Source organism: Phaethon aethereus (genome assembly GCF_964289735.1).
Source record: "Phaethon aethereus genome assembly, chromosome: 4".
NCBI lineage: Eukaryota > Metazoa > Chordata > Aves > Phaethontiformes > Phaethontidae > Phaethon > Phaethon aethereus.
The window spans coordinates 1,426,474-1,569,658 of NC_138578.1; the positions used below are offsets into that span (position 1 = coordinate 1,426,474).

At 43.5% G+C, this 143,185-nt stretch overlaps 2 protein-coding genes across 3 annotated transcripts; both read left to right on the forward strand.

Moving 5' to 3' along the window:
- Nucleotides 1-13,018: 13,018 nt before the first annotated feature.
- Nucleotides 13,019-108,432, forward strand: ANKRD17 (ankyrin repeat domain 17; the record flags this gene model as incomplete). Of its 2 annotated transcripts, none has more annotated exons than XM_081999340.1 (34): nucleotides 13,019-13,381; nucleotides 56,430-56,583; nucleotides 57,213-57,369; nucleotides 59,669-59,816; nucleotides 60,117-60,264; nucleotides 61,852-62,085; nucleotides 64,100-64,194; nucleotides 69,400-69,637; nucleotides 70,230-70,421; nucleotides 70,812-70,921; nucleotides 71,757-71,844; nucleotides 72,772-72,899; nucleotides 73,374-73,517; nucleotides 74,106-74,208; nucleotides 75,750-76,508; nucleotides 84,659-84,807; nucleotides 86,559-86,670; nucleotides 86,849-86,994; nucleotides 88,960-89,102; nucleotides 89,884-90,097; nucleotides 91,168-91,343; nucleotides 92,182-92,344; nucleotides 93,099-93,194; nucleotides 94,441-94,557; nucleotides 95,385-95,556; nucleotides 96,324-96,771; nucleotides 97,175-97,330; nucleotides 97,572-97,721; nucleotides 98,199-99,847; nucleotides 101,697-101,894; nucleotides 102,980-103,228; nucleotides 105,130-105,305; nucleotides 105,652-105,816; nucleotides 107,540-108,432. In XM_081999340.1, 34 exons carry the CDS (start codon nucleotides 13,019-13,021, stop codon nucleotides 107,597-107,599), a joined length of 7,800 nt encoding a protein of 2,599 aa, XP_081855466.1. In that variant the 3' UTR covers nucleotides 107,600-108,432. The 2 variants fall into 2 exon arrangements, with proteins under 2 accessions (XP_081855466.1, XP_081855467.1); XM_081999341.1 differs by lacking the exon at nucleotides 13,019-13,381 and adding an exon at nucleotides 32,593-33,398.
- A 1,631-nt stretch (nucleotides 108,433-110,063) lies between these two features.
- On the forward strand, nucleotides 110,064-115,814 carry COX18 (cytochrome c oxidase assembly factor COX18; the record flags this gene model as incomplete). The annotated part of the gene is made up of 6 exons (XM_081999593.1): nucleotides 110,064-110,423; nucleotides 111,686-111,786; nucleotides 112,513-112,676; nucleotides 113,765-113,877; nucleotides 114,742-114,849; nucleotides 115,641-115,814. 6 exons carry the CDS (start codon nucleotides 110,064-110,066, stop codon nucleotides 115,812-115,814), a joined length of 1,020 nt encoding a protein of 339 aa, XP_081855719.1.
- Nucleotides 115,815-143,185: the final 27,371 nt, after the last annotated feature.

Below are 143,185 nucleotides of genomic sequence, written 5' to 3' on the forward strand. Positions count from 1 at the left end.
ATTCTGGTGATGCCGAAGTCAGTGCTAAAACCCACCTGACTTCACTGGGAACCGAGTTAGATAAAACTCCATGCTTTTGAAAAGTGCACTGCTTATTTACCTCAGTTGTGACCAAAGTACTGGGTAGCTAAGGAAAGAAGATGAGAAAACGGTGAATAATCAAGCAATAATCAAACTTTTTCTGAGTAAAGTTGCGCCTAAAATCACAGATTCATTCACGTCAGGTCAAAATTAAAATCTTTATCCTGCCATGAGCTCTGTGTGAGCAAGCCGTTATACCAGTGGATCTTCAAAGACCGGAATTACAAGTACGCTTAGTTTCGTGCACAACGTATAGCCCCATTGAGGTCAACAATGTATGCATGGTTAAGCTCCAGCAGAGACACTGGTTAGCATGAATGGCGCAGAAACGGTTTATTTTACGGAAGTGGGTATAATTGCAAGTGCTGTTCTTCACGCAAAAGGCTTCTTATTATGCCTTGGTTTTGGAAGGTAGGGGTTTAATTTACAAAAGTGCCAAGAGATAGCGTAGCTTGGCTCTTTCCATACGCACTTTAGACCCTCTCTACAATATTCTAAGGAAGTTATTTCACACCAAATTACACAAATATTTTTAGTCTGGTTAGCGGAACAGTAGGAAACATCCATGTCACGCAGCAAAGAATTAATAGGGGTTTAATTACCACCTGCACGTGAGGCCGAGCAACCCACTCAAAACTGCAGGTGAAGGCGAGGGACAGCAGTAAGAGATGAAAAGGCTGTTGCAATGACCTGGGAGGAGCTCTGGCATAAATGCAGAAGGCGCAAGTATGGACACTAAAAAGCAGGTCTATCTCAGGTTATGCTAAGATTATTGTATAACCTATGTTCGAGACTAATCCCCTCCTAAAAGAGATTTTCTTCGGCAGAGAAAGCTACTCTGTGTCCTGAAGAAAACAGGTATCAGCATTCGGTAAGAACTAATCCCGATTAACATGCAGCAAGCCTTTTTTGAAGTCCTCAGGCGGGAGAAGTATGCCACCTGCTGCTGAGAAAAGCCTTTTGCCCACAGAAGCCATGGGCCTCAACGTTGAGAAAAACCTCACGTTCCTGTGGGCTAAGAAAGGGCTGTTATTTCAGTTAATCAGAGACATCATTGCTACAAAGTACGTCCATTTAGTGACTAACTCTTCCAGGATAAAAAGCTTGTGAGATGTTTCTCTGTACTTTGTTGCACTGGTGAAAGATGCTAAAACATCAAAATGCCTCAGCAAGATCTAAAAACATGAAGAAACCAATTATTTGTGCTCGTTTGACATGTACCGCAGCAGTCAGGCCATACTATGATGCCAGAATAAGCGTTTGCTTTCCGTTAAGAGTACTTTCTTCCCTCTTTTATTCAGTAAACCCCATTGAATCCATAATCGCACATTACAGGTGGCTAGAAATGATCAGACCGATACTGCTGAGATAACCCTGCAAGCTACCTGCTGTAGCAAATGGTCAAAGGTAGAAGCACAGGAACAAAACCGGAGAGAAAATGCATTTGCAATGGATAGGTCCCATTCTTGGCTTTGCCGTTAATGCTGTGTGCGACCATTTCTTCTTCATTACATCTCTCTCTCTGCGTCTGCTTCCTCTCTTAACTTTTGTAAGATTTATCCGTCTATAGCACAAATACTTGTGGTCAGGACTGCCTGTCGGAAAGGATCTGTATGGTACCGGTAGAGAAATGCTGAGGTGCCCGAGAATGGCGTGTTCTCCGGAGGCTGAGCCTTTTTACGTTTTCTTCACTTAAGAACTTGGCAGAAATGTTTGCTACTTTAAATAGTTCTTTTCACCAAGCACCAGATGATGATACTAGGGGCATGAGGTGTCAATGAAACATATAAAGATGGTGCATCTGTGCAATTTCCCTTCTCCTACTGGGCGGGCAGGGCCTTCGGCATTCTGCTCTCGGGCCGTGCAGGGAGCACTACCAATACCTAGCAGTGGTCTGATGGAAGAACGCTCCTTGAAGACATGTTGTCCATTCTTCAGTGAAAAATACCACTTCAGTATGTCATGATTTTATCCACTTCTTTTTCTTAGGGAAAAGATTTAAAGAAATGTAAATGTTGTTACTCTATCTGAGCTACAGCGTAGCTAGGAACCGCTGACTTTGACTGTATTGTTCTATATAGGTCTGCAGAGCCAGCGACTTGGTGAGGGGTCTGGAGCACAAGCCTTATGACAAGCGGCTCAGGGAACTGGGGTTGTTCAGTGTGGAGAAGAGGAGGCTGAGGAGAGACCTTATCGCTCTCTACAACTACCTGAAAGGGGGTTGTGGCGAGGTGGGTGTTGGTCTCTTCTCCCAAGTAACTAGCGACAGGACAAGAGGAAATGGCCTCAAGTTGCCCCAGGGGAGGTTTAGACTGGATATTAGGAAAAATTTCTTTACCGACAGAGCAGTCAAACATTGGAACAGGCTGCCCAGGGAGATGGTGGAGTTACCATCACTGGGGGTGTTCAAAAAATGTGTAGACATGGCACTTTGGGACATGGTTTAGTGGGCACGGTGGTGTCGGGTTGGTGGTTGGACTTGATGATCTTAAAGGTCTCTTCCAACCTTAATGATTCTGTGTGATTCTGTGATTTTGTGAAACTAGCATTCATATCCGTACATCTCCTGCATTCGCTCTGGTAGCAAAAACATTTAGCTTCCTCTTGTTTGGCACTGGGGAATACACACAGCACAAGATGTCTGTCAAACACTGAGCAGAAACCACAGTATAGGGAAGCACCTGATTTTTTCCTTAGCTGTAAATCGTCACAGTTTCTTTTATAGCTAAGCGGTCTGAGATGGAACTTTATTAAAACACTCAAAGGAATGATCATGTGTTGGTTAGAAAAGGAAAATTTGATCTAAAAAAATAGCTTATACAGTTACAAGAGGGGGAAGAAGTGAAGGATTCAGCTGTAAAGTTGTTGTGTGTTGATTTGTTAAATTGTCTTTCTTGCAGGCAGAAGGTGACGTTTTCTTTTTCCTTTTTTAAAAATTTTTAAAGAGCTCAGAGTTTTGGCTCAGACTGCTTTCTTAAGCTCAGAGTACTCGAATGCATAGATGTCACAACAATTTCCTTGGCAAAGTTGTCACTTAATGACTACAATTATTAGTAGGTAAGTGTATTGAAAGCCCCTAAACTTAAATGTTTTTTAGGAAGCATCGTATTAAAAAAGTTGCCACTACCACACTATCCGATTTCTTTATAAGGGACTCATTCCAAATTTCAGCTCCCTAACACCATGGTTGAGTCAGGTACCATCACAGGTAGCTTTTTCACATTATGGATGAAACCTGTATCCTAAAAAGACACATTTCCCCAAACCAGTTCCCTGCAAGGATCTGTTCTGTTGCAGTCAAACTTATTCTGGTCCAGCTAAGCCCCTGGGTGCAAGCTACTGACCACACTTTGAGATGGCTTTTACTGAATGCAGTGGAGGAAGAACGAGACCCCTAGGAGGCTGAAATGGACCTTCGCCTCGGTCGGTGCTGGAGGCTGAACGGCAGCACGCATAGTTTGGAATAGAGTCTTCCCTACACACAAAATGTAAAACCATTGCCTTGACTGGCATGAGTACCTCATGGTAAAGAAGTATTATTTTTGCCATAGCTGCCTGCTAAAAGCAGATGCGTATTTGTTGGAACTCAAAAATAAAACAGAAGCCAAAAGCTAACAGTACACGGATCTGTGCGCAATGCGCTCAAGTTGCAAGTTCTTTCACTTACACATACAGATGCTGACAAGAAATGAGCAGAACACAGGAAATAGTTCCATGACAGATTAAAAGTCAGAGTAGAATAGCCATTAAGTAAGCAATCTGTCTAACAAAACTCAGGTCTATCTGCTTGGGACTGACGGTGCACATAGGCGGGTACGTAACGTACCATATTTAGAATATTCTAGCACAGAAAACAAAAACTACGTCTAACATTCCAGTGCCAGTCTTACAAAATTGCCATAATGAAGTGTATAACAAAGAGATCAGCTCTCACCGGGGTTTCGATTAATAACGAAGATAAAACTTGACTTGTCGATTAATAAGGATGTCCAATTTATTTACTGCTCGTATCGCAATGTACGTGTGTAAGACTTTTGGAAGTACTGTTAGGGAAAAATATTTTCACTGTCCTTACATGGGTCTTTTTAAATGAAAGAACAATATTTGAAATAAAGGACATGAAAAGTTATTTAAGATAGTGGGTAACACTGATAAAGCACAGCATTCCTAAAACTATGAACAGCTTTTCTGGCTGGTAATAGTCACTAGCCAACAAAGAGACCTGCAAGATTTGGAATTAGGGTACATGAAGGTTACATGTGAAGTGCTTTGCTGAATGCAAGTAGGCTGAAGCAGATGTTTTACATCTCACTGAAGTTAGGTGGTATTTAACAGCTTTACTGAACATGGAGAGATCGCAGCGATGTCTAAAGGTAAGCTTCTGAATTTGTGTTCAGACTGACTTCCAGAATACAATGTTAAGTATTGAAAAGTACTCTCTTGTGTATAATTGAAAATCACAAGCTTCAGAAAACAAATCAGACGTCTTAGGCTGAGCCTGTGCATCAAAATTCATGCATGAGAATAAATGATCCAGAGGTACCTTTCAAGACACTCGTAAGCTCACTCACCAGACATCTACAGGTAAATGCATACCTTGGCTTACTGCAGCCCTCTTTTCAAGTACTGTCTAGTGGTACCTCCTCATTTAGAAATAGAACTGAATTCATGTTCATGAGTGAGAAAATAAGTGGATGACAGGTGACAAAATGAAAATTCACCCCATCAGCCTTGTTCCTCCCATGTTCATGAAATGCTTATTGAAAAGGACACTAATTCAGGAACACAAAGCTATTTGAGGCGGCACCCAACTTTATCATTAGCTTGCATTAAAGTCAATGGCATTGTAAATGTCACAAAAGAGAAAAAATCCCTGTTTAGCTTGCTGGAAATAAATGACCAAAAAAATCACTGTATATTTACTGTTGAATGGAAAAAATATATACTTAGGACACATATATGTTTAAGAATCAAATGCTTTAGTAAAATTTCGTTTTCAGAATCTTGGGAAGAGTAAGAATTTGTCATTCACGGCCCTCAGCTCTGACTAGTTCTAGATGAAGATGGATTGCTAGCTTCTAGCTCCATCTACTGTGTCAAACGGAAATAACCGAAAGATTGATGTTTCCTCTTTTTTAAAAAAACTGTATCCCAACCTCACCTCAAATAGGATATCATGAATCAGCAATATAGAGCTGTTGAAAGGAAATGCATTGAAGCGAAGACAAAATGTCAAATAACATGAGCCAGTAAGTAGAATAGCACACAATAAACAAGGTAGGGAAGGTTTTGAAACACAGAGGCTCCAAAGGATCCTGGGCAGGTTAGATAATTTCTATGCAACTGAGGGCTTTTAGACAATTTTTCTAGTTATCATTCCAACTCTGTGAAAAATGTTTTTCTTCCACTTGACGTAGCTTTTTGAGATACCAAAGAAATTTCTTACGTTGCCTTCGCTGAAACCAAGATCTTACAAAGTTTTACACGGAGATTCTCACCCCCTTTCTTGTCCAGAGATAAAGTAGCATGGTAGTATAAATATTTTCTAGGCATATTTTCTTTACATGAAGATAGAAAAGACACAGCTTGAACCTTGTTGTTCTGCGTGCCAGCAGAAGGCTGGTTGCATTACGATCTCCTGAACTGCACAAAGAGAAGCACTTTCAAGGACTAATTTCAGAACTAATCGATTGTTTACTTAAAAAGTGGTTACTATAGAAATTATCATTATGGACTGGCAGGAATCAAGCAAAACATAAACTGTAAGAAATGTTTAACCTCCTAGCTAATTCTTATGTAGTCCACAGCTGATGCTGCTTAAACATCAGTAATAAAAAAGAAACAAACAACAAAACATTACTTTGACAAGTAAACTTCGATATTCAAATACAGATGGTTTTGGCATGAGAGGTCTCATTCACAGTTTTGCATTACAGATCCATTATACATAAAATAGACAAAATCTTCTCTATCCTACCATTTGTCTTGTTTTTATTTTATCTTCTACAGCACTCGAAGAGAATCGGAAAGAAATCCCAAATCTCATCCAGATGCTATTTGCCTCAATTTGCCATGGTATTTTTCAATTTTATACTCACAAAGGGTAAACATTTTGAAAGCGTGTGAAGCAAATTGGGAACCTGAAACCTACTTTCACAAATCATTTATGCATGTAAAAATCTAAATCTCACAGCGCACTAATAAGTTTTAGGATTCCAAGTGCTTAAGCCATTTCTTAAATAAGATAGACTCCCAAAGTGCTAAGTATATTACAGAGCAAACGTCCTTCTAGCTTAAGACTTTAGGTCAATTGTTAGCTAATCACTCCTTTAGGATTTCAAGTTCAAAACACTGTTATATGTCGGGTACTACTGGGACTGTAGAGAAGGGCGTGAAATAGTGACTAGTTTGTGAAGCTCATCGTAAAAAATACAAAGTACAGAACTTGCATGAGAACCTTAATTTTAATAGAAAAGGTATTGCTTCATCAGGCTTAGGATGCCTGCCTAATGTTTGTTGGGGACCATCAGTGTTTCAGCCTGTTTTCGGTCAGAGTCAATCGTCTTGTATCACCTATGCTGTACACCGATTTCTCAAGTGCTATCTTAAATTGCAGTCTTTTGCTTCCGGTACTCTTACAGGAAGACTGTTTCTAAGACTCATATCTATTAGCAGAACTCTGAATTTCCAGGCTCAAAACAGTAGTGCTGTATTATATATCGCTATTTACACTTGTGCCATTATTGTATTTTTAACAGTTGCCAGAGACTTGGAAAAAAACCCAGGTCATCATGGCCACAGCTAGCTAGCTCACTGTTATGTTAACGTGCATGCCTCTGCCCAAACGCTTGAGCTAGAACAGCAAGCTGAGAAAACTGCACCCCAAACTTGGGAGTGCTTTCCCTCAAAAACACCCCATAAGCAGCAGTGGGTAAGTCCCACTAAGCTATCTGAACCAGCTCCAAGTGTATTGGTAGAAATCACCGCATTCAGACCCAAACCAGAACTATTCCACGCTGCTGAAACATCGCCAGCACACGTACTGGCCTCCCGGCAAATGCCCTGGTATCAAACACCACTCTGGACTTTGACGTCTTGTGGTGGATGAATGCGCCTGGCAACACTCTTTGAGATCTTGCTGATCGCTTCTAGTGATGACATCATGAAAGAACAAGGAGAAGGTTAGTCTTTGTTAGCAAAGACTTAACTGGATGGAATGACATCATTTCCTGTAGAGCAGTTGCACTTTTTAGCAGAGCACTGGGATAATGCTTTGTTTAAAAGGTTTTGCTTTCTGGACTGGTTTTTACTTTCCCAATCCTCCCTGTAAGGAAGTGCCCAAAGGTGGCATGACGTTGTATTAAGGTTTAAGGGCAACTATCAGAACCCGTAATACCAGTATCTGACATGGAATACAAATAATTTTCAAGACACTCGAGCAGGATATATACGTATTTCAAACTGACACCGATGATGGATAAGCGTAGCAAATGGCAAAATCACCTGGCTTACCATGCCAAAAGGAGGCAGAAGTCAATCCCAAATGGGCCTTCAGACTGGCTGTATTTGAGCATTAGCATTAATGTAAATGCTTTACCTTCTCACATATAGAGGTGCTGTCCCTTGATGAACAGGGTTGCTGTAACTCTAAGCTGTTCTTCCAGGCTAGCACCGCTCTTGTTAAATTCCGAATCCATCTGGATTTTCTTTACTTTCTTTACTCACAAGGCCACACCAGTTGAGATGCTCACAGGAAACTTGCTGCAATGGAGAAATACAGATATTTAAAAAAAAAAAAGTAATTTAAAGTAAATTAAATAAATGCCACGGCTGCATACTTTTCCATGTGTAATTCACAGTTATTAAAAATGAGTGTTTTAGACAAACCTTAAAATATGTATCACAGAAAACAGTACTTCTCTGAACGCAGAGACATTTTTGTTCTTTCCTTTATTTCTCCATTTGACTTGGTCAGCAGTAACTGCATAATTGCCGAACAACTTCCATTTTATTATTTCTGCTTAAAATAATGAATGATGGTCTAATTTTAGTTCATCTTGTCTCCCATTTCAGATGGGTCTTCCTTTTTTTTTTTTTTTGAGACAGTGCTATGTATGAAGGAGGTTCAGGGAGCCAGTCCTTTTGGTACCTGTGTTGAAGGAATACAATCATTTGGGGTTCACAGTTCCCAGAACGGTGTGAATAAAAACACTGCAGCACATACAGAAGCTGCAACAACGGTAAAACTGTGTGCATCAAAGATAACCAATGAATTTGCTCATCCTATAACCAGTGAGAATGGCATGATTTGGTTTTTGGATTAATTTCATAGCTCCCTTGGATAATCATCTCATTTGGAGAAGTGTAGCTTCTGTGTTCCTCCCACGTTCCTCCTACTGTGACAAATGTTAAAACTGGACATACTCAGTCTTGACATGAAGAAACAAAAATGTGGACGGGTGTGGGTTTAGGCTGACAGCATTCACCCTTTCTAAGAGGCAGTCACTCTTTAGCACTTACAGGAACTCAACTGAAGCAGTTGTATTCACAGAAAGAGAAAAATCGATACTGAAACTGCTAGAGTGAGACAATGGGAAAAGGCAGCCTTGTGGCAGTTGTAGCAGTCCTGAGTCTGGGTTAAAAAATCAAGAAGTTTTCACAAAAACAAATGCAGAGAGAAAATACCTTCACCCCTTCCCAAAAAGAAAACGATTTCAGCGATTTAGAGGTGCCGTGCATTTACAGTAAAAGTTACTGCAGTTAAAAGCCTTATTTCTTTGCAACCCTCAACTGATAATTTCAGAAGTTCTGATCGTCGTTTGGGAGCTCCTAGGGTAAAAAAAAACCCCAGAAAAGAAGAGCCGAGTGTGAACAGAGTGTGTTTAGGACTGCTGGATGGCATGGTGGGCTGAACAGAGCACAGGTGGGCCGAACTAGCCAACACACGTACGAACTGGGAGGGAGAGGGCACACATGTAAAATCAGGGCAGAAGGGCAGGTGCAGGCAAAAGTCAGACTTATGGGGTGTGAAAATATGCATGTTACATGCGTGTCTGTGTGTGTGTATGTTGGAGGGCTTACTAAAACTGAAACCAGGAATAACTTTTTTCAGTTCCTGTATTGGTTATAATTGCAAACAAAACTCAGTATCCCTGCTTCCTGACTTTGATGATGATACCGTTTCCAACAGTTATAAATGAAACTGAAAGCAGATCCGTACAGATAATTACACCATAGCATAGGTTTAAATATGTAAGTTGTCCCATAGAACGTTTTAAAGAATCTGGCACACACGAGACAGTTCCTGAAAGCATTCAATGAATTCAAACCTCAGGTTTGCCCTCTATTCATACCAAGTGTTCAGTGGAGCGATCAATAACCGGAAGGGAATTGAATAAATGCTGAAGTAGAAGTCACAGATCAAAGCAATGATGAAGGATTATTATTTTTCTCAAGATTTCCTGCAGCTTTCTGCTAGCAACAAACACAAACGTCCAAAGGTAATCAACCTCACAGACTCACAAAAGGAAATGTATTTGTTAGGTATTACTTCCCTGATTAGGGCCTACACTGACTTTCCATTGCTATGTAATCCATTACTTAAGAGCCCTATGAACAGGAAACACAGCTTTGGGTCATGCACCCACACAGAAACCGGGATACAAAAAAAAAAATCTTGATTATTTACTCTTTCATTGTAAGCCCATCTTGATGATTATCACGGGAACTACAAGAATGTTTTGTTTTAGACTAGATATAAGGAAGAAATTGTTCACAATGAGGGTGGTGAAACCTTGGCCCAGGTTGCCCAGAGAGGCGGCAGACGCCCCGTCCCTGGAAACATCCCAGGTCAGGCTGGACGGGGCTCTGAGCACCCTGATCTAGTTGAAGATGTCTCTGCTCATGGTGGCGAGTTGGACTAGATGGCCTTTAAGGGCCCCTGCCAACCCAAACCATTCTATGATTCTATGATTTTGGGTTTCTAAAATATAAAGCACCGTTATGCAACCTGGAGAAGTTTCATGCCTTCCCACGGTGTTCTCTCATTCACACTGTCACAAGATTGACAGCTGCCTTTTGTTAGCAGCTTTTGCCCATGACAAAAACAAAGCGTAGAAGCCCCATGAGTCTAACACTAAGCTTCTCTAAAGGCTACATGTGCTTTTATTGCCATTGCACTCACAAAAAGCTCAAACTAGTAAGGGTGGTAGGGAGAGTGTGTAGAAACCGTATGTTATAAGAAATGGAGGTAAACGACTTGTTCTATACTGCAAGACTAAAAGGAGCAACTGATCAGAACAGAGGTCACCATCATAAAAGAAACCGAACAAATAGTCTCAGATAGGTCATGCTGCCTGTGCCAACAAAAGTGGTGTTTTGTAACTAAACCATCTGATTCGGGGCCTGAAAATACAATGTAGAGTGATAAAACAGTACGCTTGCTTTCATTAGCAGGAAACTGGACTGGATGGCTCAAAAGACCCTTTCCAAGCCTAACAACTTAAATGGATACTTGGAAGTAATGTGCAAATGTTGTAGCCCAGTATGAAAGTGCAGATTTGTAACACAATCAAATGGAGCTCTGCCTGCACCAGCTCGGTGGCGGACCCATCCTTAGGAGCCATTTTGCAACCTTACGCTGCACCGGAAAGGGATAGAGATGGCAAGGCCTTGCTAACAGCTCAAAGGGTAAAATCCAGTCCTGCAGCTGCCCTTCCTAAATCCAAGCGGGTCAATTTGGTGAATCTGGTCCTCTAACAGGCTGCTTGTGCAGCCAAAGAAACCTTAGACATGTTTTGTTTAAAGAAGTCGGTCACCTCTTGGATCAAATGATAAAGACTAAGTCCCTTTTCCAGGCTTATCACTTGAAAAAAAGTGATATACTTTTCACGTGCACACCGTGCATCTCAGCTGGTAAGGCTGAGGTTACCTGTACTCACAATGCTGTTTTCTGCTTGTTGTGACCACAACAAATAACAAATGCTTAACTTGTGCTTGCATCTCAATATAAAACAGTAAGAATCAATGCATTTCCGACAAGAGGACAAAAGCATTATTCTCAGTGATTTGCCGTCACGCATCCTGCACCGTTTTGTTCTGAGATTTTTGCACAGTCGTACCAGGAAGTAGCATGTATGTGCCTGGAACATTCAGTTTATTTCTCCTGGATCATATCAAACTGTCATCTACAGAGGTATTTATAAATGTATTGTTCAGTTTAGACCTCGCACCCAAAGATTAGAGGTTAAGAACTACAGCTATAGCCGGATGACTTGGAAATAATTTTCTAATTTAGCAGTGGTGCTGCTACCCACTAACACGCTCCTTTTATTAAGAACATATAGAGGCATGTAACAAAAGGTAGGTTTTGGTGGGATGTAAGGAACAGGAAGATTTGGGGGGAAACTGTCCAGAATCGCTTTCATGATGTGTAGCAGTTGTTTGAGAATTTTTTTCAAAAGCAGTGTTTCATTTCAGAGATGCTGCAGACACGACTGGTGCTTTCCAACATTATCCAAATAAGACAAAAGACAACACTTAAGAGTAAAGTAATAGAGCAACGACAAGCTCTTTGCATTTCTGTAAAATATAACCGGCATAGACACTATTGGCTTGAAACACCCATTCCAAAGCATCCGTAGCGTACCAGCGCGTTAGAGCCATTACCAATCTTTACAATCATGTGTTTGTGTGGGAAGAAACATTTACAGGTCTGGTAAAAACAAACAAACAAAGAAACCATCCAAAACCCATTCTTTCAATGTGCATGCATGGACTGCCTAGATTTAACGGCCACAAGACTTTTGTTACTGCCCGGACCCAACCTGCATCGACGGAGGCGACAGGGTTTTTCCAGACAAAAAACCCAGCTGAGTATTAACGTCCCAAGGACATGTCAGGGATGAAAGTCTCGGTCAGAGGGCCAGAAGGAGGGAACAGGACTGAGCGACACAGCCGAAGGATGCAATAAAAGCTTAGGGTCATTGACACCAAGATCTACATGTTTCCTACTTTTTTAGGGATACTCCACCAACTTTCTGTTAAAACGGGGCTTAGGAGGTTGCCTTGGAATGCACAGTGCCCAGGGAGCACGGCGCTGTGTGAAAGGACATCGAACTGTAAACGTGCGTGTTGTGGTTTCACGACGGGGTTGAGCCAAGGCCTTAGTCGTGCGTTCGCCATTTTCTGCGGAGGTTTACCGCGTACTGCGCCCACTCCCACACACAGGTCAAGGCCGGCACGGCCGAACGGGCAGAACTGCTCCACAGAAAGTGCTGCTTGACCAGGCCCAGTCTTACCGCTCTCCTGGCATTTAGTTTGACGACGCAACTCAACGTCGGGCATCAGCCAGCCACAGGAGCGGCCTGGCCGCCGCCTCGCTGCCAAACCACCTTCTCTCTTCGCCGGGGGGCGCCGGCGGGGCCGGCCGGGGGAGCGGGGCGCGTATTCCCGGCCGTTGCCGTCGGCGGCAGCCCCGCGGCGAGGGGACGAGGCGACGGCGGCCGCCCGCGCTGAGGGCCGAGGCCGCCGCGGGGCGGGGCCCAGGCGGCAGCGGCGGAGAGGCACGGCCGCGCGGCGCCGCCGCGGCGGGTGATGACGTCGGCGGCGCTTCCGGCGCCGGGGCGGTGACTGAGGCACGCACGGAAGGGGTCGCCGCCAGGAGGGTGCCGCGACGGAGCGGGCGCGGGGAGGGGCGGGGGAGCGCGGCGCGGGGCCGAGCCGAGGCCGCACGAACCGGGTGGCGGCGGCGGGGGGCGGGGCGGCGGCGGTTGTCGCGGCGGGAGCGGCGCCCGCCGCCGCTGAGGCGGCGGCGACGACAAGTATCGCGAGAGGTGGCGCGGCGCCGGCGCTAGAGGTGACCGAGGCAGCGGCGGCGGCCCCGGGTGCCTTCTCCTTCCTCACCGGCGCCGGCGCTGAAGCAGGCGGATCGGCGGCCATGGAGAAGGTGGCCGGCGCGACGGCGGCGGCGGCGGCGGAGGGAGGCGGTGACGGCGGCGACGCCGGGAGCGCCACGGCGGGGCCCGGTCCCCCTGAGGGGCTGAACGGCGGCGCCGGCACTTCGCCGCCGTCGTGCCCGCCCGGGGCGGCGGCGGCGCCGCGGGGGCTGGTGCGGGTGTGCGACCTGCTGCTGAAGAAGAAGGCGCCGACGAAGGCGAAGCGGAGCGCGCGGGCCGGCCGGCCGGCCAGCAGCAGCGAGAGCGGCGGCGGCGGCAGCGAGAGCAGCAACAACGGCAGCGAGGAGGAGGAGGAGGAGGAGGAAGACGACGAGGAGGAGGAGGAAGAAGAGGAGGTGTCTGAGGTACCGCGGGGATGGGCGCCCCCGGGGACGGGGAGACGGGTCCCCGGCGGCGGCCGCGGGGGTTGCCCTAGTGATCCGCTTTCATAATTCCTCCCCGCTCCCGCCTCCCCCGCCGCCCGCGGGGACCCGCTGTGGAGGCAGGAAGGGGGCAGCACCGCGCCGCCCGGCGGCGGCCTCGTGGCGGGGCGGGATCGGGGACGGCCGGCACCCGGGGCTGGCGGGAGGCCCCCGCGCACCCCCGCCTCGGTGAAGACGGCGGGAGCGGGCGGGTGTCCGTTGGGGAGGGTGTGGAGCCAGCCCGGGGTTGCCCCGGGGGCCCCCTGGCAGCCTCAGCCGGCAGCGGCCTTGGTCTCTGGTTTTGGGCACCTGTGGTTTTCCTTGGGCGCTGCTCAAGGGAGAGCCCCGAGAAACGTTGCAGGTGCCCGTGGACGCCGTGTTTTGTGTCTGCGTGTGCCACGGCGCCGTTGGGAGCGGAGCCGGGAGCGGGAGAGTGTGACGGTGGGAAAGCTGCTGGAAGCCCCGGGCTCAGGCGTGGGAGACAGGCCCGAGCTCTGGGCGCGCTGCCGCAAAGCTGTTTGCGCTCCCGGTCACGGGCATAGATCATCTTGAAGAAAAGCAGGTGAATGTGCAGCTGAAGCGGAGGCGGCAGTAGAGGCCTGGGCGTTTTGCTCTCATCCGACGCGTTCTCTGAACCTGACAGCAGCCACCGTTTCAATGTAATGCTGAAACCAGCACCAGGAAGGGTTCTTAACTTGCTCTCGTTTAACGTTAGGTTTTTCAGGTAGGTATCGCTGGAAAAGGCCAGAGCAAGACTTGTAGCCTCTTTCTTATTTGCATATGTAGTCACAGAGCGTTGCTTTGCCGGGTAGCTGTAATTCTGTAACGTCCTAAGCGGAGTGTTCACTTCCGCTTTCTTTCAACAGTGTCCTCAAAAAAGTCCACTGCAAGTTTGTAAGCTTTTGCTTGAACTTCATTTCTGAGCGGCTTGGCTTTTAAGTGGTATATGTGCTTTTGTCTTAGAAATAAAAACGCGCAGGAAGGAAGAGTCTGATACGTTTTAAGGAAGGGCTGGGCTAAGATGGTGATCGGTTTTTCCATGGTTAAGAAGCACTCTGCGTTTTATTTCTGCGCAAGTTGATACAAGAAGCATTTTATCCAAGTTCTGTGAGACCAACTGCACACAATGAGTGTGCCTCAACTAACAAGTAATTAGGCTTGGCATTTTGTTTCTGTGGTGTTGACTTTTAGGAAAGCGAATATCATTGTCTAGGTAGAGGTTTTTGAAGTGTAAAACTTGTGAGATGGGCATGGTTACGTGCTAAACTGTGCTGTATAGCTCTCCTACAGATACTCGAGGAACTCCCGTATTCTTTTGAACGGAACCCGTTGAGTTTTGCTGTGGTGGTGCGTGGTGACGGGATGAAGGCCCTTCAGTGACTTAGCAGAGAGTTATGCGTTGAGTTTAGTTGTATGTGATGGCAACCTTCAACAGAATTTGTGTACAGTGAGGCTTACTGGCAAAATCGTAGGCAGATTTATGTTGTGGTATGTAGCCATTCTTCCAAGTGGCTTCTTAGATGGATAGCTTTCACATGGTGTAGTGTGTATGGTGTGAGGAGAAAAGCAGAGACAATCGAGGAATGTTTGTCGTCTTAGGTGAGGTGAGCCTTGGCTTGCACGCTGTGCCTTAGGTAGCTGCCGGTACCTATTTAGTATGCTTTGAGACCTGCAGAGGGATTAAAAAAAGCAAATGGTCTGTAAACTATCATGAGGCAGCAGAATACTACTTCACTTTTTGTTTTGACAGAATGACATGTGCTGTAGATACCGATAGCTGGCAAGGCAGTTTTGGCATCTGGAAGCTTCTCTGATTTTCTACTACTTGTTCATAGTAACTGAGGGCTTTCCCAGTCGGGGTGGTCTGGGATTACATATTAAGCAGGCGTAAGTAAGTGAGTGATATATTAAGTTCGGGATAGACTACATTTTGTCATCTAACAGTTTCATTTATAGTAATTCTTTTTCTTGGTCGTTCAGGTTGCTTGCAAAAAACTGTTCTAATCTTTCTTCCACTGAGTTCCAGACAAAGCAATATAGATTGTCATTTCAGATGAGTATATTCTACAGTCTTCAGGCATGTGAATGTGAGCATGGCCTGATTAACGGAGCAGAGGATCTAACTTCCACGTAGTTCCCAGCAGCTCCTGGGGAGGCAATGTTTTGAGCGTTCTCAGCGAAAGGGAGTTTTCCTTGCCTGGAAGCAACCTGATGTTTAATTTTGGCGTTTAGAAGCCTTTTTTTCTTAAAAAAAAAAAAAAAAAGCTCATTTCTACTGTGGGATTTTATTGGGGTTTTATTTGTTTGGGGTTAAAATTTTTTTTTAATCAGTCTTAGATGAGATGGGCATAGCTCGTGTGGCTTTCAGCAGTTCTTCTGACCACTGGCAGTATGGAAGGCAGATGAAGTGAAAAACACAAAGAAATCTTAGGTTTATGGTTTTGCTGTAAATGGAAAGTGTTGTGGAAACACTGCATAAGATGGTGTTCCCTCCCAATCATTTAGTTCATTATCTCTGTAAACTTAGGACAGTTTGTCTTAGGCTATTTTTTGCCCTTCCCGTGCCTAATACATGAAGACTTCTCTAATCTCTGAAGCCAAGGGCTAGATTTGACTGCTAATGACACAGCTTCTAAAAATCAGGAGTACGGTAGCAACAAGTCAAAGGAGTTATAAATGGAAACCTGGCAGGTACTAAATCACAAAAACCCCATGCGTGGAAGGACATTGTTTGGCTCTGTTGTTGCTGAGCTGATGGAACGGAATAAAAAGTTGTAATTGGATGTTTTAATCTCAGTCTGTTTCAGAACTCTGTTAGATCTCAGTGTGGAAGCATAGGCGCTGGATGGAGCTTTGGGAGAAGTTAAATTGAAATTTGATACCAGCAACTTAAGGAGCTCCTACTACAATGTTTACGGCCACCTCCAAGGTTGCTTTTTGAAATGGCAGCAAATTGCTGCTCGCCAAAAAACCCCGAGATTCTAGGTAGCAAGGCCCAGTATTGTCTGTAAATGGCAATTAAATTAAATTTAAATTTCTCTAAATGTAAATGGCAATTAAATTAAAATTAAATTTCTCTAACCACCAGTTAATGAAAACACGGCAACTGTTTTCAGTACGCAACGAGAGGAATCTCAAGGTAAGAGAAAAATAACCGTAGAAGTCACATACCGAGGGAAGTCCGCTTGCATGCTCTTCCTGGCAGAATTTTGGCCTTAGTTTGTGAACGATCATGTACAACAAGCGAAATGGTTCCGTTGTCATAGAGGTAGTCTCATAAGCTGTTGAAGGAGCTGTATTGTTGTTAAATAGGACCGCAGTGCTACTTTGATCAGGTGGTAACTCACGGAGAGCGTGCGTTAGGGCAAAAATTGGACAGGTGCAGTGACGCAGTTGGAAAATTTAATCGGTTGACATGTTAGATGTTGAAGGGTGAGATGAAGGTGCATGTCTGTTCCCGACCGGAATTGTGTGGGGAGTGTCACTGAAGACGACTATATTCTTGTGCCAGTCTCTTCATTGCATCCCTAATGGGAAGCTGCTTTTACTTTCTAGTGGGGCTTTGTACAGTTTTACCCTCCGCCCCCCATTTAGCGTGGCTCGATATGTAAATATGTGAAACAAATAAGAAGAAAACTGCCCGTCAAATTTGTGCCTTAGGTCAAGTCAAAGGTCAGTTTTCTGAGGTTCTTAAAAGGGTGATTTTCAGGACATGAGTCAAAACAAGTAAGGGACACAGGTGATATGACTGAAGGCTGACCTGTAATGTGAAGCTTGGGAACCTTATTCTTTGGGAGCTTTATTATTTGCTCTGTTCTTTTCTTTGTGAAAACATGGTTTAGGAGTTCCTTTGAGCATGCTCAGATAAAAAACATCGATATGCAGGTGTCTTGGAAGCGTCCTTGTACGTACTGGTTTTGTTAAGCATTTGTCCTCAATAAGTAGTGGAAAAAATGAGCAAGTCCTAGTAGAAAGTTGCTACTTTAAACTCTTATGTCCAGAGTGCATTAGGACTTCTTATTAAACACAGAAAGGCTTAATTGTGTAATAAAAACTGTTTACAAGCTTATGTCAAGTCTTTGAACTTTGAGGATGTTTGCTGCTGGCAGTGGGGTTTATAATTGCTTTTCCTAATATCGTATCCATTTTAAGAGTTTGTAAGTTCAGTTTCCTCCTTGAGCAAAAAGTCTCGTGATGATTAGATGTAGATCGGTCATGGATTTGTGTGTGTTTCTTTCATTTTTTCCTGACTGTTACAGTTTGTTACTGGATTCTCATATGATGTGCAAATTAGCTGTCCTAAACATAATCCTTAATAATGTTAGCTGTACCTGAAAGCACCGCCCTATGCAAAGGATGTTTTTGAGATGTTTTAGCTGTTTCTTAAGCATTCTTGTTTTTACTTGGGCATCACAGCTGCTGTAAATAAAAGTTCATTTTTGTTTATTTCATCTGCAATTGAATTAGTAATGGGACTGAATTAGTAAGACGAAGTAAATGAAACAACAAAACACCACCAGTGCTCTAAAACTTCTTCCTGCAGAAGAAGCTAGTCTTAACTCCTGTGCCTTCAGATATCGTGTTAATTTGAAAATGTGGGTTTACTGGTGTAATTTCAAGGGCGTCACAGGCACACAGTTGGAATACTTAAATTGTAGAAGTCTTTAACAGCTTAAGTGTTCGAGTAAGCTGTTGATGTGAGGCACAGAATTTATTTTGTATTTTTTTTTTTAATCCTAGCTGTCTTAATTAGAATCCTGCAATAAGCCCTTTGGTTTCTGCAGGGCTGCTAAAGAGCCAGTACGTCTCACTTGACTGCTATACGATATGTTCTCGGTAGTACTGTTACTTTCATCTCCTTGTGCCTTCCAATACGTGACTGAAAATGCCACTAATTGGGCTCTGTCCCTGTTAGCGGGGGACAGTTCAATTCAGTCTCGTATTCTGCTGTGCTGTTTATGCTGTAATTCTTTTTTTTCCTTTAGAAAAAAGATTTTAGATTTTTTTAGATTTTTAATATTTTTAGGAAAAAATTTTAGACTTAACGCTACTTGGGCAGTTTTTTGCCTGTACAGTTTTGTTTCTTCACTTCAAAAGAAGAATAGTCAAATCCCGTAGGAAAAAAACCCCAATGTTGCATAAGACCTAAGCTGATTTTGGCCTTTTCCTCATCTTTGTAGTTTGTACAATGTACAGCACGATATAGCAGCAGTTACCTTAAGTCCGTTGAACTCATGTGACTGAAAAAAACAGGTGAGCCACAGCAGGGTCTTTGGGAGACTGCTGTTCCTTCTCTAGAAAGAACCCGTACCATGACGCTTCAGAAATGCAGGTTGTCAATCGCGTGTTATGTACTCCCAACGCAAAGCCCGCTCTTAGGGATAGCATCGTTACTGGACTGGTGCTACAAGTGAGATTTTTGTTTTATTTTGTGTGAGGGATATGGTAAATATGATGTAATACAACTGTCAAGAGTTAGCATCCGTTGATCGTCTTTGAAGATGAGTAGAACTAGAGATGGCCTGGAAGTGTGAAAGGATGTTTCTCAAAAAATCCTCAAATAACAGGGCTGATAGGGCTGTTTCTACGTGAATCCCGCAACCTGCTTTCACAGTAGTGAAATCTTCTGTACCTGACCCCAGGAAGCATTAGTCAAAAATGTTTGACGTCCCTTCCTTAGTGTTCCGTAGACAAGGTTCCAGCAAAATCAGTCTGGAAAATCGGCATAATGATTTGGCTGCCTTCGCTGTTCCCTGCTGACCACCTTTCAATCGTTACTGGCATTGCCTTATTGATGATGACTGGTATATGCTCCCTTATCTAAGGGAGTTACCTTGCTAGAATTCATATGCTAGTTAAGAGATTGAGTGTACTGTTAACTGGCTGAGGTGGCGAGCAAAGATTAAGTAGTCCCTTTATGCGCGTGGCAAAGAGTCTAGGTATGCAGAGCTGATAAATGGTGTCTGGTTGGACCTAGCGCATATTTTTAAAAAAAGATCTTAAATATTTTTTTTTGTCTACTCTATGCGCTGGAAGTTACTAGCGAGTATCTGGACTTAACAAGAAGCCCCCTGCGTAAAATGAGCGCTGCGGAAGGTGGAGTGGGGTACTGGTGGCGCCACGTGAATTTGTTTACTTCCTCAGATATTTCTCCAGGAAATGTCCTTGTAAAGATAATTTCTGTGTGCGGGCTGGAGCCAAACACCCCATATTTTAAGCTTGTAATTTAGTTCTGTGAAGAGAATGATTTCTTTGGAAGAGACTTAGCTGAGGGAATTTCCTAATCTGTCAACTTTGAAGGCAAACGGGATTATGTATGTTTGGTTTTTTTCTCTATCTGTGTTTTAAAAATGACACTAACTGTTTGTGCTTGTTTAGGATACAGCTGACTTGGAAGTTTAGGAATTGAAAAATCAATGCTGCATATCCGAGATAAGTAAGAAGGCTTTGTTTCAGAGGTTAAAGAAACAAGCCCTTTTAAATTGATGGTTAGAAAAGAAATTACACAAATTTGATACGAGTTTTTTAGGCAATTCGAGGCAGAATCTGTGGCCGCCTCGGTAGACTCCCTGCTTGTTTTCCTGAAATGATGATGTGCTTTTACTTTCTTGACGGTATGGCATTTTGGGTGACCAAGTGGAAATAACATCTTGAAAATGTGCTGTATCTGTAGAGCTTCTGTACCTGTGTAGGACTTTTTTTTGACCTTGGTAACTTTTGATGTTTCAAGAAAGAATACTAACGGTGTGGGTGGGGAAGGACTTCAATGCTAGCACATGTATTGGATAAGGACGTTTAAGTTACATATGTACATGGGAAAAAAGAAAGTCTTCCTTAATGTGTGCTTAGTATTACCAGTGAGTGTCTTGGTGTTAGTATGTGAATTGTGGTGACCTCTATGCAGTCACTGTGCAGTGGCGACAGGAATGTTTGGAGAAAAGATGTGCTGGACCAATCAAGGGCAGCATTTCCCCTCTGTTTTCACTAAGCAGTTAGTGCTTTGTATTAATCGGTACTCAGAGAGGTTATCTCAGTATTCCAGGTGTTTTTCAGCCACTTTTTTTCTCCCTGTATGCAATCCTAAGCTTGTAACTATCTGAAGAGCTAAAGCCATGTGGAGATACCTAACGTGAAAGTAAGGTGACACAACAGTTAGGTAGTAATAGCTGTATACCAGGCTAAAAATCAGCCATGAAACCAAGCGTGTCTATAATATATCTTTGTTTGTGCTTGCAGTATTTTCTTTTAGGCTGAGTGTTGTAATTATGATGATTTTTTGTTTGCGTTACCCTAAGCTGTTTTTGTCAAATAGAAATTATTGGTGTTTGATGTGCAGGTGTTCTCCCTCTGCTGTATTTTCGATGAATCCTCAAGGCTTAGGAGTATAATGGTGGATTCTAGTAAATGAGCTGAAATAAGCCTTGATTTTATTTTTTTTTCCCTTCGCTAACCAGATATCTTAGGCTTGTGGCATTAATCATCAGGAATGGATAATGTGTCCAAATAAGCAACTGCTCAGATGCTAGAAAGCAGAGCTAGAAACAAGTCTGGCATATTAAGAAGTATGATGAAATGTCACTCTTTAGAATATCAGTTTGGGCTTTTGGCCTCCATTCTACTCAAGTTCGACTTGAAACGGTCAACAAGTCAAGTGTCTGGATTCTTTTTTTTAGGTTAAAATGAACTTTGACATAGTAATGTGACTTCTTTCTACTGCTGAGGAGGCTACCTCGTATTTGAGCTCAGGCTTGTTCCCCTGTGCCCTAATGAAGAAGGAATGATTGTTTCTAAGCCTGCACATCTGTCCTCCTTTGCAGGAAACGTTTTGTGGATTGCAGCCTCAGCAGAAGGGCAACATCTGAAACCCCTCTCTAGGGCGGGGAATGATTCAGAGAGCAGAGGAGCAAGGTCGTTCTTATCTTCCCTTTTCTTCCCCACGCACAAGAACAGAACTAAACGCTCGTTCTAATGAGAAAGTTGGGGGTCCCTAGCACATCTGTGTCTGGCAGGTATCTCGTGACTCACACGTTTTCCTGTCCCTGAGCTTTACCATTTCAAAACTTCAGGTATTTATTTCCTTTTGTTCAGTCTTGTCCTGAAATGCTTTGCCAGCGAAATTTTCTTTTTTATGCTGTTCTGCAGGTGTGAATTGCTCTCCCCCACAGAATGGTGAACAATGCTTTAATGAAGTTTAAAATTTCAAGTCATGATGTGTCTTATTTTTTTTTTTCCCCAAGTGCTCGGTGTTGTTCAGCCTCTGTGTCGGCGTGGGTACTAATCCCACTCAAGTCAGGGGTATTGGGCTCGTACGAAGGTTGCAGTGAGCACACTGCTGCCAAAAAAAAAAAAAAAAAAGGCATTCATTGCTCCTCCCAGCCACTTGGGAAATGATGTCGTTGAAAAAACCTCAGCAACAGAAAAAGCATGTTTACAGTTGATCAGTTCCTTGATCCAGTTTGTCAGGCAGTCACACAAGAGCTTGTGCTGACACAGCGAAGAGCCAGGAACTTGGGCAGGGAGGAGGCATCAGGACTGCCTTTTTTGGTGGAACCATTCATTTAAATGCCTGTCAAAGAAACACATGCATTGTCTCTGAGGACTCGAATTGTTAAGAATGCTGCAGATCTGTGACAATTTTTGTATTAAAGGGCAAAGTAATCCTCTTGACAGTTCCTTTGGATCTTCTATTTGAAAGCGGCTGGTACAGTCCTGGAAAGATAAATTGCACAGAAATTTTCCTTTTGCGTGCAGCTTAAAAACTTGAAAGCTTCTTGAGATAAAATCAGCACTGGCTCTTTTTGTCTCTGGTGTTCGTTAAGGTTCTCCCTAGCAGCGCGTTAAGGATAGGGAGAAATAGAGGAACGAAACAGTATTTTCTTAAAACGTTGCTGCAGTTCTGGGTATCGCCGTCATCGCTTTTGCGTCGAAGGAGACACTTTGCACGCTGACTACTGTCAAGCGCAGTTGTGATCAGTGTGGTAAACGTAACACAAATAACCAAGCTAGTTTAAAGGAGAAGAGCACTTGCAACGTGGCAGCCTGCTACACGGATGAACATATGCCTTCTGTCCATCTCAGTCACTAACAGAAGTGCAAGTTGGCATAACAGCACGGTGGTATTTTTGTGATGCATCAACTTGATAAAGGATCTCCTCAGAGATAAATACAGTGGGAAACTTTATGTGCTAAAATTGGAAAAAGGGCTTTTCTGAAGCGTACGTGTGGGGGAAACGTTTAAGCTTCTATGCAACCTATCTGAAAAATGACTCTAAATGTATTTGTGTCTTTTAATTTGCGAAAACGTACTTGTTTTTTTGGGTTGAGGTGGGTTTTTAGAACCATGCTGGTAGGTGTACCACATTTGGGTTCTGCAAAAATATTTAGGATATGGGATGGCATAATGTCATGAGTTGATCTAATAGCTTACCTTTGCCAAGTGGGGGGGAATTGTTCCCTTGAGCTCTTCCCAGCTGTGTGTTTACACGGCTTCTGTTTGGCCAGCTATCTCTGTAGCAAGTACCTGGCCCGTGATCTGTCTGAGAGGTGGTGAAGTGGGTACTGCAGAGTATGCAGTCTTTCCAAACTATTGGAATACTTATTAATAGAAATAACTTGAGCAATTGGTTTCAAAACGAAATTACCGTCCACAGTCTGGGACATATTGAGATTACTTTTGTTAACTTTTTTGTGATTTTGCAATGCATTTATTAAATTTTGTCATAGTAAAATAAATCCTTTAGGCTCTCTGTGTATCATTTAAAGAAAATGGTAGTGGAGGGGGAGAGATTCTGTTGTGGGAGGGGGGTGCACATATGTTGGGTTGACAGAGGAGCTCAGCCTCAGTTGTCAGGGTGGTGAGTTGTCTAGCTATGCTGTGGAAGACTGCTGAAGATTTTTTTTGTTTTGCACTCTTCATAGCCTTTAGGATTAGTCTTGGGCTAAAATCAGGCTCTTAGTGTGAGTGTGTCTTGAATTGAGAAGGGCAAATATTTGCAAGGTAATTGTTGTATCTTTCTGCTGGTAATGTGAGGTAAACTGAATCTGTGATTTTATTTCTGAAGAACTAAGGAGGAACAGAAGGGGAGCGGGACGTCTGGAGCTCCAGTGAACACGCAGTGTTCAGCTAGAAGTATTTCGATCTGGTAGCTGGTTCAGCTGTACTGATAGTAAAGGCTGTGAGTTCTGCTGTGCGGTCCCCAGTCTGACTTGTTTCATCTGAAGTTACTTGGAAGATCAAGAAGTGGACAACCATATTAAAATAATATAAAGAAGGCGAAAGTCTCTAATTGTTTTTATTCAGTTTATGTATTTTTCCTTCTTCAGCCTTTTCTAACAGCTTGTGCTCTGTTAAATTCTGGGCTTGGTATTGCTGTCAAGGAACGGAGTAAGTTTTCTAGCCAGTTTTAGTCCGTGAACTTGAACAAGCCAGCTAAGTACCTCTGATTGTCGAGAGCTTTGTACAAGAAAGAACCATCAAGTACATTGTCACGGGTCCTGCTTGTTTACCTAACAGTTAGGGCAGGTCTGGAAATCTGATACTAACCAAGTCCAAATTCATCACAAACATCCTACCTGAATGTGGAGTTGTTCAAAAGACTATCTGGTTCACAGCTGGGAAAAGGGAGGCGGGGACATCCCGATCCAGCAGATCCTGGAATAGAGTTTGACATGGAAATATTTTACATCGATGTGCCCTTAATTGGATTATTATGCATAGGAGAAAATGATGGACTAGGCCACTCACTTTGTTTTAGAAAGTGGCTTTTTCTGGTTGAAGGTTTCCCAACTCTTTGCGGGGAATGTATTTGCACTTAAACTCTTAAAGGACTTGCAGTGGGTTTACAGCTGTTAGCTGCAGAAAGTGCTTAGGTGTAAAACATTAGACAAGTTTAAATGTGTACTCATATAAGCTTAATGACTGAAGAACTGGAAATAAGGAACTAGCCTCTGCATGTTGCCTTCAGTCCTTTTTACGGTTACTGAGCCTGGCATTTTTATTCGTTCATTGTGTTCTGCGAGTCCACAGCCAAAATGGCCAGATACTGTGTTGCAGCAAGGTATAAGAGAAAGCGTCTATTTTTGGGAGCTGGCATACCAATATTAACCAGGTGAAAATAAAGAGCAACTTCTCCTGAAGGAGAACATGCCTACTACTTAAATAGCAAATAGAGTGCACAGATAGAGCATATGTTCAGTGAGGATGGTTTTGACCTTGTACTCAATGTTTACATACGAATGTGAGGGTGTCTTGGATTAGTACCTACCTTAGAATTCGGGAGGCGTTAGTATGAATGATGTCAGGGTGTACGCGGCTCCTGCACGTGTGAAATCATTACTCTGTTTAGAGGCTATCCAAATGCTGCTTGCATGATACATAGCTTTCCTATCACCAATACTTCACATGCAGCATCAAAAAGGACTGTATTATTTCTTTGAAGAAGGATTCTCCCTGTCCCAAGTTGTTGTCTTTTCTGAACTTGTTCCTCATCTTGCTTGCGTTTAGCCCAAACCCAGATTTCTTTATTGCTTTAAAAGTTATTGGACTGAAGCCTGGGAACATAGTATTACCCGGTGAGAACAAGGACTACTTAACGTGAAGAACTTGAAGGAAGTTTTCTTACAGAAAGCTTCCAGTAGGCAAAAATTTGTGCATGTAATCTTACGCTTCTGATCATAAGCACTGGAAAAGTGTTTTTCCAGTGCTATGTAATTTTGTCTTGCTTTCGCACCTTCATGTCAGTTCTGTTTGAATTTGCACTGGGCAGTTCCTCTGTAGCAAAATCGTAGGGGCTTCTATAGTAAGAGAGAAAACGGACTGGGCAAATGCGAAGGCAAAAATGCAGGAGTATGTCTTGACACAGTTGCTTTTTAATGACTGTCTAGTTTAGTTCATCTTCAGGGTAGCGCTATGGATGAGTAAAGATGTTTTCTTTCCTCCTTTTGCTCTGCTTACGTTTGCCTTACAGAATTGAAATCCAAAATAATAGGGCCAATGTAAGCACTTAGTAGGGAAGAAGGCTTTTTGCTGATTGAAGGGTTTCTCTCGCTGTGAGCCAGAATGCTGCTTACTTGCTACGCTATAAAAATCCATTTAGGTGTCCATTTCATTTAGGCATCGATGAAGACTTATATCAGAAATATTTTTACGTTGCACATCTCCCTTCTGTTTAGAGATGGATGGTGTAAGAATAGGATGCTGCTAATGGAATTTAAGACCATTAACTTACAACTCTTGACTTGAGCGTTGCAGTTTCACTTTAGTCAGAGCTAGCTTCTGACATCCCTTGTCTTAAGCGTTCCTGGAGGATGTACTCTAAGGTGAGTGCTTTTCCTTTGAGTTTGCATGTGCTGTTAGTGAACGCTTATAGATTCCTCAGCTTCCTGGCATTATGTTGCTACCTTTTTTCAGTTGTGGCAGTGATTGCCTAGGCATTTTTCACTGACCCTTGAATGAGAAATCTTCTCTGAAATGGTAACGCAGCGTGAATGCTGAAATCCCCCAGCTACGACTGGGAGGAGATAGTATGTATTGGAAAAGCGTTCTCTGGATACGGAGTCGTCATCTTCCCTGATCCTGCCAGAACCTGATAGCAAAGCGTACTTGGCCGCTTGCATGAACTAGCATAGTGCCTCTGTTAAAGGAGAACAGATCTCGGGAGGGTTGTTGGAAGGGAATCGGGCAGCTTTATTCCTCTTGTCAACAGTCAGTCTTTACACCTTTTTAGTTTTTTGCAGTCTTTTAAATTGACACAAAAAGCTCGAGGTGTGTTTATCTTGGCACTTTAAAAGGTACTTCTAAGTACTTAAAGGTACTTAAAAGTAGAGACACCTTTAAAGATAGTAGTTTCCTTGGACCGGTGGAAAACCTAGTCTCAAGAACACTATGTTAAGGCCCCTTAAGGAATAGAATTTATCCCTCTCCAGCTTTACATGCTTACCAAAATGAGTAAAAGTAAATGAACAGAAAATACTGGATGTGGCAGAAGGGTCTTGAATGCCTTGCTGCTGCCCTAGGCCGAGTGAAGAATATGCTGGACAGAAGTGAAAGAACTGTCTTGGGTGAAAGCTTAGCTTCTGAGTGGGAAATAACCTTGGACAGTCGAAAAAGTCATTATGTAGTTGTTAAAGAAGAAAAATATGTGGATTTGTTAGGGAAGTGTCCTCATCTGTGGGAGGTAACAGCGGAAACAACGGTGGTGTGATAGTAAGGATGGGCACCAAGGATCATTTTGTGATTGTAGAACTCAGTGAACGCTCCACTGCCGTTTTTGGCAGTGAAGTCTGAAATGCTCAGAGGGAGGCACTGAATTATTAGGGTAAAGGAATAAAAAGAAATTGGAATAAAAGTATGTATTTGAAGTGGTAGATATTATCCGGATCAAGCCCATCATCTCCGCGTGACCTCACCCCCAACAATAAAAAGTAAAGGAAGAAGGTAGATGTCTCTGATTTCAAATTCACTAAAGCACCTCCCTGAAGGATGTTGGAAATATCGTCAGGCTGACAACTGCAGAGATGTCACAGCTCTAAGAAGTGAGGCAAAGGAAAACAATATACTATGTGAAAATAGGAAAAGCAGATGTGGGTAAAGGCTTGAGATGGTTTCTGAGGTTTGATTTTGGACTGATTTGGTTTTATATAATCGCTAACCACTGAGGGTGGAGAGTAAGCAGTCTGATGAATCTGTCCGGAGAGAGAAGCTGAAACAGTAGGTTTAAAGCTCTTTTTTTGGTATTGACCTATTGACAAAATGCACCAAGTGATAACTGATGCAAACTGCTACGAATTAGAGGTCGTGCTTTTGTGGTATAACAAGAAAAGAGAGTGTTTAGTGTCTTAGTGGCTCTCTGAACTAGCTGCTGATACGATGCGGCAATGAAAGGTGTATGCAGCGGTGGGCTTGTAGCTGGTAATGAAGGCTGATAAATACTACTGCAGGTCTACAAGGCAGAGAGCTTATCTGGAGTAGTGTGTGCCCTTAGGGATGTCTGTTTGGGGAAACATTCAGTTCTGGCTTAGCTGTAGAGGGTTCTGAAAAACTCTATTTTTACTCGTAAGAGCAGATAGGACGAACTTGGCTCAGTCCAGCAAAAGGAACATGGGTAGGAGTATCATCAGTCTCTAAAAAAGGGAGAAATGGACCCAACACAAAGCTGAAAGCTAGTATTAGCGGGAGGAGGAGGAGATGTATGTTAGGTGGTGGATAATTTTAGTATGTTGTTTTGAGTTGTTTACCTGCTGGTGCGTCTCCCAATTAAGTTAGGTTTTGGTTTTTTTTTTAACTTTTCGCTGTGCTATCTTTAAGATAATTTTGGTGACTCTGTATTCTTCAATACAGAATAGCTTCAGTAACAGCATCTGTTGTAGACGGACACTGGCTCTGTAGATTTTTATGAAGTTGTTACATTTGAAGTGCTGTTTTGGTGATCTGCTTCTGCAGCCTTTTAGAGAGAATAAAGAAAATCCAGCCTACAAAAAGTCATTCCTTTAGTGCGTGAGGGCTTGTGAAGACATTTGATTGATTTTGTTGTTGTTGTTGCTGTCGATTATTTTGTAGGTGATTTCTTTTCTTAGACCTGTGTTTTGCTCTCTGCTTCAGCAGTAATAGGAGCGCTCCTCCAGTACCAGCGATAAAGCTCAGGACAGAATCTATAATGGGTTGACTTCCTAGGTACTATACCATCATATTCAGTGCTCTACTGCTGCTAACTTGGCTGTGCTTTTCACCACATAGTATTACTTGCACATAGAATGTTTTTCTGGTATATAAAGACGTGTTCATTTATCTTATGATGGTTTTTTGTTCCATTCTAGAAGAGCAAACGTGGCCATTTTTAAATTTCAATCATGGAATTTTGCCGTTTCTGGATTAATTGACTTTACTGATTTCATGGGTATTTCTCATCCATATGAAACAACAGTCTTCTCTTTTCGAGTGTATCCTGTCACATTCAACATGTTCAAACACATTTCATTTGTGAGGTATGCCTCAGTTTGTAAGGCATTTTATGTGACGATGGTAGGACTTCTGCCTCTCGGGGCTCTACTCTTAAAGGAAAATTGGAATGTCACAAACTTTCAGCTGGAAACCCACCCTGCTTTTTGGTTTTAACTGTCTCAGGGAACTTTTTGAGTCTGTCTGAGGTCATCTTGTTAGGAATGCCTAGCTACTGCTGGGAAGACAGATACTTGGGAAAGCTGTGCTGAAGGGGGTAACTGAGAGATACTTTGTACTGTATTGAAGGGCTATTTTCAACTCTTTTTTTGTTTGTTTTTTTCATCTCAAAATGATTTGTTTTTGTAGTAATGAATGCGCCTCATGGTTCTGCTGAATAAGGTGTTAGCATCCGTGTGGGGGACAGCTTCAACAACCCAACCTTGACATGGAGCTCTGTGACTCTGAAAACACACAAAAAAGTGTGTTTATGTGCTTTGGGACGGTTGGTGACCAGTACTGCTTGATCAGCTGTAAATAGATAACAATGTGCTTTTGTGATATAAGAGTGGGAATTGTCTGATCAATTGTCCAAATGCTTACATTTCTGGGTGCTAGAATCTGTCTCGGATCAATTGTTAAATGCTTGTGTTACAGGGTGACGTAATCCAAGCGATGGCAGTTTAAAATTCGTGGTGGCCTGTGCAGTACTGGAAGATCGAGCTAAGAATCTTTCTGAAAAACTGTCCACGGTCCAGCTCTTGAGCATTTATAGCTCTGCGATGTACTTCATCCTGCGTGAGCGTCTGTGTTCTTGTGGATGCTGTTGTTCTCCCTTCGGTCAAATCACATGCTTTTCACTTGGTTTTAGTGACCGGTGCTGTATGGGGAACATAGCATAGAGTAAACGTTGATTTGTACTTATCCCTGGCTTTGGCTTTCACAGAGTACTATCTCAGGATTGCCTTTGGTCTAACACGCTTCAGCGTAGCTTGAAATAGGGCTCTTTCCCCTCTCCCCCCACCCCCTGTTTTTAAGCAGTGGCATGCTAAGTTTGTCTCCTCAGGCTGCACACGAAATCTTTACTCTCCCACCTTCTGTGTGAGGAACATACGGGCTGTTCAGTGTGTTCGGCTTAGACAATGTGAGGGACTGTAATAAGCAAGCAGCATGGATGCGCGTGACTTGGACAGCTGCTCTGTTTTAAGGTACCACTTGTTCAGAAGGCTGCTCCTTGGTAGTGGATACTAATAGATGAGAGTACCGAGAAGATCGTGCCCTTCCGAGTAAGGCGAAATAAAGCTTATAAGCTTTTAAATAGAAGCTGAGACATTTCAAAAAGATAACATTTTCTTTTTCTAAAAACAGTTAGTTCATAGAGCTGGAATTGAAAGCAAGGAAGGAATGGATGTGGGTTCACCTTTGCAAAACTTAAAGATTTATTTCTTGACCTGTGTTTAAAACCGAAAATGGCACAGTAGAAATCTGAAAGAAACTAATCGTGGACATCTAAAGAGGGTTTTTTTTTTTGTTGTTCTTTTCCCCCCTAGATATCCCCCTCTTGCAGGAACGGAATGGAAGCCTGCATTAAAGCCTTTACATTCTACTGAAGATGTCATAGTGGTGTAAAGTGTTGGGAATGGGACTTTTGGAAATTGGTATTTCAGGCTATAAATGTTTTAGAAGTACTAACTCGAAACAGTGGATGTCATTTGGCAAACAAATGCTTCTTTTCAAGCCTGGAGGGTGCAGATGAAGGTGGGCCGGGAGAAGGGAGGAGGTGAGAGAACAACAGGGACACGAAGAGGGTTGGAGTATCAGCATTTTGAGTGTGAAAGCAAACAAATGTTCAGTGTGACTCGCTGTCAGTGGAGTATCTACCTGGTTAGGTGGTTTGCTGCCCTCATTGCTCCCACGTAGAATCTGACTCCTTGTGGTCTTTCTGACGGTGTAACGCAACTTGAAGGTCCGAATTCTTTTGGTTACGGTTTTGTAAACGAAGTTATGTTGTTATGGACAGAACTCTCTGTCGTCTTCCAGGCGGGATGGGAGATGGTTCAGCTCTTGAGATGAGCTTGTTTGCCCTTCTCCTGATAATCTTGCACTTGTTATGTAAAAATGGAGAAAATGATGCCATTCGGTTTGCTTTGTGTGGAACAGACAACTTCTTTTGTTCTTGTGTTCTGCTATCTTTCCACTGGAAAACGTTTTTGGTGTTGTCATATGTATAGTATCTGAATCTCAGCGCTAAGTTTTGTGCTTTATGCTTTTTTGTGTGTGTGATACCAGGTATTCGTGAATTCTTTCCAATGCTTGCAAGAGTGAGTAAGTAGTCTTTTGAGACATGAGTGTTACGTTGGGAGGTGGTGGCTGTGGTTTTTTTTCCCCTTTCTCTTTTTTTTTTTTTGTTTTGTTTTGTTATGTAGAGGAATCCTTCCAGTTGGCAGCAATAGTTTTATACTTGAGCTAACATTTGTGTGTAATTGCTAGGTTGCACGTACACAGGATCGGTTGCAAGGGGCTGCTGAGGATGTTAGAAATGCTGACCTAAAAGCACTGCTCTGGGGAAGCCATGGAATTTTGTCCTGTGATTCTTTGCATAGACAACACTTTCCTACGGAAAGTAGGCTGTGATACGTAGATGTCTGTATGATTCATTTTCCTCGAGGCAGCTAAGACTGCTATGAATTTTCTTGGCTATATAAATTTAGATTGCAGAGCTCTCGCTTCCATAGGTACACGTGTGCAACAAAGTCCGATAGGAAGTCAGGAAGGCGTTACTAGAAGTGATCCTGCAGCGAGTACTATTAAGCCAAACCTACGTGGGTTGAAGTCCATGGTAAATGTTGGCAAACGTCCTTGGAGCTAACCTCCTATAAGGACAGATTATTTTTTGTTTTAAGTTTTAAACAATATAGAAAACCCAAAACTGGCTGAATAGCAGACAAAATAGTCATGGCTGGATTTATCTGTTAACTCTTTCAGTACAGTACCTGTGAAAGGAAACCTGACCAGCTGAAGAGGCAGAGTTCAGTGAGGTACTTGATGAATAGCGTCAAAGTTCTTCTGTGACATGAATTATGTAGGACATACGAAGTTGTGACAACAGGCTCAAGACAAGGTACGCAGTCTCAAAGATAAAGACCCCGTAGAGGACATTGTTCCTTGAATGAATTCTAGTAAAACAGAGTAAAATCTGCAGTGTTGGCTAAAGTGGAAAAACTCTATGGACTGCCTGAACAGGTGTAGAGTTTGTGTAAAATGGGGGACTTGGTGATAGGGGAGTAGGGTGTATGTCACATTTTTAGGGGTTAAAGAAGAGAATTTTTATGAGAAGAACATAGCTGTGCCTAAAATGTAAATTGATCAACTAGAAATTCTCTTTGTGATGTGAGCACTTGGCTTGGTCAGCTGTCTAAGACCAGGGAAGAATATTCTTGCTGTTACAAGAGTATTTGTTAGAATTCAAGCTTTTTTCAGCATTTCCAAAAGGCAAAATGTGAATTTAATTCCTTTGGCCATTAGACCCTTTTGTGCTCTGCTAAAATGAGTTCATGAGAGGGGAGATTTTTGTGGGGTTGGCGAGATTTATTACGCTGTGTTTTTTTTTTTAACTGGAAAATTAACTCGTTTGAGAGCTGCATGTATGATTGCTCAGTGATGTTGACCTGCTATGGGCAGAACAGACATCCCTGTCTCCTAGCCTTTGAAGGACAGTATAAAATGTCATTTTTCTTGCTCCAAGTTATCACTGGATGTTTTGGTTGAATCGGAGGAGAAGCGTGGAGATGATGGCCGTTCTCAAAACTCCATTGCGGAGACCTTGCTTCACATGGTCGGTACCTTGGTTACTGGAGTCGCAGGCTATTTTGGGAATTCTTGCCACCCTGCCTGGCCCTTGGGCAGCCAAGGAGAAAAGTGGGGGGGGTGGTTGGAAATGCAGCACTTAAGGCTGGTTGGTTGGTTCTAGGAGGGTTTGCTGTAGTGGGAAGCCAGATCATGGGACGGAGAAAAAATGTGGGCTGTGCTATAGATCTGCTTAATCTAAGGCATGGGGGAGTTTTTACACATTTGAGGAGCGTGTTTTGTTATCAAGAGTGGTTAGGACAGGATGCCAATGAACAGACTCGAGGAAAAGCACCTCAAGTGGATTTGTGAACCTCGGGTGGTCAAAACGAGTATGTCCCCTAAAGAGTCCGCAGCGTCGCTGAGCGTGCACCCAAATGGTTTGTCAGACCCTCTCGGCACCGAGAGACTGGCAGCAGGCCCACCCGCTACCAGGAGGAGACGTCCTGGAGCTCCTGCTGGGAGGAGACCTGGTGGAGGCAGCTGGGTGAGCCAGTGCTCCCAGTTTTGGGGGCACCGGCTGAGTTGGTCGAGGCCTTGGCAGCTCCTGGGGATGTATGCGTGTGTGTGTGTGTCTGTGTGTGTGTGAGCGAGCTGGGGACTGTGCAGGGCCCGCGGGCTGTGCTGGAGCGGCGGGTGGCTGGAGCGGGTAGGCGAGGGGAAGTGCCAACCGCTGAATTAGCGGCTGGGGCAGGGCGCTGAAGCGCGTCGTGAAGCGCCTCGCAAGGACCTGGTCTCGTTAGGGTTTTGTTTTTACTTTATTCTTGCTTCTTCGATTTTTTTTTTTTTTAAAGTACTCGGGTGCTCCTTGAGACACTCGAACAGAACCCCGAGGGCTGAGGCGCGGGCCTGGGGCTGCCGGCGGGGCGGACCTCGGGCCTCTGGCCCGGGGGGGAGCGGAGCGGAGCGTGGCGGCGCTGCTCCGGAGCCGCCCCCCACCCCCCCCGCGCTCGGGTGGTAGGTGCCCGCCCTGCGCGGGGTGGAACAGTCCATTTCCTGTTCCCGTGCTGACAGCGGGGGGGAGCGAGCGTGCTGGTGCCCGCCGGCCGGCAGCCCGTCCGTCCGTCCGTCCCGGCGGCGGCGGGGGGCGGGAGGGAGGGGGGCATGGCCGGCCGGTGAGGCGGGGCGGAGGCGGCGGCCGCCGCGATGGAGGCGTACGTGTTGGAGGACATCCTTGAGGTAGGGGCGGGAGAGGGCCGCAGAACAAAGGGGTGCGCGGGGTCGGCGGCCGAGCCCCGGGGAAGCGCCCGGCCGCGGGGCCACGACGGGGCCGAGCCGGGGCCGCGGGGCCGGGGACGCGCCGGTGCCGTGGGGAGCCCGGCTGCCCTCCCTCCCGCCGCGCCCCCCGCCGCAGGGCCGGCGGGCCGGCCGGGAGCGGGTCTCGGAGGCAGGCGCACGCTCGGGGCCTAGGTGGGAGCGCCCGGCCGCGGCGGCCGCCGCGCTCTGGGGCCTGCTCCCGCGCGGGGCGGCTGACGGAGCCGGACACCGGCCCGCCACAGGCTGAGTGTGTGCGGGGGGAGGCACGGGTGCCCGAGTCCTGCTGGGGGCGCGGAGAGGCCTCCTGAGCGGCGTCGAGCGAGGCGTGATCGGCGAGTGTGTCCTGGAGCCCCTGTGTGTGCGGGGCAGCAAGCTTGCTGTCGCTGTCAGCCCTTCTGCAGGGCCACCAGCTGTCAGAACTCCTGTTTTGGTTTGGTTTTGTTTGGCCAGCGTTCCTGTTTTTTGCACTGAGTATGGGTTAGGCCTACGTAACTTCTATTAGTGTGTTTCCAGTCGTCTAAAATATAGCTTGCTTTTACTTCCCCTGCAGAAGGAGGTCCAGCATTATGAAATAAATGACTTTTTCCCTTCTTGTGAGTGAAACTTGAAAATGCTGTTTCAGCTGAACGAAGAGAGGCCTGCCTAGGAATCGTAAAGTGAAACTTCTGTTGGAAGTGTCACAGATGTCTATTCCAGATTATATTCGCTGTAATAGTTCAAGGAAATATCTTTTAGTTGTTGTTGTTCCTGTGGTTTTTCTGGTTTTGCAAGCAAAAACATGATTTCATTGCCAGATGACTTTTCATAATATTTGCATGTACTCTTTATTGTAAGAAGAAGCTGCTACTTTGTTAGCCGCTGTCAAAATCTAACCGAAACGCCGCTTTCAGTGATGCTTGTCCTGTAGGTTTTTGCTTAATGGCCATAGTGACGTTGCTCTAAAATTCTAAATCGGTCGAAATACTTAGCGTTGGTGTTAGCTTCCTTGTAAACCTTGGAACTATTTAACCTAATGACATCCAGAATGTTAACACAACTGCTCAGTTTGTGCTTAAGAAACTGGTACGGATGTTCGAACAAGACGTTTTTATCGGTATCTGTGTGCGTGGCTGGTTTCTGTGGTGAGGTAGGAAGACCAAAAGTGAACTGGGCTTTCTGCCATCAGACCCATTTCAGTGCTTTGCTTGTCTTATTGAATACTGAAAGCTTTTTCTTTTTTCTTTTTTTTCTTTTTTCCTTTATTTCAACTACAGCTCTTGTGTGCAGCTCCATAGTATGTCAAATGAATAAAATACTTGGTATTTATTGATAACCTTGCTTGGAAAGGCAGTTAGCAAATCAATTTTGTCAGTTTAGCAGTACTGGGGGTTCATATGTGTTAACTAAGCAACTTGCTTCTCAGAGTAAGATGCGGTGACTTTTGATGATTTCATCAGACATTCTCTTCCTGGTCATAAGACTTAACTGTATTCAGGTGAAACATCCTTAGAAATCAAGTATGGCTTGTCTCGCTTTAGATGTGTGTGACTGAATCAGTTGTTTGTGAATCTCTCAAATACTCTGGTAGCAGTGAAGGCTGTTCATAATTTCTTAGTGTATCAGTAGAAGTAGCGTCACTGTCTTGCGTTTCCAGTACGGGTCCAGAAGTAAAACTTGGTTCTCTGAAAACTGATTTCTGTTGTGACTTTGAACAGTGTGTTTAAGGTGTTCTATTTTCCCATTTTAGGGCTTTTTTTTTTCCTCCTGTGGAGCAGTTCCTAATGTTCATTCAAACACAGCAGCGTGAAGATTGAGAGAACTGCTCTTGCTTGGGCAGCAGAATATATGTCTGGTCTCTGCTTTATTGGGCAGACTTGGTACTGCTTAGTATTTAGTTAGATTTGGAGGCTTCAGTCCTTGCCTCTTCATAAATTCTTTGAGAATGTTTTCGCCTCTAAGTTGGTTATAATTTAAAATGGAAGGAAAAAAAAAAAGCATTTCCCGTCGTGTGCTAGTTAAGTGGAGTTAGCATAGAGACGGAGGTTCAGATTCTGTTAGAGATCCTTACTGCAAGAAGAGAGTGGGTACTTCTGGGGCAAAAATCACTCCTGAGCTAAAAAGGTAGATAGCAAGCAAGTGATTTGTAGTTCACGTGTTCTAGCTTGCCCTAATGTAAAGGCCATTTCCTTCAGGAGAGGAAGAAACAAGATGTGGTGAAAGCATAGTGTCTGCTTGTTTTATTACTGAAGTTGTAGGACTTTGTTATAATTTTTCCCATTATTCCTTTCCAGTCAGAGGATAAAACTAAAATAACTCTTCAGCTGGTTTCATGCAACTGTGGGTGGAAAAGGTCCTTGGCCTAGAGGATGTCATGTGGCGTACTGGCTGCCGTGCGCTTATACCACCTTCAAAGAAGGTGTACTTAATGCAGAATTTGAGCTGGGTTTGCTACCGTCAGCTGAAGATGAACATTGAATCTGGTATTGAAAGCACTGTGTGGGAATACAGTTGAATATAATATAAGTACTGTGGGGTTAATCTGCAGTTAGCTGCTTCTTGTTTGGTTCTTCTGATATGTCTATCTTGGTCGTCCTTCTTAGTTGATGTGTGATCTCATGGACAACAAGGCTTTTTTGTTGTTGGAATAACCTTTCAGGTTTTATCTCATACGTGCTAGTGAAGGAATAATTATGCTTCACGAGACCTTAGTACGGTTTTCAATGAGAGGCATGAACCCATAGTTGCGTTTTTGACACTTCAGCTAGTCAACAGAAACATTTTCTTGGCTGGGAGAAGAGGAGGTATGTTTTTTCCCAGCAGATGAAGATGTGATCTGTGTTGTCGTGTGCTGAACTTGGACTGATAGCACAAAAGTGCTTGTAGGAAGCCTATGACAGTAGAGGGGTAAATTTACATTGCCTGTGTTGATTTGAGACTTCTCAACAGAAGCAACGATGTGTTCTGACCTTCAGGTTCTTTGAAAGTTTGTTTGTGCTTGACTTAAGAGGAGCAGACTGGAGTATAATGCAAACCCACATGTGGCAGTTTCTTTACGTCCGTAGTAAGTACATTTAAAAAAAAAAACAAAAACTTTATAGCTTAAGGTGAATATCCTTGACCTACCTTGAACTGAAACTCAAAATCATTGCGAACAAACCTTTATTTCTTGTACTGATATTGGGAGTATTTCCTAACTGCAGAAGTTTTTTCTAAATTGTGTACAAAAGTCATGGGTATATTTTAATAACCTTTAAGTTCCTACTTTGGTGTCGGTAAGAGGCGAGGTAATATGAAACGATCATGTGTTATACCTGCACTTGTCTAGTCGAGCCACAGTGAGGACGATGGAGCATAGCTTATGTGGTGACTGCAAACTTTATACAGAGTGGAGACTATCCTGATTGAATACACGGGTGCTTGATGAAACAATAATGGAAGGAAGAGCAAACATTTAATGCAAGAGTAATGTCTGCAATGCACGTTCGGAGATCAGGGAGGTTTCTGCAATGCAATTTCTTTTTAACAGACCAAGGCTTTTAATATTTATAGACTTTGGAGTCTCTTGGTCAGAGCATGAAAATCGGGGCTATATTAGAGTATTTTGGGCATTAGTAGCTTTCCCATGTTCCGGCTCTTGAATAGGTTAATTCTTTCCCTATTTTCTTTCTCGTAGTTTCTCTTGGTAATATTGTCTGTTTTACTTCTTACCTGTTTTCCTGTCTTAAAGAGTTGGCTTGTATGAAGTCAGCATTGGCTGCTAATGTGCTGCAGCATTTCCTAGTGATTCGTTGCAGTTGGTCATACGGTATCTCTCAGAACAACAACATCTTTGTGTTTGGTTTTTTTTTCAAGTGAGTTGGAGCCCTGCTGTAGTATACCTTTTATTAAGGCACGGTTGCAAAGTCTGGGCCCCATCTAGTCCCAACTCCGAGTGATGAATATTGGAAGCTTATGTTCCCGACTGGGTCCAAGCCAGTAGGATTTTTAAGGTTTGCTCTGAAGAAATACTGAGCTAATGTTACCAAGAGGACCCCCACTTAAATGCTGTGAGGTCGTCCACCACAAGGATGTTTAAAAGGTTTAGTTGAAGCTGGTGGCAAGGCAGCAAGAATGCAGTATGGAGCGGTGCAAGTACTCAAGACCTGGAGTCTTGCTTGCTCCGGTGCTGTGAAGTTGTGCTGTTGTTAGATACTCTGAAGTAGCTATGAAGTTCTTAGCAGGATGCACATCCTGCTGGAGAGTAGGTACGACCTTATGTTTCGTTAATTTTTTTTTTTTATCTGGTCAGTGCATGTGTCGGTCAATAGCTAGCTGATGGTACCATAGTTTGCCCAAAGTTTAAGAAAAGCCGATGGTTTCGGTTGCTGTTTCAGGGTGTGGGACTCAATTGTTTTGAGGTGAACTCGTGTTTCAGGAGTTCTCTGGATGAGTGAGAACTGAACACAGCAGAACATGCCTTGTCTGAAGTATTGCTCGGGGAGGAAAACCATCCTGAAGGAAAGCAAGCTGAACGTGCTAGCGGCAGAGGGTAAAATTCGTCAGCCTTCTTACATTCAGGACGTGGCACTAATAGCTCTGCTGATGTGCAGTGAAGACGAGTAGGAAGATCAGAATGCTGGAACTTGTACCATAGCCTTGTTTGGCTGGTAGTATTACACGAACTTCAGGAAATTTTAGGCAGAAAATACTCTTTTTTGCCGCGCCTTTGAATCAGCTGGATAAAAGAAAGGCTCTCTGAGCTTGCTGGCTGAGATACTGAGGCGGCTTACTGATCTACTAGGCAACCGTTTACATGGCAAAAAGCTCTTTGCGCTGCCGCCTTCTTACCCTGGCTCGGTGGAACTGACGGAATGGTGTCAGTCCAACTGAGCAGCAGCGACAGCAGTTCCTTACGCCCTGCTAGCTGGTGGGTTTGCAGCTTCACGAAGGTGAGTGGAAACTGGAGTGAGGCTGCCTGGCTGGTTCCCAAGGGCTCCTGCTGTATCCTTGTCTAGTGCTTTCAAAGAAAACATAGGAAGGTGATTCCCCATCCCTTGAAATGGTTCTCCCCCTAATACTGCCTCGTCTGCCCTTTCTTCCTGTCGTGTGAGGCGAAGTGCTTAGAAGAAGAGTTTATGGTGAGTCTTCTAGAAAAGCAAATCCTGTGTTTGATTTCTCTTACGTTCCTCTTCCGGTTGACTTGGTAAGACTGCTGTGCAGGGCAGGGGGCTAATATTCAGCTGCTGGATCTGGGTTCTCTTGTGTCATAAGCAAGAAGTATAAGCTGGTGATGTGACTTCTTTGGGTCATAAGCTGTTTCTCCTTGACTTGCAGGAAAGGATTACAGTCTTGATGGTACAGTTGGAAACCGTTCTTGTTATTTATGCTTTATCGCTTTATCTTTTTCAGTAACAGTTTGTTCTTGGTACGGTAATATGAAAATGCAATATTTGTGTGAGAAACCTTTAACGCAGTAAGTGACTTTGTACTTGGATAGCTGCTGTTTAGAATGTCTGTGTTGTTCGGTGGTTGTGCCTGCCTGTGAGTGTCTTGCTAATTAGGATCACTTAAGCAAGGCCTTGACTAGCAGGTGCGATCAGATCATCTGCAAAGGTGTCCTCCAACCCAGGTTCTTCTGTGTTCTAAAGCTGTCAGGTACTTCATTAAAAACAGTAAAGAGAATTGAGAGTGATGTTTTGGACAGGTGAATTTATTTAGAGTCTCTCCCCTGCTCCCCCCTACATCCTGTCTTTATATTTCTGTGGAAATGTGTGAAAAGGTTCTCTTCACAACTAAGTTATTTGTCCCATTCGTCATGTATGTGGATAAAATCTCTTCGGATCTTTGCCTTGCTGGAATTTGCTGGCAGTGTTGACCGATAGGAAGTCACATGCTCTAAAGCTGTAACCCACACTCGAAACAACCTGTTACTCTGCCTCAGCAGCAAAATCCTGTGAGAAGGAAACGCGGCTAAGTGGCGAGTGTAAAGAGTGCTTCTCTGTCGCTTCTTGGCCGCCACCTCCCGCACTGCACAGTTCTCCACAGTTTCTTCCATTTGGTTGCACTTCAGGCGGCAACATTCCTGCTAGTAGGTGATAGACTTGAACATCTTAGTTGTTGTTTTAGGAAGAAGCGTGTTGCTCCTGTCTTGCTGCGGACAAGCATGTTGTAATAGGAAAAGGAGCTTCGTACTACCAGTTCTATCTGTGATCTGAATATAGTTGAACGTAGTTTGTGCTCAGGGGAGGGAAGGAGAAGAAACAATTCAAGATGCAGGTTCTTCTACTAAGAAGTTGATACTGGAGCTACGTTCGTGTAAATGTTGAATAGATATGTTAAAATATCTTCGGGTAACAGATGTCATTAGAAGCGTTAAGGGGAGAGTAGAAATCCAAATTGTGCTAGTGATTTGAAGGAACTTGGCAAATGGTGGCATGCAAAGCGAATTGTGAGAAGGAAGGACTCTGCTTAAAATTGCTGTCATTGCTCTATCCTTAAACCTTGATTTGTTTGGGTTTTTTTTTACAGGACCTCTCTTTGGTAAGAGGGGAAAAAAGATATATTTGGATTTAGTGCAATACTTGTGCCTTGCTTTAGCTGCCTTCACAAGTCTGTTAATTGACCACATGTGAAAATTGTTCAAATGTGTTCAATATGCAGAAGCTTTCAGTTCGGTATACCACATAGGGACACCCCCCCCCCCCCCGGTAATTAATTTATTAGTTATGCCTAACAGTAATTTGTATTGAAGGAAGAATTCAGTGACTATCAAGCTTGCCAGAATTTTAACCAAATGAGTTCAGATTGCTAGAAATAGTTCCTTCTGTGCTTAGTTCCCCTGGTGGCGACTAATAGGAATTCTAATCAGATACTGAACTCGACTGTCTTGTACTGTAACTTTATCCTCTCACTTCTCACCAGAAGAGAAGATTGGTAAACCAGGCCATACCAATTCCTTTATTGAAAAGAAGACTTACATTGTAAGTGCCAAAGAAAAAAAAAAAAAAGGAAAGGACATGCGCATCAGGTTTCAGTTGATTCCATTTCACTTTTTTGTTGGGCTTGGTTTTTATGTCTGTAAGTGTGGTCAGTTGTTTTGGGACAGTTGTGTAGCGATTTCTCCTTTTAATTGTATAGGGCAAGAATAGCTACCAATAAAAAAAACCTGGAATGACTCCAAATAACTTCCAAGCTCTTGACCTAAGTAGTCACATCTTCCCAAGCTGTTTTTGGTTAACTTCATAAATGTCTCTACATAACACTTTGAACTGGTTATGCTGCATGATGGGAGATAGGGAAGTGAGATTTCAGCAGGATAATTACATGGAGAAAAGTAGCTGTCCTCTACGGACCTCTAGTCTCTACTTTGCCCTCTCTGATCCTGACGGGTTAAATCAGATGCTGGCCGCAGAACCTCTGTAGGCAGTATGCGAGCAAGTTCTTAATTGTCGTGTGCTGAGGACAAAAAAAGGCATTTCTGTAGTTGGATATGGAATTGAATGGCATGTAGCGTTGGATTTGCTTGGGCTGAGCTCTCTTCTCTGATCTTGACTGAAAGCACTTTCTTTACGGAGCCGTTCTGCAGTCTCCTGGCTCTGCTGTGATGGTGAATTGAGTGCAGTAGGAGTGTGGCTGGACTTTTTGCTATTTCCTAGCTTTGGAAGTTAGGGTACGAGGGAATGGCAGCTAAACCTGCATATGCTAAACAGAATGGCGATTTTATTTGCACACTGGGGAGGCTGGAAACAAAATGCAAGTATCTACTATGTCTAAATCTTTTTATTAGCAGAGAAACATTTGAAAACTCTGTCCTTCTAGTAACTATAATTTTCCTGCAACTGCATTGTATCCTTTCTCTAGTTTCTAATGTGCGTTAGTGTCCACATCTCTTGTCTGTCGGTAACTTAGTGTAGCATGGTCTGACTAAAGGACATAGCATCTAGCATCAAGGTGGGACATGGATAATGTTTCTTTTGGTTTTTCGATCCCTGGAATAGCTTATTGCGTTGAAACCTTGAAGAGGACAGGCTTGTGGTGGACCGCTGCTCTAATCACTTTGATGATAGCTTAGTCACGGTTTTTCCTTCCTAAGCTACACATTGTATTGCTTGAAGAAAAAAATTGTTTTAGCGTTCCTGCGTTTTGTTTCACATCTCTGAGCACAAGTTGATAGTGGATTGCTGTGAATAACCTTATGCACACATCAGTGTTTCATTCATGCCAAAGGGGATTCTGAGTTGGACTCAGAGTAGTTGTTTGTGCATTCATCCTGTCCCTCCTCCACATGTCCTCGTTCCCTTCTGCTGCTTCATCCTTCATCGCGGAGCACTTGCTTGCTATTGTGAAGAACAGCTGACCAGAACAACTTACAGAAGGCAACGACTTCCTGCCAAATTGGTGTAAGAAAACATGTGGGCAGCTTAAAACGATTTCTGTTGCAAAACCGACCGGTGTTATGTCGTTCAGGCCACTGCTCACTGTCTTTCATGCTCGGTAGCCCCAGTGAATGATAGAATAAATGTGCGTATGCTTTTGGTGACTGTGGACCTGATGCCTGAAATGCACTCGTTGGGAGTATGTGCAAGAGCGATCAGAACGGAGAATCCGAGAGGATTTTTTTTAACGGGAACAATGATGAAGAAATATGCAGCTTAGGTGAAAAGGAGTGGTAGTGTTGCTGAGCATCATTTGTTTATTGAGTGCAGTGAGAATATTGTTTATCTAGAATTGGTTTTTTCAATGTATTTTTTATTTCTCCCAAGGCTTTTATCCCGTTACTGTCTTAAAGGAGAAGAACGGTTCTGGAGGGAGTATAGGTGATACATAGTGGGCAAAACAGGCAGACTGGAGTGGGAGGCAAACAGCTTTTCTTTCTTGCTCTGCTGGGAGAGATGGATCTGTGCCATTGACATGTCTTTTCCTCTAAAGCAGATCTTCGCTTTTCTGAGCGCAAGCAAAGAGGCAGCCTGCCGCCCTGGAGGGGACAGACAGGGAGGAGTTGGGAGTGTGTTGTGTGACTGTATTTTTTGTAGTGCGTGACAGCGTTTCTTCAACCCCTGATGGTATTGGGAATTTTTGTTTTGATTTGTACCCTTGCCAGCATTGTGGCAGAGAAGGCAGGGGGAGAGCTGGTCGGTGCAGGGGGTGTATGCCTCATCTGAGGCTGAGAAGGCCTCTGCCACGCTTCCTTTCCTACGCTTCATCAACCCATTGTGCTACTACCACAAAAAGCAGTTTTGCTGCCCCAAGGTTGGTATATCACCCTTTAATTGGAAAATTTCAAGTTGGTTGTTGTTACTGAAGCTTTATGCTAACTTCCACATGGGCTTCTATTCGAAAGAGAAAACAGGATGCTTTGGGGGGAAACTTCAGTCTTTTAGTGCTCCGTATGTTCCGCTCAAATGTAGGGTGTTTTTAAAAAAAACCCAAAACCTACTGTGCAAGTCATTTGGTAAAAAGTCTCTCGTGGTTCTGTACCGTGACGTTGGTATAATGGCCATCTCTTAGGCCTTTTAACAGCTGATGTAAATGAAGTGTGCAGCTCGTGGTCTCTGTTCAGATAAGCCCCAAGCGCTTGAACCAACATGTTAAAGTAAATAACGGGAGTTCTTGCAACACGGTACTGCGGGTGCAGGTTTGTGAGGAAAGGCTGACTGCTTCTGTAAACTCCTAGTGCGTAGAGCCATTTTGTGTCTCTTCTGCACAGGTAGTCTTGCAGTACCGCTGCTGGTTCTCCTTCTTGAAGAGAAGTTGGTTTCAGGCAAGCCACTTAACAAAAGAGTGCACTTTTGCTGTATTTTCTCCAGTGTTCGTGTAGACACCTGGTGTATATTCTTGATCCTGACCACCAGATAAAAAAAGAGGGGGGAGGGGAAGCTGTGAGCATCTTGGCTTCTTACTTGATGCTAGTCTGATATTGTACAAGGGTTTTAAAAGCTTTAAGACACAGCAGTTGGGTGACTCCCCCCAGCTGTTCTGACTCAGGAAAAGTCTCCTGGTGGTTTTAGACGTGAGAGGGAGTTCAAAGGGCCAGTACAGAAGTAAGACTGGAGTTGTTCATGCGGCAGGGAAGTTGGTTTTCTTGAGTTCTGCTGCTAACTGGACATTTCTGTGGTTGTGAAAGGGAAATCTTTTAAGCATCAGGTTTGCGTGCACCCCAGATCCAAACTGAGTAGTAGAGGTTTTAAGTAGATCTCTGTGCCGCATGGAGCTTTGTAAGCGCCTGTTGGATTCTGAAGGTTGACCATGCTTTCACCATGCGTTGTGGGTTCCTTTTCTGACGACAAGAACGCATAGTGTTCATTGTCGCTGTGGAGCCGAGGACAGCTGGTCCTGATGGACATGCGGCAGCGGGTGCTGGCGGTGGGTTTCCACAAGCGCTGTCACGAGAGCCGCCTTCCAACAGAACACAGAGCTATTAGCTTTGAAGTTTCGGGGAGCGGGAAGGAGCTTCCTAGAGATGGGAGACACGGAGTTTGACTTAACAAAACAATGCATTGGGCAACGGGAGATCTGAGGTTTAGTCCTGAGAGTAACAGCAACTCATCGTGACTTAATAACGCAAGCTATTTAATGCTTTATTTCTGTTCCCGTGGCTTTTCTTGTCCCTTGATCTGATCAATCTGTGTATCTCAGTGTCTGCGTTTGGGGTTGCAAATACGTGGACAAGCATGGATCGCTGGCCTTCTGATATTGTTGAAGCAAAATGCTGTCAACTTAAGAGCTTGTCTGTGTGTCAAGAGTTTCAGGGAACGGAGGGCTTGTTCCTGTGCGCATATATTGCAGGTGGTGCAATAAGAGTAGTCTGTCTTCTGTTTGGATGTTTTGTGGTACAAATGAGCGTGTGAGCTGCCCTCTGTTTTGGGCTTAAGTTTGGCTTTAAGATCGGAGTTGGGAAATGCGCAGAAGAAAGTCGTTTGCCAATAGGGAATAGGAGTAAACTGCTGGTGGGAATTGTAGCTGATTTACCACCACTGTAGTCACTTGCAGATGCAGGGAGGAATGAAGCCAAGCTGACTAGGCTAATTGTTGAAAGTCGTGCTGACTGAGAAGTGCTTCCTGGCAGATTTAGCATAGCAAATCTGAAGCATCTCTTCATGAAGACTGGCAAAGTCGGTGGTTTCCCCTTTCGTAGCTTTGCAAATGGAGCGTGCTCTGTCAGTGAAAAGTCACCGTGTAGTGGTGTTAAGGGAGGCTTCCTCTTTGGGAATTTGTTTTGAATGGACATAAGATTCTGGTGTTTTAGATCACAGGTACTGAGAGATAGGAGGGTGGTCTTGCCTATGATTGACATGAATAGTTGTAAGTGCGTGTCCTCTTTTTCCTCGGAATCTGCACAGTTTGCCCAATTCAGCAGCTTCCTTGGCATGGACTACAGAGAAGTTGCTTTGGGTCATCCGAGGCCTGGCCTCACTGCAAGAAACAAGTGTGCGTTCAAATCTGAGAGAACCACTCTTGTATTAACAGACTTCAACTGTAGTGTTAGAAAATCTGGGTGAAGGCAAGGCCCCACAGCACTGTTTCTGCATAGAGCTTTATTGCTGCTTGCTTTGTCTACATAGAAGTTATGACGTTGTGTTTCCATTGTTCAGCTGTGCTGATCTACAGTCCTTGGAATAACAACTTGTTTCAGCTGGAAATGGATGGGTGTGCACAGTTCTGAAACGAAACTTCAACGGAGTGCATGGAGCCAGTGAAAGGGAAGAGGTGAAAAATATTCCAGAAAAAACACTTGTGAGAAGTTGGGCAGCCTTTAGTTGCGTTAAGCTGCTCTAAACTCCCATCTCAAAGGATTAGTTAAGGGTCTTGATCTGTTACAGCAAAGCCGGAGAGTGACAGAGAAATGGCTGCTTACTGAGCTGTGAAAAGAAAGCTCAAGATAATTCTCCTTGAAGACTCTGCAGGCAACAAACATGCAGACAAGCTTTCTGAAACTAAACAGTGATTGAGATAATAAATTATCATGGGCACTTCAAGCTTGGCTCTCACAGAGTCAGCAGAGTTGAAACTATGCATTTGTGCTTTTAACAGCTCAGGGTTTTTTTTTTATTTTTTTTTGAGTTCACTTTTTCCTTAGGTGTCATTTAGAAGGAGGATGTTTCAAGCTTTTGCATCGGTTGACACGGATCTGTCAGCGTAGCGAGGCGCCTCATTGCGGGCTTGGAAATGCTTGTATTGAGAACGCATCCATTAAATCTATCCGTGGGGTATATAGTCAAGGCAAAAGGTGAGTCCAGTGGAAAAGGAACGTGACCAACTGTTAGAGAAGGATTTTCTCTTTCTTGTGAGCTCACCTTCCTAAACAAGGCTTAAGAGAATAATTAGTCCCTTGAAAGTAGGGCAGTGAGGAATAGCATGTAACAGTGCACAGCAGGACTGCGTAGTCCTTTTTCAGTAGTGTACGCATTGTTCAGAGATGCTAACGTTACTGTGAATCGAGGTGCTCTTCAGGTCGACATCCCAAATGTTTTGTTAAGAGCGGAGTCACGCTTGATGTTCTTCCCAATTTCTACACGTTGAATGAGCAAACGGAATGAACTCGATATGGCTGTGTTGTTCTGTACTCCTTATGTTCTGAGTATTCCTTATTTCTTACTACTCAATCCATTGAAGCTGGCCACGTTGTGGTTAGGGGTCGGTCTGAGTCTGTGGTGATGGTCCTCAGGATGTGCTTGAAGTGCAAGCTTATCCAGGGAGATTTACAGTCCTTGAGCTGTCCTTCAGCAGCAGGAGAGGTGGGAAAACTCTAAAATGGCATTTACGTAGCGTAGAAGGCTCGTCTTGGAGCGCCTGTGATACAGTCCGGGTGCAGAATTGGCTAGCTGGTCAGAGGCAGCGTAACCCCTCTAAGGTTTTTACAACTGTCATGAATAGGCTCTGGTTTGTGTGGCCTTTTAAGTAACTTGTTAAGTAGCTTAAGTGATGCTTACCTCAGATCCTTGAGAGAGTGTCTTAGGGGGCTGCAGTTTTTGTTCCGGCGTGACATTGGGGGATTTTGGTGATGAGTGGAGAGGGTGATTTCGGGAAGCTCAGTCGCATCATGTCTTCTCTACGTGGCTGTTACGTGTCCCCCTTTATTGTGTCTATCCGATAGACTTGTATTGTTTGGGAAGATGTGACAGGTTACTTGCTAAGGGCAGCAAAAATTGCCTGTGTAGCATCATGCTGTCTGTTTAGTATCCTTCAGTTGTCAGGGTTATTTTGCAGAAAGCCGCTTCCATTTGGGTTTTGCGGCAGTACGGGAACAACCTCTGTTGTAGGTGCTAACTGTTTGTGAGTGGCTCTGATGCAGAAGACCACATCTCAGGGTTGGTCCAGACGCAGCAGCAGTTCGAGTGAGTTACTCATGCACTGCAAGACTTTGGCTTCGGTGGTCAATTCCTTGCAAGCCCACTCCAAAAGAGACGGTTTCTTTCAAAGGTTCATGTTGAGCTTTTTTGCACGCCTCGGGGGGGAGAGTGAAGGTGCATACCTGTGTTCAAGTGGTTGGATTGGAAGTGTGTCAGCTTTTTGATTGTTAATGTACAGGTATTGTCTGAAGCTAAGCTTTCAGAAGCATGATGGCGGGCAGTTTTGGAGGAAATGTTTTGATTTTTTTATTTTTTATTTTCTTTATATACTGTTATTTATGACAGAGACCAAAACTTGTATTTTTTTTCCCCCACTTAAATGTGAAACTGGGCCAGGGAACTTAATAACATTGGCTGAGGTGGTGTTACTTTTACACGGGCACGAAATTTTTCTTGCACGAACAACTGTAGCTGAATAGCAGTTAATGCATAAATTTGCTTAATGTGGAAGTATGCCAAGTGTTGGGAATGAACATCGGAAATGGGAGAAAATGCTAAACTGAAGGTGTCTTTCCTTGTAGTTCCGCAACGTTCTTGTAGCTATAGGTCTCGAACCTACCTGTTTTGCTCTTGTTGTTTGTGGTGCTGGGCGATACGGACTACAGAGGAGAGGAGGGAATTTTCATGTGAATACATCAGCACCTGTCTCGTCATCAGAAACACACTGCAGTAATAATGCAGGTGTCCCTGCAGCAGAAACTCTGTTGGTGCCAGTCATGAGGACGGTGTTACGCCGTTTCAGCAGCATGGGCTGTTACCCTCTCCCGCCCTCTTTTCCCCCTCTCCCTTCCTCCCCCCCGCCTTGTACTTTTTTAAGCAGCAGCAAGAGAAATGGAGTGTACAGTTGATGGAATAAAATGAAAGAAGAGACTGTTGAGACGTTCCAGCTGCCGGACTTCAGGTTTCTGCTGAAGGAGGCTTTTAGGTTTGGGGAGGGTCATCGCATGTTTGAAAGACAGCAGCTCTGGTTATGTATCCCAGGTAACTGGAGGCAGTCCTCGCCGTACAGGGCAGAAATGCTGCTGTAAGACTTTGTGACTGCAGTGACGGCGCTGCTGTAGTAGCTGGGTAGGGCAAAGGAGAATCACACAGCTTCTTCCTGTTTCAGAACAGATCTGAAGAAAAAAACACAAAACCTGCAAGGCTGAAATGGACTAGGCAGAATACTCTGCTTTACTTGGCTTCAGCATACGCTTTCCCTTTCGGTAACAAGGAAGTTGATCTTTATCTAAAGAAAATGGTGTCTTGTGTAAATATCCAGCAAACCATAGCTTTCACTTCAGAGCTCTATCATATAAATTAGGTGGTTTTGATGTTCTGTTCTGTCCCCACAAACATGGCAAGCAATGGCAAAGGCTTGTCTTCAGTCAAGTTTTGAGTGGAATTTTTAATATAGTTCGTGATTAATGCCATCAAGATCTACAGCTTAGAAAGGCTTGAATCGTCTGTCACCGAGGTGGTCATTTCACCTGAAAGCATGTAGCCTTAGGTGAAAAGGCAGAAACATACACTTGGCCTTAATATTTAGTTTGATAAAGTCTCAGTCTATTCCCAGTGTTTTATTTGAAGATGTGTGCAAGTTGCTTGCTTTGTCTTGATGGTTCCGATCAGAGTATTTTTTCCAGAAAGCTGACTTTCAACTGAGATTGGTTAATGTGTTTTGAAAGTGTAAGAGGTGATACTTGGAGGGCTAAAAGATCGCAGGGTAAGGGGGAGCAAGCATGAAGTTCTTGCCTTAATATGGGACTTGTTGAGGGGCTGAAAAAAATCTCCTACCCTTTCTTACGCTGAGCTGACCTGTGACAAAGATGAACAGAGAATGCAGCGCCTGTATGTTGTATGGGCGTTATCAAGTGCCTTTGGAATAATGAGTGTTTTGTCTTTCTAAGACTCCAGATGATTTCTTGACACTTAAAATTGAAAGCCGCATGTAAAGACTTTGACAGCCTGTTACGGTTAAAAACACGATGGAATTATGCATCGTAATTTGCAGAGTGTTTGGGTTGCCTCTTTGTATGTTAGGTTTTTGATGCCTACGTGAAAAATTGGTGCTTGAAATACTTGGCCTGGTTTGCCACGTTCCAAATATATCATTGCTTTGTTTTGATGCACTCTTACCTCACGAATCCCTCTGTGCGTTGAATGTTTAGATAGAAGACATTAAAAATACCTAGTGGTGTTGTGCCAAGAGAATTTAACGAGTTATCAGTCAGAGCTGGACTTCGTTCTTGCGCTGGGTATGTTGTTTTATTTCCTCTCGTGTGTTCCATTGGCGAGGTAATGGTATAAAAGACGCTTTTTCTGTGTAAAACAGACTTGTAGACTATATTCATGAAGTGAAGAGTGGAAAATACTTTATTTTAAATAAATGCTCATGAAAGTGGTATGTAATATGGATATTTGTCTCCCTCCCCCTTTTTTTTTTTTTGATGCAGAGTCTTGGAATAACTTGGAACAATTTCACAGTAATCCCCAAGGCTGTAGGAGGTGATCAGCAGATGATCAGTGCAACTGATCAGCAGCTAAAAAGTACTTGAGGACCATGTTTCATAGAAGAACGGGGAGAAGAAAATCCTGGCGGGGGGGTCCTGATCCCAGGCTCCAGGGGAGTTCGTAGGCTGGTCTGTAACCTTAAAGACAAGGTCTGTCTGTGTGCTAGCCTGCTGCCTCCTTCCTGCCTCTTGGGTCCTGCACATCCAGTTGGTGAGGTGGGAGTTCTGTAGTTCCACCTTTTAAATAAGTAAGTGGCATTGGCTGTAAAAACAATCTGTTGTCCTAGTGAGATGAAGGGCAGGGACAGAAATGATTAGTGCTCTGCCATTGGAGGTGTGAGAGCTAAAACTGTCCTGGAGCGAAAGCTGAGACTATCTTTGATACGCGTTGCTGGAGCGCAGCGGGGGGGTAGTGTAATTGTGGGTCTGGTTCTGCTGTTTACATGAGGAGTCCGTCATGTAAATCGGGATTCAAAGAGCTCACTGTCTGGGAGTCATTTTAGCTGAGGAAGTGAAGACTATCAAGCTTCTTGGCTCTTAAAGCTAGTAACTTGTCAACGTAGGGGGACTAAAGTTTAGGAACTGACCTGGTAGTGGTTGTCATTTTGGTCTGAAGGTGGCTTTCCAATACCCGGCGGACCTAAAAATCCTTGCTAAATTTCATATTGTCTTTACAAACATATTGCTGTTCTCCAAAATTTTTGGACCTTTGAAAAATCAACTTGCAATTTGCCAGTAAGTCCTTCTGTACCTCAGTAAGAAAGAATACAAAAGGACTGTCGGTTAAGGTCTATTTGAGGTGCTGAAGTTCGCCACGTTGGCAATAGCCACTAGCCGTTCCTTGTACGCTAAGTTCTTCAGAGCATCAAGCACTGAAGCCCCAAGTGCCAAGGTAAAAATAGAGCAAATGTGAAAGTTGTGGTGGGTGCCTAATATGAGGTAAAAGTCATGGGGGTCATCTGACAGATGTGGAGAAACAAATCTGCTGTTGAATTGTAAGTCTGGGAAATAGGGGCCAGCCCAAAGAGGGATAAAAAAACCCCAAACCAACATGCAGACAAAATACTTTTTCATGAAAGCTGTGTTCTGAGCCTTTTAAAACACTTTACTGGGCTAGTGTGGCTCATCCAAATGAGGTTTCAGATGCTGTTTTTTATGGAGCTAAAAAACACTGAAGCTTAAAAAGGTTTCATCCTATTATGTTGATGAGTACGACTTGCTGTTTCACAGCCTTTGAGATTTGTTGTTTGCGACCTAACTGCTAGACTCTTCAACTGCATGTCACGATTTACTAGTTTAAGAACCATTTACTGCTCTCTTTTTTGAGCACATGTTCACGTAAGACTTTGAGACAGAGACACGTGATGTTGTCTGTTTCTTTATTGTGAGCAATGGCTAAAAGCGAAGCTAGGAACTGCCGGTTGCTTCCAGGAAGATGTTGCTGCATGTTTGGCCTGGGGAGCTCTTCGGATTCTTAGGAGCAAGTGTTTGGGCTGGGTTAGGGATGCTGTGTGCCTAAAGGTACCATACAATTAAGGAAGTGTTGGTTGTCTTCCATCTGCGTGCACCTGCTTTTGGGTGGCACATGTTACAGTAATATGATCTTAGTATGGTCTTAAGTGTTTGTGTTAATTTGTGACTACATGCTGGAAAGCACTAGAGCATAAATACTGTATACATGCAGAGAAGGACTAGGGAATGGAATCAGTAAAATGGGCTTTTGAGGTCATGTGGGGAACCTGAAATAAGGAGGAGAAAAGCACTTTTTACAGCCTTTTCTTGGTGCCTCTGGGTTGTCCTTCCAGTACAACTGTGATGGAGGAAAAAACTGTCAAACACTGATAAACAAATGCTAGAGATGCTCTGTAAATTCATGACAGCTATTCGTGGCAGCTATGTAGTGATTAGATGGATAACTAACGGGCTTTTGTCATTCTGTGGTAAAGGCTTTAGTAGGTGGTGGATGTTGGAAATGGTTTTCTGCCATTGTTCGTAAATGAAATTTTAAATAGTTGCTTTTCTTTTTCTCTACTATTGATAAATTTTAGCTATTCCTAAAGTTTTCTGGTTATGCTTTGTGGGTGACTGTGTTCATCTAAAGTGTAAATGTTACAAATTGTTAGATACACATGAAAAGAGGGAGTTAAGATGCTAAACCAGGTGGTGTTTCAAAGGTACAAAGTTTCAGAGCTTCGCTTTGGGTTCTTTCCTAGCGCAGCATCAAACAAGATGAGAACCTCTTATCGGTGCAGTTGTACGGTATCATCAGAGTTGAATTGTGTTGTGGTCAGATGTATAGTCTTGGTTTTCATGTTTCAACGCGTGTGAAGAGTTTTCACAGTAAATCACTAATATGTGGCAGGTACTTCTGCCATTTTAGGCTCGTAATGTTAATTTAGGCATTGTATACCAGTTCTGTATGGTAACTCGAGTCTTCAGTAGCTTGGTACCTTAGTTGATGATGTGGCTCTAGAAGAACTGTTCGGTGGTGAGTACTGGATTTCTGTCTCCGAAGCGCAGAGGATGGGAAGAGACAGTTGGTTTTAGGTGGAATGTATCTTCCCTCCCCTCTCCCGCCCTCCCTGGCACGACATAAAATTAGGCAGATGCTAGTCTGTGTTTAGCCTTGTAAGTAGTAAAATTGAAATCAAAAGTTGACTGAGTCTTTTTCAAATGCGTAATGCATCGTGGTTTTTGCGTGTTCTTTTTTTCTGTGACGGGAAACTATGGGATGAGGTTTATTGTTTGACCTTAGTTTACGTATGCGTGAGACCATACGGGGGCATAGGTATGGACTTGGAAGACACTGGTGCAGAGATGAGGGGGGATGTTCACGTCTGTGTGTCCACGATGGGGTCTGTGCTGATGGCAATTTTACATGCATACGGCTTGATGGTGAGAGGTTGATGAAGTCTGAGTTAGAGTCAAGAGCTGAATTATGTCTTTAGTTGATTGAGCATTGCATGGTGGCAAGAGCCATGCCAGGCAGAGCAAAAGAACTCAGTGGTGCTTTCTTCTTCCTCCTCTAACCTGACATGTGTTAACATGTATGCTGAGTATCTGGTGTTTGGCGGTCAAAATGTAAAATGAGTGCCGTCTTGCAGGGCTGTCTTCAGGGCATGGACATAAGTCCTGGTGGATTAGCTTTCACCTGATTGAGATGTCTGTATGTCCATGTACCGGATGGTGAAACAGTACTAAAAATGCAGAATTGGTGTTCTTTATGAATGGAAAGATACAGCCCTGCTTGTTGCATAGTTTTTGTAACAAGTTACACCCCCTGATCATGGTCTGGTGAAGAGGAAATCCCTTGATGTTTGTTTCCTACTTGATGGAGAAAACAAAAGGAGTGAACAGATGGCCCCCAAGTTGGGGGAGGAAAGAACAGGTGGGGTTTTGTGTCTGTACTTAAGAAAACAGAAAAAAAATGCGTAGGTCTGTGTGAGCGTGTGCACACAACGGTGTGACTTGTGAGAGCGTGCACGGGGAAAAAGACAAGAGAGGTCACTGCGGGAGAGGACGGGTGTGCAGAACCTAACTTGATGTTGTAGCAAAGCTTTGCTAAGTAGGGAGCAACTCGTCTTTCTAGTAGGAGGTGCTAAAAGCACGTGACGTTGGAACTTTTAAGTTCAGTTTAGTGTTAGAATACGTGGAAAATTTAGAATTGCTTTTTTGCCTATTAAAATAGGACTCGGAACATACGCTAAGGTACTTGTAGCATGAAATTTCCTTCATTTGGTTTTACATGCCTGTTAACATAGTGTTTTTCTGAGCTGCATTTCAATTTTTACAGTTTTATTTGATGCATCAGAACTGTAGGCTGTTCTGTTTGAGAGTAGTGAGAATTTGGTAATTCTGTTGTACATCTTTTTTGATTGTAGAAGCATCAAACACACTAGGAGTGGTTACAGGCAAAGTAAACTTGGGCAAGTACAGAACATGCAATTTTTACTGCAGGATGAGAGAGGAGGAGAAATCTTGTAAAAGGCCTTCTGTTGGGGAGCGTCTGAACAATTGGATTATGTCAGAGTATTGTTTGATCGGAGAAATACTGACCGAGAACCCAGATTAAATATTCTGATATTTGAGGTGGAGTATTTGTGTACCGTTCTAGACCTTTTTTTTAGTTAAGAGAAATAAAATAGATCTAAAGACCATTAAAGGAAATGTCTGTTTACTTGGACTGGTAAATGGAAATGCTTTGTCTTTAGTTAGTACCTCCTGTAGGGAAGGCAGTGTTTTTCTGAGAAAGGAAAATGGAATTTTCAGTTAGACCAAGATACAGTTTTATTCACCACTGTTAGATGCCGTGTCTTTTGTCACTATCACCCTGTATGGTGTTCTGTGTTGTGCTGAAACGGCTGAGAAGACAAGGCTGTAGAGCTAATGAAACTCTTGAGCTAAAAGGCAATTGTGAGAATATGGTAGAGTGTAACTGGAGGCTTGATGGAAAGCTCTGCAGACCACAGGTTGAAGATGTATCTCTTCTACCTTAGGAAAAGAAAACCAGCTATATTTAATGCCAGAAGTTATTTTTTGAGATCTTGCTCTGAAATCGTTTAAATGACAGCACATAATAGAAGCATTTTAAAAACTTCATTGCAAGAGAAGTTTTCTCCTGATAACTTGTGGTTGTCTTGGTGCTGTACTGTTTGTAGGTGGATTGCTTTTTCTCCCCGTTGTGTGTTGGTAGTTGCTTTTTTAAATCACACCACGCTCATATTCTTGGCTGGAAGGAAAACAGGGAGAATTCTCCGTTGGAAACTAATTTGAGGGGAGAGTATGTAAGTGGGGGACAGACGTTTTCCTATTTTGTCGGTTTTCTTAGTAAATATTTCATAGTGTTAGGAAGAACTGCGACCAGCTGTTAAATATCTCACTTGGATGAGATTTTTTTTCAGTTAGGCTAAGTAGTAGGGATTTTGCATAAGTTGGTTGAGCCAAGAATCCTTCCGACTGCTCGGTAGTTTGCCTTTCCAGTGGTGAAATCTGTCACTTGGCTCCTGAACAGCGGAGTAATTCCTTTCTCTTGCTGCCTGCTGCAGCAGGCTTAGTCCTCTGGAAGAAGACAAACGGCAAGTCCTCAGATGAACCAAAACTGGCCTAAAAACAGCATTGTAGATGCACGGCGCGGAGCTGGCAGCAAGCAACGAAGGACCCTGGCGAGGCAGGAGTGAACTGTTCCTTAGGACCGGGGAGAAAACTAGGAGTTGCCTTCACCAGTTTGCCAAACTGGAAAGCTGCAGCCTGTGTGAGTATGACTTGGAAAAAGTAGTGCTGAGGAGCAAAGTACGATAGTGCAGGACTGTCCTGTTGTCGGCAGTTGTTGACATCAGAGCCGCTTTCATAGGAAGTTGGAAGTCGTCCCCTTCACCTTGCTGCGTTCCCAGGTTTGAAGAAGGAGGGCCAAAAGCCTTCAAAGGAGTGGAAGGAGGTTTCAAAGATGCTTTTGAGATGTTTACCTGTATATTGCCAAAAGTGGTCTGACAGGAGATTTTGTTACCTGGTGGTATTGTTGAAATGATAAATTGAAGTCATTTTGAAAGTAGTTCTCAGCCTACCTTCCTAAACAAATAAGGTGTTTAAGTTCAAGCTATGCGCTAGTACCGTGTCCTCGTAAGTTTTGACCTGATGGCAGACTTCAGAAGGAAAAGTTGTTGTGTGAGTTGTTGTGACAAGAGAATAGATGGGAGGCTGGAGGGAGACCATACCGGAGTCCTGAGGTGAACTGGTCACTGTTCTGGTTCATTTGTCAGCTTGGATTCTTAGGGCATTTATCTGCAGGAATCTGAACTCATGATGCTCGTGGGACTGCTTTTAAACTTTGGAGACACACATGAATCTTAGGAGTAAAATGAATTGTATTTCCATCGTGATGAGCTATATTCCATGTGGAGGTAGATGACTGCTGTACTACAAACAGTAGCTGCTTTTATCCGAGGATGATGGAAGTTTCTAACTGTGTTGTAGGGATAGCTGACACATGTGGTTTGTTTGTCTGACAGACTTGTGTTAAGATTGATTTTGATTTTGGTTTGGGATTGTATTTGGCATTTTGATTCCTTTTACTTTGAAGGCGTGCACTTTGGAGGCTGGTTAGCTTTGCGGGGGTGGGGGCGGCCTTTAAACTTGGTCTTTATAATCTAGTAAATCGTTCGTAGGCTTAGGAATGCGTTGGTGGAACTCTTGGAGGAGCATCTTCTCTAAATGACTTGACGCAGTCCTCCTTTAGCAGGCAGTAAACCACAAATGCATGCTAGGGGCTTTTCTCTCTAATGCACTGATCTCTTCCTTAATTTCTACATGTTTCACGACCAAAACAGATGGAGAGCACAGGAAGGTGGGTTCTTTAGAAGAACTTAGACGGCTCAGCATCTGTTTTCTGAAAAAGGCAGATATAATGGATTGCATATTCTGTAGGCAACACTTTAAATAATTGGGTTTTTGAGAGAGGTTCTGTGAAACCCTTGTTTGTACGTTGCGTTTGAGTTGATTGTATCTAGAACCTGTTGCTGGTCATTTTCCTTGAAAAAAGTGAGATAGCTGAGAGCATTTTTCTGCGAGTCAGAAGGAAAACAGTTGACACTAAAATAGTGATGACTTAGTTTTTTTGGTTTTGTGTGCTACTAGGGTTTAATGCCGTTTGAGGGTAGGTTACTTACTTGAAAGATGACTGGGTTGTGTGAAATATATAACAAAGGCAGAATTATTCTGTATCTTTCATGCTTTGAGGAGGTCAAAGAACCCAAACCAACAGCTTGCATACAAACTCATGGCAAGTACTATCTTTAGGCCTCCTAGAGCGATAGCTATGTTTTAACTTTTCCCTACCAACGTTAAGGTGGACTTGAAAACGTTAGAGTGCGGTGTGGAGATGTGAAGTCTATCTTAAGGTTTCCTGGCATATCCTCTGGCTCCTAGTCACAGAGCAAATGGATAAGATGATAAAAGGTACATTCTTTGTATGCGATGGTGGAAAACCTCTTTGCTTCGATCGGTGAAGTAATACCCTTTTGAGTCGACTGAGGATGGTTTGGCTAACAAAGTACTTAAAAAGCAAATGCTTAAGTGACAACTGCAACTGTGGTGTGGTTGTGTTGTAAGTATATTTTGGTCACTTACATGGTTCTTAAAGGAGATCTGTTACTTTTCAGGTGGAATCGTTTATCTTGGATCAGGATGATCTTGAAAACCCTATGTTGGAAACCGCTTCTAAACTGCTTTTGTCAAGTACTGCCGACGGTGCTGACCTGAGAACAGTAGATCCAGAAACCCAGGCAAGATTAGAAGCTTTACTTGAAGCTGCAGGTAAGTAGCTGCACAGGTTTAACTGTGTGTCCCACACAGGTTTAACTCTGAAGCCCTTACACATGAGACCATACTGGAACTGCTTGCATAAATCTAATCTATATGAGCACGATACAAGTGCGGAATGTAAGGCGGAGTGAACTTGGCAAGGTTGCGCAAGTCGTTGAAGAGAAAGCTGTTCCTTACAGCATTTCAGATTTTGCAAAATAAGAGTTTCGTGTGAAGGCGGCGCTTCTAATAGGATTCCTTCAATGCTGGATTACTAAGAACCTGAATGAAAATTGCGGCCTGACCTTGGCTTGCAGCCTTAAATCAAAACTTAAATTGCTCAATGAGGCTTTGTTTTGTAACAATTACTGTATGAAAAGCTTCGCTAGTTGCTTATACTAAGTAGTTGTCAATAGTTGAAAAATAATGCCTTCTGTGGCTTGGAGGGTTTCATTCATGCGCATCACATGTAAGCGCAGCTTTTCAATGAGCGTTGTAAACAGTTAATCCCTTCATTTTGGAAGCTGTAGTGCGTTATGCTTGGAATGCTTCTGCCAACACCTCTCGTAGGCTCAATTTCAACTTCTCTGTTTTCTCCTTTCCTGGCACGCGTACCGATTTGTTGTAAATCGGAATGCAAGGAATAGGTAAGCTGTCTACAGCTGACGGTAAAGCATTTGCAGATCCTGAGGTGCTTCGCAGACTGACTTCTTCGGTCAGTTGCGCGTTGGATGAAGCTGCCGCTGCACTTACCCGGATGAGAGCAGAAAGCACAGCAAATGCAGGGCAGACGGACAAGTAAGCCACGCATTTTATATTGGATTTTTTCAGTAGTCTGCTACTTTTAGAAGCAATTTTTCTTGTTGTATCGCTTCTGATTACAGGATGGTGAAACTCTTGCTCAAGAGGAATTAGGGCCAAGTCACCACATGTGATTCTCCGGTTAAATATTCCTGGACTGTCAGGTCTTGCAGTGGGGAGTAAAGCAATTAATACTGCTTAGAACTCAGAAATCACGCTCCGACTAATTTAACCTGACCAACTATAGAAACAAGATTTCTAAGCTCTTAAATAGGGTGGGCTTGAGAACTGTACCGAAAAATTGCAAATCCCAAAATGGGCCGTTCAGTGATAGCATGAAACCGCCTTTGGAACTAAAAACCCACCAAAACAGTACGTTGTTGTAGAGGTCTTTAGTGCGCCTTTCTAATTGAGGAAGGAGAACAGTGTTGAGGGACTGGAGCCTTCACGGCGGTCGGCAGCTTTCTTGCGTTGGGCAGGACCTCGGACATGGAGCCGCTGCTTTGGACCTCAAGCTTTTGACCTTCTCTTAGGACAAGAGAGCCGTAGTAGGAGCAACCAAGTGGTGCTGTGCTAGTTGGCAGTTTGGTCCTGCTGTACTAACGCCAAAGAAACTTTTCTTCCTGTGTTGATCGGGACGTACGAAGAACGCCAGAACAGTTTGGGGTTATGTCTGCTTCTGCTCCGTGCGCCTCCCTCTCTGCCCCCAGCTACCTCTTATTTTGAGAGCGGTGGCTGTTGCCAAAGTTGTTATTGGGACGGAGGACGTGGGAAATAAAAATAGATGTGGCAAATGCGGTGGACAGACATATCGGAGAAATAATTCTCTATGTATTAACATTGTGTCTGGTGGCACAAATTACATGAGCGTTATGGGTACAATATACGGGTTAGTCCTCTCTACACAAATGTGCGCTTTGATGTACTGAGTGTTTTACAGACGGCTCATTCGCATTGAGTCACACAGCTTGCAAAAGTTATTCTGTCAGCTACCTTATTTTTCCCTTCCCTTTTGAGTTAGTTTTGTGTTGATGGGCCTTCCTAAATGGAGAAGAGCTGAAAGGGCAGTGGGGGTGGTGAGGCCAGTAGTCTTGGATTTATCATTATTGATCCAATTATTTGGAGCAGAACAGAGAAATACGTCAGACTGCAACTTCTATTCTCACAAAGCAATAATTGTTTTGGCATGAAGGCAATGTAGACAGAAGACAATCGGAGGGATTGAAAATTGCCTTCGAGTAGATCCTTTTTTGACTCGAGCAGAATAGGAGTGATAGAAGCGAAGAAATAACGGAGTGACACGAGAACCACTAGTAGTCTGATTTTGGGCTTACCAAACCAGGAGAACTTGTCACTTCTCTGCTTGGTTGAGTTAGGCCCGCAACAGAAACATCGGGTTGCATTACAGAATTCTGGGGTTTTTAGCACAGGACAGCGGGGAGGTGATTAGTTTTGTTATGGAAGAGTGATGCGGGTGGTTTGTTTTAGCTTAGGTTGTGGTGCTGAACAAAAGTTACTGTTGTTAAGTTGGACAGGCGATTTCTGTGTGTTCACTGGTCCTGGGGCAAAAGAGAATGTGAATGCAGCTCTGAGTAGAGATTGCCGATTTGGAAAGAAATAGCCATGGTGTTGTATTTAGCGTCATTTCACCAGTTGTCCTGTTCTTTGAACCTTACTTCAGAAAGCAAGTGGGACAAAACCTGTGTTTTCAAACTGGAACTAAAAAGCAGGAACAGGCTGAGGCTGTATATTGTGTCATAATTCGTAACATGAACCAACAGTGACTTGTTTGCAGTGCTGTATGATGAGCCTTTGAAAAGGGAAAGTTATTACTTTGGTCTCAGATTCTTAAATGGTTACCAAAAAAGGTTTTGTGCTTTTGTACGACATAACATAGTGCTGCACCTGTAGTGCTGAGGCAGTATATCAGGTCCACGGTCGTTTCTTCTTTCAACACGTTTTCTGCTTCTACTTGTACATAGTGTAGAATATGGTAATCCAAATGCTCGTCCAGCAGATGTTTCTCATGTAGACTTCTGTTAAAGTTTAGTAACAGGAGCGGTTGAATATGCACATTACTCAGTTTTCAGAAAAGTTACGTGGAAAACCTCGAGTGTTTAAAAAAAAAAAAAAAGAAAAAAGGCACCTCTTTAATTAGCAGTTGGCACGTTTTTTAGATTGTGTTTTTTTTTCTGTTGACTGCATCCTGATGGCATGTTGGATTTTTACTCTGCATGTAGAGCAAGCATTTCAAGCATAGTCAATTTTCACTTCTAAATGTTTTCTATTTTTCTAGCCGCAGCTTGGCAGAGGCTTGTTCAGAAGGAGATGTAAACGCTGTGCGCAAGTTACTAATTGAAGGACGAAGTGTGAACGAGCACACAGAAGAAGGGGAAAGTCTCCTTTGTTTAGCCTGCTCAGCAGGATATTATGAGCTTGCGCAGGTTGGTTTCCTAGCTGGTTTTAGTACATGTGTATTGTACGAAAATAAGTGTTGAAATGAAGTATTCCAGTCTTAGGCACCTGGAAGGCGGTGTTAAGGTACTGGAAAATGTCAGTTAACTGGCAAATCAAGACTTAGATGTACACTGAATGTTGCTAATGCATTCTTTGTGCTTGCTCTCGCTATGTGTTGGTAACACAGAACTGTATGGTGGTGAAGGTGGGGGGCTTCATTTGTCGTTTCAACAGTCTCAACACGCTGGTTTGTCACTTGCCAGTGTTGATCACCCTTCTGTTCACAGGTTCTTCTGGCAATGCATGCTAATGTAGAGGACCGTGGTATTAAAGGAGACATAACACCTTTAATGGCTGCTGCTAATGGTGGACATGTCAAAATTGTCAAGTTGCTGCTAGCTCATGGTGCTGATGTGAATGCACAGTCATCAACAGGTAAATAAATGTGGTAGAGCTTGTTGAAAACAACTGAACAGCTGAGATTTGCAGCGGGTGTAAAGTTTTTGTGGAACTTTGGGAGGAATGGCCCTCAGCCAAGCAATGCAGAATGCTTCCTTGCAGTTTTACTGCTTGGCCTTTGCTTTTTTTTTAAAAAAAAAAATCTATAAAGTAAGAAGCTATAAAAGCTTTTTTATAGAAGCTATAAAATACTAGTTGGCTGCAGACATAGGAAGGTGGATGAGGCCATTTAGTAACTGAAAGGTATTTGCATACGTAGGATTTGTTGTCATATAGTATTTTAAGCACAGTTTGGGAAGTTTGTGTGTACATAGAAAATTATTTGGTGTCAAGCCTAGGAAAGCAAGGGAAAATAGTAAATGTAAGAACATGCCAGCTGTTCCCTGCCCCCTCCCCCCCCCCTTTTTCTCTCCCTGTCTTTCCCATGGCAATTTGGTAGGCATTTGTGTTTAAGTGACCAAATGGGGAATTACTGTCTTAGTTTCTGTGGCCTTGAACTGGGGAGATTGTGTGTAGTCAACAGTCGTTGACAAAGTGAGTACTGACCCTGAATGATGACAAAACATGGGATATCAGAACACACTATATTATTTTTTTCCTTTCCTTCAGTGAAGTAGTTCTGAGTACTAATTACGCTTTGACTTTTCAGTTTTTTCAAGGTATCTTTCATAAAGGCATATTGTTTGAATCTTCTGTGCAGATACATATTTTTGGAGTTTTTCCACGAAGGTTGTTTTCATCTTTTTGTAAAGACTGAGCATTTTTGAACTAGCCCTTTAGAGGTGTTCAAGACTTGGTTTAGAACCAGCAGTTTTTTCTGCTGCTTGTTTTGAGCCTTCCTTTTTATAGCGTAGTATGTCCCTGCTGATTAACAGGAAAAGGGATGGGTTTTTGTGACGGAAACTGGGATTAGCTGGGATAGAAATGGTAGAACTGCATCAATACAGCCACCAGGCACATAGAGATCTTCAGTCGGTCAGTACTGAGCTACTTTGTACAGTTCCTTGCTTTTTTTTTCCTGCTCCCTGTAGTTCATAGAATCATAGAATAGTTTGGGTTGGAGGGGACCTTCAAAGGCCGTCTAGTCCAGCCCCCCTGCAGTGAGCAGGGACACCTTCTGACAAGTGCATCAGGTTGCTCAGAGCCCCGTCCAACCTGACCTGGGATGTTTCCAGGGATGGGGCATCTACTGTCTCTCTTGGCAACCTGGGCCAGTGTTCCACCGCTCTTACTCTGAAACGTTTCTTCCTTACATCTAGTCTAAATCTCCCCTCTTCCAGTTAAAAACCGTTACCACTTGTCCTGTCACAAAAGACCCTCCTAAAAAGCCTATACCCATCTGTCTTACAACCCCCCTTTAAGTACTGGAAGGCTGCGATAAGGTCTCCCTGGAGCCTTTGCTTCTAGTTACTGTTCTCTTCTAGTTATTGGTCTGTATCCCGAAAAAAACCCTGTTCCTTAAGTTAGACTGGTAAAAGTGATGAAATGGAGCATACGTTGAAGTTCCCAGCGTAGAAATGCTATCACATTCTGATTTCCACCTGTTTTCTCCTGTGGCTTTAGGCAATACAGCCCTTACATATGCCTGTGCTGGAGGCTATGTAGATGTTGTGAAAGTACTGCTGGAATCGGGCGCTAGTATTGAGGACCATAATGAGAATGGTCACACTCCTCTGATGGAAGCAGGAAGTGCCGGCCATGTGGAAGTGGCCAGAGTGCTGTTAGAAAATGGAGCAGGCATAAATACGCATTCCAATGAATTCAAGGAGAGCGCACTTACGCTGGCTTGCTACAAAGGTATAGTACCAAATGCTGCACTCGTTACAAAGGTGTAACGAGCGTGGGCAAGTGGGGCGGGTGGGGAAAGTGTTTGCAAACATGTATTCATTCAGCCTTGCTGTTGAGGACAGAATGCATTCAAAGGCTAGAAATAGACACTGTCTACTGCCTTTGTCCTGGTGGGGGTACCCCATAGCATACATGCACCGTACGTGAAATGATGATCAGTGTGGCAAGTGCAAGTGTCAAGATATAAAACTTATATGTGGGCCTTTATGATGTTTCACAAGATTTTACTCTACTGTATTAATGAGTTATGCAGTGAGGAAATAACACGCTTTGTCACACAATAAGTATGTTAAACTTTCTGTAAAGTAACTATATTGTATGACATGCATCTGCTTAGGCTTGGAAAATACCTAAATCTAAAGGACTTAGCACTGGAAAACATGTGAGATCTTGAGCCTTGCCTTTTAGGTGTCAGTGCTCAGGCAACAGGCCTTTATTCCCTTCCTTAGAGTATTAGGCTGCTATCTTGCATCGCACGAGCAAGAGATGATGATGTTGAATTAAGAGGCCAAATGTGTTCACGCTGCTGAGCGGTTCTGTTGCAGTCACGTAGGACATGTTTTATTACAGCTATTAGAGGGGCTTTTGGCATCATAGAGTAATTGATGTTGGTAGCAGAGGTACTTTTGTGGCACCTCAGTAGAAGATGGTCTTAGTCTTTCATTTACGTTTCTTTTATCTGCTTTGATAAACTTTTGGTTCACTGTTGCTGAATGCCTTCCTAAGCCGTGGTAATTTTCTTCCATGGGGGCTATCGGAGCATAGGCTGTATTTGGAAGAGGTGAGTGGGACCCCAAAACATTCCTTCACTGAGAAGATGCTCTTGGGCTCTGAATCCTGAAGTGAGGTTGGAAAGCAGAGCTGAAAAATTACAGTCTGTGCTTAGTCAGTTGTTCCCTGGGATACATGGGACAGAAGTGAAGATAGGCAGGCTTTTATGTATTTCACCTTACCCGTATATGATACGTCTATCTTGTGGAGCAAACGTAGAAATGCACAAATATCCTGTTTAGGGCGTAAAGATAAGCTCTTAATTGTCTCATGTTGCTTGCTTCCTGTTGTAGAATGACATGATACTTAGGACCAAGAAGGTCACTGACTTCTCCCAAATAAAGGGGGAAGGGCGAAAAGGCAACGTAGCCTCACGTTGGGCAGTATCTGTACTGTTTGTGGTGTTGCTAGGCGTAGTTGTAGTTTCCAAGTTTAGCCACGGTCATGCTGAGTTACGAAATGGAGTATTTTTTTTCTTTGACTCGGTTTTTTATGCTTGCTTATTGTGTTGGTCATGAGTGTGCAGCGAAGTTGACTGGACTTGGCACACATAGAGGTCTTGGTGAAATGTAGCCATGAATTAATGGAGAGCTTGAGAGCAAATACTGTGAAAAAAAGCTGTTAGGTGTTCCTGTTGTGGGAGGATTCCTGCAGATGGTTGAATTCTTATGAGTATGCTTGGGAGTGTGAAGGTCCATCTGCTTTGTCTTTTTTATGATCTGAGGGTTGGTGTTAGCTCAGGGATTGGTTACGATGTCCTTTGTAAAAACAGTACCCCTGAATCCTTAATGTCAAGCAAGTAGAGGGAAAACCGTGACCCCCAACAAAAAAGCAACATTCTGTAGATGAAAAAAATCAAAGACCTTTGCACAAAATAAAACGCCCTGGTAAAGCTTTTGGGGTGTGTGCTACTCTGCTCTAATGTCACCTCAAGCAACACATCTAGTGCGGACATGACTTTAGAAACTTAAGTGAATTGCATTGTATTTGTAGTAACTATGCTGCTAAGCTTCGGTGCGTGTTGAAGGCGTAGAGATGAACATGGCTTTCAAGAGTGTTTCATGGGATTTTTTTTTTTTAATGTTGTAGCATGGCCTTCTGTTACCTTTGTTACGTACGTTAGACCCTTTCTATGACTTGTGAAATGCGCTTTCTAAAGTATTTTTATCTTCTAAGTATTTTCTCCATACAGGGCATCTAGAAATGGTGAGATTTCTGCTGGAAGCTGGTGCAGACCAGGAACACAAGACAGATGAAATGCATACTGCTCTCATGGAGGCTTGCATGGTAAGAGATGTATGGCTTGAGCTCTGGGGCGTATGTACTCTCTTTGCTTCCAGAAGATGAACAAAGCGATTCCCTTTGGTCTCGTTTTGCTACAGAACCTAACTACGTGATGATTTGGTTCTCTTGTGTACTTGATGGCCCTTTGGCAGGAGAAATCGGGGGGGCGGGGCGTACCTCATCGAAAAACAGTACTTCCCAAAACAGCAGAATTGAACTCCTGCTCTCGTGGACCGAGTAGTTGAAGTCTTAAGAGACATCAACTAAAACTTGCATCATGTGAGCATTAGCAGGAGAGCTCTATTAACCCATCGTTTGAATAAGTAGGTCCCCGTATGTTCAGCTGCACTTCATTTTTTCTGTAGTGGCAGAAGTCGGTGAGTGAGGCTGTGTGCTCGTTGTCCCAAAGCAGCTTCTGTAGGCTACGTCTCTCCTTGTTGTTACTCTGTCACTTGCCCCTTGCTTTTGTCCTTCTGGTGATCATGGAGGCCTGGTTTGAAACAGATACCTCTGTGACCTCAGTTCAGAGAAATTAATGACTTCAAGAGGTAGCCAAAAGTAAATAACAGTAATTTAAGTAAATAACAGTAATTTATTTGAACAGCACCCATTTTTTTTCTTTGTGTAATTTTGCAGGCTTGTGGGTGAGCAACTTTTAGCTTACGATAGGGAAATCCTTTCTAAGGGAATCTCCAAATTAATTAACTTTAAGTGGAAAATCCTCCGTGGTTGTTGAAATGCTTTTAACAATTCTAATGTGGGCTGAACATAGGCGGTGAATATGGTCATCGCCTGGCTATTGGAGGCATTTAACATACTTGCGTCATGTTTAAGGAGTCTGTAAGCTAAGTTCTCTTTCAGAGTAGGTGGTTATGTTTAGGTGTGCATGTGCAACTTCTTTTAGTGTGCTTCACATGGCCACGTGCTCCTTGAAAACGCACGATCAGGAGCTCTTTGGGAAGCAGCTAGGAAATGGAAGGGGAAATTGTGAACTCGTTACTGCTAAGAGTACTTTCTGTGTTGCTGCTTTGCCTGTCTAAGGCAATTGTGAAATCACAGGGTAGAATAGATTACCATTTTCATAGCACTTACGAAGATTCTGATAACAGCTCTGGTTTTTGGATAGTAGTTTTTTGCTGTAGAAGACAAATATATGTGAGGCTTCCCCTTGAAAAGGTTATTTATGGGTACGTTTTGGTGCTGGTATGGTATAATTGATGCTGGACTTTAGATTGTTCCAGGCTTTCGTAGTGAAGGAAACGCTAAATAGGTGTCTTTAGATAGTTTTGCTGTTTGAAGTACCGTTAGCCTTGAACAGCTGTGTAAGTCTCATATATGTGCATCTTCTTCAAAGCACGTATCCTGTTTGAAACCTATTTCCTACATATTACCTGAGGTAATGAGATAGAATTTCTGTGGCCATTTCCTTTAGAAATTTGTTTCAATGATGGAGTGAATGTGCCCATTTGTTCCCTTAATTTCTCCTCCAAGAATTGTTCAGACTGCACTACCCCTTCACAGAGAAGTGAATAGCCTGCCATGAGTCAGTAACACTGCGCCATACCGAGGGTTGCCGGGATAAGCTAGCAGGATGAAAAATCCAGCAGGTGTCAGTTTGTGTTTCTAGAACTCAGAATGTTTTGAATTTTTCCTGCTGGAGAAGAGAAAATGAAACGAGATGGAGCAGAACGAGGCTCCATTTTTAGGCCTCCCCCCAGTTTTCTTTGTGACCCTGAATTGCAGCAGGCTGTTGTGCATTGCTTACTGCAGAGGCGGCTTCTTCTATTTAGGATGCACAGCTGCAGCATGCTTAGGTAGGTCAGTAGTTTGTGCCTTATGCCAACATATTCAAAATTCTTCATCTGAATATGGAACTTAGAAGTAAAACTGAAAACTTGTCTCTTGGGTTTCCTTGTTCCCCTCCTCTCTAACTAGATTTCTCATGGGTTGAGTTTTCAATGTCACTAGGCTTGTGTAGCGTCCCGATGTGAATCTGTGGCCATAGAGGACTACCACAAACCCTTACTTACTCTTGTAAAATGAGCCGGTTATTTCTATGCAAGGAAGGTAATGACTTCACATAGGGGAATCGTTAACAGAAACCATTATACTTCTCAAGAAGCAGCTAGGAAGAAAGCCATGTAGGTAGAGAGGACTTGAGCTATTGTTGATCTCATGCTGAAATCTTAACAGATTAGACATATAAATATCACCGGTGCTGTCCTCGCAGCGAGTTCCCTGGAAGGTGATGACAAAATTACCTTTGTTGATGTTGCTGTACCCTTCTCATCAGGATGGCTTTTTGGCAGATTGGAAGTCTGCAGAGAAAGCTGTATTTCGTGGAGCAAGGCCCTCCACCAACAGACTTAGAGAAGTCCGTTAGACTCACAGGAGGGTTGAGACCCATTTTTTAAGATGTATTGAGTGATTGGGAGGGGTGGAAATCTGTCTCCCTTCTTTCTGCAGGAACCTTGTCCCTAAGCAGGCATTTCCACACTGCTGCTCAGAATTGATAGGAGAGTCTCGGAACCTTCAGCTCTGCTTAAGAGAGGGAGCAGCAGTAGTTAGAGAGGTTGCAGCCTGAAATAAAGCAGTGCACGGGCTTCTCATCTCAGCATTTTTTTTTTTTTTTTTTGCAGAAACAGTTGTTGCTTTTCGGTAGCAGAAGAAAACTACCTTCTCCAGAATAGCACTGAACTTGAATATATGTCACAGAATTTTTTTGTATGTGGTATAGCACTTGGAAGCCAGTGAGAACTGTTTAAACCTTGTCCTACAAGGCATTCGGGAAGACTTCTGACGGAGAGCTTTTTTATAGACAGCAGTTAACATTGGTCTAATGCAAATGAGTTGTTGGGCAGTGTGAGTTGCCTTGCGGGAGCAAAAAGCAGGTTTGTCTAGTTTGTGCCTCCTCTTACTGAAGTAACCTAATCTTCCGCAGCGAGGGCTGAGTACTGATTGCACACAGAGGCTGATGGTGAAAACTCACTCGGGGCGCTTGTGCAGATGGGTCAGATGACTTTTTGTGATCAAGTAGCAGTTCCAGGGGCTTTTTCTAGTTGTTGCAGCCGAGCTGAACGATACCACCCCATTGCGAGGTTTGTTGAAGCATGGATAACATTTGCTGGTCTGTTCACCGTCAGTTACTCTCAAGGCTGCTTGGCCCATATAAGCAGTTTTGAAGCACGGCTTTATACTGCTGTTTGCCGTACTTGTCGTGACTCGGGGATGATTTGCGAGCTGTTTTGCCAGACCCTGATGGTTGAGGCACCGTGTCTGCATCTCCCTGAGGAAAGATTCTTTATGGAGTCTTGAAGTTTTTCCCTAAAATAGTGTTGTCATTTCTTGTAAAAGGTGAATATGTCCTAGTTAATGTCCTAGATATTTTTCTGAGAGGAAATCACGTTTTGCTCCCTCGATATCAGAAGAAGGTATGAAAAAGTTAAGAAAACAAAGCGTAAACATGTCAGATGCTGTTTCTTATCTTGTCTGGAGAAGAGCTTTTTGGGGTTGTACCTTCTAGCTTGGCGAGGATGGCAAGGGCTGCGGTTTGCTACCTCTTTTTAGTCAATCTGAGACCAAGGTGTATGTACATTGTTCAGTGACAACCTTGGGAAAGCCTTGTGTTCCTGGTAAGCTGCTGGTTTTGATACGCAGCCCTCCTGTGTTTTGTGTGTCGGACTTGCTCCCATGATGGTTAACTCCAAGTTTGAATGATTGCCCTTTCCTGATGGAGAAGACCAGCTCGGAGAGTCTGTTCTGTTGTTGGAGTGCACTGACCAAGCCAGTCTCTGCTTCTGTGTAAACAAAAGCAGAGCCGAATGGCAGTTGGGTATGTCACTGTCAGGGCTCGAGTGTAAACGTACAGCTGGAAAGCCACTTCAAATGTAGTGCCTGAATTTATGGCATACTAAAAACATGATGAGGATGATAGCCTCCAATATTTTCTTTATTTCTAAAGGAAGAAAGCAGACTTAGGAGCTATGTTTTGGTAAAACTAGTTTGACGGCATGGTCATGCTACCTGGAAAATACTGCTGAGGGAAGGCTGTAGTTCAAGTGACGCCTGTGATGTATGAGGAACGCCTGGAGAAATGGTCCTGTCTTGGCTTTTCTCTTGTAGGCAGAAAGTAAGTTCTAACTCTGCTATGAAATTGAGCAGTGAGGGAGATCGTTTTTGCAGGAGCCAAGAGGCGAGCAATGTAATGGTGCACGGCCTCCCTTCAAGAAAGGAAGCGTGCAAAACCGTTAAACCTAAACCCTGTCCTCATTTCCGCCTCCCTCCCCAAAAGCTGGGAATCTGTAATGTAAATACTAGGAGCCAGTAATGGTCTGCATGGACGTGAGCACGAACTGTACTCCTGGCCTGCGTTGTTTTTATAACTAAAATAGACTGCATTTAACAAGGAAAGTAGCTGCATGTTGGATTTTAAACACAGTTCCCTCTTATTGACAAGGTGGGGAGCATTGGCATTGAGTGACTTGTTTGAAGCTTAAAGGTTTTGTAGTCTTCAGGAAGGACATAAAAACCCCTCTTAGATCGAAGAGAAGATTTTTATTTTTAAACTGAAATTCTCTTAATACCTCTTTATTTATCAGACTGTTTGTGTTGCTAGTAGTGAATTTGTTGGCAGAACACAACAAGAAATACATTTGAGTTAAATTTAAGTTATTTCTTAGAATTTGTGTTCCTTAGATAATTTTGCACGTAGGGTTCTGTGTGTACAGTCTTGAAAAAAGAGGAGTCCTGGCTGCTAGAGTGTTTTGGTATCGTTCTCGTGGAGGAGGCAAGCTCCTGAAATAGGGTCGAGCTCCCTCGCAACTGTTTGGGTTGGCTCCCCCCAATACACTGGTCCCAAACGCTTGGACTTAAGTTTGATGTGAAGTTGACCAGCTTGTTACTTAAACCACTGGCAGGGAGGTTTGATAGGTGCTTCACAACATTTTAGTTTTGTATTTAACATACTCGGTAAAACATGATGCTTGAAGCTTCTTCAGGTGCCTATTTAATAGTAGATCTTTAGCCTGTATCCAAATACTTAGGAAAACTATTAAGCGAGTTGCCTTATATTTTTGGACTTCTTCACTCACTTGTTGCTTTCTGTGTCTCATGAGGGAATTGGAGTCCATGACTATTGAAAGCTTTGGAGAAGAGGAGCAATTTTTCTGTTTTTGACGGTGTTCTGATCTTGGTTTTTTGAATTCCTAGGATGGCCATGTGGAAGTGGCAAGATTACTTCTTGACAGCGGCGCTCAGGTGAACATGCCTGCTGACTCTTTTGAGTCTCCGTTGACTTTGGCAGCCTGTGGCGGGCATGTCGAACTGGCAGCTTTGTTAATTGAACGTGGAGCTAACTTGGAAGAGGTAAACGATGAAGGATACACACCGCTAATGGAAGCAGCTAGAGAAGGCCATGAAGAGATGGTGGCACTGTTACTTGGTCAAGGTAACTATTACGGTGGCTTCTGTGGACCGTAATTCAGTAGGCATCTGCATATGTTACGGGAAGAAAAAAGTTAAGTTACTGTAAATTTGCTTTTATTATTCAACAGCTTCTCAACTTACCCTCTTTGAGCAGTTGTTTTGGGGTTTCGGTTTTTAATTGGTTTTTTTGCGGTTTATTTTCTGTTTTTGTTTTGTTTTTTAAAGCAAATATCCTTTGCTGTACTAGTTCACTTCCTAGGAGGTCATTCTGAATTGTTCTTCAGAAGAGGTTTGTGTTTTTCAGATGGGCACGGAATAGCAAACGGTTCATGTCAGTAACTGGTACTCTGCACGATGGCCTGTCTTGAGATGGTGTTATTGCTGAAAAGCTGTAGACAAGGGCTTTGAGGCCCTCAGAGGGGTTACGCAGTAGTTCAAGTTCAAATCTTCTTGTCACACCGTGATTTTAGAACAAAATCTCTACAGCTCTAGAAAGGAAATGGGTAATAAAAAGATGCCTTGTGCATCAGAAAATGGCTTTGCTGATACTGCTTTTAGTAGCTACCGTTTCCTGACGTACATGTGGTTTTGGTGTTTTGTTTGGTTTTTCTCAGGAGCAAACATCAATGCGCAAACAGAGGAGACGCAAGAAACGGCATTAACTCTGGCTTGCTGTGGAGGCTTTTTGGAGGTTGCTGATTTTCTTATTAAAGCAGGAGCTGACATAGAACTCGGTTGTTCCACACCTTTGATGGAGGCTGCTCAAGAGGGTCATTTGGAGCTGGTTAAATATTTATTAGCTGCAGGTAGGAAGTCATTTTGTTAATAGTTTTGTAGACACTGAATGTAACCTGAAGAGAGAAATATTTTTGTTCGTCTTCATAATGTTTTCATTAGCAGCTATTTGAAGTTGACCACAAAGATTTGTGGAACCTTAAGTAATTTACTAGTTGGATCCTAATGGACATTAAGTTCTGAAGATGAAGTTGTTGTAAACTCGCTGGAATTGAGCTTCTAGTTCATGTTTAATTTTTTTATGCCTCTAGAGTGTGATTAAGGAGTCCTGTTTCATAGATGTTAGATGGGAACGGGGAAGTTAAAAATTTGCTCTGTGATCTGGTAAAAATTATTAAGAGACTTGGATATTTTCTGTATTGAACTTCATAAGGCTTACATACTTGTTACTACTGCTTCAGGGGCTAATGTGCATGCAACAACAGCAACAGGTGACACAGCACTGACATATGCCTGTGAAAATGGCCATACTGATGTAGCAGATGTCTTACTTCAGGCAGGTGCAGATCTGGTAAGTCATTGCCTTCATAAAAAAAGTTAGGAAATAAAATTACTGACATGTATTTATCCATTTATTTATTTTGGTCCTGTGTTCTTTGCTGAAAACTTAAGGAGTTTGCTGTTCGTTGTTGTAGTTATATTCAAATTCTCTTGTAACCTTTTTTTTTTTTTTTAACTAAGTGAGAATCGGTGATGCTTTTCTAATGGTTTTTATACTGTTTAATTATCTGAAAGTGCTTAGGTCAGTTGCAGTATGTTGGTGGTTGATGTTCAAAAAGTTTCCAAGCCATTCCAGGTTGCTTCTACAGAAGAATAGGCGGTTTTGTTCTTTTGTCATGTACAGTTCTGAATGGTGTTCAGCTTTGAATTGTTGAGCTGATTATGGGTTAATACTCGAGTCTGCAAATTTGTTCTGTTACTTAAGCAGCAAAGAGTTGATAGTTCTGTTTTCATGTGATCTATTTGGTGTACCGTAATGCAGTTAAGATGACGGAGGTAAATTCATTTTTACGTTTCACTAGGCTTGTACACTAGTATGCTATCGAATAGTGAAGTTAAACACGACCGAACACATTTTGTTTAACTTAAATCCCCAACATGTGTCAGTGCTTCTTGTCTAAGAGTCTCAGACCTGTGCAAAGGTAGGTAGATAGTTTCAAACTGTCTGCAAGATACACTCAGTTAAGATGTTACTTAAATTCTTACGTCTGTGGTTTGTGAAAAACTGTAAAAGTATCTTCCACATCTGGTGTCTTTCCGTTGGAAAAAACAAAAGGCTGAATTGCATCCTTTCACGTGTGCTGCTTTGTAATTTTGAATTTTAAGCCTTTCTTTATCTGCTCTAGGAGCATGAATCAGAAGGTGGAAGAACGCCTCTCATGAAAGCTGCAAGGGCAGGTCACGTTTGCACTGTTCAGTTCTTGATTAGCAAAGGTAAGAGCGTGAAAAGGTTTTGGTTTTCCTGCTGTTAGAAATGCTCGAGGTTAAGAACATGTCAATACTAGCCTAACTTCCTTGGATTTATTGCAAATGTTCTAACTTCAGTAGGTTTTTGATTCTCACTAGGCACATAATGATCACCTCTGGTCTCTGGTGAGACTAGTGGGAACTGCAGCTACTTCTAAAAACGGTTATATTCCAGTCTCTAATTCCTAGTAAAAGCAGCAACAGTAGTAGTGGTTACTGGCTGCCTACAAGCTCCTGATGCAGCTTTTGAGCACTGTCTTTTCAGAAGTCTAACTTCCAGTGCGTGTTTGTGTCAAAATTTTGACTACAACTTTCTTTATGTTGTCAGAACTATCGGCTCCAGCCTTACATCACGGTTGAGCGCGTGGAGTTGATGCAGAGCTTGGCATTGTTGTTTTTTCTCTCTCTCTCTCTCTCGAGCTGGTACTGAAGTATTTTTCTTGTACCTTCTTTGTATGGCACAGACCTGGCCTAAAGCTTCCAGGGTGATGTTGTTTTCCCTGTGCAGATCGTAGAGGAAAGAAGCAGCGCTGCAATTAGTCATCTGCTTGCTGATGCCAAGATACACGCGTCCATGCGCTGGATCTTAGCATTTTTTTGTTTGTTGGTTTTTAAAAGAGGCATATCTCTGGCACAACTGTGGCCAAATGGAAAAGCGATAGGTTCGCTTGCTCTGTGATGTTCCACGCTTGCCAACATAGCCACTGGAACAGTGCGTTTGGAGTGGTCTTCTGGTGATAGTAGTAATGGGCTGTTCAATTTGTCAGTTGTAAGACTCCAGCCATGGAGAACTGTGTTTTCATATCGAAGAAAAAACTTAACTTCCTGTCGCTTTTGGTGGAGGAGAACCAGTTGAAGTTTTCTTAAATAACCTTTCACCTTCTGTTTTTGAAGGAGCAAATGTGAATAGGACCACAGCTAACAACGATCATACGGTATTGTCGCTGGCCTGTGCTGGAGGTCATTTGGCAGTTGTGGAGTTACTGCTAGCTCATGGTGCTGATCCTACACACAGATTGAAGGTTTGTCGCTCACCTACCTTATTTTCCTCTTAGGTAGTCTTTCACTAACCTTAAATGTAGCGGTGCCCGAGCGAATTTGCTCCTTTTGCATTCTCGGCAACTGACCCAGCGTGTCATGATTTAAGTTGGAGTAAGATGCAGGAGCTGGTATTTCCACGAACGGGTATTATGGTCACGAACCTATTTATAGAATTTAGAGTTAGGAGGAGCACGGGTGTATTGATTACCGTGAACGTTAAGGTTGCACTCTGGTTGCAAGGTCGTAATTGTGGAAGAGGAAGGAAAATATGAGAAAGCATTATTTTTTCGGGAAATACTTAAGAGTCCTGAAGTTTAGATGTGTGCTAACTGCAGATTGAATGAATATTTATTAACGTGGTCCTTGTCTGTACCGTGTCGTGTCTCCCAAAATGCTTCAGCATCGTCGTGTTTTGACGATGCATTTGCCTAATACTGTGATCTTTCCCTCTTTAGGATGGATCGACTATGTTAATAGAGGCAGCAAAAGGTGGTCATACCAGCGTGGTTTGTTACCTTCTAGATTACCCAAATAACTTGCTTTCTGCTCCTCCACCTGACGCTACTCAGCTGACCCCACCATCCCATGATTTAAATAGGGTAAGATTTAAGGGCCGCTTGTTTGTAGATTTTTGGGGCACTTTTGCATTTCTTCTTGCACCTTAGTCAGAGTTTGCAGATGAGAAGAGCGTCGTATCATTTTCTGAACTGAACTGTAGGTGAACACACTGAAAATGACTTTGAGCTGTTGTGAAAACGGTAAAGGCTCTTTGAGCATTGCCGTGTAGTGCTTTCATAGTTGTTGTTCTTGCTCTGTATATATTACTGGAGAAAACAATGAGGGGGGGAAAAAAACCCCAGCGAGGGAGAAGGTCTATTTTAATGAGGCTCTTCAGAATTACATTTGTAGCCCATTGTGGCTTGTATTTGCTTTACCATAGTATAGCACTGTACCATGCTGAGATGAGTATTGTTTGGCAAGTCATTTCTTCTGTTAAAAATGCAAGGTGTATAAAAGGCAGATGCATCTCAAATCGTTAACTATTGAACTCAGCATATAAAAAAAACGTATTAAATGTTATCAGTTCCATGAAAGTGTGCTTTTCTGACAGGTTTTGTTTACCTTCTATTGAATTATAACTAGATTAGAGTATGAGAGAAGTAATCTGTTAGTATCCAACATTTTAGGCTCCTCGTGTACCAGTGCAGGCGCTGCCCATGGTCGTCCCACCCCAGGAGCCTGACAAACCCCCTGCTAATGTCGCCACAACCCTTCCCATCAGAAATAAAGGTCAGTCTTAGCTCTGGAGCTTATTTTCTAAATATGCTTCCTAGGTAGACGATAAAGGGTTGCACTTGTAGCAGAGTAGTTCCTATGAAGAGTGTTTACGAATTCCGTCAAGGAAAGTGCAATTTTTAAATTTTTTTTTTTAAGGATTGCTTATCGGCCAAATACGAAGTATCAGTCATCTAACCCTGTAATTATTAAGTGTCAAGAAATCTGCCTAAGTAAATATGTTAAAATATATATTAGTCTGACATACTGGACTAATGCAAAATGTCACCCAGAAGCCTATATAAATTTGATAACGGAAGTTGAAAAAACAATGTTAACTCCATATCGTAGTTTATTTGATAACTTGCGTTTACTTAGGATAGCAGTCTTGGAGTGGTTTTGACTAATTTGATTGAAGGCGGAATTTCTTGTGCTATAAAATATGTAGTCTGATGTGGCTCAGGTCCTCCTAGGACTAAATTTGCATCTATTTTGATATCGCCATTTTGACACCTAACGCTTTCTTTGCTTAAGAATTCTCTTCCAAAACAATTTTTATCGAGGATCAGCGGTAGTGCAAATACAGGCGTGCATGTCATAAAATTAATACTGTGTGTACACTTGTATTGTTCTGGAAATACAGCGAGGATGACTGGAAGAAACTGGGCACCTCCACTGACTCAAATCCTGAGTTTTGATTTGCCTTTCGCCCTTCAAAATTAACCGATTTTTCCTTCTCCAACCGGTATGGCAGATCATGTCAGCTGTGTTACTGTGGACTTCTTCATAAAAGATGAATTGGATTAGTCCATCGCTCATTCTTACAGGAAGGCTGAAACATTTGCCTTGCCTGGGCAGAGAGCTGAGTTTTGACACAGGCAAAAATCATGTCTGCTATGGATAAAATGTAGTGGCTAAACATACCCTGTTAGATCACGTTAAATATAAATGACTATCCTGGCTTCTAGCGCTGTTTGTCAACTGAGCAAAGCTGGATACCTGTAGTGAAAGGATTCAGTAGTCCGAAAAAGCGTAGCGCTGCCTAAAACGTACAGTTACTTGCGCAACTGGTGGCCTAGAACAAGTCACCTGTCCCTCGAGATGTTTTTACATCGCTTTTGCTGTGCTTCAGGGCTGTAACCATACGTTTATGTCTTAACACGATACCAGACGCATAACATGGAGTACAGAGACAGCATATCCTTTCTTTTTGTTTCCATTGATCTTGTAGCACCACTCGATAACAACGGCTCTTGAGACAATCGCCTCATTTGGCAAAAGTGTAACAATTGTTGGAGTAAATATGTCAACGTAGCGCAGTGTTATTTGGAATGTATGCGCAGTAATCTGTACTGTTAAATTGCAATCTGACTGCTGTATTAAAATTGATAGCCAAAGGTACGGGGTTTTTTTGAGGGCCTTACAGTACACGCTGACCTGTGGGTGCTGTGTCTTGGTGCGCAACCGGCCATTTAGCATCCCAACAGTAGCTCTATAATGAGGATGCCATTCGTATGCACTTCCATTGGTTCTGAGGGGGTTTCTTTTTCACACAGCTGCTTCTAAACAAAAGTCCAGCAGTCATTTGCCAGCAAACAACCAGGATGTACAGGGTTACATCACCAATCAGTCTCCAGAGAGCATTGTAGAAGAGGCTCAGGGCAAGTTGACAGAGCTGGAGCAGAGGATAAAAGAAGCCATAGAGAAGAACGCTCAGCTGCAGTCCCTGGAATTGGCACACGCTGACCAGCTCACCAAAGAGAAGATTGAGGAGCTGAATAAAACGAGAGAGGAACAAATTCAGAAGAAACAAAAGATTTTGGAGGAACTGCAGAAAGTGGAGCGAGAGTTACAGCTGAAAACTCAGCAGCAGCTAAAGAAGCAATATCTAGAGGTAAAAGCGCAAAGAATTCAGCTCCAGCAGCAGCAGCAGCAGCAACAGTCTTGCCAGCATCTGGGACTACTGACTCCTGTTGGGGTAGGAGAGCAACTCTCAGAGGGAGACTATGCACGATTACAGCAAGTGGACCCCATCTTGCTTAAAGATGATACTCAGCAAGCTGCTGCGCAGACGGGTTTTGCACCAATTCAGCCTCTGGCGATGCCACAAGCTTTGCCTCTGGCAGCAGGTTCCTTACCTCCAGGGTCCATCGCAAATCTTACAGAACTGCAAGGTGTTATAGTTGGACAGCCAGTATTGGGCCAAGCACAACTAGCAGGGCTGGGGCAAGGAATACTGACAGAAACACAGCAAGGGTTAATGGTAGCCAGCCCTGCTCAGACGCTCAATGACACGCTGGATGACATCATGGCAGGTGGGTTTATATTGTTACGAGCAGGTATAATTTTTGCTTGACCAGTTGAGGGTATGTCCACTTCTTTATGTGTGTGTGTGTTTGTGTATTCCCGCTAGCTCTATGGCAAGTACCGCTAGCCTACCGATCCCTGTCTCGAGGAGTTCAGAGAAGTAGTTTAAACTTCTCAGTTTGCAGGGTTGCCTTTCCTTTTGTTGAGCTAACCGGTGCTTGTTTGTCAGGTTGGTATGTCGGAAGGGGCATTTTTAACTCCTTCGTAGTTTGTGGGGCGGGGTGTGCTAGGGTCTCACAGTTCCATTTTGGCCTGTTTGTAGCTCAGGAACAACGTCTTGACGATACCGGTTGGTGCTTTGGAGTAGCTGACTGAAAACTGACTCTGAGAACTCAGAACAGGGTTTGAGCAAGTATAGCGCCACAGCAAGCCTGTAATGTTTAAGGAACCTGTAGACTTGTCTTCTGAATGAGAGCTGCGCTAGGTGGCCTCGAATAGTCTACCTGTTGGAAGCTGTTACTTCTGTTTGGGAAAAACGATGGTAACCCTATGACTTTTAAAAATGTCTACTCCTAAAAAATGGCCCCTTCGCCAGCGAAAAACTGACTTGGCCCTACCAAATACTTCCGAACCGCTTCGGACAGTTCATTACTCGGTGACACCAGTGCTTTAAGTCTTTAAGCAGTAACGTAAAAGAATGAAACAAGTTTTAAATACCATAAGAAACATGACTTGTTAGTGTTCCTTTCCTTCACACCCGCTTCAGTTGCAGTTAATTCCCCTTCCATGTTTAAGTAGTCGCTGAAATAGTCATTTTGGCTCCTTGGCCGAATGCAGATTAACTGTTAGGAAATCAAGTAAAGAATGACGTCACTCGATGACAATTTGCTGAGGTGCTCTTGATTCGTGTGCTTTTGTTTCTGAAACTGCTGTCCGTTTTGACGTCTGCTTTGTAAAACATGTTAGGATGAGGGGCGTGTGCCCGAGGAAAGGCAGGTGTCCGAGAAGGTGTTAGCCCTGAGGTGCAGAGGTGTGGAGCTGGTCCCGTGTACGCTGCGAGAGTTATTGGAGTACGATAATGGTGCGGAGTGAACAGAAGATCCGGTAATGGCTAAAAACACCAGGTGGTGATTGCTAGAAATACTGGGAGCAATGCTTTTAAAATTAGGCACCTAATGAGTAACCTGATGTTCAGGCAAAGCCTCGTTAAAGATAACTGAAACTTATGGGAGCTACAGAGATACTTTTCTGAAAATCTGGTGTTGGCATTGAAGCCTAGACATGCAGATTGGAAGCTGTCAGTGGGTAAAAAAACTAACTTAATGCATGAAAAAGTAGAGGAAACTACGTCTGTCATGCCTTAATAGTGGAGATGTCTCTCACGTGGAGCTGCTGTGGTACCTAACAAGACCAGCTACACAATTTGAGAGATGGGGTAATTGCACTTCTCAGTTACTTAGGAATACACTTGAATTACCTTTAAATGTAACTTGAACTCTGAGTTAGGACATTTGTTATGTGTTTAACTGCATGTGGCATCTTGAGAATGTACGATTTTAGGTCATCTGCCGCGTACCCAAATGCTCACGCATACTTTTTTGGAAAGGTCAGGTATTTCCAACGTGCACTTGAGTGACTGTTTTGGTACTATTTAGTCCCCACGTCTTCGTATGGGCGTGCACACGTACGATTGGGACCGAGGTCTAAATTGTGCTCTGGAAGGCATTTGTAGCAATGTATCTGTTAAAAGCCGTACAGATGCAATTCCATCTTTGCTTTTCTGTGAAGTGGCTAATTTGAGAGTTGTGTGTTTTTTTTTTTTTTAAGCGAGAGCAGACGCAGGCTTGAGTATGCAACTTAAGTGTCAGGCTGGAATCCACGTATCAGGATTTAGTGTGGAGGTGAAATGGGCTCAGTATAACACAAAACATTTAAGCAGCCGCTAAATATTTTATCAGTAGCTTTGTGTATTGCTTGAATAGGAACACTCTAGAGTATTCCCGTGGATTTAAATCTCTTTCTGAGATGAGCTGAGTTGAGTTTGGTAACAGAATTGTGGCTTGCAGTTAGAAAAACGAAGCTGCTCCTTGACTGTGCAAACTTAATGTAACGTTCGCCTCTGTGCTTAATTAGTTGCAAACAGTGAGTTTCACTTTCCCATTTTAGGGGAAAGTACTTGTTTAGGCCAGTATTGGTTGAAAACAAGGTTGATACCTGTGAGAGGCGAGTGTAAGACATGGGTATTGCTATAGAGGTCAAGTTCTGTTTCCAGATCACCTCTGGGAGGTCAAAGTAGGTTCCTTGCAATTAGAGAAGCTAACTGGTGTTACCGGAGCTCTAGGCAACTTGCCTGGAAACATAGCGAGAGAATTGACCAAGTTAAGGGGTTTGGGGCTTTTTTAAAGGAAGAGATAGGGTAACTTGAACAAGTAGTAAATAATGTTTCAGTTAGAACTTTGGCCTCCTTTCTGATCCTGCTGGAATTGACGACAAGCAAAAGGTCCACTCTTCATTTTCAGATGTTGGATGGGGTCTTTGCTTGCCGTGAGCCTCGTGATCCGCCTAATGGATGAGGGAAAGGCTGTGCATGTTGTCCATACCTGGACTTTAGTAACACCTTTGACAGCGTCTCCCACAGCATTCTCCTGGAGAAACTGGCGGCTTGCGGCTGGGACGGGTTTACTCTTCACTGGGTGAGGAACTGGCTGGATGGCCGAGCCCAGAGAGTTGTCGTGAATGGAGTTAAATCCGTCTGGCGGCCGATCACAAGCGGTGTTCCCCAGGGCTCGGTTCTGGGGCCGGTCTTGTTCAATATCTTTATTGATGACCTGGATGAGGGAATCGAGTGCTCCCTCAGTAAGTTTGCAGATGACACCAAGTTGGGTGGGAGTGTTGATCTGTTGGAGGGTAGGAGGGCTCTGCAGAGGGATCTGAACAGGCTGGATCGATGGGCAGAGGTCAACTATATGAGGTTTAATAAGGCCAAGTGCCGGGTCCTGCACTTCGGCCACAACAACCCCATGCAACTCTACAGGCTTGGGGAGGAGTGGCTGGAGAGCTGCCTGGCAGAAAACGATCTGGGGGTGCTGGTTGACAGCTGGCTGAACATGAGCCAGCAGCGTGCTCAGGTGGCCAAGAAGGCCAACAGCATCCTGGCCTGTATCAGCACTAGTGTGACCAGCGGGAGTAGGGAAGTGATTGTGCCCCTGTACTCGGCACTGGTGAGGCCGCACCTCGAATCCTGTGTTCAGTTTTGGGCCCCTCACTACAAGAAGGACGTTGAGGTGCTGGAGCGTGTCCAGAGAAGGGCAACGGAGCTGATGAGGGGGCTGGAGAACATGTCTGATGAGGAGCAGCTGAGGGAACTGAGGGTGTTTAGTCTGGAGAAGAGGAGGCTGAGGGGAGACCTCATCGCTCTCTACAACTCCCTGAAAGGGGGTTGTGTTGAGGTGGGTGTTGGTCTCTTCTCCCAAGTAACCAGCGATAGGACGAGAGGAAATGGCCTCAAGTTACGCCAGGGGAGGTTTAGATTGGATATTAGGAAAAATTTCTTCACCGAGAGAGTGGTCAGGCATTGGAACAGGCTGCCCAGGGAGGTGGTGGAGTCGCCATCTCTGGAAGTGTTCAAAAAACGTGTGGATGTGGCGCTTCAGGACATGGTTTAGGGGACACGGTGCTGCTGGATTAATGGTTGGACTTGATGATCTTGAAGGTCTTTTCCAACTTTTGTGATTCTGTGAATAGAAGTATTTTTCAGGGGTAGTTACGTAACTCTTGAGTGAAAACATTGCATGTGTTAAATGTTGTGTTAAGGATGTAAATTACAGCAAGAAAAAAATCCCTGTTTTTAATAGCAAACTTTTCTTAAAATAATAACTATCCCAAGGAGCGTGTCCAGTAACAGAGCTTCACAAAGAATTTCAGGAATCTTGAAGCGCTTGGTAAGATTGATTCCTGGAAGCTACCTTGTGGAATGAGTCAGTTCTATCTCTAACTGCCTAAATTACTATGTAAGAAGGAATATGCATTGCCTGTGAGCTCTTCACCGAAACTCAATAATGAAAAAATAACTGTAGAGCGCCAGCATAATGGAAAAATCATGAGGTTCTGTCCCATTCGTCACCCGTGCAGGAGCTGCGGAGGACTGAGGGTGCGAGCGTTTAAGCGTGGGTGTAACTAGCATTGGTTGCTGGCAATGACTACGCTATTCCTGCAGTTGGGTGGTCAATGCATTTAGACCTTTGTCCTTGGAATATTAAAAGACTTCCATCTATTGCTCGGCAGCTGGTTTTGTGCCAGACTGAGCCTGTGGTAGCTCACTTTCCAGACTGTAACTACTATCATACGGACTACAGGTGTGGTGCGGTTTTCAGGCTTCATCCGTGGAGCAGTTAGTGCATAGCAGTAAAGCTGTGTGTTTGTATTTGAATTCAGAACATAACTTTGACCCTTGTAGTTCAAGGCATGTTAGGCATCTGAAGTGTTCTGTGTTGATTTTCAGCATGTGTGGTAGGAACATAGCTTTTAATAATTTAAGATATTACAGAGAAGATGGGGGCAGAGGAGAAGGAACTGTTGTGGAACAAGCCTGTTCGGTTGGCTTGAAACAAGTTGGAAAAGGCTGAGGTATCCAATGTATATCTTGTAACGCTTTCTGGTTTTCAGTCCCTCATCTTGGTTTATTGCAATGTAATGTGAAACAATTTTTTAATACATCTACTGTTGACATTACAGGAGACAAGGAATAAATGTGTAAGGAAAACGCTGTGTGCACAGTCAGAGAACGCTAGTAAGAAAGTTGATGGTCGACATAAAGATGAAATGGAATCATAAAGGTGCTTGGTTTTGCTAACATTTTGCACTTACTGAAAATACGAAATACTCAAGGAAGCAGCAAACATGAACAGCACAAACAGCCCCGTGTTCCTTTTCAAAATGTCAGGCTTTTTTCCAGACGCGCCTTTTGATTTAGGAAAAAAGTGAACGAGGAAAAAAAAATCCGTTTGGCTCAAATGATAACTATCTTGTGTTAGTTTCCAGGTGTTCTAATTTGTCAGCTTAGCTGTTTGCTTTCCTCCCCTGGTACTGGGGCAGCATTTGTAAGCCAAATGCCTCTATGGTTGGTGAGGTCGTTGGCCTTGGGGGAGAAGACAGCAGCTGTGAGGATGTCTTTTTTTTTTACTTAAGCTAAGAGTAAGTTGAGTTGCCCAGAAAGAAACTGGTATGAAGAGCAACTATGCTCCTAATATTCCGAAAGGGCAAAACTGGTTGTCTAATAGCCAAACAAATGTAAAAGACTTTGACTAGAGTAGTCAAGTGGTGCTTGGAGTGATGTATTCTGACAAAGAAGCTTGACCTTGTTTCGTAATGTGATTAAGACTGGTAGCTGGTCCTGTTCCAAGGCATATATATACTACAATATTCTAACAGCCTACTAGCTTTGAAGACTTTGTTATCCCATGCATGCAGTCATGCTTTAATGTTGAAGTACAGACTTTTAGTTCAATTTCACCACTGGTCTTTGAGAGTAGATGGAGGGACAGAGGGGGAAGATAAACCTTTGGCTGTCAGTGCGTTTATATTTGGTGATCAAGCTAGGTGGTTACTCTTTTTGCTGCTCAAGACTGTTGTGAAAACCTTCTGAAACCTCACTGAAAACTTCTAACATTTTTGTTTGGACACTGTAAAGATTCTGTTCATTGCCTTGCCATGTTCATTAAAGTTGAACTCTGCACAGGTGATGCTGAAATACTCAAAGTCATTACCCACAAAAGTTAATACATTGTTTCAGTGAGATATGCTGTAGGGATATGAACTATGTGTCCAAGAATTATTGCTGAAGCACACTTGGAATATATTTAATATGACAACTGTAATTCAACATGCATTTTCTCTTCTACTAGCATGCGTAAAACCACTTATCTATGGGCTGTACAATAAAGTTTTTCTTCCTTGTCGAAAAGACGGGTGTTGGCTTTTAAATATGTCTTTTTTCTTTTTTCCCCTCCCTCCTCATTGCAACACTATTGGTATTAAAAAAAGAGACTGTGCCTGAATTGAGACCTTCCTAACTACCTTGATTTTTTTTAAAAAATGGTAACAACTTTAATAGTACCTCCTGTAATGCAGTAGATGCTGCTCAGCCCCCATGGTGGGACTACGGCAGTAATTCCTAGCAGCTATTTAGAATACGTGTAGTACTGTAGCAGGGCTAACTTTTTTTCATGTGTGGATTATTTGATGGTCGTGGGTTTGTATCATCAGTTAAGCGTATTTGGTTAGCGTCCAGCCCATTTTACTGTCTTTCCCATCTAGTCCAAAAGAACCTGATAGAGTCAAGCATCATGATCCCTTATGATTCTATTACTGTTTTATGCTGCTTTAACTTCTTCTTTGACCTTACAGAAAGAAGGCAAATATGCTAGTTTTTCAGAATTACTTTGTATATGTAAAGAAGGGAGCGGGAGTTCCAACAAACAACTGCTTATCCTTCGATATGAAACCAATTGGAAGCAGGGTTTTTAGGTTAGATCTCTCCTCTAAAGTCAGAGTAAGGAATGAGATGAGTTTCAATTAGATGCTCCCCTGAATGATACTTCGTTATGATCTTTGGTTAGTTCTCCTCTGTCCAGAATTCCCTTCGGCCACAGTTTTTGACCTTGTGTCAGAATAATTTGGCTTCTCTATGTTTCTTGTAATCAATGCCTGGTGTGTTTTGTCTCGTAAGATGAGAATGGTTTTCAAGAGTCATTCGGATGGACAGATGGAAGGAGTGTGTAATATTGATTTACTCTTAAATGTAAGGTTAATCATAGTTTTTATGTTACAACTTGGGGCTTCTTGGTTTCTCTCGGTGACATTTTATTAGCTTCTTTGGGATTCGGTATAGGAAGCCCAGAAATGAAATTGGTAATGGATGAAAAACATAGCTGCCTTGCAGAGGCGGGAGTAGGCTAATTGGTGTGTTAGGGTACATTTTTGTGGCATCTGTTGAAAAACTTACCATGTAAATATAGGAATTCTTTACAAAACTTACTACTAAAATATATGAGCTAATCAATAAACCTCTGGTAGTTACAGACACAGCTAATGATTAAACCCCTTGGAAAATGAACAGGACTTGAAAAGTTGGGGATAAAGGGATGTAATTTTGATGTTCCATAAGGTTACTTGGTGGTGTGTATTAGAAGAATGCTGACAATATGTGGAAACTGCATTTCCTTCATCTTGCAGTTGAAGGTGCTTTTCTCAACTTGACAGGAGAAGTGTATGGTACTTGGCTTTCTCCTTTGCTGATCACACCTGATAAAGACCTGTAGGAATAACGGAGAGAAGGCAGGGAGAAAACAACTGAGTCCTTGTAAGGAAAAAACCAAGAAGTAGGAAAATGGGGGATTTTCTCCAAAGGCTGTTTTAGGTTGAAGCTCGCTCTGTACTTTTAAATGTTATACGTGTGAAATGATTTTCAGGCAAGTGTGGCAGTCAGTGCTATCTTGTGTCATGTCAATGCACTGTCGTCAACTGTAAAATGGTATTACCTTTTGCTTATCCTAACAACCTTGACCAAAGTTTCTGCAAAATGGCTCTTAAGAAGCTTCCACTGCTCTGGGTTCAACAAATTCTGCCATGTGAGCATCCTGACAGTAGTGCTATTGCTTTTTGTTAAGTTTATCGGGGCTGGGGGTGTGGGGGGTGAAGATTGGACAGACTTCTATGTAAGAATCTTTAAACTGTTTTAAGAAAAATTGCATAGCTACACATTGATTGGGCTTGTTCTGCAGTCCTGCTTTTAAAGGTATGGAACTCTGGGTCCAAATAATGGATGAATTGTTGTAGGAAAGATCTTTGATTGGGGGGGGGGGGGAACCAAAACCAAAAACTAAAAAACAATAAATTTTTTTTTTGGTGGTAGGCTTCTAGAAAACATGCCAATCTGACACATGCCTATTTTGTTGATTGAATACAGTTAACCTTTTTCATATTTGTTAAATTCAAAGAGTTAAAGGTTTCAAAGAGTGGGTTAAGAGTGTGGAAAATCAAGTTTTTAGGGACTTCAGTCTGTTGGTGGGAGTTCTGTCCCGCTGTCCATTCATTGTCGCGTTAAATTTCTGAGGTGAAGTGTTTTGCTTTCGCTAAGTGTAATTATTGTGTTCAACAGCAGTGAGCGGAAGAGCATCTGCAATGTCAAACACTCCTACCCACAGCATTGCAACCTCTGTCTCCCAACCTCAGACGCCAACTCCGAGTCCTATCATTTCTCCTTCAGCCATGCTACCAATCTACCCTGCTATAGATATCGATGCACAGGTAAGCATGCGATTGTCACTGCAGCACAGATGCATGCAGCTATTTTGGTTCGGCATCCTGAATAATTTAACGATAACAAACAGCTCTGTTGTATAATGAATTGGGTTGTAGAGACTTGATTTGCTGCTTTTAGAAAGCGCATACGACTCCCCGGAGAGTTGCAACCCACTTTCCGCTGTGCTCTCACTGAACAAAAGGGAAGGTCTTTGGATGACTAAACACTTGCATTTCTTATTGCTTTCTTGTCGGAGTGATTAAAAGAAACAGCAACGTTGTCTTCTGACAGAAATCAAATATTTTTCTGGCCCAATATCCTAAGACAAACATGTTGCACGCTGTTTTTTCCGGTTGTGCTTGAAGCTGTTGGCCCATGATCACACAGCTCTCATACCCAGAAGTATGAAAGTACTGAAACTAACAATTTCTGTAAATTATTTAACAGAAGGAAATAAGTCACGCTGTCATTGCCACTAAAGAAAAGGCATTTCTGTATTGAAAGCCATTTTGAAAAGGGCTACCTTATGTTGACTTGTGGCTAGCTGACCGTCAAAAAAAACCCCATGCACCTACTGACTAGTATACATATATGCTTAGTTCTAGATGATACATAACATGGCCGAGATGAGGGCAGTGTGAAGAAGGGGAAAGGCGTGAGATGGCTGTAGAGAATAAGGGGGAGAAATATCTGCAAAACCAGTCTTGTCTACTTGAGCTGCTCGTGCCACTTGGCTTGGTTTCTGCTGTGATAATGTCCAGCAGCTCTTGCCATAACCTAACCGGCCTTGTTGTTAGCTGGTGCACACCAGTGTGAGTCAACGTTACAAAAATCTGCCAGCTCTCCTGAGTCATAATACAGTTAAGCTAAGTTCTGATAGTAGTCAAGAAATGTGTGTTTGTGGGTTTTGGGTCGTGGTGTTCTTTCGCTGTTTGTTGCTGTTTAAGAGGAGAGACATGTCGTTTTCGTCAGTCCGCATGCTGTAACTAACAGTGTCGGTAATCCTCCAAGTTACTCGGTTGCTCTTTCCAACAGGGTGGTGGTAATGTACATGGGCCCTGGCAACACTGAGAATTTGAATGCATGTTGTTTCATTGCAAGCATTTAATAGACAGAATCAAGGTTGAAGAGGGCTCTCTGCTAGCAGTTACCGAGAACTATCTACCACTAGAAATGCTCACTTGGAGACAGTGTATGAGTGCTCTAAAGGGGGAAAAACAAGTCAAAGCAGAGCATAAGCTTAAAGACTTGCGTATAATTTTCACTTGTTTTGTTCTTTTCCATGGCTATGACTTGTGGAGTGGCGGTAGCTTATGTCAACTGTTCAAGAGGCTTCAGCAGCGCTAGTTGTGAGATGGGGAATTTTTCCCCCTTTGGCTTAACTGGAGGGTTAAGAATTAAAAGATAGAATTCTTACCTTGATTGTACCATCTAAAGGTCACAATCAAGCAGTGGTGAAGAAGTCAATCTAGTTAGCAAAGCACAGATGAAGTCTCAGTTCTTGAAGAAGCTCAGTTCTTGTCAAGAGTTTTCTCAAATCTCCCAACAGAGCTGACTTGAAGTGGTATCCTGTAGGAATGTGAACATGAGAGAAAACTGTGAGGTAGTGAGTCAGTAAACACGTCTTAAAGTTATAGAGGCTTTTTATTTTGTCACAGGTATAGTTGTATTTGGGCTAACATGCAGTGTACCAGGGGTCCTACTTGAAAAAGGAAATATTGACCTTGTTATCTTATGTAGTGTTTGTTTCTTGTAGACTGAGAGCAATCATGACACAGCGTTGACACTTGCTTGTGCTGGTGGCCATGAAGAACTGGTACAAACACTGTTAGAGAGAGGAGCCAATATTGAACACAGGGACAAGAAAGGTAGGTATCTCCCGAGGCTATACAGACCCTCTCTGGCTTTTCAGTGTATCACACTGAGTATGCAGTAAGCGTGGTCTTCATGTGAAGCGTGTAAGCTTGCTTTTCTGGTGGTTTAACTTAAGCCAGTTAAACTTTAGACTGTGAAAGTGGATTCTTCAAACATCCTTTTTCATTTCAGGGTTCACTCCGCTTATTTTGGCTGCTACAGCTGGCCACGTGGGTGTTGTTGAAATCTTACTGGATAATGGAGCTGATATTGAAGCCCAGTCTGAGAGAACCAAGGACACACCCTTGTCTTTGGCTTGTTCAGGAGGGAGACAAGAGGTGAAGTAAAACTTCAGTTGTCAAAAGCAGTGTGTAGATTACGTGATGTGTCACTATACTAAAGCTGTCTGCCAGCAAAGTTACAGTAACTTAATTCACCCTTCTGTTTCAGGATGATGTGTTTTAAAAAGGGTGCAAAGAGCTTCACATTTTCGAAGCTATGTATTGCACTGTGTCTCACAGAGGTTGCTTTTTCTTTTTATAAGCTGGATGAGAGCTGTGCAATGACCTGATGATTGTAATCGTAGTGGCTCATTATGGGGCTTTTACCAGCATAATTAGATGTGGATATGAAAGTGAGTACGATGAGCGTTCTTGTTGAGAAGCTGCAGTTAGACACGCATCGGCTCCATACGTGAGCAGAGAGGGTGTAAGCCATGGGATACTGGAGTACTGCAGCTGACTCAGGTGTCTCTGACTAAAAATGCAAAAAACAGTTTTGAAATGATTGATCAAAAGTAACCGTAGAGGAAGTTTGAACGTTACGTGAAATACCGTATTCTGTGTCTGATGACAAAATCTGCCTTCCGAGGGTTTTTTCCTAATGTTTGTTACCAATCCTAAGTGTTCGATGGATTGCTAAAGCCATAGTGGAAGCTGTATTAAGCTGGTGCAGGATTGCTTCCCTCTGTGGCCACCTGCAAACGAATGAGGTTGGAGGTGCCTCTCCCGCTGCCGCAGGTTGTCTTAACAGTGATACTGTGGCATTTGAAAAGCGATGACTTCTCCAGATAAAAATGTTGCTAAAAACTTGCGGCTCTACTGGCCGATTTTTAGTGCCATCAGGAAGATTTCAGACGTTGGAGGGTATTAGCTGCAATGACAGTGACATGCGCTCTGGTGAAGGGAAAGGCCGGCTCTTCACTCGGTCTGTCACAGCCACCGTTGTTGCGAGCAGCCTCATACAGCAAAGGTGCATTTGTGCTTACCTTTTCAGAGGCGGAATTGATCTGTGTTTCTTGGAGGAACGCATCCTGTTTTCTCTTGTGTTTGGGAAAGCCGATGAGAAAACACTGGGCTTTGGGCAATGGAGATGATGTCGGGATGCCCTCCCGCCCCAATTTTTGTGTTTGGCAGTATGTTTGTCCTGTGATTTCATGGGAAAATACTGTCATTGGAAGCTTCAGTTGCACAGGTCTAATGTAAATGTGTTTTACCCTTAAAAACTGAAAGGGGAGCGAACTAAACATTGCCTTGGAGGTGACACAGTGGGTTTTTACCTTGGCGTTCATTTCGATTTTACGTTGCTAGACAGTTTAGATTCTTGTCAAGTCTTCTGCAGAAATCTCAATACAGAATGTAAGCTTCATGTAGAATATGGGAAGCTATGAAACGTTTGGGGTGTACATGAATGCGTAAGGAAGGAGTAACGTGAGAAGTACTTGCGTTGCTTTTGTTAATGTACAGAGAAAACCAGCAAGGGCTGCAAGTGTTGATTGTTCTAACAACTCTTGCATGAGATTTCTGCAAACAATCTACACACTGTTCGATCGATGTAGCGATGTAGAGAACATAAGAAAGCAGTTGCATGCTTGTCTCTTGTTTGCTCTGCAGCTTCGGTTTGAGGATGAGTTCTTAAGTTGATAAGTGAAGCGAGCATTAAAGTGGGAGAGGGCAAAACGGAAGAGCACTTTTTTGTCCATATTGAATCGCTGGTTTTGGCAGTCTTTAGACAGCTGAAATAATCACGAATGACCTCAATTTTTTTCTCGCTATGTTATACAGTTTGGTGCATGCTAAAGAGCGACAATGATCAATTTTTAAAGGAAGTCCTACAGTGGTTTTGCAAACATAGTTGCAGCCTCATCTGTTCATGGAGGCAAGGAGTATAGGGAAGCAGCTGAGTAAAATCGCTTCCTTACTGTGGGAAGATGTCAATGGTATATTTAGTCTTTGAAAACATTTGCCCTGGATAGATGTGCAAGTTCGGGAGAAAACCAGATGTTATTTCTTAAAACACTGCAGGTGGTGGAGTTGCTGCTAGCTCGAGGGGCAAACAAAGAGCACAGGAATGTTTCTGATTACACACCTTTAAGCCTCGCCGCTTCTGGTGGTTACGTGAACATTATCAAGATACTGCTAAATGCTGGGGCAGAAATAAATTCCAGGCAAGTTCCCTTTTCACCCCTTCTCTCATGGTATTTGAAGTGTTCTGAGTTTTTACCATTTCCAGAAGCATTTCTTGACAATTGGACGACTATGCGGAGCAAAATCTTACTATTCTTCCATGATCACAGCGAATGTAATGTTTAATTTGTAGTAGGCTCCTTTCCCCTTAGGTTAGAAACGAAACATTTTGACACTGTTTCTAATGCTGTTTTAAGTCCCATCTCTCTATATATATTTTGTTAATTTCTTTCCTATGCCATAGGATCAGTCGACTCTGTCAAAGACAGAAATCTTTCTTTTTGCTCTGGTTCGCCTCCTGGACTGAAATTAGTTCGGGGTTATGTGAAGAAAGTGTGTGTCTCTGTGTGTGTGTGTGTGTGTGTATCCTGCTGTTTTCCGTGTGTAGTTTAAGGAAAGCTTTTTTTGTGTGCCTATGCATGGGTGTGATGCTTTTGCATCCATTGGGAGGTAGAAGATGCTCAGTGGGGGACTGCACAAGCCAAATCGCAGGACCAAGCAAAAGTTAAGCTCCTCATAAGAGATACCTTTAAATTTAGAGCAATTAAAAGGGAACATGCATAGTATATCTAAGTAGAAATATTTGTCCTCAGCAATGCTAGTATGCAGAACCTCTTGTAGTTTCAGTAATAGTTGCGCTGTGGCTGATTTTTCCGTCTTGGATAAGTACTCTGCCTTCACTAGTGGTTTTTTTCAAGTAATTTCAGAAATGTGGTTATGGTTTCAAGAGTGGTGGTTTTTTTTTTCCTTTTTCTCTTTCAGAACTGGTAGCAAATTGGGCATTTCTCCATTAATGTTGGCAGCTATGAATGGGCATACTGCTGCTGTCAAGCTATTACTGGACATGGGCTCTGACATAAATGCCCAGATAGAGACCAACAGGAATACGGCACTGACTTTGGCTTGTTTTCAAGGGAGAACTGAAGTGGTTAGCCTGCTGCTTGATAGAAAAGCTAATGTGGAACATAGAGCTAAGGTAAGGAGCAGATAGCTGAATAAATCTCCAGAAAGAGGTGCTTGTTAGTCACCATTTCTCTGTGGTCATCTGACGGTTTGTTTGCCTTTTGTGCGAGTTAACTTCTCTAGTTCAGCTGATTGAACTGAACTGTATATTGTAAAGAGAAATAACGGCTGCACTCTAGGGCTAGTGTTTTGGGAGTCACACAGTTCATCAAAAAACAAGTGTTTCAGCCGAAGCCTTAAATAATATTGAGGTGCCTACAAGCATAAGAACAGTAATCCATTAACTTGATAAAAATAGAAGCATTTAATGTATCGGAAAAATAGCTAGTATCTTGGCCTAGGTATGCTCATGGTCTAATCTCTTCGGTCTGACCAGCTGCTTATATCCACAGTGATGATGGAGAATTGAAAGGGGATGTGTGTGCTTGAGAGTCTGTCGGGCTGACCCCTGCTTTTTAAACACAGGAGCGTCTGTTCACTAGAAAAAAGACTAGAATGTTGAGGGGGAGAAATGAGGGACGGGCCCCAAATGTAGCATTCTGTTCCCCTTTTCCACTGTACCTAATGGGTGCCACAGTAGTTCAAAGGGACCTGCACAGTGCTGATGGCTGCTAGGTATTCTTCCCGTTCAAGTTAGGTGTCCCCCTGACAGGGGGCGGGCGCTTTCTGGATATTGCTCTGTAGGATCCCGTAATGAAGGCAGACCATGTGATTGGCATGATCTGTGTAATAATATGGGCCCTTCGTGGAACTTACTGCTGATGGCTCTCGTGGGCTCAAGGTTGGTCGAGTTAGTTTTGAGAAATTGCCAGCAGTGGGCTTTGACTCCCTCTTAGTGCTGCATGGCAGCGGAGGGCCGCCGGACACACTGCTCCTTGGTGAAAGCTCTTCTCGAGCTGGCTGAAGATGAGCTCGTCTTCAAAATGTAGCTCAACTGTTAGCAAATTGGCCAGGTAGCAATTGGAATCCGTACACCAGAACTAGAAACGCGTTGATGGAAGCTGAAGCATGTCCCGGCTTTCAAGTAAAAAGCACCCTCCACCCCCTACTAATTGCTTGGGTTTCCTGCTTGCTTTGTCGTAGACTGGTCTCACACCGTTAATGGAAGCAGCTTCCGGTGGATATGCGGAAGTGGGCAGAGTTCTGCTGGACAAAGGTGCAGATGTCAACGCTCCTCCAGTACCTTCCTCGAGAGATACAGCTTTAACCATCGCAGCAGACAAAGGGCACTACAAATTCTGTGAGCTTCTCATTAGCAGGTACTGCATTTGCAAGTGTGCTGCGTGAAGAAAAACGCCTTGAATACGGCATTACTTAGACTAATCTTTCTCAATATACGATAGTATTTTCCAACACACTCCACAGGGTAGGAAATGGGAAAGGTTCTGTACCTGTCGACCGTTGCTACGTATTTTTATTTATCGAGAGTGATGAAACAAAGTTCTCTTCCATGTTAGAGTGCTTGCTTTTGCCCAAATAGGCTAATTAAGCTTTTCCTGTCTCGCTGAATCATGAATGTTAGAAACAAACAAATTCTTGTAAAGTTTGCATGTGTGGTGCTCGTAATCGTGACACACAGCCATTTCAGAGGGCGATGTTAAGTCCGTAGGCAACAGAAGATGCACACAAAACATAAGTCTTCATGATGTCTTTTCTTTTTGATTGATCACGATGCATGTTCAGTGGAATTATGTTTCCTGGGTAGCTTTTGGATATGTCGTTTTCCAAGTAGTAGCACTGGTTGTTGGCTTGCACTTGACATGTTCTAAGTTGTTCCGAATAAGCTAATGAAGAATACAGTGTACTGGTGGATGGGAGTTAATGAATTAATTAGAGAAGCTGCAGAGACAGCTGACAAACAGCATGATTAAAAATATTTTTAAGCTGAGTTGAAGCTCGCTCTTGGCAGCATGAGAAGCAACAAAAGATAACAATCTTGGAAACTGAAGCACTCTGTGAATGCATATGTTTGATGTAAAATTGAGTATGGAATTTGACCCTGTTGCTCTTGTGTTGCTTGTCAAGTTTCGCAGTTCAGCTGATACATGAAACGAAAATCTGGTCCAGAGCTTTCATTGAACATCTTTCTTTTTGTAGAGGAGCTCACATTGACGTGCGTAACAAGAAGGGGAATACTCCGCTGTGGCTGGCGGCAAATGGAGGGCACCTAGATGTTGTCCAACTGCTAGTTCAAGCTGGAGCTGATGTGGATGCTGCTGATAACAGGAAAATAACTCCTCTTATGGCAGCCTTTCGAAAGGTAGAACGTGAAGTTCAGCTTTGGTCTTAACTAGTATTGTCTCGATCACTTGTTATGAGTAGAACATAATTGACAAACTACATACTTAAAAATATGTTAACTGATTTTAATATTTGGCATTGAATCTTCAAAAATGGGAGTGTGTGTCTCCTGTATAATATTTGTGTTCAGTTCTAGCAGCAATTTGTTTTATAGGCAGTTTGCTGAGGCAGGTTCTCATGGGTCTCTTGAGAGTTGAAAATTGCAGTCTACTTGTGCAGGGAGGGAAATATGTGATGGAACTCGGGGGAAATTGGTTTGGTTGAGCACTTTTGCTGAAAAAAGTGCAGTTTAGCCCGATTTGACTCTAGAGGTAATTGTGCTTAGCAAGGGAGTGTAGTTCAAGTGCCGCAGTACTTGAAAAATCACAGATGACTGTAGGAGCCTAGAACTGCTAAGTTGCCAGAGCTGGGCATTTGAAAACCGCCAAAATAAAAGGCAGAAGTGTGTGAAAGTATGGCTGGAGGAAGGGCGGCTTGACAGCAGGTACTGTAATTGTTTGCCTTCTCCTCCATCATGAACATGAAGAAACATCCCTCACTAGTTTAGGAGGTGAAAAAAGTTTAAAAAAAAAAAAAGAATAAATGAAAAAAAAAATTAAGTGTTGAGAGCATGATTTGAAGAAGCTGAAAATAAAATAAATATTTTACAAAGAGTGCTTGGACTAAAGCAGCTGGCCTGATATAAGATGTCGTCCTTGAAATTCCGTTTTCAGGGTCATGTAAAAGTGGTGCGCTACCTAGTGAAAGAAGTAAACCAATTTCCATCAGACTCAGAATGCATGAGATACATAGCAACAATTACTGATAAGGTAAGATTGTAAGTAACAAACTATGTGAGAAGGAATTGTGCTGTGACTCAGCTTTAGACTCGATGTTATGAATGCTCTTTAGCCTCCTGGCCCACCAGATTGCAGCCCAATGATGAGTCCCACTGGAATTTTACCGAAAACCACTGCAAAAAAAAAATGTGAGCACGCAGCTACAGTGACTCTGTGCGCCTTAATGCTGCGAGAACGCTAGTAAAGGTGGTGTTCTTTATTATCCGTGCTTATTTTCAAGTGTTATCACAGTCATTACCTCGCTCTGACCTGTGTTCCTCCCTGTCGATTAAGTGTGTACTGAATTTATGCTGGCTTCTGCAGTGGGGCGGAGGTAACAGAATGAACTTCTGCTAAGAGTACGTGTGATCTTAAGAATGAAGATTCACCATCTTGTAAAAAAGTTTGTACTAGAAAGAAGGTGGAAAACATAATCGACAGTAAAGTGGTTTCTTGTGGCATCTGAAGCGGACTGCTGCTTTTCCCTGTGAAGGTTCAGTTTTATTTGGTTTATCTTCAGCCCAGATGAAGAGGGCAAAAACTATTTTGTAGTGAGAGACACAAGAGTAGCAACCGGTGCAGAAACAGGGTCGTAATGCTTGTATCTTTTCACTGATGCACTGTGCTGCGACTGAGTTGTCTTCTTTCTGGGCGTCAAGTTGCGCTGAGCGTGTTGAGGCTGAAGAGGTGCTAATGTTTAAATCGGTATGTGTTTTATGGCCAGTGGCTGTGATCGCTGTCCGCTTCCAGGATGCTAGGCACCCTGTGCATTTAAACATTTTTACTGCTATGCAGCCACTGTAGGTTTGAGAGTGGTGTTATAATACTACAATGTTCACCTATTTCCCACTTGTCTTAAAAAAAAAAAAAGGAAAAAGCCTTGCTTTACGGTATATTTTTATGTCTGCAGTGGCTTCACCTTCCAGACCTGTAGCCTTTTCCTTAATAAAATTTTTTTGGGCTTGATAGTGGCCATAGGTTACAAACTGTGTTTGTACTGTTTGTGGCGCACGGAGACATAGGTTATTGATTGCATGTCACTCTTGTGACCGGAATATCAGTTTGCAAGGTTGGGAATGAAGACGAGCTTACCGGAGGGAATTTAAAGTTCTCCCTTAAACTCTTGTGCAAGTAACACAACGGTTATTAAATTAAAAGTGTAAGCTTGAGATTGTACGTTCAAACACATGTGCTGTTACTTCTTGAAACAGAGGTTTCATGTACTTGATCGTTTTAGGAGATGCTGAAGAAGTGCCACCTGTGTATGGAATCAATTGTTCAAGCCAAAGATAGACAGGCTGCTGAAGCCAATAAAAACGCAAGCATTCTTTTAGAGGAACTGGACTTGGAGAAGGCAAGTTGAAAGACTTTGGGCCAGTGAATACTGATTTGCTAAAATTCCAATTACACATCCTTGAAGATTATGCGATCGGTGAAAGTATGTATTAAAAGTATAGGAGTATGTGTAATTCCCATAACTGGTGTATCTAGGGCTGAGCATCTTGTTGCTGAGGTAATCTTTGAACTTTATTGGGCTATGTTTCAGGGAAATCGGATGAAGAAACTCACATAGAACAGCTTACTGTGGAATAATATTGTACCATACGAAGGATTTCTGAGTATAGTTTTCTGTCAAGTGCAGGATAGATGGGCATTTTCCAGTCACATTGGTATGGACTTTAGGTCTAAACCCTGGTTTGTGTCTTAAATATGGAAAAAATACACTAATAATATATACTAGGAAGCATAGCAGTGTAGTAGGAACCTAATGGAAAAACCAAAGTGTAAGTTTAGTATCAAACGAGCGCAGGCTTTATATTCCAGCTAGCATTTCATGTTTCATGTTGTAGTCTCTGAGAGGGAGCTGAGTCTTGTTTGGCCTGTGTTGCCGAGACACACAAGGTTATACAAAGAAACGTGAAAATGCCTCTTTGAAAACTCCAACTTAAGTTTATATGGTGTCTGTCCTCTGTTTCTACACTAACCTTCTGTTAAGTGAGTGAACAATCTGTTTGTGAGAATTAAATGTGTGAAAATATGGACCATACAGAACGTAGCTTCTGTTCTATAAATATGTGAGTCTAAAAAGCGAGCTCAGGCTTCCCAGGCAATAGAAAGCACATGCATTTCCTGAAATGCATGGGACGTCTTGTAATACTGTTCGGTTTGCTTGACTTGTAGCTAAGGGAAGAAAGCAGGAGACTGGCTTTGGCTGCCAAAAGAGAGAAAAGAAAGGAGAAAAGGAGGAAGAAAAAAGAAGAACAAAGACGAAAACTAGAAGAAATAGAAGCGAAAAATAAAGAGAATTTTGAACTGCAGGCTGCTCAGGAGAAAGAGAAGCTGAAAGCTGAAGGTGATTTGAAGGATTTGCCTTATTTTTGAAACACAGCCTTGATTTTTATTCCCCTTATTAATTAACAGATGCGTTCCTTGTCAGAACCTGAACGGCAGCTTTCTTAGGACATGCTGAGCTTTCCTTTTGTTTAGCTTTTCTATTAAGCCCATAGATTAGCATGGTGGCGTTTTCAGTGTGGTCTTGGGGCAGGGAACTGGCGTCACCAGCTTCAGAGTGAGGGGTTCGCTTTACCATGGAGATGGTGTCGGCTTGGTTTTTTTTCCTTCCAGGTCCCAATACTTAAAATGAGGTCAAAATTTTTTTTTTTTTAGCTCACAAACAGAATGATGATAAGGATTAGCTGAAAAAACTGGCATTGATGGAAATTCCAAATCCATATCATTCTCTTCTTACCCATCGAAAGCTGGCTCTTTGGTATCTTAGGGCAGTGAGTTTCATGTGATCTACTGAGAAACGGTTTTCACTGATTGTTCCCTCACTCTGGTAACGCTGAAAGGGAAGACATGTGACAATTTTTGAAATACTGTTTCATATGCTTGTTTGTGTCTGCTAATTGTTTGCATCTGTCGTTCCATGCCTGAATTCAAGTTCGTGTTTGTTACACCGCTACTGCATTTGTTCCAAGGAAAGAACGAAATTCTATATGAGTTAGCATAAACAAGGGGGGAGGCTCCACGGTATGACATGTATACTAGTTCTACGGGTGTCCGCACGAGCTTCCTCAAGCCAGCTCAATCGGTATTGTTCTCTTACTCTTCCGTCAGATGATCCAGAGGTCCCAATGGAGCCTCCTAGCGCTACCACTACAACCACCATAGGCATCTCTGCCACTTGGACAACATTAGCAGGTTCCCATGGGAAGAGGAATAACACCATCACCACAACAAGCTCCAAAAGGAAAAACAGGAAAAATAAAGTAACCGCTGATAATGTTCAGATTATATTTGATGATCAACTCCCAATTTCCTATAGTCAACCAGAAAAAGTGAATGGTGAATCTAAGAGCAGCAGTACTAGTGAAAGTGGTGATAGTGACAACATGAGGATTTCGAGCTGTAGCGACGAAAGCAGCAATAGCAACAGCAGCCACAAAAGTGACAATCATTCTTCCACAGCTGTTACTAACACACAGAGCAACAAAAAGCAACCATCGGTTCTTGTCACTTGTCCAAAGGATGAGCGGAAAGCAGTTACTAGCAAATCGTCAATGAAGTAAGTTACTGTGACTGCCTATGCCACTCGAAGGCGATTGTTGCCCCACGTTTGAACGCTGCTGCGCCCTTGTCTTTGTGGACGTGCTTTCTTAAATCAGTTGTTAGGAAGTGGATGAGGCAGCGTGTCCCTGCTGTAGCGTGTCTAAGGAGCATGAATGTTGTTGCGCTATGAGCTTGAACTTAGTAGTGGGTTCTGAAGCAAGAACCATCATCGTGGATCTGGAATTGGGGTATTTTGAGATGTAAGCATCTCAAGTCAGGCAACTTCTTAGTAACTTAGCGATTTTGTGCGAAAAGACAGAAATGAGTTGGATTGGTTGGAGAATGGGCGAAATTCGAGTCATCCTTCTTTGGGTTTTTTTTTTTGACTGCATAATGACAGCATTTAATTTCTTTTAAAGGTTGTCTGAAGTTATTAGTGAGGTGACGAGTAACTCTTTGACTACTTGCACAAAATCTGGTCCTTCTCCACTTTCTTCTCCAAATGGAAAGCTAACCATTGCTAGTCCTAAGCGTGGTCAGAAAAGGGAAGAAGGATGGAAGGAAGTTGTGAGAAGGTAAGCAAAAAGTTCCCCTAACTCCCCCTTGTTGACGTCCTTTTTCAGAAGGTTTTCTCTAGTGTAACTGTCTCTCGGGTTACTGAATGACCCCACCTTCTTAGCGGACCTGATAAGATTTCACAAACCTACTGCTACATAGGTTGAATCGCGCGTCGTAACATCGCTTTGACCAGCCGTTCCTTGGCTGCTTCATGCCATGGAATCCTTTCCCAGTTAATACTGTTTCTTTTTTGTATAGATCCAAGAAGGTTTCAGTTCCATCAACTGTAATTTCCCGAGTCATTGGCAGAGGAGGATGCAACATCAATGCGATACGTGAGTGCACGGGGGCGCACATAGACATCGACAAACAGAAGGACAAGACTGGAGATCGAATAATAACGATAAGGTAAGCAGGCTGCTTGATTGGCTCATCCCTGTGGGGATGTTTTCCTTGTAGAACGCTTCTCTGTATAGAAAAATGAGAAGGCTTGACCTCAGTTCTTTTAGGCAGGGGAGACGAATGGCGTAGGGCAACAGAACAACTGCGGGTTGGTACCATCGTGTTTGTACAAAAGGATACTTGAGGTGGAGCGTCAACGTAAGGATTCTGTTTTTAGACTTGTGTAGGCATGGCTAAATATGTAGGCCTTTTTACGGAAGTAAGCGTTTTAACCGTTTGGTTTTTCAACTTGAGTCTCTTAAAAATTGTTATCAGCAAGAACATGCCCAGCTTGGTCTGCAGATAGAGCTATTTTTCTGTCTGTGTTAGCGTGACAGAAGACGGGCTGGATGGTGTGTTGGAGGTGCTTCGCTACGATGTATGTAACTGTCGTAGATGTGCTTTCTCTTTTTCCTTCCTTCCTTCCTTGCTTCCTTTTTATAGGGGTGGCACAGAATCAACGAGACAGGCCACGCAGTTGATCAATGCTCTGATTAAGGATCCAGATAAGGAAATTGATGAACTTATTCCAAAGAACCGTTTGAAGAGTTCGGCTGCGAACTCCAAAGTAGGGTCATCGACACCTGCCACCACTACAGCTGCTAACAGTTCTCTCGGGGGCATCAAAGTGACCACCGTAGCTGCTTCTTCGACATCTCAGACGGCCTCCGCGCTCACCGTGCCTGCAATTTCTTCAGCATCCACTCACAAAACCATTAAGAATCCAGTGAATAATGTGCGGCCTGGTTTCCAAGTTTCTCTTCCATTAGCGTATCCTCCTCCGCAGTTTGCACATGCTTTACTCGCTGCTCAGACTTTCCAGCAAATCCGTCCGCCCCGGTTGCCCATGACACACTTTGGAGGTACTTTCCCACCGGCGCAGTCCACGTGGGGTCCGTTTCCTGTTAGGCCCTTGAGCCCTGCAAGAGCTACCAACTCGCCGAAACCTCACATGGTGCCTCGCCATAACAGTCAGAACAGCAGCGGTTCTCAGGTGAATTCAGCAAGTTCTTTGACAACTAGTCCGACAGCTACAACAAATTCAGTGGCTTCTACTGTGCCTGGTTCTTCTGCAAATGGCAGTCCAAGTTCACCTTCAGTCAGAAGACAGCTTTTTGTCACGGTCGTGAAGACATCAAACGCCACAACGACCACAGTGACGACCACAGCGAGTAACACGAGCACAGCGCCTACAAATGCCACGTATCCAGTTCCTACTGCCAAAGAACACTACCCCGCGTCTTCCCCGTCATCTCCTTCTCCTCCTGCGCAGCCAGCAGGCGTTTCCAGAAGCAGCCCTTCCGACTGCGTGGCAGCCTCTCCAAATAAAGGTGCGCCTTCGTCTGATCCAGAAGTGGGTAGTCCACCAGCAGTGGAAACGAGCAGCTCGACCAGCAGTAGGCAGCCCAGTTCTGGTCCTGGCAGCTCGTCTGCCCACCCTGCTCATCAGCAGCCTCCGGGAGCTCCTCTGCAAGAGCCAAGACCCCCTCTTCAGCAACCTCAGGTTCCTGCACCAGATCCTCGAATGGTTGTGCCTCCAAATTTAGCAGCGACAAGCTCATCTGCTCCTGTGGCAGGTCCAACAAATGCCCCGATGACCTATCCGATGTCTCAGGCGTCAGTGGGGTCTTCGCAGCCCGCAGCAAAGATGGAAACGCCGGCCATCAGACCGCCTGTCCATGGCACCGGTAGTGTCCACAAGAATCCAGCTCCCGTGCAAAATTCCTCTGTCGCAGTCCTCAATGTTAATCACATCAAAAGGCCCCACAGTGTTCCTTCTTCAGTGCAGCTTCCTTCTACCTTAAGTACACAAAGTGCTTCTCAGAATTCAGCCCACCCAGCAAACAAGTCTATGGGTAACAATTTCAGTGCTGCTTTACCATTTGGGCCCTTTAGTACGTTGTTTGAAAACAGTCCTACGTCTGCTCATGCCTTCTGGGGTGGTTCCGTCGTATCATCTCAGACAACACCAGAGTCTATGCTTTCAGGAAAGTCTTCATTTTTGCCAAATTCGGATCCTTTACATCAGTCTGATACTTCCAAAGCCCCAGGTTTTAGGCCACCGTTACAGAGGCCAGCTCCAAGTCCCTCAGGTAAGGCTGTGTTTTGCGTTCATACATTAATATATTTAACTAGTAACTGCTGCGTGGTCTTTTTTGAACACGTAATACTGTCTGCCTCAGCTTAGTGGTCATTTATAGTAAATCTCTGCGTGCCCTGCAACGTAAGGGCGCTGTGATATAGTTTATTGTTGTTTCTGTAAGCAAAGTTGAGTTCATCTTGCTTTCAAGTGCCGCCTATCAAGGCTAATAACTATTTTGCTGACGCGCTTGGTAAAAGTTGAGCTGAGGCACTCTTCTTGCCATTCCGGTTTACTCTTCTGTGATAGCTCAGAAAATACAGTGCTTTGCTATTGTTTCCACCTGCCTTCCCTGCCACCAGCTAATAACTTTTCTAATTTGTGATAACTTGTTTCTTGTCCTGAGGCTGCAGAAAAATATGCAGCGTCTTCAAACTGTTCGGATGATAAAAAAAATTCTGTTCTGATTTGAACTTGTAATAAGAGGAGTGTCCTCTTGACTACTAAATTCAATCTCAAAACTTAATTGCAACGACTTTCTGAATTTTGTAGCGAGATGTTCAGCCTTCTGCACAAACACAGGCCAAGGGGTTGTCACAGAACTTTTTCTGTAACTTCTGGGAAATTTATGCACTGTTTGTACCACCTGTGCCTGTGTTAGTAGGAACCAAGAGTTGTTTAGGTAGCTTTGTTTATGAATTGAGAGATAAAAAAGCTATTTTTTCATATTTTGTGAATATCGTGGTGGTGAGTAGCTTCTGAGGCGCTCTGTGAGAATTTTGTCAACTTAATATGCTTCTTAGCATTTTGACTTCGGCACGCTCCGCGCTGCGTAGCGCTTGCGTACGCCCCTCGGTTCCTGAGTAAAAGCAGTGCTCTGGCCGCGGTCCTACCGTTGCCTCCGCAGTTTCTCTCCTGGAAGGCTGCAGGTGTGACAGATTCACTTGGGGGTGTCTGTAGAGTCAGGGAGCATTCGGTTAGTTCATAGGAAGGTAGCCCCCGAGATCCTGAAGAATTTAACAGTATTAGAGGTTGGATCGTGATAATGTGTGATGCGGAGGAGGCAGGGGCTGCGCTTGCTTATTCTTCTGCTTGTCACTGGTGAAGGGATTTATTCTCCCCCAGTACTATAACTGTAAATGTTTTGTCACGTGCTTTACGAGCGGGAGAAAGATGCAAGTGCCATAGCCGTTGAGTGGCAACAAGCTCCCTTAATAGTTTTTCTGAAACTTAAAGTCCCAAGCTCTTATTTTTCCCTTTCTTTATTAAGGGGGTACTAATTTGTGTGTTTTGAATACCTTGGCTAATTGGTGCCGCTCGGTCTTAAGAAAATGCCATTTTCTTAAGCAAGTTAAAAGATATCCCTGGATTGGGGAAAAAAAAACAACGAGCCAGTGTTGATCATGGTGTATAGAGACATCATTGTGTCAAAAAAAAAAAAAATGGAGAAAGTATTCAAACCGTTAGTATTAGTCCCACTGTTCTTGGTACAAAATCATACTTTGTAAACATAGAAAATGTAAATTACAGGTTTGTGAAAAGCTCAGTTCCTTTTCTGATGTCTAGTTACATCGCAATGTGTATTATAGTCCCTAAATTCATTTGCGTTCGAGGTACCTGTGTGATAAAGTAAGAGTCATTCTTGGTTTATGTATACAGCACAACTGCTACATACCGTCAAGACTTGCAGAGTGTGAAGCTGAAGACTCCCAGCTCTCTTGGGAAAGTAGAATCACACGCATACCCCCAACAATTGATTAGATAAAAGTTCTCCTTCTTTCTTTATCTTTTCCATGGTAATGGCAACCTCTTCACGGAGATCTTGGGAGTACCAGGAGTGACTGTGCCAATTTCTCTTATAGGTATTGTCAGTATGGATTCACCCTATGCTTCTGTAACACCTTCTTCTACACACCTGGGTAATTTTGCCTCAAACCTTTCGGGAGGTCAGATATACGCGCCTGGGACACCTCTTGGCGGAGCACCGGCAGCTGCTAATTTTAACAGACAGCATTTTTCCCCACTCAGTTTATTGCCTCCATGTTCATCAGCATCTAATGGTGAGTTCTAGTCAGTGGGAAAACAGTTGAGGAGCTGCTGTACAAACAAAGTGTCCTTGTGCACTGCCCGCTTTATGTAGGCTTCTCTAGTTCTGTTCATTTTCAACTTCACGGTTTGAGTTATGTTTCAAACCTCTATGCAGTCGCAGATTTTGAGATAAAATTGTCTTGCACAAGTTCTGATCTCTAGCATGGCTTTTTAGCAGCCACGGTCATGCTGTTGGCCAGTTCCTTATTGTTGCTGCAATTAACTTTGGCCTTTTAAGGTATATGACATTCTTCTAGTCGCCTTGGAAAGCAAAGGTGGGCTTTTTGGGTTTGTGAAGGTAATATTCCAAGTGTGAGTTGCGTGAACCTTGTAACGGTGTTACACTAAAGCTAGCTGAACAGTGGCGATTGCTTGGTTTTTCTGATGCTCTTAAAATAGAACTGTGTAATGTATTCCGAGAGAAAACACGTAGGGCGAGTTCTGCTACATTTGTCCACGTTTGGCTCCGGCAGTTTTGGCCATGCAATGGAGTTTTTCGGACAGAAAACAAACTGTTGGGTGCTGGCTTATTCAGGGAACAAGTTAGTCTGTTTAACTGGCAAAAATACTGACAAACAAAACCCACTGAAAACCCCCACAGAGAACAAATCAGGATTACAAAAAAAAAAAAACCCAAAACAAAACACCAAACCAAAATCCAATAAGAAACAAACCCAATCCAACCCAACAACAACATGGGTTTATTTCAGCTATGCTTGTGGGTATAATCCTCAAATCCTCTGTTGCTGATGCACAGTAATGCTTAGTTGAGATTTTGAACTGTCTGTTGTCATGGGTTGTGGTCTGTGTCCAGTAGCTGAGCTGACAGGGCATGATAATAGTTTTATGTAAGAGACTAAATAGATGGCTAATGTTTTCCTGATCGGAAAGTCAAACCGCTAAAATTATCCTGAAGTGTTTGCTGCTTGAATCTGGCATTAACAACCTACCCATTTTCACTTGTTCGATGTATGACGTGACATTAAAGGCCTAGGTTTGTGGTGACTTGAGAGGATCTGGCTGTCATTACCAAGTGCTCTCATTGTTCTTCTTGCAGAATCTCCTGCTCAGTCGGTGTCTTCTGGAGTAAGAGCGCCATCTCCCACCCCTTCAGCAGTGTCCTTGGGATCAGAAAAACCCAGTAATGTTTCTCAGGACAGAAAAGTACCTGTTCCGATTGGGACTGAACGGTCTGCACGTATTAGACAAACTGGAACTTCTACTCCGTCTGTTATCGGGAGCAACTTAGCTGCTCCGGTGGGACATAGTGGAATCTGGTCCTTCGAAGGTATAGGTGGCAGTCAAGGTACGTAGTGTTAACAGATGTACTCGCCCTTGCAATTGACCACAAAATGGTGTTTTCCTGACTTGCCTTTGGAGCTGAAGGACGCGGCAGAAGTGAGTGCCTCAAAATGTAGGAGAGCTTTTTCCATAGGGGTTGGAGCAGTGACTTCTGTTTGCCCTCCTATCTGCTTAATTGTGTTGTAACGAGCTCCCCTGAAATACCCTGGCTGTGAAGATTTGTTACTCCAAGCACGCAATAACAGGGAGAAGAAAACCACAGGGTTTACAGGCATGAACTGATCAATACATTTAGGAAGAGGGTAAATGAGGATGTCTCCAGATAATCTGTTAATCAACAGCAAGAAAATATGCAGTTATTTTGTACAATAGGAGTTAAATATTACCTTTAATTTGTAGTCAAGGTTGAGCTTTTTGGGCTGAGGGTCGTGCAATTTATGTTTTAACAAAGTGGTAATATTCCACATTTGAGTTTCCTTTGTTCTTTCTGCTCATGCCATTTTCATTTTCCTAACGCAAGGCTCTTGGCTCTCCCGTGGTCACAGAGAATTCAGTGTTGCAGAATTCATTAAAAACTAAAGTTACTGATGGGACAGCTTTTCTTAGCAAACACTTGAGGAATCTTGGATGCAATTAATAAGAGACTGCTGAATGTTTTTTTTTTGTTGTTTTTTTTTTTAATTTGGTTTAGTTAGTTGGTTTGTTTGGGGTTTGGTTTTTTGCTTGGGATGCGGGGGAGGGAATAATGAGACCATGTTGGATGGGACCTCTGGAGGTCGTGTCAGCCTCCTGCACAAAATGGGATTTGCTGTGAGGTCGGACCGGGTTGCTGAGGGCTTTATCCGATCTGATCTTGCAAACCTCCAAGGATGGAAACTGCTGAACCTCTCTGGACGACCTGTTCCGCTGCTTGACTGAGGAGTCCAAACAGCTTAAGGTTTTAATAGACTGACTGTGCACGTGCTTTGCATGCGATGAGTATACTGTCCTGGGTTGTTTTCCTCCCAATACAGAATAGATGCGATGTATCAGAATCTTTTTTTTACCTCACTAGTGGTCTTTTCCGTATCTGCTTAGTGAGAGGCTATTCATCCTTAAGGCTTTAGAAATTGAATATTTTTATTTGCATTGTGTAGGTGTAAAAGTTGCCCTTTATGTCTGTCTGCTTTTGGAATGCTGCTTGCTTTCTGCCTCGTTCAATTATTTCAACATACTGATTTTGAGTGCAGAACGGGATTGGCTCTTCTCTCGCTGAGCATTAGGGTGGCTTTGGAAGTTGTTTCCGTGTTCCGTCTCTGCCCCTCCAAACATAATTTCCTTCTGTTTTATTTTGAAAAATGGGCTTGCTTAATGTCTGAGGTTTGAACCGTAGGAACAATACCAAGCTGTCTCTGATGAATTCATGTAATTAGAACATGAGCACACATCTCCAGCTGGTGGTTTTCTGGTTTTGCTTCTCAGAAGTACTTGGCTGTGTCTTAGTTCATTAAATAATTTACAAAAGAATGGTAACTAAGCGGAGCGAATGGTCTTCATAACGTACATACCCCTTTCACAGCACCAAATGCACAAGCAATTTAGTTTTTTGGAGGAGGAACAGGTAGCACAAATGCCAGCTTTCCCTTTCAAATGGAGGAAAATTGCAGAGGTGACGCTTCGGTTGCATGTAACTGTTCAGAAATCCTTGCACAGACTCAGGGTTCCTGCCGTGGAGTGTGCAGGTACCGTTTCTGATAATCTCCGTCCCACATGCACCTAAGTTTTAATGCAGGTAGATGCTCAGGAACTGCAAGCTGAGCAAAAGTCGCATTTAGAAATGTGGCAGCGTGGAAACGCTTAGGCTGGAAAATGGATGACGAGCGGGCGTCACGTATAATGGTGTTGCTGTGTCTTCTGTGTCGTTAGATAAAGTGGACTGGTGTCACAGCGGAATGGGGAGCCACATGATCCACAGGCCCATGTCTGACCCAGGGGTGTTCTCGCACCAAGCCATGGAGAGAGACAGCACGGGAATTGTAACGCCTTCCGGTACATTCCATCAGCCCGTTCCTGCAGGATACATGGACTTCCCAAAAGTCGGGGTAACGGCCTTCTTGGACTTGACATGTGTGGTACCGCTCGGTTTCCGCGTCGCCGCATGAGGCGGGAGAACAACGCGGAGGTGTCATGCGCTGTGCGGCTGAGCGTGCGTAAGCTGCAACGCTAACTAGCCCTCGCGGTATTTGCAGAAGCCTAGACCTAACAATAAGTAACTTGTCCATGATGTAATGAATAGATGCATAAAAGCTTTTTCTGAAATTCAGGCATTTCTTTACTGCTGTAAGATGGAGAATTTCTTGAACACAAGTCCTCTTCCGTCATTCTGTATGTGCGATAGTAGCCATGTTTATCAATGCATACTGATCCTTGCTTTCTCCTCCCCCTCAGGGTATGCCTTTTTCTGTGTATGGGAATGCAATGATTCCTCCTGTAGCCCCCATCACAGATGGTACTGGAGGCCCTATATTTAACGGGCCTCATGCTGCTGACCCATCTTGGAACTCGCTGATAAAGATGGTTTCAAATTCCACAGAAAACAACGGGCCTCAGACGGTAATTTTTCAATTTTTATATTCGCGGTTTTGCTTTAACTTAAGAAGCACTGTGGTGAAGGTGAGATCCAAGCTGTTAGAAAGTATGAAAATGCAGTGTAGTGTTTTTTCTTGTTGCTCATGTCTCTACGGAGCTGATACAGCCTCCCTACTCGGTACAGTGCTGAGCGCTGCACATGCTTACTGGCAACTTGCAAAGAGTCGTGTCTCCAAAAAGAGGTCTAAGTTGTCCGGAGAAGACATCGGCACCACTCAGTTAATGCCGTTCAAAGGAGCATGCTGTAGTTAGTGCTGTCAACATATTTGTGCTTGAGAATTGGGAAGCTTTCTGCCCGCTGAGCTCAGAGAAGCTGTCTATTCAATCCAGGTGGACAGCTGGTTAATTTACTGCAGATGAGCTTTTTTGATTATGTGTCATTGTCAAGTCTGGATACCAAAGATAGGTTTACACTGTATGTTTCACTTAAAATGATGATGAACGCTGTCTGTTCAGTTCTGCATTGGGGAAAAAAACAATGGGTTTGCTTTTGGGAGAAAAGCCATTCATGTGCTGTTACGTAAGCTTTCGCTTCCCAAAAAGGGAAAACAGCATTAGGTCGAGAGGATTGTTGCTAGGCTCTGAAAGGTACGATGTCTTGGCTGTGTTAGGAGTTCACATAGGAAGGGAGTAAGTAGCTCTTCTGTTCTCTGCTCTTATCTTGCTGGGGCGACGGGCTTATCCGCTAAATATAATTTAGGTGTAGGGACTATGTTCCCCTAAACCTCTTGTTCATACTCAGCCAGCGACTAATATAATGTAATGGATCATCAGTAGCTCTTGTTAGGTTATCTCCTTTGTTTATTTTGAATTGTACAGCGAGCTCTGTTATAATGTTATTAAATAAAGATATTTCTGGATTTAATTTGCTTGGGAGTCATCCAAGCTGCACGCAGAGCTCCCAGCTCTGGCAGACCGTAGGTGTGCAGAAGAAGAGGCGGTCTGTTGTTTGGCCGCACTTCATGTATTGCTCTGAAGCGGCTTACAAGCCTTATGAGGCGACTTCTGCTTTAGGGAGACAACTTTGTCCCCCAAAGAAGCTTTACTTGATGATCCTCCGGTTTCTCCAGAGCTGAGGGTGTTGATGTGCATTGGGGGAAAGTAATTTGAGGTGCCAGAAGCCAAGTTCTTGCTTGTCTGAACTTCCTAAGGGAAAGAGGGAAGAGTGTCTCTTGCTCTGAAAGCTGGAGGCCTTCAGGCATTGTCCTTGCAAATAATTTTGCACGTATACACAGTCCTGTTAATTCTCCTTGACAGGGGACCTAGCATGTTTAGAGGGAGCGCTTAATTTCCCGTGGAACAGTTAGAGATCTCTCACGTGAGTGTTGCGATGATGGAGGAACTAGTGGGCATAAGGAGCATGCTTTCCTTTATAGCAAAATCGAAGAGAAATAAAGTTGGGGTGGGTTTTTTAGGTTTGGTTTTTGTTTTTCTCTCAATGGAAAGGAAGAAGGAGATGGATGCGTTAGCCAAGGTGAAAAAGTACAGGCACAAAGATTAAAACCCCATTTACCTCTTTTCTCGCCTGAATTACAGCACGCTCAAACAAGTGCTGAAAGGAACTTGGTGATTGCCATGTTGTCTGATGTTGCGGCATTTCTTGGGTGCAGTGAAAACGGTAATTTTGACTTCTGAACTGTTTTGAGCAGCCAGGAAGCGTGATGTTAAATGAAGCTTTCTCTTTCAGGTGTGGACTGGAACTTGGACACCTCACATGAACAGTGTGCATATGAACCAACTTGGCTGAGTGGGATCAACTTGCTAGCCTTGAGATTCCTTTTTTGCAGAGGAAAATACAAATGGCAGAAACAGTTTATGTGCTCCCAGATCATTCTACTGATGTGCTTGACTGAAGTGTGTAGGCTTTTTGCAGAAGAACTTACTAACTGACCTTTTTCTGTGAACATTGTGACCGCCCATTCCCCACCATCATACGTTTCAACTTAGTTAGCCTTTATTCTTTCCTTTCTTTTTTTTTTTTTTGACATAACTTTCTGTTGAAGCTGTTCTTTGGCTGGTTGGTTTTAGTACTGTAAACTGCTTCTGAGCAAACACAGAAATTTAGCAAAAATTATGTAAACTTGATCCTGAAGTTTTAGAATGGCAAATAAATGTACAATTGTTTACATAACAAATGGCTAAGCAGAAAGTAAATTTCAATATGTCAGTATAGAGGCTCTACTTTATGTAGACTTAAATTAATGTGAGATATGTACCTTCATATTCAGAAATCTGGATGTTTCCTTCATACATTAAACTATTAATAAGCATAACTTTTCTACTTGTGTAATTTAAGTACACTATAAAAAAAAAAAAACGGGCATTATCAGAGGGCTTTTTCCAAATCTGTGTTGGATTTTTTTGAGAAGGCATATGTCAATTGCAACCAGATATTAAAAGTTTCCATTTTCCTTCCGTGAAAGGCTTCTCAGCAAAAAGCGCCTGAGAAAACAGCCTTTCGGCATGTTCAGAGTCGTCTCCACACTGAATTCCCCTACTTGTCTGGTAAATCTGGTAAATGTATCGGGCTGCAGCATTTATTAAAAATTCCTCTTAAAGTTGGGTTGATGCAGCAAGTTCTGTTCTGTTCTTTTCTGTTGCACGAGCGCTCCCAGAGCTGCTGTTCCTCTGGGTCCTTCCATTGCCTGCAAAAGGCATTTCAGAACTTAGATCCTTGGTGTGTGTTAGTTCAAGAACGAGACTCTTAACTTGAAGTTTTAGTAGATATTCACTGATGAAAACTGGCTCCCAGGGAAGGCTTATTTCAGAGTGAGTGGCTTTGTTCTACTAGGTGACGTCTTGCTCTGCGCTGGGTCGCTGCCCTGTTAAGGTTTATTGGGAAACGGGAAAGCAAGAATTTCCTTACAGTCGTTTTCAGGAGCTGTCACCTTCTCTGCTTGAGAGTTGCTTGGAGTGAACAGCAGTACGGGGAAGCCAAGTCTCGGGGGTCCCGTGAGGCCAGGCTCAGTCAGCAGTGACGCGCAGCGCCGGTCAGGATCCCCGTGCAGTCTGCGTACATATGGTTTAAGTAGACCTACAAGTGGAACCTGTTTTTGTGCAGGACAGCGAGCGCCAGGGTCATCTGTGGCTGGCTATTGTGCCAGGAGGAAGGCTGGAGGAAAGCTTATTTTTTCCTTGCCGTGTCACTCGGAGTCAGCCCTTCTGTTGTCAGTTACTGTCCTGAGAGGTACAGTCTGGGGAAGAAGCATCCCAGGTGAGTGAAAGGGTCTGCTGTTAAGGCTAGCCTTGAAAAGTGCTGTTGTGTGCCTATTACGGTATTCCTTTGAATGCCAGCAGAACAAAACACTTGTACAAAGACACCTCCTGCCTTTCTAATACTGTGACATTTCTGAGGTGTCCAGAAGGTTTGTGCATACTATGCATGCGCATATATGTGCCCTGACCTGATGCTCTAAATGCAAGTGAGCTCCTTTTTCCAGCTGAGGTCTGATCACCTGAAACACATTGTGTAAAGAACAGGTGAGAGGAAAAAGTGTACCAAACTGAAGAACTGCCAAGCAAAAGGGTGGAAAGGACGTTTCAGCACGTTAGTGTCAGAGGCGAATGGTGCGCTTCAAGTCTTCCGTCTGCCCCTTCGCCCTCCACTAGAATTTTTGGCTTAATGCTCCAGTGCTGTTAAGGATTATCTGCATTCTCATTCTGACATCGTCCTACTGACAAATAGTGCTTAGTATTTCTTACAAGCATGAAGTTCCTGGCCCACAAGAACAGACTTACTTACCTGTGTTCTGTTGACTTGAAAAATCAATCTGTGGCCAGGGGGGCCGAGGCTACCTGTGTGCCAGCGGCCCCTCCAGTGAAATCCTGCGGCGTGGTGGAGGTCTGGAACAGGGGCTTGATTTTATTTTTTTCTCATGTACTTTTTTTTTTCCCCTATTTTAAATTTAATGATTTCTATTTGACCAGTAGTAAAAAAAAAAAAAAGGAACAAGTAGTTGTGAGACCCGGCAGGTCCTCTTTCTTCAAGAAAAACGGAACACCCCCAGGCCTGGAGTGGGGTGCTGTGTGTAGTCAGGGTCCCTCCATGCTGACGGAGAAGCCGACGTGCTGCAGCAGCAGCCGCTCTGCCCCGCAGGGTTTCTTCTCCTCGCCTTGCCCTGCGGGAGGTAAGCGGACGCAATTAAAATTGTTCAGTGCCGCTCGTTCCTCCCCGCCCCAGGCACCTGCCCTTCCTCCTGCCCTCAGCCAGCATGGCCGCTGCGGGGCCCGGTGCGCCCGCCGCCCTGGCGCATGCGCAGCGCAGCCGCTCTCCCCAACCGTGCGCCATGTGGCGGCTGGCGCGGCCGGCAGCGCGGGCCTGGGGGGCGGCCGCCGCTGCGGCTCCGGCGCGGAGCGGGCGGGTCGCGGCGGCGGCGGCGGCGGAGCCGAGCGGCGGCTGGTACGAGTGGGTGGCTCAGTCGGCCCCCGTGCACTGGGCGGAGGGGGGGTTAGTGGCGCTGCAGGCGGCCGCGGGGCTGCCGTGGTGGGCCGCGATCGTCTGCGGCGCCGCCCTGCTCCGCACCGCCGTCACTTTGCCGCTGGCTGCGCACCAGAGCCGCCTCCTGGCCAAGGTGGGTTCCCCGCCGGCGGCCCCGTGTCCTGAGGGCAGCCGGTGATGGCCGCCCTGGCCCGGGGCGTGCTGGCTGCGTGAGGGGAGGGCCTGAGGGAGAGCCTGAGGGGCGCTGGGCGGCCGGTGGCCATCTTGCCCTTCCCCCGGGGGTCTGCTTGTGGTGCCTGGTGGCCTCGCGTGGCGGAGGGCACCGCAGCTCGCGGGAGGGTTTTCTGTGGTGTGCAGCGTGGCCGGGTCCTTCCTGGGACGCGCGAGGTGTGCCTGAAACTGAAAAACGGGAGCGTGCCCCTTCGTGGCGACCGCACGGCCGTGGAGTCGTGGCAGCGCGGGGGTCAGCCGGGGTGTGCCAGGTGCTTTCAGGGACTTGCTGCGTTACCTGAGACCAGGCTCTTGATAAAGCTCTTCCCGTCAAACCGTGAGGTAAACTAGCCTTTGGCGGTCTCTAAACGCCTGCTCTTCCTCAAAAATAACGGGTTCCAGTTACTAAGGAGGTTGTGCGCGGCGCCTGCAGCGGCAGAGGAGCGTTGCGGGGCGGCGGGTGCTGCTGCGCGGCTGCTCGCACCCCGGGCAGGCCTGCAGTCGGTTGGCGCTTGGTCCGGCACCTGTGTGAGGGCAGGTTGCTAACCGCAGGTGTGTGTCTTGGATGGGGTTCTTCAGTGAGTGCCATCCGAAGAGCGTTATTGCAGCAGAAGCATATTTTCATTATTTTATTGTAGCCTGCTTGCCGTGGGGTTTTGTCACTTTGCTTCTCTGTATTGATTCTTACAGTAATGTTGGTCCCTTTTCCTTTTCTTTTGACTGATTTGATTGCGAAAGTGAATATCGTATTGCACTCTTGCGTATGGGAGTCTCTTCTTCTTCCTCAGCATAGTGACTTCGGTGACTGCAAAGTTGCGTCTTGCTGAGCTTTAAATCTTTCTGAGTTGGCATTGAAGGTTTTTTTTTTTTTTTTTTGTTAAGTAAAGTAGCTGGTCACAACTCCTGATCAAAGACCAAAAGACATTTATTAAGAACAAAATAAAAAATCTGGTTCTGTATCTATTTCGTTTAGTGGCAAGACAGTATCGTTGATTGTTACTCTAAGTACTTCGCATTAGTATCTTCACGTGGTTACGTTGTCTGAAGATAAAAGGTGTTCACAGATGTGTACCTTGTCCTTCACAGTCGTTTGTAACGTCTGTACAGTCTGTACAGTATCAGGTGGGAGAGGGAGTGGTTGTTCAACGCAACTGTGCATAAACATTTTTCCTTTTCTTTAGCTAGCTGGAAAACTTGCAGCCTGAGATTAAAAAACTGGCCGAGCGCCTTCGCTATGAAGTTTCTCTTCGTGCAAAGCAAGTGGGTTGGTCTGAAAAGGTTGCCAGGTAAGGTGGCGATCATACATACCTGATAAATCCATTCCAGATTAAGGGGGAGCAGGCAGGCAAGTCCTACTAACAACAATCTTCAAGAAAGATTCTGCCCTTCTGCAAAGCTTAGATCTTACCACTTCCATGATTTATTTGTGTTCGTTATATTGCTCTTCACAGTATCTCCATTTTAAAGCTCAGAACTTGTGTTAGGCTTACGGTTCCAGGTCCAAGTCCAGGATTTTTTTATTATTTTTGTCTTTACTTATGACTGAAGTTTCCTTAGGCGTTACGGTATCTAAATACTGCTGGGAACTTGGCCCTTGAACGGTTGTGGTTCTGTTCATTTTGTAGCGTAGCACCGCACCCCATGCAGTAGCGGGCTATCCGAGCTGGGGTACTGAGGATCACGGAACTGGGTGATTGCCTCTGTATTGAGGAAGTAATATCCTAAATTGCAAGTGTTGTGAAATAAAATATTAGCCATGTTACCGCTAGCTGCTAATGAGGATGAGAAATTGTGTTGGGAAAATGTGCTTATAGCAACAGGGGTAAAAGTTGTGAGGGAAGGGGGCTGACAAAGGAGACAGGCATATTTGAAGAGGAAAGACTGTGAGGTTTTTCAGGGTTGCACCTAAATAAGCCAATTTGACACACGTACCCTGTTACTTCAGAACTCGAGAAGTTACTCTGTAACAGGTGTTGTGAGATGTGTTTTCGTTTTGTGTTGCTTTCTAAAAGGTTCCATTTTAAGAAAAATTTACGGAGGATTATTACGGAATTGTACGTTCGAGACAACTGCCATCCCTTCAAAGCCACTCTGCTGGTGTGGGTACAGATTCCGATGTGGGTTTGCGTGTCCCTCGCTTTGCGCAACTGCAGTGTTGGTGCCACGGGCTCGCAAGGTGATTAATCTCAAGAGAATCACTCCTCACAGTCGCTTTTCGTTCAGTTACTGTTTACAGACCCCTCGTTGGTTAAAGAAAATTATGTCCTGAGCTTGACATGGAAGCTGAAAAACTACTCCATTGTTAAGTTTTTAAGCTTAATATCACTTAAGCATGGACAGATGGCTGACAAAAAAAACCCAAAAACGATTTGGATTAGGTACATAGTACGTGTTGTACTAGATTAAACCGCGGTTCACGTAACCAAAGAGCTTTCATCTGGACCACACCACACAGGCTTTTCCTTGATTTGAACTCTTCCCGTAGGTGTTTGCACCATCCGGAGTGTCACTGATCTATGCTTACACGCTCGCATTGTTTGTAGTAGTGTTGTGAGATGCCTCTTTGAAAGCAGTATCAGGCTCTGTGAACCATGTGAGGTTAGGCCGTGTGAGCGTTTACTTACTTTCTGATCTTCTGAAGACAGAGTTTCTGGGATAAAAAAATTATCTTGGGATTTTTCTGGTTCACAACATAAGCATATTTAGCAAGTAATACTACCCGTGTCACAGCATATTCACTCTTAATCTGTATTTTTTTTCTTCCATGTGAAGTTTCACGTGAAGTAATATGGACAAGGTGAAAGGGGGGGGGGTGTTTAAATAAAAATACTGATACTTTTGTGGAATTTTTTTAGTAAAGCATTTATAGCTTGTTCTTCTAAGCAAAAATGTAACGAGTTATACAGTGATTAAGAAAAATATAACTATTTCAAAAAGACAATATATGTAGTCACTGTGTATTACTGCGTGCCTATTTTCCTCATAGGCTTATAAAAAGATGGTTGAGGTCACGCTAGTTTTTATTGCTGGTTTACCGGAATCAGTGGCTGTCATGAGCTAAGCTGCATCTCAGCTTCTGTCTCCCACCAGGAGACTGTCTTGACACATGATCTGCTAAACCAAAGATTCCCGCTTTAATATTATTTCTCGCATACATAAAACATACCTAGAAACTTCGATCATTTGATTGCGATCCACGCTGCGGTTCTGACCGAGAAAGAAAATCGTACTTAAATCCTTATTTTCTTTAAATTATTTGTGTAGTTCAAGAACAGTTGTCAGCAGGTGGAGCGTTGTGGTTTACAGACCTCACGGCACCAGATTCTACGTGGATTTTGCCAGTTTCACTTGGGCTCGTGAATTTGCTGATAGTGGAGGTATGTTGGCAGAATAAATAGGATGATTGCAAAAGGATAATTCTTATTATGGAATTGCAAGACAGTATTACCCAGTTACAAAATATGGTAACGTAATGGTAGCTTCAGATTACGACTGCTTTAAATGCATTGGCCAGAACCGAAAAATAAGTTGTTTTATGCATTTGAGCGTGTGGGCGTCTTGTGACAAATTCTGATGTGACATGTCTCAGTTTATTCAGCCTCAGTAAAATTTAGTCTTGAAGTTTCTCTTGGAATGATGTTCTAAGGAACTTCCTGGATGTTGGGCATCCAGAAGCAAGTGGGGGTGTTTTTGGTTTGTTCTCCACCCCTCCAATAATTTGTTATTGCCTTGGGTCAAACTAACAATATTATATGGTCTTCTTAATGGGAAGAATCCAGAACTTTTTAAGATTGTCAGGGAGGCTAATCAACAGAAGCAGAAAAAAAGAAAAAAAAGTCTTAATGTCCTGTTTTGAGGGTTAATACAATGGAAATAGTTTTCTATTTGATTTTTCTGTTAGGTGTTTCTCATCAAGCTAACCTTCTGGATTTCATTTTCTTCTATGCCATGTGGACTGAGACTCTCTTAGAGAAAAAAGAAGTTAGTATGTGACTGTAGATCTGATTTCTGCTTTTTTGTTCAGTACTCTGCTAGGTTGGTACAGCCTTTTCTACAAAGGACTGAACATGTAAAACATCAAACAAGTTACATGAAGGGTTGTAGCAGTATGTTAATTGGAATGGAGGATGCAAAGTGAAAGTACAAGAGTGCTGCTCACAGGAAGCCCCGCTGTTGCCTTTTTTTTTCATTTTAGTTGTTCCAAAAAACTCATTTGTAACCGTGGGTCTCTCCCCTTTCAGATCTTTGCTTCGCAAAAAGTGAAAGTTTCCAGGTTCCAGAAGCTTGCTACAAATTTCTTTCGAGTGGTGTCAGTGGTAATGATCCCTGTTGCTGCAACAGTCCCCTCTGTAAGTACAGAGTCTTAATGGTGCGTCCATTAACCTGTGACTCTGGTATGTTCCTAATGCTTCAAGAGCAGCCCAAATGCCTGCCTGCTGTATTTATAGGCCATATGCTCTGTTACAGTGTACCCTAAAACAAATAGGATGTTTTGTCTACGTATGTGTTCAAATTCCTTGACACATTTAGCATATTTTAGTCCAAGAGCGGGGAATCTGCAAACTTACTGGTTCTACATACCATTCTCGCAAACAGCTTGGAAGGATGTTCAGTGCAGGTTAGCATCCTTCTTGTGATCTCCAAAATGAGAGGAAAACTTTTATCGAAAATGCATGTAGACAAAGGTTTGCGAAGTGTTTGCTTACTGTAAGAGGAAAACAGCATAGTTTTTAGATGAGGAAATTTTCCACGATGTTCTTACAAAACTGCTCATTTTTACCACGTGTTGTACAGCTGAGTGTTTTTGCAGCGGTTAGCAAGAACAAAGGGTCTAGTTGTTGGGCTCATCAGCTTACAGTCTGAAATATAGAAGTTCAAGCAAATTTGATATGAATTAATTCATGAACTGTTGTCAGACTTCAGTGTAGGTGACTCTCTTTTTCCCAGAAGAGTTGAGAAAGAGTGAAAAATACATTTGAAACGGAAGCCATTATTGTTACTGAGAGGAGTGGTTTTAGGTGAGTTGTTTGTTCTTGATAACTGGGAGTAACGAGCAGTTGTGGATCGTGAAGAGCTGCCTAAAATTGTAGCGTTTTCCTTGCACCTAGGGAGGCTGAACTCAGTATTTGTCTCGTTGCAGTCCATGGCGTTGTACTGGCTGTCCTCGAGCTTCGTGGGACTCTCGCACAACCTGTTGCTGCGTTCACCGACCTTTCGTCGACTGTGTTGCATACCAAGGACCAAATCTGACTCGGATACTCCTTACAGGGATATTGTGTCTGCCTTGACTTCCAAATACAGTTTTAAGAAATGATGTCATTTGAACTGTCGGAAGAGCTGTCCCATAAATGGTGTGTGGGTGATTAAGTAGTGCTATTTTATTGAGGTGTACTTATTATCTGTGAAATGTTGCAGCTGGAGTTATGTTTATTTTCCAAATAAAGCGTTGACCATAAGGAATGATGATTCAGCACAAATTGTATGCTTATTGGGAAGTTTCATTTCAAGGCTCGTGGTTTTGCAATTAGAATAGTCTGGTAACAGGTTTGTCTCCTGAATTATGGTAAGGAATTGTGCAGATGAATTTTCAATAAAGCTGTGACTCATCGAGGCTGCCTTCTTGCGGTGAAGCTGATCTGACCTATGGGCTAGCCAACAACAAGTTTTGGGGTGAGGGGAAAAGGCTAGACGGACTGACATTCGAGTTACTGGTTTATTTAATTAAGACACTGGTGCAATTTGATCAATAATCGGGTATAGTGGGTCGATGTTCAGGTGGTCCACATGATCGTCTTTGCAGCAGTTCTGATTGCTGCTTTCCTGTAACGGCGAAGATAACTGGGTCGTTGTCAGTCTCTTGCGCTTTAGATTTGGAGTCGAGAGGACAAGTTTCTTTTATCATTTCTAGTGATCACCTGTTGAGTGGCAGCATTCTGTTTCTGCCTGATCTCTTTTTCCATGAACAGAACAGAGTAGCAGCTGCTTCTTGCCTGTCTAAAATGAGGCAAGTAGCACCTTGAAAAAAAACGAGTGATGATAAGAAACCAAACGCTTCGTTCAACTGTGTATCAAATCTATTTTTTAATGTAAGTCCTAAAGGTAAAGTGCAAGTATTTTATGCCTTAAAGGACTTGTGTGTGATATTTTTCATGTAAACATCAGTGTAATTACATGTAGCCACTTTCTGTTAGCATGTTCAGATTCACGTCTTGCCTTGGTCTGCATACATCTTAAGTCAGCAGACATACATTGTTGGGAAACTTCTGTGCCTGAGTGTCCCTTTGCACAGAAGTCTGTGCGAGTCTGGTGTCATAAAAGGTCGCCTTTTTTTTCTTAGAGAAGCAGAAATCGGGATAGAGGGCAAAGCATTGCTTGTATTCTTTGCTCTGAGATGGTTGTCGTGGTGCAGTCAGCATGATTTGTGTTTTAACTGTTTAAGTTAGTGGTCAATAATCTTGGATAAGTGATTTTTTAAAATAACTGGGATTTTTTTGTCATTAGAGAAAACTCTTTAGTGCTGGGAAAGAGAGGAGCAGGTGGGATACCAGGCGAAGCCAACAGTTGCATGCCTTTGTTATGGTGGGAAAAATCTGTAGTATTTTGTTTTATTTCTTTTTTTATTTTCTTTCTTATTGCCCTGACTCAGCAGCAGACAATGGGCTTGAAGGAGTTCTCAAGGTGTGGCGTGTAGGTGGGGGAGGGATGTCTCTTCGGAAGTGTTTTCTGAAACAAGATGTTCCTCCTTTTCACTCCTGATATCTCACTGGAAACTGTCTTTTAGTGGCTGTATTTTCACTAACGGAATATGTGATAACATTCTCTCACACTTGCTTCAGGAGCATTAAAAAAAATCGTATAAATTCTGTTTTCGTATTGCATTTTATTTGAGTTGAGCAATCTACCCGATCTCAGCTCAGAACTGCGTAGAGGAAGGATGAGAGGCAACGGGGACAAGTTGATAGACAAAACATTTCTGAATTCATATAAAAATGTGTTTTACCTTGAGGATGGTGCAACAACTGGTTTACTGGAGGAATTGTAGGTTCTGCGTTGTCGGCGGTACTTGAAATGCCGACTGGACAAAGCCCTGAGTAACCTGCACCGAGCAGGACTAGAGTCCTCCAGAATTCTCTTTCCATTTGCAGGTTCTGCAATTTTATTAATGTCTTACCTGGAGGAAAATCACAAATGGCTTAAAAAAACCCTTTTCAAGCATACAAGTGAAGCATTTTCAGTATTGTGCGGGGCGTATTGCCAGTTGCTACATAGGTCAAGATGAGGATGCAGTTTGCTGTTGTGCACGGGTCGTGCTGAACTTCTAGCAGCATCCCATCCTGAGAAGCAGCCTCATGTCATGCCAGGGCCTCAGTGATGTTTTACGTACGTATTTCTTCTTGCAAATCGGCGACTCGCACATTTTCTTCCGCTTCTATGTACAACATATATATATTTAGTAACATACTGCATTAATTTGTATAACTTTTAGAGAGGAGCAGCAATTGATATTTTAAGTTGCGCTTTTCTAAAACATGTACTTCTGAATCCTAACTGTTGCTCACTATAGATTACTGTTTCATTAAGAATACCGGCAAGCTTGCTAGTCTGTAAGAAAGTTTCTTTCCCCAAAGGAAGTTTCCTTCCCTTTTGAGATTTCAGTGAGAGCTGCTAGTCTCGTATGCAAACATGTATGCGATTTTTTTTTAAATACAGAAAAATAGGATGGTTATTATAGCAAGGAGGTGCATGTGCAAGAGTTGGAGTGTTGGTGTTAGATCTTACGATTTGCCTTTAGTGTTGTAGAATGGTTCGCTTGACTACGTCGATACCAGGTCTGGCTGGGTGGGAAAACAAGGCAGTGAAGCTCGGTGAGATACAGTGCTCTTGATGTTGCTCACAGAATTTGACAAAGAGTGACGTTTGTATTCTTTGTCATCTCAAATAGCCTAGCAGGATTTACTGAAGTACATGGTGGGTTTTTTTTTTTTCTCTGAGTGTTCGGGTGCTAAGTTTCGTAGTTGGTAAATACACCACAAAATAACCAAAGTTAAAAACTCAGAAGCGTATACAGAGGGACTCTAAGGTGTTAGATTTAATGGGAACTGGCCACAGATAGATCTATTTAGAGCTAATGTAAGGGTAAGAAAGGTCAGGAATATTTTCAAATGTAACAAAAATCTACTAAACTAAACAGAAGAAAAAAGCAGAACTTCTGTTTTTTGCAGAACGCTGTTGGCTAAATGGAAAGGTTTTATATGCTTACAAGTTAACTATTCATAGTTATTTCCTGAAATACCCTGGCTCAAAAAATAAGGAAGGCTTGTTTTATCATTATTAAACACTGTCCTGGTTTCAGCCAGGATAGAGCTGGTTTTCTTCACAGAAGCTAGTGTGAGACTGTGTTTTGGATCTGGGATGAGGAACTGTTGATAATGTGCTGATGTTCTGGGTTGTTGCTGAGCCGTCAAGGACAGTCCAGCTTCTTGTGCTGGCCTGCCAGCGAGCAGGCTGGGGGTGCACGGGGAGCTGGGAGGGGACACAGCCGGGACAGCTGACCCAGGCTGGCCAAAGAGATATTCCCTACCATACGACGTCATGCCCAGTACATAAACTGGAGTTGGCCGGGGGGCGGAAATCGCTGCTCGGGGATGGGCTGTCGATCACGGGGTGGTGAGCAATTTCTGTATTGGGCCTCACTTGTTCTTGTACATTCCTTTGTTGGTATTATCATCGTTGTTCCCTTCTTTCTTTCTGTCCTATTAAACCGTGTTTATCTCAACCCACGAGGTTTTTCCTAATTCTCTCCCCCGTCCCGCTGTGGGAGGGAGAGTGAGCGAGCGGCTGCGTGGTGCTTAGTTGCCGGCTGGGGCTAAACCACGACAGTCCTTTTTGGCGCCCAACGTGGGGCCCGAGGCTTGAGATAATAACGGTTGCAGGTCACAATATCAGTTTATTTGATTTGCATCATGCTCTCGTCTTTGCTGTACATGTTAAGGATCGGTGTTGGTTTCTGCGGGCTGCTGTACTCTGCAATGATTAGTAATGTCTCGCCTGTGAATTTTGTTTTTAGAGCACTGACCTTGAGCTTAATGTGGTATCATCTGAGCTCTGTACTAAAGCCATTACTGTATTTTGGCTACAGTCTTGTGGAGACGATTAGCAATTATACTTCTGCCTCTGAAAGGTTTTTTATGGAGGAAATGCAGAGTGGTACCTTTGCTACCCTCTATCATAACATTTCCTCCTTCATCACAATAATTTTTCAGTATTTTGAACACCCTTGGGTAGTTAAAATACCTCTATTGCTACTTCTGGGGAACATTGTTTCGGTTTTGTCTAAGGTTGGCAAGCAATTTAAGAATATCACCCGGAGATCTGCCCCAAGGCTGGATAGTTATGAATGGCAGGGCGTGTGGAACAGCATGGGCAAATGCCTGGGGCGGTGGGCACCTCCGGTGTTTTGGAGCTTCACTCCCGAACAAGTGCAGAATCCTGATAAACTAGCAGAATATCTGGAAGAAGTATGCTGTCAGCCTGGCAGCTCCAAGGAGACACAAATCATTGCCATGTGCTGGGGCCTGGCCCATGCCTACCGAACCCTATTTAACACTATGCAAAGGGGAGAGGGGCTCTCTGGGTCTGATGGCAATGTGGCAGGCACTGTGACTACTCCAACCCCTGTGGCAGGCACTGCCACTACTCCGACCCCCACGGCGGGCACTGCCACTACTCCAACCCCCACGGCGGGCACTGTAGCTACTCAGACTGTTGCAGCTGAACCAGAGAACCAGCCCATCCCGGTATCAGTTGCCCCTGTACAAAAGAAGAAATGCTTCACCTTGGTCAGAAGTGCTAGCAATTTTGTAGAAGACTTGTTATATACATGTCCGTCAAATAGAGGGGAAAGAAAGTGGTTAAAAGGAACGCTTTGGGGTTTTTTTTATCTTTTTCAGTCCCTTCAATCCCTGAATACGGTGGTATGTATGGAATTTGTCATGAAAGGGAGCGCTGCCAAAAAACTGCTTAAAGATGTTTTGCGCAGTAGTCTTCCTTTTACTGCCTGGCATAAGGTGACAGATTGGAATAACTAGGGGTGTTTTTGTTTGTGAGACAGGTGGAAACGGTGATAATTATGGAATGGCAGTTGTAAATCTCCCGTTAAAAAAAACCACAAACTGATAGATTTTACTACTGTTTTTAATTCTTCTGAATTACATAGCTGGCGTCCAGGCATAATGCAAGTTGGCACAATGCTTCAGACCTAAACACAGTCTGTAGTTCCTCATGTCTACCCGCCCCCTTGCGTTACAGTAGCCGCTGTAACTCATTTTGTATTGTGCCGATGGACGGAGTGTCTTTACCATTCAACTTACTGCGGAAGTGGACAGTGACTTGGATCTCAAAAATGTCTACATTTGATTAAGTTAATGGTGTCTGTCAAAATACTCCGTAACAGTAAGTTTTCTGTAAAATAAAAATGAGCTTCTAGTTTACGTGTGGTTTCTGAACTTCAGTCAGTAGATCCTGCTCCACAGGTTCTTTAAATACTTTCAGTACCATCAGAAGCACTGGTATTTCTAAATTGTTTTCCCTAACGTTGGTGAAAGAAAACACTGAAAAAGTAGAAATAAGTACCATAAACCCCAGGAATCTCTTGGGAACATTAAGCTGACGTTTAAACAGTAGCAGAAGTAAGTAAAATTCAGTAAGTGCTTCTACTCTACCATACTGGATGAAAAATCTGGAAAAAGGGATTATTAAATAGCATCCTGGACATGGGAGACGATTCATGGATTTCAGCCACAAAACTGTGTGGAAGCTGTTGAAGAAAAAAGATGGAACAAATCGTCAAACAAGGTAGAAGACGGGAAGTAAGTGTTCCACCCAGGGTTGAAGAAATCCGCACGCCTCAGACATACTTAATTCTTGCCTGAGAGCCGATACCCCAAGTCCTAAGTAAGCAAGAGGTGATAAGGCTGGAAAGGGCAAGAAATTTTTTTTTTTTTTTTTTTTTTTTAATTGAGAGATAGTATGTATGCCTTCATACATACATGTATGCATACCCCCCTCCTGCCTTTCTTTCAGACTTTCTCCACGCTTCCATGGTTTTAAGGAAACGGTTTTATGTTTGCTGATAACTTTCAGGTTAAAAACCGCAGCAGTTCAGCAACTTGAACCCGAGTAAGAAAGTATTACTGCTGTCTGAGTGTGCTTCTGCCAGATTCTTTTCACGTGACTTAAAAGTAACACTGAGTGCCCAGAAATCATGCTTAGGTCCTTAAAGAAAGCCGTAATTTGTGTTTCAGCATGGTGAGACAAAGGAAATAATACTGTTCCATGTAGGTTATTTCTAGTTCTGTGTTAATTGCTACGTTAATGCTTCTCGGTAGCGGAAAGGGCTATCCGCTGACAGACCTGGAACAAAACCTGAGCTTCTCGTGTAGATTAGCAAGTCACAAGTAGGTAACCTGGCTTTGCAGGTGCTAGTTGTTTAATTGGCTAAGGGGCTAAGAGCACAAGTGAGCTCATCGCGGTTTATTGATATCAAGATGTGACACGCTCAGCGGGAGACTGCAAGACTGAACATAACGTTTTATTCTGTAGCTTGCTTGCTTGTTCCATAACTTTTGTCCCTTTCTCCCAGAGGTCTGTTAAGTGCCTGCAAGTCTCTTGAGGCCTGTTTGAGAACGCTGATAAGCTAGGCTTCTGTGCTTTTTGAAGGTACTGGCTTCGACTTGGAGGGGTTTCTTTGTTAAAATGGAGGGTAAGGAATTAATTATTTAAAGCTTCTAAAAGATTACTACTTTCATGTGAACTAACAAAAAATTAGGAGCAAAATATGTAACACGGAGTTTGAAGCACTTGTTTGAATGGTGGCGGTGGTTTAGTGAAACTGGAGGAGAACTAAGCTGCACCGTATGCTTACCAGCTCTGTTACTGGTGCGTGTTAATCTTGCCGCTCTCTTCCCAGCTCGGCCCCTTAACTGTTAGTTGCATGGTGGAACTGTAGAATCCTCTTTCTCCTACAGTTGCTCTTTGGCACCTTGGCAAACATATTTAGGCTTTTGGAAGGGTATCAGAAGTCAACTGTCCGTACATGGACGTTAATTACCGCTAACAATATGTTGCGACAGTCTGCCTGCTGTACGGATCTGTGCTCGCGCAACCGTAACGCTACAGGTAGGGAGAGAGACGGTTTCTGATTGAATACAGCAGTTGTGGAGAAAAAGTGCAGATGTCATCATACTAACAATGCCGCGCTTACGCAGATTTGGCTGGTTTACCCGCGGAGATGTTTTCACTGTCTGGGTATGAATCTCAGAACGCCAGTGATACAGCCCTATCTGTATGCTGCCAGCATGTTCTTCTGCCAAGAAAAACCTTCGGTGTGTGAGGCTGCAAGTTAAAGAGGCAGCGAAAAGCATCTTCTCTAACGATATCTCACAACTCAAAAAACACAGGTAAGAGGGTTATGGCATGGCGTCAGAGTTGATACGATAAAGCCCTTCGCAGGGTAGCATCAGATGTGGCAAATGGTTTCTAGATTTTTAAGGGGTATTACAGATCTCTCTGGATGTCGTATTGCTGTCTCCCAGCTGAAGGTACTGGCAAAAGTGCATGGGCAAAGGTGGAGTGAATTTTTGCCTGGTAAGCTGTCAGTAGCGTAGCCGCTACTCCATGCAGCTCAAGAAGAAAAGTGCCCTTCACCTTCCTTAGCATGCCTAATGTGACACAGGTTCACATTTCCAGCTTGGGAACGGGGCATGCTGAAGCTTTTGGGCAGGGCCTTAAACCAGATATGTCTTCTTGTAGTAAAAAAAATAACGTGGAATTTCTCAGGAAGCATAAAGAGGGCCTTGACGCTGGTCACTGAAAAATAACCTCACACAGGTTAACAATTCTATTAGGAAACCCAATGTTTAGTAAGTTAAATTGGCTTTGTTAGACTTTTTTTTTTGGCGGATTTAAAAGTCTGCTGCTTCCTAAGACTTGAGTCACCCTAGGGTTTGGAGGAAAAAGCAGCTTTGTTTTGCTTGGTATTCTGTCCCGCAAGCAATATGTGGCGTATATAGACAAAGAGAAACAGCATATTTAGTAGAGTTATGTACAGATACATAGATACATGTACACTATATATTTTGATAAATCTATATTCTTAAATGCAGATAGTGGCACCTACGCTCAAGAGCTAGCAGATCCTTGTCGTGGGAAAGGCACGCGTAATGGCTGCCCCAGCAGATACTTGTCAGGCACCGATTGCGATGTGGGACTCCTTTGTCAGCAGAGATAAGCATTTATATTAAACGCTTTGTAACAATTAATTTGATATATCAGGTACCATTTGACTGTTTCTTGTTTGTTCCTGAAATCCCCGTGAATCCATTTGCGGCAGAAAGATTGCTGTGCTGAACTCAAGCCAGCTTGTTCCTAGCCTTGGTCTGTGATTTTTGTGAACTATTCTCTCTACTGCAAACAGTCCCTTTCAGGTCTTACTAAATCATGTGCTGGAGATAAATGTGGAAATTTGTATACAGATGGAATTTTCCCCTTGCAGAAAACTCGCGCGTGAACTTTGCCAGTCAGTTTGCTTCTACCGTATGAGCACATTTTCAGTGCCGTTTTAGCAGTATGTGGGTGCAGTAGTCTCTTAATCTAAATGCTTGGTTCTCCATTTATTCGTGTTTGTTTTACAGCCTTTTAATTCCTCTTAGCTCATAAAATCATACTCAAGATCTGCTAGTGCAACTTAAAAAAGAGTAAGGTTCCTCTGACGAATGTGTTTGGAGGTGGATTTTACTATAGCATTATTTCAGGTGAAACCAGAGTGTGGCAGAGGGTGGATGAAGTAATGCAGCTACCTAAACTCAAGCCACTGAAATCAGTTGAGCCGTATTCAACTAAGCGCAAATTCCCTCAGTGGGTACTGTTCTGATAGAGCTCAAAGTTGCTGAAATATCCTGGCATGGATCCCATATGGAGTAGAAGTTGGAGCCATCGGTGTCTATATTGCTGTTCTATGCCAAAGCCTTAATCCAGAGCACGCTTGGAAACTTTCCAAGCCGTTGTGAAGTGTTCATTAATACTAACGCAACACAGAAGATAATTCTGCAAAGGCAAGTTGAGAGGACATAGGGTGAATGTGAGAGAGAGGTAATGGAAAATCTTTAATTTTGTAATATTGCAGTTGTTTTGTTGGTAATATTTTCAATGGACAATGTAAAAAAAGAAAAGTAAAAAGAAAAGGCCCCGCTTTAAAAGCATTTTGGCTGCCCTTGCCTAGCCAGTGCAGGTAGGGTTTTATATGCATATAGCCAGGAGAGCCTACTCATGCCCAGACTGCATACTCACCTTCTTAGCTTGGGATTAATGGTAAAATTAACTGAAAAGCATAAGTTTTTGCAGGTCATGTAAGTTGCGTTCTCTGCCTTAACTATACAGCCTAAACTTTGAAAATAGGACTGCGATGCTTGTTAGCTTTAATAGTTTTAACCTGGAAAAAGGCTGTGCGCCCAAAAGCTTACCTCCTTTTTCAGCCGTGGTAATTACCCCTGTTAAAATATATTGCCTGTACTGAAATCCTTGTCTCGATGTTTGGTGCTGTTTCTAGTGAAGAGGATCGGAGCTTTGGTGTTTCCCTTCCTATGATGTATGCTTATGGGAACGTTAATTCTTTTGTGTTCAGTCCATGTTGATGAGACAAGGGTGGAGCAAAGGAAGATACAATGATCTGTCTCAGGTCAAATGAGCTTGTCAGCTGTGGAAGGGAAGTAGTCCCAGGGAGACATCTGCTCTATCCTTTATTCTAGCCTCATGAGTGAGCGACCTTGCAAGCGGTCACGTCGTGTTCGAGGGTGTGCTCTCTGTAAATGAGCAAGCAGAGGTGGATTTCTGGAGGACAAATCAGAAAAACGGTTGCTGTGTTTCCTGAGAAACAAACAAGTGTCTTGAAGAAGTACAGTATTCTTTCTGGATGACACCGTATTATTGGAGTAATGTGAGAGAGAGCTCTGTTTGGCTGAACTGTTTCTTCACTTATTCTGCATGCTTCCCATTCTGGCTTTATTAAAAACAAATAAATTGTAAGTAAATTACCAAAATCCGCTGGCAATAAAAGATCTGAGATTTTAGAAAGGAGGAGAGAGTTTCCCTCTTAACTTCCTTCTGCTTATTGTCTTGAAGAGTACTTCGAGGAAGGAAGTGAGGAAGAGGAGTTGGTCAGTGTCACATTCAAGATGCAGAAGTCGGTATAAAATAACACCCTTGACAGGCTGCCAGAGGGGACTGCCGTTGTCTGCCAGAGAATCTGATACTTTGCCAGTCCACCCGGTTGTCCTTCGCGGTTGTTTTAGCGGGGAATTCAAATTCTTACTTCAAAGCTGAGTTACTAGGGTGGATTCCTTGACGTGCAAGAATTTTTTCAAGGGCAAGGTGTCACTTTTGGCACGTTGGTTCCGTGGTTTCTGGGCAGGAAAAAAGTGCTTAAGTGTTTTTGAATACGCTGCTGTACACACGGGGGTGCTCAAGCTATAGTTCATGCTGTTAGCTGCTGGGCTGTCAGGGTTCTAAAATCGAGAAGGCAGGTCTCGGGTCAAAAGGTCTTTCTTCTTCTGTCTTTCATCTTGATGCTGTTTCAGAACTTAATCAGCCCGGCCCTTTGCAGTGTATGCTGCTTTTCCACCTCGTTGCCGTATCCCTTTGAAGTAACCCAGCGTTTAACACTGCTGAACTTGGAAACAATGAGAAGAACTTGCTCGCTGCTCCCTCTTTGGGGGCTGAGCATGCCAAGTGGACGTGGGCGGGTGTCAGGACAATCCCTCTGAGGGCCAGGTTGTCTTTGCAAAGCCGCCGGTTCGTGCAGCCGTGTGACCAGCTGGCAGGAGAACTCCTCGTTCTTTTTTCACCCGTTTTTGTTGGACTACCTGTCTTTAATTGATCTGACTTTATTTGTAACGTTAAATAAAATACTCCTCACTCCTTTGAAGCTCAGCATAGCGCTAAGCGTAACAACAGCTGCTTTTCTCCTAAGTGAGGGTTGTTGTTCTGTTTTTAAAGTTTGAAGGATCACAAGTTAGTATTATCTTGAAAGAGAGGGCAAGAGGCCAGTGGGGCATTTGCAGCACATAAAAGCTGGCAGAGAGAATGTCCTTAATCCTTTTTTTTTATCGCCCTTCCCCCCCCTTTTATAGATTTAGGACTAGTTTGGGCCACGATTTCATAATATTACCGTTAGACATGGCTGGATCGCTAAATGCGACCACAAGCGTGGTCTAGATCAAGCTGGACCGTGCAATTGCAGTCAGTTGTAGTCAATTTGACAATGTGTGTCAAATTTGTGTCAAATACAGGTTATGCTGATGTCAGGGCCTTTTCTTGCCAGCATCATGCCGGCTGCGGGAGGACGGATGATACTAGAGCTAGCAAAAAGTCAACCACAGAAAGACGCTATGTGCCGCAAGCCTGAAGCTACGACGCTAACCTGCCAAAAACTTGAGAACACGTGTAAATCGGAAAAGTGAGTTCATAATAAGGGATCGGTGCTTTTCATTAATGTCGTCAGGATGTTTTTGGTCGGTTTTTGGCGCGCAAAATTATCTTGTGCTGCTCTGGGCTTTTGGTTTGGGTAGGCATTTTTTAAGAAGCCTGTGCAAGTTAGGTGCCTGACTTCAGCGCAGATTAAGGTGAGTGCACGCATCCATACGTTCCTTGATTTAAAGAGTTGAGCTCGTAGACTCGTTTGTCTAACTGCCAGTTCATAATTTGAATGCCTTGATTAACTTTGCAGTCGAAGTAACAGTAAATACCGTTTTTTAACCTTCTTTATTTAATATAATCCCCTAATTTGCTGCCACGTGTAGGGTCAGATACTTAAACTCGGTAGGCCTGGTCTTCCTGATTGTCTCTCCCAACTAGTGTTACTTTAGCAAATTCTTCATTGACCAAATTACTCACTGTTCTCTGGTTTTGACCAGGAGTGGATTAAATGATAATAAAAATGGTGTCTCTGCTTTTACTTACTTCTGTGGTAGAATATAGCAAAGAAATCGGCAGTATTATCGACTGCAATGAATGAGAACTGGGATTTAAGCCTATGATCTTCATCTAATTTCATACTTAGAATAGTGAATTAAGACCATCGTCATCTCTCTGAAGTAGTTAAATTCTGTTCCACGTGGTACTGATAGGGGGAGGCTAAGGATGATGTAGGCTGGTGTAAATCTAAAGGAACTACTAGAACTTGCCAAAGCCTTCTCTCCAGATTCTAAGCATTGTGGTTGGAGCCATTTTATGGTTTTTTTTCCTTCAAACTAATCCCCAGTACTGATTTTTTTTCTGATTATTATTTTTTTCTGCATAGCATGATAAAATAAACTGAAGTACGTTACCTTATTATTTGATTACATACATTTGAGCTTGTTTGGAGGCCATGTGATTAATCACTTGGACAAAAAGTAGTTTGTCCTGGAGCAATTAAATGAACGTGATTTGAAGCCCCTGGAAAATAGGAGAGAAATACTATTCATTGCCAAGTTTTTCAGATAGACAATTAATGTTTTTACAAGCAGCCAACATGCTTCTGGGGATTGGCAAACATTTTGACAAAAGCAAGTAACAAAAGTAATTCTACACTCCTGGAGCAAACCGATATGCAAGTGAAGGAATACTAAATGCTGGGGAGCTAGTTTCATTTAAACAGGGTGCTCGGAAGTTATCCACGTGGTTTGTGCTGGACATGATTCAGAAAGGCCCCTCTGCTTTTTAATATGCATGACGTGTTTGCAGGGTGGTGGTGGCTTGTTTTTAATTTTCAAGGATCACAATTCTCCCCAAGTGCTAGGTAATCTTTCCTGCTCTGAAAACTGTCCTGTCACTACAGTCCTCAGATGTTGTAACAATGGGAGTGTAAAAACAGAGTAGCGAAGCTAGCGATGAGGAATTCTCTAGTTTTTTGCAGATTCCAGGGAGAAAACTTAACATAAAACAAATGGTCCTGTCTGGCCCAGAAAGGAACCAACTGTCGTCGACACTGATCAAAGCTGAAGATGGAGGAAAGTGAGGGTGACAGCCCTTATGCCGTCCTGCAGGGTGGAAGAATTTGTGTCGGGAGCTTCATTTTGCCTGGAAGCCTGTCCCCTCTGTTCACCCACTCGCACCCTTCCAGCCTTGCACACTGGGATGTCACGGCAGTCAGCTCTTCCCAGTTTAGCATTCTGCAGATGGAGCCTGGAAGGCGTTTAAATTCTGGAGGCATCATTTATTACATTGTCCAGAATAGTTTTGTTGTCATTTTTTTAATTCTCGGTGAGTTTTAATATTCATGAAGTTGGCTGACCAGGCATCACTTGGAATCTCACGTTCTGACTTCATGGAACAAGTATGGTGCGGGCAAGAGTCTCAGTTATTTGTTTAGATCTGCAAGATTGAAGCAAGGCTTTTATCCTGTGCTTAGAGTGTTCATCTCGTACCAACAGCAGATACTTGAATACAAGTATGTCCCTGCAGATAACCAAATCTTCACCAGAACAAGCGTAAGAGGAATGAAATCTTCCAGCTCCCAGAAGCCATGGTACTCAAATTGCTCATGAAGAAATGGGGTATTGTACTGTAGCTCTGAAGCTTAATAATACCAGGCCTTTTTAGGCCTGGAGAGAGGTAGGGAAGGAAAGCACATTTACCTGTGCCAAATAACCCTACCTTCCTTCAAGGAAATCACACTTTTGCATCTGCATTTGAACAGTGGAAAGATGTTTTTGGTGCTCGTTCCTGGAGTACAGCGGAGAACTTGTGATGCTATCACAAGCTTGATTTTGGCTTTGTGAGTCCAACGCGCAACTGAGTTAAATGGAGGGGCCAGAAAGGTTGAAAAGCCATTTGGAGTGTTGATGGGTACCACACACGTTGTAACGGGAAGAATGTTGTTAATTAGAAACAAATGCTAGGCCCCAGCACCAGCCAGTTTTGAGGAAAAGGGCCTGTCATATTCGGGAGTTTGGGCCTTACTATGTTTGTTTTGAATTTGCCTGGGGACTATTTCTCAGTGCTCCTCAGAAGCGGTGTGCGGTTGTTCCAAAGTGGACAGAATGCAAAACCATGGTACATGATTGATCCTTGGAAGTGCAGGAGGGTGAGAAGAGATCTTTGGATCAGAGTTAAAATGTACTCTTGCAGCCAAGTCAGAGCAAGCCAAGAAGTTGCTCTTCTATTCTGCTCTTTTAAGATGACCTGTTTTACTTTGCACTGAGATGGGCTAGGAATCTTCAGGCAGAGACGTGGTAACTTTTGAAGGACTTGAACTTGAGTGGAGGCAGACATCTGACTGGCTTTCATCTTCATTCCTGTTTCAGGGCTGTGATGGATGATTAATTGTCATTGTGTGTGTTTTTCACTTTGTGAACGTGTTTTAGAAAATGGTGAACCATGAACTTTTTCTGGCAGGATAACATTTTAAGCATGGATTTTGCTTGAAGTTTTTGAAAGGCTGAACTGGATTCGAGAGGTTTAATTGAGGTGCCAGGGCACTTAGGTCCAATGATTTTCTCTCAGCACCTGAGTTTGAACAGACAGCTGACCTCTATACTGATGGGCGTCACTGATAGGGTGTTCTCAAACAGAAGGAGTAATGTGTGTAAGGACGACAGGCCCTTTAAGAGTCTGAAACATTGTTCAAAAGAGTAATTGCAGGATAGGTGAGTTGAAGCAGACCATTAGAAGAATTCAGAAATCGTCTTTCCTCTGTGCAACTTCCTTGAACAATTTTAGTTTCATCACGGTTGATGAAAAGCCTTGCCATGAGGAGGGGCTTTCCTAACATTCTTGGTTAATATAGCTGCCACAGAAGAAAAAAATAGTCATAGAGCTGTTTTTTGAGCTCAAGGTGGTGAATTCGTAAGTTAGTTAATATTTGCCAGTTGATTCATGGTGTGCGTTTGTCCTGGTTTCAGCCAGGATAGAGCTGGTTTTCTTCACAGAAGCCAGTGTGACACTGTGTTTTGGATTTGGGATGAGGAACTGTTGATAACGTGCTGATGTTTTGGGTTGTTGCTGAGCCGTCAAGGACAGTCCAGCTTCTTGTGCTGGCCTGCCAGCGAGCAGGCTGGGGATGCACGGGAAGCTGGGAGGGGACACAGCCGGGGGAGCTGACCCAGACTGGCCAAAGAGATATTCCCTACCATACGACGTCATGCCCAGTACATAAACTGGAGTTGGCCGGGGGGCGGAAATCGCTGCTCGGGGACGGGCTGTCGATCATGGGGTGGTGAGCAATTTCTGTATTGGGCATCACTTGTTCTTGTACATTCCTTTGTTGGTATTATCATTGTTGTTTCCTTCTTCCTTGCTGTCCTATTAAACCGTGTTTATCTCAACCCACAAGGTTTTTTTCCTAATTCTCTCCCCCACCCTACTGCGGGAGGGGGAGTGAGCGAGCGGCTGCGTGGTGCTTAGTTGCCGGCTGGGGCTAAACCACGACAGTGTTGTTAATTACAGGTGAAGGAGTTTGTCTATGAAGCATCTTGGAGAGGTCTCGGCGGAAAGGGACCTGGGGGTGCTGGTTGACAGCCGGCTGAACATGAGCCGGCAGCGTGCCCAGGTGGCCAAGAAGGCCAACAGTGTCCTGGCCTGAATCAGAAATAGCGTGGCCAGCAGGAGTAGGGAGGTGATTGTGCCCCTGTACTCGGCACTGGTGAGGCCGCACCTCTAATCCCGTGTTCAGTTTTGGGCCCCTCACAACAAGAAGGACGTTGAGGTGCTGGAGCGTGTCCAGAGAAGGGCAACGGAGCTGGTGAGGGGTCTGGAGCACAAGTCTGATGAGGAGCGGCTGAGGGAACTGGGGTTCTTTAGTCTGGAGAAGAGGAGGCTGAGGGGAGACCTTATCGCTCTCTACAACTCCCTGAAAGGGGGTTGTGGCGACGAGGGTGTTGGTCTCTTCTCCCAAGTAACCAGCGATAGGACGAGAGGAAATGGCCTCAAGTTACGCCAGGGGAGGTTTAGATTGGATATTAGGAAAAATTTCTTCACCGAGAGAGTGGTCAGGCATTGGAACGGGCTGCCCAGGGAGGTGGTGCAGTCGCCATCTCTGGAAGTGTTCAAAAAACGTGTGGATGTGGCACTTCAGGACATGGATTAGGGGATATGGTGTCGCTGGATTAATGGTTGGACTTGATGATCTTGAAAGTCCTTTCCAACCTTGTGATTCTGTGATCCCGACCTTTTGGTCATCTTTCATGTCTGTATCGGGCATGAGGAAGGTAAGGAACATCAACTAGAACTTACCAAGACAAGTGAGCCAGGAGCACAGGGGACTAGCAGTTCCTCTGAAAGGACCCTGACTTCTCTAGACCTTGATGGAGCTGATACCACTTGCGAGGAAAAAAGTATCGACAAAGCTGTGGGGAGACAATAATCTGAGTTACAGTACAGGACCCTGTCACACGTACGTTTATTGTCCTGAGGGTGAGCACTTGTGTGTTTCAAGTTTTAGTCATGCCTTTTGTGCTACCTGTGCAACACAGTTTGTGCAGCTACTAGTTTAGATGGTAGATTCACGTAGGCTATGTGCTTGGAGTTTGCTACGGTGCGAACACGGTGAGATCTTGTTTCCGGTTGGAGTACGTAGCCGGTCTGCTAATGGGAAGTGGTAAGAAAGAATGTGCTTAGGAGAAACGGGTAAGAGTGGAACATTGTCTTGCGGTGGGCTTTTTAGAATACGATTTGTTCAGCTCAGAGAAGGGTCTGATGGAGCTATAATTTTAAATGTTACACAGGCACGCTACCTTCTACCTGTTAAGTCCCTGACATCTCTCCCAGCCCTATCTCAAGAACACGTACACTGCATATATCCCTGCCTACCCTGCCCATCTTGTTTCTCACAGAATTGTGAGTAGTATCACTGTGGTGGAGTTGTATTTTGTTCACGCTGTCGAGGCATTCTGTATCGCCTCTGCAGGAGCCTGCCCTTTTGTGATCTTGGGTAGAGATGCGCAGCTTCAAGTAATTCAGAGGTCTTAAGTATGGATTGGGACACCCAAACTGTTTTCCTTTCACTGAAAGTGAGTGGAGTAGAAGGGGGATTCCAAGGTGGTTAGAACACATCTGTTTCTGGTGCGGCGTTTGGTTTAAGTTTACTCTCTTGGCAATTGCTGGGTGAAAAAATGTGGTAACGTTTTTTTTTTTTTCCTCCTTGACACCAGTTCAACTTCCACTGAAAGTTTTTTCTTAAACGCCTTCGTGCGGTATTATTTCCATCAGCAAATGGAGGTGAAGAAACATTTTACATAGGTGCGACGTCCTTGTAGGAGCCAATATTTTTTTCGGTACTTGAACTGTCGGCGTTCAGATGGTGATGTGTAACATGGAAGCTGCCAGAAGTCAATCCAACCACGGCAACAGGTAATGACACCCTACTTTGTGCCATGTTTAGCTATTTTTATGCTTGTGGTCTCTATACTAAAAGACATTTCTTAAATTTGGGCAGTGGAACCTGAAGTGCTTGGGAGGACAGCTATGAAGAGGCATGGGGAAGCCCTAAGCGCTCAGTACCTAAAGGGTTGTAGGTCGCACATCAAAAAGGGGAATATGCACACTGATTATATCTGCTCAGAGGGGCTCAAAAGACGTCTGTGGCAGAACTGTGAGTGGAAATTGGGTCTTCCGCACTTGGATGGTTAACAAATTCCAAATAGCGCTTTGTATGTGATGTGTACCCATGTCTTTCATACTGCCTTGTATTTCCCTTTTTCTTTAAGAAATAGCCAGGTGTTCAGATGATACCCTTAGAAAGTACAAATTCCACTTAAATGCTGCACCGAGTAAACAAGTTTTTTAAACGGAATTGGGATTTGCAGATATGCAGACCTAGTTTTTAAATAACTGAGCCTTTTTTCTGTACTCAGTACTGTATTACCTGATGCTTTTAGACTTCATGAGCCAAAAGATCAGTCTCCGTGGTTGGATTCTCCAGGGTCTTTTTAATTTCATAGTCGCTATATTAAATAGTGTCTTATATCTTGCAGGTGATTATGTGATCTGTACTTTGATAAACCAGGATAAAGTTGAAATATTGGTATGCAAGCTAATTATTTCCCAAGTCTCTTTGCAGAGAAAGCCAGCTGCGTCACAAATACATTGTAAAATTGGGCTGGGGCGGGGTGGGGGAGAGCAGAAGGGAAAATGCTGTTACAGTTTCATGTACAGTTTGGAAAATTTACCAAGCTGTCCTGTCTGTGTAGTCGCTTTCATGACACACTGTGTATTAATAAAAACACCATTCAGTGTGACATAAAATACTGCTCCCTAAGGAATGAGAATACCTCTCCAAATCCTTGTGGAACTACTGCCTAGCAAGTGACTGTGGTCTGGCTTTTTTCCACCTTAGTCTACAGTTACTACCTCAAGCACAGTGCAGTTATTTGCCCTAGATCGCGTATCCAGTGGCAAGTGAACTGTTTGAGTAGTACCGCAGGGTAAGGGAGCCTCCATGGCAGTGGCTGTGGCATGAGACCCTGATGGTTTGCACGAAAGAGCACCAGTGGGTTCTGAATGTGTCTGTGTGCTGTATGCATTGCGGGCCTCAGTGAAGGCAGGGATTGCAGGCTGCTAGCCGGGAGCAAGAATGGGTTTGTCCTTTGGAAGACTTAGAAGGTGTTGTGGACTTCAAATGCCAGCCAGCTCTGGTAAGGTGGGTGACCAGGAAACGCTGGCAAATACTGCAGCCCATTTTCCTGCAGAGTAATACGCACAGGATGATCTGTTCATTGAAACACAGGGATGATTTGTTCATTGAAATACGATTGTATGTTACAGAAAAGCGTGTCGTTTGTTTTAAGACAAAGCGTAATTTTACAGCTTGTTTTAAGCTGCGTCCAGCTCCGGAGCCCTCGGCACAGGAGAGACACGGACCTGCTGGAGCGGGGCCAGAGGAGGCCCCAGCGATGTTCCCAGGGCTGGAACAGCTCTGCTGGGAGGACAGGCTGGGAGAGCTGGGGGGGCTCAGCCTGGAGCAGAGAAGGCTCCGGGGAGACCTTCCTGCAGCTGCCAGGGCTTAAAGGGGGCTGATAAGAAAGATGGGGACAGACTTTTTAGCAAAATGCGATAGGACAAGGGGTAACGGTTTTAAACTAAAAGAGGGCAGGTTTAGACTAGATCTAAGGGAGGAATTTTTGACAGGGTGGTGAAACCCTGGCCGAGGTTGCCCGGAGAGGTGGTAGATGCCCCGTCCCTGGAAACATCCCAGGTCAGGCAGGACGGGGCTCTGAGCACCCTGATCCAGTTGAACATGTCCCTGCTTATGGCGGGGGGTTGGCCTAGATGGCCTTTGAAGGTCCCTTCCAACCCAAACTGTTCTATGATTCTATAATCTGAGGTGATAGATGCTGTTTATGTGCTGGAATTGATGTGGATAGGACAGTCCTGTGTTTTGCGACACGTCCAGCAGCAAGCACCCGGCAGAGCTGGCAGCTGTAAGTCCTGTCATAGCAGGTTGGGTTTGTAGGTACTTGACGAAACACCTTACTGTACTGTGAGCACACACGCTCTGTTACGAGGGGAAACTTGTTTATTTGAGTCTTGGTTTTTTGGGCTTTTTATATTCCCCATAGGTTCTGTGTCTATAGAGTGGGACTGACTAGCTTCGGAAACTGTTTGAAATTTCTGTGCTTGCCCCAGGAAGAGGCACGCTGAGGCATGACTTCCAGCCTGCTGTGAAGGAAAAGGTAAAAGACCACTTGCCAGCTCGCGGGTCCTCTTGTACGCAACACCTGTGGAAAACGCAAGTGGCCAAAAAAAGAGCAGCGGTATTTCAGCGTGATCCCGGTTGGAAGAAAGTTGAAATGCAGGAATTCAGTTTTGAGTAATAGACGTAATTGTCCTTAAGGGCTCAAATGAAAACCGAGCCCCTTTTTGTTTTGCACGCTTGACATAAGCAGATGGAAAACATACTGAGCATAACTACAGATTTACGTAAATCAGGAGACATCCTTTCTTAAGGAAGTGAGGGTCCGGGGCTGAACTGCAAACATGCCATGTGGTCTACTTCAATCGGAGCAGCTGCAGGCAGATAAAATTCTCTTCGGTATGAGTTTCTGAGCTATTGGGCTAAGAAGGGAGGAAGAAACACAGAACTTGAACTCTCTTATGGCCGCGAACTCGAGCCCTTTTTGTCTACAAAACGGTTAAATGATAAAATCTTCTCGTAGGGAAAGCCAGTTGCTTAGAAATGTATCTGATAAAATACGAACAGTGGCAGTCCTCTCTAGGCACATTATTTCTGCTTTGAGAAAAGTTTGCCGACTTCCAATTTTGCAGAAGAACTTTCTAGAGGTTTCGTATCGATGCAGCCTAAATCTTGTCTTCTATCTTGTGGGTACTGAAGGGATTTGCCTTCGTGAGCACTCACGTTCTTTGTGCATTTTATTGAAATCTAGCTGGCCAGTCTACATAATGAAACCCGCTTTATTTTTTTAAGGTCTTGTAAAGTCAGAGGAACTTAAAACTCGGGACAGCATCTGAAACTGTGTTTTCATTTATGCCTAAACATGACACGATTATTCAAACTTAAGAATGGTTCTCAGGTCACATTGCAATTCAATAATACATATATACAATTAAATATAAATATAAATATTTGTATTTATAAATATATAAATATAAGAACTCCGTTCCTCCTAGAGGAGTTCCACGTCATACCGCTGTGTTGGGTGTTTTTGCAGAAAGCCATCTTTCTTTAAACGCATCTTGTTTTTTATTGTTCTAAATCTGTCTCTTGCTATTCAGCATTGAAGCCAGGAATTGTGCTTTTTACTTTCTCTGTAGGTGTCCACATGGTTCACATTATTTGCTAATTAAAAAACTACATCCTTTTGACACTCATCGGTTTGAAAATATTTCTGTTCCTTATTTCTAGGAATTTCTTTAATAAATTGCCAAAATGGCAGTTGAGTCACAAGGTCCGTATCAGCTTTTGTAAACAGAGAAGATGCAGCTTTGTCAGACAGAAGGTAGTGAGGGACCCGAACCAGGTCAGCTGGTGCCGAAGTGGTGCTGCTCGCAAAGAACCACTGATTTTCATCTGTAATCGCTGCAGTTCATGTTTTTTATTGAGTTACTGCCCGTATAAGTGCTTGCTCCAGAAAGTGCAACTGCTACTTCTCTTTTCTTCTACAGAGTAAACAACCTCAAATTAATTGGATAATAAAAGCTTTGCTATGCTTGCATTTTTCCACTTTATATGTTATTACTGGAAGGTTGCGAGATAAGCTTTGTTTGGAGATATTTAGAATAGTGGTTTCAGCAATAAATCCCCAGAGAGTGCCATGTGCACATGGCTGCAATTTTTAAAAAATAGATGGTGACCTCTTGACCTTGAGATACAGATTATTTAGAGTGAACTTATTGTAGAAATCAGAAGAAAATAGGAGCACAGATGCTTTAAAATGCTGTAATGCAGCATGCCTGGTTATTAATAGCTAGTCCTGCAGGTACTGTTTCTCTTTCCTACAGCGCGGCCATGTTGACACGAACATGTCAAAATGGAACAGAATGTCGTTGACAGACTGCAAGAGCTTGGAGCTTTGGTGTGTTTACTTTTCCATTGCAGCCAACCCCCTTAAGGAATGGAACTGAAACAAGAACAGTCTGGCTGGGGAGTAAGTATATATCATGTTATTTGCTGTCACAAGCTATTTGCTCTTGTGACAATTCAAAGTTTGGATTTGAAGTTCTCTGTGGAAAATCAGGCTTAAGTCTGGGAGGTGCAGAAATGCAAAAGTGAGGACTTGACCACAGTATAGTCTTTTAAAAATCCTAAAGATAGGGGAAACTAATTTCTGATTTTCTGGCCAAATGAAATTTGTTTGGTGCTTTGGGCTTTTATAATATTTCTCCTCCAAGTTCTGTGAAGCGAGATGATGTTCTTATGGTGGTAAATAATTCAAGACACAGATTTGTGGTGCAGGCATGAGCGAAGAAGCTGTTGTGTTACTGTGCTGGCATTATAATGGCTGTCAGCATCCCTGGGTTTGTAATGCTTTCTGATTTTTCTCGTTGCTGTTTGGATGAGCATCACTACAACCTGTTATGGGCCTACAGGCAAACTTCTGTAGTCTTTGTTGTTGAAAGCTTTGTGGTCCCCTCTCAAAAAATTACTCACTTCCTCCGCCTTACTATTTACTCATTTTCTGACCTGAGAAATAGAGGCAGATTACCCAAATGAGCACGCAGGCACACGATCAGTTACTGCGTGTCCTTTGATACGTACCTCTTAGGCTGCAGAAGATGCAATATGATCTAACTCGGTTTCTCTTGCACTGAAAAAAGACAGTGAACCGAAGGTGCGTGAACTTAAACTTTTTGCCCAGGGTACGAATGCAGACCCTTTCCTTAGCTAAACCGATCCATGGTAATTGAGCCCAGAGCCAATTCTGAAGTTTTTCCAAAAGGGTCTTGGCCAAGTCTGTTGATTTTTGTGCTTCACTTGACCAAATTCCTCCTTCCAGAGACTCTCTGAAATCTTGAACCTGCTGATGCCGGCAGGAATTTTGTGACCAATTTCATTGGGTTAAGGATTTAATTCTCCCGCCGCCTCCTTTCTAGCAAGACAGGTTGAAGCGAGATCAGCTGCCCCTTCCTTGGGTGGTAGTCCTCTGTGGCACGTGCTGGTCTTCGAAGCTGTAACACTGGGATGCTGAATTGAGCGCGGAGTGATGACGACACGTCTCCAGATTTTGATACTGGTGACGTGCAGAGAATGGCAGATGATCTATGAAGCTTTCTGTGAACTGCACATTACCGTATGTCCTGATTTACCTAGAACATAGGCTTTAATTTCTGCTGTCTTAGTGTATATAATTATATATTGTTACTATTGACTAGTTTTGCACAGATTAGGATGTTAGGTTTGTATTATTTTGAAGTTGTTTGACATGGAGGAAGTGGAGGCAAAATCACTGGGCAGTAATATTTGAATTTTCAGAAGAGAGGGATTTACAAGTTATCAAGTGATTGAGGGTCTCGAACCACATGTTGAATGTTCACTGCGAGTTATGCTTTCCAGTGGAAATCAGATTTGTTCAAACAGTCTGCAAACCCTGGGAAAAGAAGGTTCTGCCTAAAAAGTAAGCAGAGTTGGAGCAAGCTGTAATACAAGGGCCTTACTATGGATTTAGCTTACTAATTTAAAAATTCAGTTTCAGGCAAAAGGTGTTATTCTTTGCACACAGTGAACAGTAAATGTTTCAGTTATGAAAACCTAAAAAAAAGGGGTTTTAACCATCTAAAGCTCAACAGTGTCACTGGGCAGCCCGCTCCTGTTCTGCAAATGATCAGCTATCCTTCTGAGGGTGACAAGTGATTCAAGCAGGACCCGCCAGAAGCAGCTGAGCTCCTGTGTTGATACTTAGTATTTTGTATACCCATAACTTTTTTTTTTTCTTTTCCCCTACAGGCATGATGTCTCAAGTCCAGTTGGTGACTGTGTCTGTGATAACCTCAGAGGAGGTATGCTGGCACTCAGTGTCCCAGGCGCCAGTGTCCCGGTCCAGGATCCTGTCCAAGAAACTAACAAAACCAGCTTGGATTTTCAGTCGTTTGGAAGTTACTCTCCCCGACAGTCTAGGTAATATTTTGCGCTCTGTTTTCTCCTTCTCACCATTTGATAATCTTGTAAGTGGCTGAGATGCAGATAGAAAAAAAACAGTGTCTTTATGCTTTTATTGCTACTAGATTTCACTTGCACAGTGAAATTGCAGCCTATTGTACAATTTTCTTTCTTGAGTTTGCTGAAAATGGAGACACATCTGCGGTAGTGATGCAGTTCTTAAGAGAAAGAGAAGTACCTGTGGTAGTCCATGCATCATTGAAAGGCCACTTGTAGATGGTAGCTAGCTAAAGAGAAGATGCAGCTTACCCTAAGACAGCACAAAACACCGAAAGAATGTTGGGAACTGAAAAGATATGCCAGAGCCTTCTATGAACTCATATTTGTGTGGTCAGTTAGAGATTTTCACCCTGAGTTTGTGTGCGTTGCAACTCATCCCCCTCTATTTCCTTTAAAAAATTCAGGTCTCTCTGAACTTGACCAAGTGGAGGTCCGAAGTGGCTCACTTGGCAAAGACTTGGCCAGGTGAGTGAGGATGTGAGTGACCCAGGGCAATGTTCTTGGGTAACAACAGCTGCCGAGTGGACCCAAGCCTGGGGAGTCAGTTCAGCTGTTAACTTTGAGAAGCTGTCTTACATAAAAATCCTGTCAACAAAGATGTTTTGAGGTGTGGAACTTGTGAAGGATAATGAGTAAGTGTGGAATCCATATTTTGCAATGGTCGCTTTTTTGAGTAGACCCACGGTCTTTTATAAGACTGTTAAACAGATACGTGAATATAATAGACGTTAGGCTAAGGTCTGTTGGCTTCTGGTTTTTAACATATACTAACCTTATAACTGGCTCACTTGCTTTGTCAAAAAGATACTTACAAGAAATTAAGCCCTTCTTTCTTGTTGTCAGTCTCGGAGCTTTTGATTTCTACAGGTGATGGATAATAACATGAATATGAATAATATCCCAACCACTGGTCAATATAACCCAGTTGAACGTAAAGGGAAGGGAGGATTGTCTGGAGAGCAAACTCTAGGGCAAAAGGCTGATACTTGAAATGCAAATGGTGGCTGGGAGCCAGCATGCTGCTAATAGCGGACGGTTTTCTTTGGAGATGAGTATTGCCCTTACTAATACAACTTTGGTTTTTAAGACTTACTGGTACTAAAAAGCCCTCCATGCAGAAACTGAACTAATACTTGGCAAACAGGATGAATACAGCATCTGAAGCTCTTGAATTATACAAGGATTGTTTCTTTTTTCATGCTTTTGATTATGCTGTGATTTGGAAGAGTATACAGACAAGAAACATCTTGTTGTTTTCTCTCTATAACGACTGCCAAAAATATTGAAATGATTTAGCAACAAACACTTACTTTTCTCCATAACGTAAGGTTTATGGCTAAGCATTCCAACATTCTTGGTAGAATCCTTTCTTACTGTTTCTGTCTATTTATTTCTGTTTTATGGAAGAAAGTTCAGCAAATAAACTGCTTGTCATCATAGCTCGCTCTCTCAAAGTTCAGTATATCCTTCAAGTTGCAGAAGAAATGCTCCGAGATGTCAACTGTATTAGCTTTGTCTGAAGTTTATCACAGATTAAAACCCCATAGCTGATTTTAGAAAGGCTTTTTGCTTTGTTTTGGGAACCTCTACTCTTAGATGCTTTCTCTAGAAATTTGGATTGCGGGGGAATGTTCACGTCAGGGTCAAATGGCCGTTCTATTCTTATGTCTGTCTCAAACCGACCTGGAGATAGTGTCGTGCTGGGTACAGAAACTGCCGATCTGCAACAATTTTTCTGCTTAAGCTTTTAATTGGTATTCCAAGCTTGCAGCCAATGTTATCTGTTATTGCTGAAATTTGATGTTGAGATGCTGAATATCTTTGTAAACCCCAGGATCAGCTAACCTATAAACTATGGAAGCAGGAAAATATACTGCTTTCACAGAAATAAGACTGTTGCCTAAGGTGAAACTACATATATGTTAGTAATTCTGCCTGCATAAACATCTGTATGTGTCCATACACGTGGAAACACCTTTTATGTATTCAGTCTTCACGGGAGAGATGCCAAACTCAAATGCAAATACCAAAAGATATTCCTGAATGTGGTAATACTCCTAGAATAATGAAAACATTTTTTTTTACATCTGATAGGAAATAATGGGGGGTGGGGTGGTATAGTCATCCCAGAGCTCTTTCCTGGTATGCTGGTATTTGCACAGCCGCTGAGCGCTGAATGTGACAAAATTCAGCAGACGACTTGCAGAAGAGCTGGGCTTTTGCCTTTAACACCGGGCGGCAGTACTATGGTTTTATCATTAGTAACCGCCGCCCAGACCCTGCATCACTGCCTCGAGTCATTTGTAAATAGTGTGTATAGGGTCCTTTTTCAAGGTGGCGTGAAATCAGGTGTATTTTTGCGTAGTTCAAAGCCATAACAAGATAGTGTTTATCAACTAATTTTAATTCAAGAAACCCAGCTGTAAGTAAAGAGAACTCATATAGCACAGTAGACAGGTAGCTTCCATGACGCTCCAAGTACTGGCTTCCACTTTGACATCCATGTTCTGTGTTCCAGAGTTGTCATACGGGAGAGTCTTGGCAAGAGAGACACCTCTGCCATCAGTCTGGGGTCCCCATACCCGAACGGTGCGGAAGAGCTCTGCGAGGGAATATCTATATCCCGAGTCCTTTTTCTGCCTGCTTGCTGGCACGGCCGGTGTCAACAACCCCCCTTGACACAGGTAAGAAGGGTCTTTTTCTACACATGTCCTTTGGGTGAGGGACGTACGTATGCTGGAGGCTTCTGGTGAAACTAGGGCATTGGTCTTGCCCTGGCACAGCAGCAGTCGGTAATTGATAGTCTACCTGAAACAGCTGTACACCTTTAAAAGCGGTTCCCTGGGACTGTGAGAGAAATCTTCGACACGCTACCTACCCGTACCAAATACCGTCTGCCCGCTGGTTGTCTCGTTGCAGTGCTTAGCTCGGTCCTTGTGACGAGGAAGCTGAGCATGCAGTACGTTTCATTAATCCACATTTCTGTGACTTCTCTATGGAGGAATGCTCTGAGGCTCTTTTCTTGACAAAAGCAGCAGGTAAGGCATGTGAGACTTTAATGGCACCAGGCACAGCAACTCTTGAAACCCTGCCCCAGAGGTAAAGTCCTCAGGTAAAACTGGGGTCGTTTACGATATTTGGAATGTAAGAAAGGGCAAATGTAGCGGTTAGTCGAGGTAACGCTCTTCCCCCACCTCCTCGAAGTCGGGGCAAGCATTGAGAAGACAGCCATTGAGGGTGAAAGCTGGTGAACTTGAAGCTAAGAAAGCAAAGGTTATCCTTGTACCTTTTCCCCATTTTTTTTTTCTTACTGATCATTTTAATTCTCAGATGTTGTATGAAATGGTAAGGTTTTCATGGCAGACGTAAGCTTGCACTGTGTATACAGGGTTCACCTGCTACGCAATAGCTCTGGGTTACGAGGCAGATGCTGTAATACAAATTATAATTTACATGGTTCTTCTGTGCTGAGATAAAATTTCAAATTTATTGTAGATAATGGCATGCATGCAAGCTATAGTATAGTGCATTTTGATTCAGATATTGAAATTATTTTGGAACAGAGTCATGTAAGATCAAGTAAGTTTACGTTATCGCTGTGAAAAAGAAAGCCCTCTAGTAATAATTGTGTGTACATTTCTGAATGATATTTTCTGCATGTGGTGGCTGTGCTTCGTGGACCGTGTATGTACTTCGTTTGCATGAGGGTGATTCTAGGCCTTAGAATTTATAGACTGAGGTAGAACGAGAAGTGAATGGGTATTTCTAGACTTCTACAGCTTGGCAGTTGTTGGACTTGCGGAAGAGTCAAGGTCATTAGAGCCTAGTAGTACTTTCATGTGCTCAAGAGGAAAAAATGACCGCTTCAGAATAAAGTTTTCCACTGGCCTTTGTTAACATTAAACAAGAGAAAATTACACATAATTTTTGTCAAGTTTTTGGCTACAAGACTGGTACAAGACTACTGTCTTTTAATAAAACATTGTGCCTCTTTGAGAGGACTGGAATCCTTAGAAGCGTTTTGGTTTAGAAGATAGGGG